Source organism: Scyliorhinus canicula, chromosome 17 (genome assembly GCF_902713615.1).
Source record: "Scyliorhinus canicula chromosome 17, sScyCan1.1, whole genome shotgun sequence".
In the NCBI taxonomy this organism is placed as follows: Eukaryota; Metazoa; Chordata; class Chondrichthyes; order Carcharhiniformes; family Scyliorhinidae; genus Scyliorhinus; species Scyliorhinus canicula.
Genome location: NC_052162.1, coordinates 6,123,261 through 6,267,439, shown reverse-complemented (window position 1 = coordinate 6,267,439; position 144,179 = coordinate 6,123,261). Strand labels below are relative to the sequence as shown.

The window sequence follows — 144,179 nt, the reverse complement described above, 5'->3', positions numbered from 1 at the left end:
GGATCGAACCAGGGACCTCAGCGCCGTGAGGCACCCATGCTAACTACCTGCGCCAGCGTGCTGCCCTTGGGTCCAAAGTTACCCTGTCCGTAAAAGCGGGTGTTTTTAATCCCAAATAAAGAATTTCTAACATAGGCAGTGGTTGCTCCAGTGTTGGGTTTGAATGCTGCACTGAAGAAGATGCCTGGCCAAATCTTGCCTGATGTGTCTGGTCTGGAGTTGTGAAAATGGGTTACTGAGAGGTTTGAAGATGGATGCCCAGTCGCCCCTCACCCCCATTAGATGCTTCAGGGCTGTGATAATCTTGGATGATATGTTGGATTGAGTGGCATTAATAATACCTTATGAAGTGCTGGTTTGAAGGATTTTTAGTGTTTGTCTTTAAAAATAATTGTGGCACACACATTTATAAAGACTATAATTTGAAATTACAGCTGTGACTCTTTGAGTTTATGAGAAGCCCTGAAATAACACAGTGACAAGTCCTTTATTTTACTGAAAGAAATTCTGTCCGCTTTCAGTGTTACCATGGAAACTACATGTATTTTTTTTCTCTCTCCCATCAGTGTTCTGCTGAGTTCCACTATAAGGCCAGACCCAATTATCAAGAGAAAATACTTTTAAAAATGCACCTGTAATAACCCAGTGCGATATAGGTATTGATTGTTTTTTTTTAGAAAAACGGTTTGCAATCAAGGATTTATTTGTACTATAAGTAAATTACTCACACGCAGTCATTCAAGGCTTTTTCTTCAGCTCGAATGTTATTTTCTGCTGAAGGTCAGTTTGATATCGGCAGAATCCTCATTTTCTTTTCAATTGAGGGGAGTGTGAATAATGTTTCACTTTGGCGAAGAATTTCCTCTCTTTCCCCTTCAATTTTCTCCCCCTTTTTTACTTGCGGATGAGGCACTCAGTCAGGTCCAGTTCTGACCACTCACGGCTGACGCGATATATTCCCCCTGCCACTATTTTGAAGTGGAGCAGAAGAGGTCATCTTTGGTGCCCTGGCCAATATTTATCCCTCAATCCACATCGCGCAATGAACCAAATTGGATGAATTTGATGAAGAGACATCCAGCCTCAAAACGTTAGCTCCCTTCTCTCTCCCCACGCACGCTGTCAGTCCTGCCGAGATTGTCCATCATTTTCTGTTTTTGTTTCAGGTTCCAGCGTTCACAGTAATTTGCTTTCAATATAGGAATCTGATTGTTTATCTCATTGTTGTTTTGTGGGCTCTTGCTCCAGGGTAGAGTGTGGCATGATGGTAATGTCACATGGCTTCATGTTGGTGGGATTTAAAATCAATTGCTTAAAAAATGAATCTGGAATATAAAGCCATCGTGTGATTCATGGATATAATTCTAAGTCCGCTGTTGGGCGGGTTTGGCGTTGATGTTTCAGGGCGGCTGCAGTGCCGAGATTCACCCCGCTGTTCATCACCACTTTGCCGTTATTTTGGGCCTCGGGAAGTTTCTCACACCAAGGCCACACTTCAGTCGATTTGTCGCCTGCCGGAACGGCTCCTCGTAGACCGGAGCACCATTTTGACCAGCAGCCCAATCTCTGCACCCTTTACCCTCCCTTTCAGCCCCCCCCCCCCCCCTCCTTCACCACCACCAACCTTCTTGAGGCTCCAGGAACCCTCCTCATCCCCCCTCTAATGGGTAAGGCCACCTCACAAGCCCAACCACTGGCAATGCCAACCTGGTCCCCAGGCACCAAGGCAGTGCCAGCCTCGCATTGCCAGGGGGCTAAGCTGGTGCTGCCTGGGTGCCCGAGTGGCAGGGGGAGTGCCAACACCAAGTTGGGGCGTGACGAGATCGCCGAATCGTGTCGCATATAAATGCAAGTCTTACATTTACTGAAAGGCATTTTGGTAGTGCCAAAAACAAATATCTAAGTTGCTCCACAGAAACGGTGAATGAATTGAAAGCAGAGATTTGTGAGAAAATTGAGAGAATGGCTGGACATTTGGCTCAAGATGGGGGTTTTGAAAATGCTTCTAAGGGTGGGGTGGAGGATGGCATGTTCTTTTAGAAAGGCTGGACAGAGAATCTAATTCAATGTCCCCTCACAACTGGTGGGTCAAAGGCCAAGGGAGAATGCACAGGAGGTCAAAGACAGAGGACATGAGACACAAACAGATTGTTGATGAGGGGAAGAGCAAAGTGAAGGGTACGTATGCACAAATGAAAGCGACCGGTAGGGAAAACTAACTGGTCCATCAAACCTCCCCACAACCAGGCTACCGTGTCAGAAGCTAAACACTTCCTACTCTCCCAATCCTTGTCTGTTTCCCTCCACGCACTACCCCCACTACCCGTCCTACCCCCGCTACTCTCTGGGGAAAGATAAATACCAAAGATCCAGTCTGTTCCTACTTCCACATTGTTTAAATGTTTGTCCCATGGGACTCCCCAATCTGTCCAATTGGAACAACACAGTCCTTTCCATCAATTTATAAACCTCTAATAATAATAATCTTTATTATTGTCACAAGTAGGCTTACATTGACACTGCAATGAAGTTACTGCGAAAATCCCCTCGGCGCCACATTCCGGCGCCTGTACAGGTACACAGAGAGAGAATTCAGAATGACCAATTCACCTAACAAACGCGTCTTTCGGGACTTGTGGGAGGAAACCGGAGCACCCTGTGGAAACCCACGCAGGCACGGGGAGAACGTGCAGACTCCGCACAGACAGTGACCCAAGCCGGGAATCGAACCTGGGTCCCTAGCGCTGTGAAGCAACTGTGCTGACCACTGTGCTACCATCCGCCCATCAGCTGCAGGTGAGGACAAAGATTTTGGGCTGAGTTCTCTGCCATCGGGATTCTCCGTTTTTCCGGGGGATTTCCTGACGCCCTGGCCCCGCCCCACAATGGGAAACCCCATTGACCAGCCGGTGAAACGAAGAATCCTGACAGCGTGCCGCACAAGAAATCTGGTGCGGCAAAACCGAGAAACCTGCCCAGGAACTTTGTTTCACTGGGGGCTGGCTGGAGGTCTCTGATCCAAGTCAGCCAAGGGAGTGCCCAGATATGAAGTGCTACTTTGGCTGAATTCCTCTCCCGCTCCAGGGACATGAGCATCATGGGGACAATTCAATGCAATGTCATGGAAATGCTACATTCCTGGGGCTGCTGTCTTCCAGAGGAAACATTAAACTGAAGCACCTACTACCTGTTCAGAGGTGTAGAACAAATCACAGTATTATGCAAAAGGAACAGGATGTTCTTCTCATCACTAGAAATCAAATACCTGGTTGTTCATTTCATTTTCTGCCTGCTGAGCTCAAATGATTTATTTTCATAACAGCATCGACTCGACTTCAAAGGTGATTCATTGGGTATAAAGTGCTATGTGACATCCAAAGTTTCCATATGAATCTTAGTGCTTCCCTTTACTGTTACGAATGTAACTCCATTTAATGTGTGGTTGTGCTAATCCTCTGCCGTCTGCATTAATACAGAGTTAAGACATTATTAATTCTTTCACTGATACAATGAGCACAGTAAGAAGTCTTACAGCACCAGGTTAAAGTCCAACAGGTTTTTTTTGAATCACTAGGTGAGTGACGAGGTGGGTTTCATAACCACATATATAGGGGCAGCACGGTGGCGCAGTGGGTTAGCCCTGTTGCCTCATGGTGCCGAGGTCCCAGGTTCGATCTCGGCTCTGGGTCACTGTCTGTGTGGAGTTTGCACATTCTCCCCGTGTTTGCGTGGGTTTCGCTCCCACAACCCAAAGATGTGCAGAGTAGGTGGATTGGCCGCACTAAATTGCCCCTTAATTGGAAAAATGAATTGGGTATTCTAAATTTTTTTTTTTTTTAAATAACCACATATATAGACAAAGTCAATGATGCTGGATGATACTTTGAATGCGAGTCTTTGCAGGTAATTAAGTCTATACAGGTCAAGATGGAGCAACTGGAGAGAGGGATAATCATGGGTTAAAGAGGGGTGAAATGTCTCAGGCCAGGACAGTTGGTAGGATTTTGCAAGCCCAGGCCAGATGGTGGGGTGTGAATGTAATGCGACATGAATCCACGGTCCCGGTTGAGGACGTACCCATGTGTGCGGAACTTGCCGATCAGTTTCTGCTCAGCGATTCTGCGTTGTCGCGCATCCTGAAGGCCGCCTTGGAGAACGCTTACCCGAAGGTCAGAGGCTGAATGCCCTCGAATGCTGAAGTGTTCCCTGACTGGAAGGGAACATTCCTGCCTGGTGATTGTCGTGCGATGTCTTTCCTGGTTAATATTTCAACCATCAAAGACAACAGAGACGTAACTGGAAATAACGTTTTATTAAATAAATTTAGAGTACTGGTGCACAATGCCCTACCAGTTATTGTATTTGATTTTTTATTGTATTTTTAAAAATTATTTATTATTTTCTTTTCTTTGGTATGTTTGGGTGTGCCCATCTCTTCTATATATGTATATATATGTTTCTTATCCTGTGTACATAACGGTAAATATACTTTGTTCAAAAGCCCAATAAAAAACATTCATAAAAAAAGAAATAAATTTAGAGCACCCAATTAAGGGCCAATTTAGCACGGCCAATCCACCTAACCGGCACATCTTTGGGTTGTGGGGGCGAAACCCATGCAAACACGTGGAGAATGTGCAAACTCCACACGGACCCAGGGCCGGGATTCGAACCCAGGTCCTCAGCGCCGTAGTCAGTAATGCTAACCAGCGTGCTGCTTATGTGGTTTAGCTGATCTGTGTTTGATTGTGTTACTCACTGCACTTGATTGCTTAAGCCTGTGAGATGAGCTAGCGAGATTAAGTAACTGACACCAGATGGAAGGTTACTGGTGATCTGAAACTACATATAGAAATCCTGTGATTACTGAGATATTTTCAAGTACTGTAAATAATCCTGTTGTAGTTTTAGTCCTGGTTTCACCTTCACACTGATTTGAGATAAATTAGATATATAATCCATACAGCAAACTGGTAAATGCATAACAGAGTTTTAGATAATCATGTAAAACTTGCACCAAAATACAGGAAGATTTAAATAGTTTTACAGAGGAGATAGATACATGGCAAATTAAATTCATTTGAACCAAGTATGAGTGTGCTTCATTTTTAATTGGAGCAATAAGGAGATTACTTATTTCTTGGCAGGTAAAATACTAAATGGAATAAAACTGCGAAGAGATCTAGGAATACAGGTGCATAAATCACAATTTGATTTAAATTTGGGACTATTATCATGTGTACCGAGGTACAGTGAAAAGTATTATTCTGCATACAGTCCAGACATGTTCCACGCTTGAAAAACATGGAACATATGATCGCTCAACAATGTAAATTAATAGAAAAAGACATTGGGTGAAGCATACTGAGTGCAGTACTACTCAGTGGAGAAGATGTGTGAACTTAAGAACTTAAGGAACCTGGGGCGGGATTCCCGCCCCCGCCGCCTCCCGGTGATTCTCCGGCCCACAATGGGCCGAAGTCCCGCCGCTATCAAGCTTCTCCCGCTGGCAGGAATCAAAACACCTACCTGATTGGCGGCGCGGGCGGGCGCCGGGGTCCTGGGGGGGGGGCGCAGGGCGATCTGACCCCAGGGGGTCCCACCGATCGGCGGGCGGGCCTGTGCCGTGGGGGCACTCTTTTTCTCCCGCTTTACCATGGTCTTCACCATGGAGGAGGCGGAAGAGACCCCCTCCCCTGCGCATGCCCCAGGATGACATCAGCAGTCGCTGACGCTCCGGCGAATGCGCGGACGTACGCCGCCTGGCGAAGTCCTTTCAGCCCCGGCTGGTGTGGCACCAAAGGCCGTTCACGCCAGCCGGCTGAGCACCAACCACTCCAGTGCGGGCCTAGCCCCTCAATGTGAGGGCTTGGCCCCTAAAGGTGCGGAGGCTTCCGCACCTTTGGGGCAGCCCGACACCGGAGTGGTTCACGCCACTCCATCACGCCGGGACCCCCCGCCCCGCCGGGTAAGGGAGAATCCCAGCCCTGGTCTCTCGTAGCTCCTCCTGCTTCTTCCTAAGCCCCTCCTGGTCCGTCATGCTCCCTCCCTGGCCCCACATCAAGAATCAAAATGTTTCTCTTTCTGGTGGCTTTGGGTGGCCAGGCTGCATGCAGGACAGAAAAGCCTAATTGGCCAGGCCCAACTCCACTCAAGACAGCCCAGCTGGCTCTAGGGGTCCTAAAGGAGGCATTGGGCTTCTCATTAATATATGAAAGGGGCCTCTTGCCTGTTTTAGGGGAATGCCAATGATGCCAAAAAAAAAATCACCCAACCAATCCTGGGATTAGCTAGGTGGCAAATGTAGGGCCCAGGACATGGCTCCAGGAAACCTGACACCCCACAAGACACGCACACATGTTGTTTGCTGCATGGAAAATTTGTGAAGCAAAAATCTACCTGAGATTTTCAAAGTAGGGTTTACATACCCTTGTGATCCCCGAGGACGGCTCAGGGTAAGTCAGTAAGTTCTGACTTTGTTGACTGACCTGTGTATTTTGACTCTTGCTGTGCAGTAATAAAATCCATTGCCTGGAGGATGGCACCATTTTATTTTGGATGGCTGGTCTTCAAAGCTGCAGCGAGGGGTTCACGCACGTTTGTCGGCATTTTCAGAGGGATGAGTCAGCATATGTCGGGGTTATCCAGGAGAGAGGCTACGATTCAAGGAGAACTCCCCTGCTGCGATGCTATAATCAAAAGAGACCTCCCAGGAATGTGGATATATTAAAGTAAAGTAAAGTCCCCATACTCCCAGATGACCATCGGCTGATTTTTTTCTCCTTTGAGGGGGAGAGCTGACTGGTGGTGGTTTAACCTGAAGATCACCACACCTCAGACGAGGGGCACGGTTGAGAAGGCGGGAGTTGCAGTATGGGAATTGATCCCATCCTGTTGGCTGCGGTCTGCGTTACAGGCCAGCTGTGTAGCCAACTGAGCTAAGCACCAGGCGACGCTCAGCTGTAGGTTAATATTTGTTGGTGGTCCTCAGAAACAAGGTAGCTCTTTACGTGCCAGCGTCCCCTATGGATAAGTTTGTGAACAATATCCCTCCAGAATCCTTCGATGTTTCAGGGCGAGGTTTTCGGAGAATAAAATCGGGCCAATTCTCCAAGTGTGCTATTTTAGCGAGTAAACAGATGTCAGATTCATTGGGGAGTGGAGTCAGGACAATTCTCGTTCAAGAGCATTGCTAACAAGCCTGTGTTAGTAAACAGTAGCTTGCAATCAGATAACCATTATCTGCACCAGTGTCAGCCTAGTGACATGGCTGAGGGATTGTACCCACACACTATCAGACGGCTGACTGTCTCTCATTTGCAAACCACCATCTTAAGCATTCAGCTCGCACATTCTACTTCCTCACTTTAAACACCCCCCCCTCCCCAATTCTCCCTTTACCCTTTCCCTTTTCATTTCACTCCCTTACCTCTCTATTACCTCGTTATGTAGTCTTATCTGAGCCTTTACAGCTTCTCATTAATATTCAGCCGGAGCCAGAGTGTTCTCTAGACCATTGTCTGGTTAATGGGGTGCACAATCAGTCACTTGGTATCATCTGGTCAGCAGAAACTCGGCATTCAGCCCTGACAGTAAAGAATCATGGGAGATCAGGGAAGGTTAAACGAGGCTGACAGATGCGATCTACTGATTATTATATAATTTACGGCATGAGTAATAATGCCAGATAGAAGATACAAAGAGGAGAGTGTAATGTGTGGAGGGGGGTGTGGAGGGGGGTGGTGGTGGGGAGGGGGGGGGGGGGGGGGGGCTGGTGCGGAGTATTCACAGTTTAACTTCTTATTCTCGAAGCCCAATGGTTCGCTTCAAGAAAACGAAAGAGGGACAGAATCGAATGATTGTCCGAGACACGATATTAAACACTGGCAAACATTGCTGACATGACTGGCTTCTTACCATGTGTGTGTTCTTTCGAATGTTGGCCCGAGTGGTCACGTTGCCTAATAACCGGCCCATCTCTCGGCCATTTGTGAAAAGTAGTTTTCTTTCCTGGTTTTGGGGGCTCCGGTTTCTCCCTGTCCTGACGGCAGAGCTTCCTTGAGCTTCGCTGCTGATTGGCGGTGTTCTGCCGTGGGGTATCTGTCGGGAGGCACGTGTACCCCACTTGACTGGTTAGTAGGGCGTTCGTGTTTGAAGCAGGCAGCAGCTTTCAGTAGAGGTCCAGCCATTCCTCACACCCAAAGGAGTTTGTAGTTCGCTGAGGATCTACGGGTGATATGTACAACCCTACACTCGGAAAAGGTACAATAGTGGAGCATGTTGGATAACATTGAGGATTATCGGCCGTTTGTACGGTCTGACTTTCTCGACTGACCTGTGAATTTTGACTCTTGCTTTGCAGTAATAAAACCCTTTGACTGCAGGATAGCACCATTTTACATTGGACAGCTGGTCTTCAAAGCTGCAGCGAAGGATTCACGCAAGTTTGTCAGCATTTCCAGAGATAATGCAGGAGTGAGTCAATATTTGTAGGGGTTATCCAGGAGAGAGGCTACAATCAGAGGCAACTCTGTGTTTTGTGCACAAGTGCTCCCCGCCTCCCCCCCCCCTCCCCCCAGTCCCTCTGTGTTGCAGCTTTCTGCAGTTTTTTCTCCATTTAAATAATACCCTGTTCCTTTGTTCCCCCTCCCAAAATGAACGACTTCACATTTTCCCACATATATTATGGTGGGACGGTAGCACAGTGGTTAGCACTGTTGCTTCAAAGCGCCAGGGACCCGGGTTCAATTCTTGCTTGGGTCGCTGTCTGTGCGGCATCTGCACATTCTCGCCACGTCTGCACAGGTTTCCTCTGGGTGCTCCGGTTTCCTCCCACAAGTCCCGAAAGACATGCTTGTTAGGTGAATTGGATATTCTGAATTCTCCCTCTGTACCCGAACAGGCGCCGGAGTGTGGCGACTCGCGGATTTTCACAGCAACTTCACTGCAGTGTCAATGTGAGCCTACTTGTGACAATAATAAAGATTATTATTATGCTCCATTTGCCAACGTTTTGCCCACTTACTTAACCTGTCAATGTCTCTTTGCAAATTGTTTGTATCCCTCTCACAACGTGTCTTTCTGTTTGCAGAGAATGCGTTCCTGCATAAGCATGCCACGCCTTGCAAGTGTAAATGAGCCATGTTGCGATGTTCAAGTCTTGCATCTTTTTTGAAATACCTGAGAGCTGGGGGAGACATTGGGGAGCTGTCTCCATTTGAATGCCTTGACCAACCTGAGTTTATTTGCGAACCATTCAGCACCCTTTCTTCCTGTAGTTGTTTGAAATTTGGCATTCTTGTGTTTGTCTTGATGAGTGCAAGAGGAAAAGCTTCAGCAACATTTCTTTTATTATCAGTAAGGGGCAATTTAGCGTGGCCAATCCACTGACCCAGCACATCTTTGGGTTCTGGGGGTGAGACCCACGCAAACATGGGGAGAATTTGCTAACTCCACAAGGGCCGGGAATTGAACCCTCAGTGTCGTGAGGCAACAGTGCTAACCACTCCGTCACTGCGCCGCCCTTGAAAAACTTCAGCAACAGCTCCCTTTTCAATAGCCTGAAAGCTTAGTTTTGTCTTCTGATGGGACAAGTGCTGTGTAAGTAAATAGGTGAAAGTAATGGGGTGGGATTCTCTGTTCCACCGCACCAATTTTCTTGTGTGGCACGCCCCCGCCAGCAGTGGAATCCTCCATCCCACCAGCCAGCCAATGGGGTTTCCATTTGTGGGCACTCCCAACGCAGTCGGGAAATCCATGGGCGTGAATGCGCTGCTGGTGAAGCAAGGGTCCCGCCGACGGAGAATCCAGCCCATGAAGTCAGCAGTATGTGAGTAAAATGCGTATTTAGGGGCTCGGGTAAAAAACATAGGGAGCAGAATGCAAAAACTGTAACATAGAAAGATAATGGTGAATAATATTGTACACTTGCCAGAGAGAAAGATCAGTTACTTCAGGCCGTCTATTTTGAGGGAAGTATCTTTGCATAAAACTGCAATTGACTTTTAAAAATGTAGTGTAGTCAATTATTGTTCTTTTTCAATTAAGGGGCAATTTAGCGTGGCCAATCCACCTAACCAGCACATCTTTGGGTTGTGGGGTGAAACCCATGCAGAAATGAGGAGAATGTGCCAACTCCACACGGACAGTGAAAAACTGCAATTGTTTATACGAATAGGCTATTTTAACAAATCTGGGAATCGCTGTGTCAATCGGCTAAAACTGTGACAAGTATCTCTGGTGCAGGAAATGCAACGAAACAAAGTTCAGCAGCCCCCTATAGATGGCTTGGAAAAAGAATAGCTTGCATCAACGTCATGCTTTTCATGGTCACTTGCTGTTTCAAAGAGTTTTACAGTCAGTGAAGTCCTTTTGAAGTACAAGTCACTGTTGTTATGCAGGAAAAGTGGCAGACAATTTGTGCACAGCAAGCTCCCACAAACAGCAATGTGATCATTTTATATTAGGTGATTTTGATTGAGGGATAAGCATTGGCCAGGACATGGGGGATAATTCCTCCTCTCTGCTTCGAGGTAATGCCATGGAATCTTTCTCATCCATTTTTAGCAGGCAGATATGGCCTCAGTTCAATCTTTTATCCCAGAGGTGGCACATCAAACAGTGTGACATTCCTTCAGTAACACACCAAAGTGTCGGTGAGAATTCTTGTGCTCAAGTCCTGGGACTTTACAATTTGAAATGAAAAGCGACCCTCTGGTCTGGGTTTGATTGTTCTCTCGGTTTAGGCATCAATAAAGTCTGTTCCGTGGATAGCACTATAAAATGCCTGAGGGGTCCTCAAACTAAGTTGTTGTGAACTGTGGGAAACCGGAGCTGCAATACCAAGTGAAGCCCGGCACAAACTGGTGGAGCAACAGCTCATCCTCCGGTTAGGGACCCTGCAGCCATTGGAGGGGTCAACGCTGAGTTCAACAGCTTTAGACTGTGACCTTCCGTCTTAAATCCATTTAACAAAAATACCCCAGACATGTATTGTCCCAATGCAAGAGTGGCACAGTGGCACAGTGGTTGGCACTGCGGCCTCACGCCGCCGAGGTCCCAGGTTCGATTCTGGGTCACTGCCTGTGTGGAGTTTGCACATCCTCCCCGTGTCTGTGTGGGTCACACCCCCCACAACTCAAAAGATGTGCAGGTTAGGTGGATTGGCCATGCTAAATTGTCACTATTGGCTATTGAGTTGGATGTTCACAATGAATGGCGGAGCAGGCTCGAAGGGCCAAATGGCCTCCTCCTGCTCCTATTTTCTCTGTTTTGTGCTTGCTGGTTTCCACACCTTATTTTTAAGGAATGACAGCTTCAATTTAACCTCCCCCATCCAAAAGTAATTTGGTAAATTCAGGTCAATTCCCCCTGTACCCAGAGATTAATTTCTTATTACATTCTGGTCCTATCACTGTCTCAAGAATTGAAACTCCCTGTGCGTGTGCTGACACTCTCATGGACCCAATCACCAACTGTCACTCTCTTACCAGCTCCCCATCGTCTTGCACATTCTTCCATTTTAGATAATAATCTCATTCCCTCCCGTTCTGTAGGGTGGCCACTTCTGGTGTTATCAAGTGACTTCACACTTTATGAGGAACAAGCAGGTATTTTATAATAAAGAGTAACGTGGTACAGGAGGTGTACAGCACTCCGCTGCCTTGGATCACAACTTCAAGTGCTAACATGCTTACAGCGTGGCTCTGAGATGTACTTTGATCAAGAGTGGACTCCACTCTCTGGGTTGATCACTCACTCTGAACTCCCCTTGGTCCATCAAGTCATATCGCCCTCTTATGCTGTTCTGTCTTAAAGAGACAGACATCACGAACACTCCATTCCTCCCCCTTTAACTTTTTTAATACAATCTTCAAAATCGAGTCTCACAAACCCACATTCTAAATAAACATTCTGCAGACAAGTTAGACATTTGTAAGCCAATGCGCTGATTGTTGAATAATTAGATCTTGAGGCTACTAGCTGACTTCAGCTATGCACAGTTCCAAATATAGTCTTGCATGGGATTCTGCCGCACAAGCTGGCTGCTTTCCGAGTCCTGTTCTAGACTCTGCGCTGACTGAGGACTACATACTTTACTCTGCGAACGGTGTCACTCTCCAATCCTTTCTCTATTACGCACCTTACTCTACAATGCATGCAGGTACCATCATCACAACACACTCTTAAGTCTTGACTGCTCATTCACAAACTCAATCTGTTCCTTGTGAAGGAATGGTGTGAGGGTATTGGACCAAACACCAATATTTGCTAGGATACCGGACAAGGAACCCAAAAAAATTTTCAATTTATAAAACCGTGAGGAAAGGATACTTCAGCCCACAAGTGTTCATTCTGACCAATAGATAACTTTTATGTTAAAACAAACTTTAATTTACACACAGAATTATCCTCATTAACATCAATGAAAAAGCTTTATAATTAACAATTCAACATTTTTAAATCAAATGAAAAACCTAAAGGTACTCTATAACCTTGCCACTAACTCCAATTAAGCAAACCAATATAGTTCAAATGCCATTTATAAATAAAGTTAACAATCAGGGTGATGTCATATTACAGAGATGTAATATATATATTACTCATTTGTCTTGCTGATTTGTATTTAACTTGATGATAAACAGTCAAAGTCTTACAGTTGATTACATTATTTATTGAGTAATAAAATAATATACTTGTGAGTTATTTTATTTTAATACTTTGACTAGTAATAGAATTAACTAAGATTAGATTAAATTAACAATTAATATAATACACTATAGTCTGAGCTGGTCACGTCTATCCTCTAGCTGTAATACACACACACTAACACTAATGTACGCCAATGTACCACGCTTCGGGACATCCAACATTGGCGAGACCATGCAGACACTGCGACAAGGATGAACGGACATTGTGCAACAATCGCCAGGCAGGAATGTTCCCCTCCAGTCGGGGAACACTTTAGCAGTCAAGGGCATTCAGCCTCTGATCTCCGGTAAGCGTTCTCCAAGGCGGCCTTCAGGACGCGCGACAACGCAAAACCGCCGAGCAGAAACTTATAGCCAAGTTCCGCACACATGAGTACGGCCTCAACCGAGACCTGGGGTTCATGTCGCAATACATTCATCCCCCACCATCTGGCCTGTGCTTGCAAAATCCTACCAACTGTCCTGACTTAAGACAATTCACACCTCTTTAACCTGGGGTTACCCCTATCTCTGGATCTGTAAAGACTTAATTACCTGCAAATGCTCACATTCTAAGCATTGTCTTGCATCTTTGACTTTGTCGATATATATGTTTCTGGAACATTCCTCTTCGTTCACCTGAGGAAGGAGCAGTGCTCCGAAAGCTCGCGTTTGAAACAAACCTGTTGGACTTTAACCTGGTGCTGTGAGACTTCTTACTGTGCTCACCCCAGTCCAACGCCGGCATCTCCACATCATGGCATTGTAGATCAGTTATGAATCAATCAGTGAAATGTTCAAACCACTCGGTTTTCTTCTTCGTCTAGTTGATCTTCTTAATTTTTTCAGACAAGTCGACACTTTAAAGTTTTTCTGTTCACTTTCAACAGGTTGTTTGATATTCACATGCTGACTTAAAGATTGATTTAAATTCGAAGTTGGAAAGACAGATTTAAGAATTTGCACTTTCAAAACGTCATGCCTATTTCTTCTAACCAATCCACCATCTGCAGTTTAGATTATGTAGGAGCGTGATGCTGTTTGTCTCATAACCATAGCGGTTTCAGATCATCCTCCATCAGGATGCCTGATTCTAACAATGACATCTGCTGTTAGAGGTTTCAGTGGTTTTGCGTGCATGTCATAATAACTTTGTTGTTTTTCACGTTGCTGTTGAATCCTTTTCAGCATACCCAGTTGATCTGGATCACCAACATGAATTTTCGGTAGAGTTGTTCTTACTTCACGATTGTACAACATTTGAGCTGGAAATAAACCTGAAATTTTTTTATTTTTTTTAAATATAAATTTAGATTACCCAATTATTTTTTCCAATTAAGGGGCAATTTAGTGTGGCCAATCCACCTACGCTGCACATTTTTGGGTTGTGGGGGCGAAATCCACGCAAACATGGGGAGAATGTGCAAACTCCACACGGACAGTGACCCAGAGCTGGTATCAAACCTGGGACCTCAGCGCCGTGAGGCAGCTGTGCTAACCACTAGACCAGCGTGCTGCCCTAATAAACCTGAATTTAACGGAGAGGCTCTGTATGCTAGTAAAGCTAAGTAAAGATCCGCTTGCGAATCTCTTGTTTTGCTTAACAATTGCTTCACAATGTGTACTCTTTCTCCACTTTGCCGTTTGATTGAGGAAAAAGGGGATTTAAGGTAATGTGGTTGAAGCTATATGTTCTTGAAAATTCCATCCGCTCACAGCTTGCAAAGCACAGACCATTATCTGACATAACAGTTTGTGGAATGCCATGTCTCACAAACATTTCCTTACACGCTTTGATCACTGCTGTAGAGGTGCGATCAGGTAGTCTCATCACTTCCGGAAAGTTGGAACAATAATCACTGATAAGAACGTAGTCTTTTCCACTTGCATGGAACAAGTCGATGCCCACTTTCACCCATGGTGATGTAGCAATGTCATGTTGTTGTAGTGTTTCATTGCATTGTGCTGGTTGATGCCGTTGACATGTCGAACACAACATTATCATCTCTGCGATGTCTTTGTTTATTCCCAGACAATACACAACCTGTCTCGCTCTTCTTATGCACTTCCCGATGCCGAGATGTCCTTCATGAATTTTGCTGAGCATTTCTGACCTGAGATTTGATGAAATGACAATCCTGTCATTTCTTCATAGTATGCCATCTACCACAGTAAGTTCTGCTTGAATACTTTGATACTGAGGATAATGTCCTTTTGGCCACCCATGCTGTAGATGATTGATAACTCTAAGCAAGTTGCATCTTGTTGTGTTTCATCACGTATCTGCTTCAATTTTTTAACTGATGCAGGAATATAACTGCAGTTGAGCTTCTATGTCATTGATGGATTCAAATGGTAGATTTGCAGTATTTATAGATCTTGAAAGTGTATCTGCAATTGCAAGATCTTTGCCAGGAGTATAAATTAATGTAAAATCATACCTCCTTAGCTTCATCATCATTCTCTGTAATCTTGGTGCCATATCATTGAGGCTTTTCTCTATGATTTTACTAGTGATCAATAATCAGTTTCTCACCCAAGAACTTAGATCGGCCACACACATAGTCATGAAACTTAGTGATGCCTGTTATTAGTCCCAGACATTCTTTTTCTATTTGCGCATACCTGCACTCTGCGGCGGTCATCGCTCTAGAAATGTATGCTACAGGAATCCAATTTGTCTGGTTGTCTTGCTGAAGTAAGACTGCACCAACTCCATATTGACTTGCATCTGTCGAGATTTTTGTGGGTTTGTTTGAATCAAAGAAATTTAAACTTTGAACTTTTATTAATTGCTGTTTGAGGTCCAGCCATTCTGCATGGTGGCGTGGAGTCCACACAAATTCAGTATTCTTTCTGATCAAGTTTCGTTGAACAAGCACGGTGGCGCAGTGGATTAGCCCTGCTGCCTCACGGCGCTGAGGTCCCAGGTTCAATCCCGGCTCTGGGTCACTGACTGTGTAGAGTTTGCACATTCTCCCCGTGTTAGCGTGGGTTTCGCCCCCACAACCCAAATAAAGATGTGCAGGGTAGGTGGATTGGCCACGCTAAATTGCTGCTTAATTGGAAAAAATGAATTGGGTACTCTAAATTTATTTTAAAAAAAGATTTGTTGAGCAACAGTTCTTGAAGATAAGTTGGAGATAAATTTCCCGAGGAAATTTACGAATCTACGTATAGCTTTCTTGTCTTTTGGTTGCTGCATTTTCTGTATGACTTATATCTTTTCTTCATCCGGCCTGACAGCTTTAGCTCAGATGGTATCACCTAAAAATTTCAACGACAAGGAAGCAAATGTGATTTTGATTTGTTCAATTTTAAACCATATTGATATATTCGGTGAAATACTTTCCTCAGCCTTGCATAATGCTCTTCTTCAGTGGTTGACCATATAATGATGTCGTCCACATCGTCTCTAACACTATCTATGTTTTACGTCATCTGCTCCATAATTTGGTGAAAAGTCTCTGAGGCGGAGGTGATCCCGAAGTACATTCTATTAAAACAGTACCTTCCAAAAAGCATGATTGTACATTTGTTGAATGTGCAGCGGGGTTTGCTGGTGTCATCAAGCTGCACCTGCCAAAAACCTTGTGATGCGTCTAACTTTGCAAAAATGCATGGGTTTGATATTTCAGAAGTAATTTCTTCTCATTTGGGAATAGGGTAATGTTCCCTACGTATGATTTTATTCAGTTCTTTGGGATCCATACAAGTTCCATACAAGTTACAAGATCTCCTGAAGATTTTTTGATACAAGTCAGTCGGTTGTGTGACTTTGGAAATTATGCCTTGAGATTGTAATCTCTGCAATTCAGTTTTTAAGCTCTCCCGTAGAGGTGCTGGAACTCGTTTTGGCAGATATATGATGGGTTTGGCATCCTTTTGACCAAACGTTTGTCCTGATATGGTAATGTGCCCATACCGCAAAATACTTCAGGATATTCACTTGGTAATTGTTGAGTGTCTTCTTCCAGTCGTGATGTCTCATTTGTGTGCATGAAGATTCTTTGAATTAACTGCAACTCCTTGCATGCTTGAGCACCTAATAAATAAAGCTTTGTGATCATCCACAATTTCAAAACAGAGTGTTTTCTGCAGATCTTTGTTGACAACTTTTAAATGGCATGATCCATGTGACACAATTTGGTTACCATTATAGTGTTTTAATTTGCATGCCGCAGGTACAATCTCGTAATCTCCTTGGATTGATGAGAGATCCTTGCAATTCATCAAATTGGTTCGTGTCAACCTTGAATAACATCAGGCTGTTATTCACAAGCACTGTCGTTGTCCATTCATTTTTGTTGTCAATTAAGTTAATTCAATGAGGTGCCTTTGTTGTTGATTGAAAATCCTCTGATGGATCAATGACGCCAACAAAAAAAGTATTTCCCGAGAAAAATATTCATCATCTTCTGAGAAATTCTTTTGTGAATTTTAGTTTTCTGTTTTATTAATGGATCTAACATTGAAATGCTTTTTATGTGTTGTATTGCGATAAATTGCGGTTGATTTACACTGACAAGCGAAATGGTTACGTTTTGAGCACTTTAAACACCGTTTTCCCTCAGCAGGACAATGCCCCTTTAAGTGTGCGTTACCACATCTGTAGCACGTCATGACGTTGTTTCTCTGACTCATGAGTAACGTTCGCGCATGCGCAGACTTCTTCTGTTGAGTCTCGCATTTCTGGACAAACTACGCATGTCTCAAGTTGGAATGTGCACGCGTAAGATAGCTGCTGTCTCGAACGTGCTTCTTGGCTGCCTGCGACACTATTTTAACACTCTCAGCCTCGTGGTGGACTTTCACTCCCTTTTCTCGGTGATAAAATTCCAAGTATTGATTTCTACTCTACTCATGTGAAAACATTTTTTTATTGCTCTTTTGACAGTTAAATCATTCGGTCTTAGAAATGCTTCTCTTAGGCTTTCGTCATTTAGTCCATAAATGATTTGATCTCTTATTAAAGAGTCGTGTAAGTCAGCAAAATCAGTCTGCGCTAGTAGTTTTAAGTCGGTGACAAAGCTTGTGATCGGTTCGCCGTTTTTCTGTAACCTCTTATGAAACCTGAAACGCTCCAGTATTTCATTTGTCTGCATCTTGCACTGGTCATCAAACTTTGCAACAATCACTCCAAATTTGCTTTCGTCTTCACCTTCGGTGTATATAAATAAATTATACATTTCTATAGCTTGCTGACCTGCCATTGAAAGAAGAAGTGCGATTCTTCCAGCTTGAAATGAAATGAAATGAAAATCGCTTATTGTCACAAGTAGGCTTCAAATGAAGTTACTGTGAGAAGCCCCTAGTCGCCATATTCCGGCGCCTGTTCAGGGAGGCTGGTACAGGAAGAGGCTCTATTTAAGTCTTGAGCTTCCAAATAAAGTTGGAACTGCTGTTTAAATAATTTCCATTTTACATTTAAATTACCGGTAGTTTTCAGCTGCCGTGGAGCTTGAACATGGTCCATCGAATCGATTTGTTGTTGAGGATCCGTTTGCTGCGAGGACTTTCACAGTCAAATAGTCTGGATCGGAACTTTTTCTTTTCTTTCCTAATCTTACTACTAGTTGGTCTTAAAGCTTTTTTTTACATGGTACCATGTTATATTACAGAAATGTAATATATATATTACTCATTTGTCTTGCCAAGTTGTATTCAACTTGATGATAAACAGTCAAAGCCTTGCAGTTGATCAAAAATTATTTGTTGAGTAACAAAATAATATACTTGTGAGTTCTTTTACTTTAATACGTTTGACAAGTAATAGCATTAACTAAAATTAGATTAAATTAATATAATACACTGCTGGTGTATTATACTACTGAGCTGGTCACTTATATCCTCTAGCTGCAATGCACACACACTAACACTAAGAAAGGGCGGGAAACTCCTTACATAGTTTGTGTTAGTGTTGCCATCTAGTGACCATCTAACGATACTTACTGCACATTAACTAATCATGTATTAGCATACACAAAGATCACTATAGGTTACTTGTTTATCTGTGCATGCCTTGGTAGAGAGAGACTGAATAACCTGAAAATGCTTCTGTATTGTCAGACTTAAAACCTGAGACAACCTGCCGTTGCCAAGAAACGCCCTCCAAAGGCATCCAAAAGCAGACTGTTTTTTTTCTATTGAGTCGAGTCCTCTGTTATTCAACACATCGCGGTTCTTCCTCAAAGTTCTCCCTGCAATTTCTTACTCTGTCAGAATATATTTCTCTTGTCGAGGAGAATTACAACCATTCTTTCGCCCATCACTCTGCTTTTGCAATCAGTTTATCCATTTGAGTTCATTCCAAGGTGAATCCATCATTCGTTTTGAACAACTTTGATAATGCCCTTCTCAGGCATTGCGTGTTTTCAGCGAACTGAACCTTTTTGCTGTAGTTGGCATGAACTCTACTTCTATCTTCTGCATTTCTTCCTTCCGGTTATATTTATTAGACAATTCTCCTGAATTGCTAACCTTGTCCACCAGTTGTGTTCTCTCTTTGGGTTTGCCCATTGCTAAGTCCTCAACACCCTCAAACACCAGGCACTTTCTGCCTCTCTACAGAACGCTAATTTCTCCAGTTCATTTGTGTTTCCGACACAACTGGTCGTTCGATCGTTCAATTGGCTCTCTAAAGAATTCCCAATGATGGCTCTGGTAAACGATGCCTCTGCTCTCATTTCTGCTTCAACAGAAGGGGACTCTTGCAGTAGATGATACAGGGTGTCCTACCTGGGTACCATGGATCAAACCATTGATGCATTTCACTTTCAGACTAGTGAAACTGATAGCTTTCATTACATGGGATTTCCTTGCTGTGACATAGAACATAGAGCATAGAACATTACAGAGCAGTACAGACCCTTCGGCCCTCAATCTTGCGCCGACCTGTGAAACCCCTCTAAAGCCCATCTACACGATTCCCTTATCGCCCATATGCCTATCCAATGACCATTTGAATGCCCTTAGTGTTGGCGAGTCCACTACTGTTGCAGGCAGGGCATTCCACGCCCTTACTACTCTCTGAATAAAGAACCTACCTCTGACATCTGTCCTATATCTATCTCCCCTCAATTTAAAGCTATGTCCCCTCGTGCTGGACATCACAATCCGAGGAAAAAGGCTCTCAATGTCCACCCTATCTAATCTTCTGATCATCTTATATGCCTCAATTAAGTCACCTCTTAACCTTCTTCTCTCTAACAAACAGCCCTCAACCTTTCCTCATAAGATCTTCCCTCCATACCAGGCAACATCCTGGTAAATCCCTAACAGGGTGACCTCTCCTTTCCTGTTTTTTAACTCAGCCCATACTACCTCAGCATTCGAGTCCTCATCAAATGTCCTCTCAGCCACCGTAATACTGTCTTTGACTAACAATGCCACCCCTCCCCCTCTCTTACCACCTTCCCTGAGCTTACTGAAATATCTAAACCCCGGCACCTGCAACAACCATTCATCGCCCTGCTCTATCCATGTCTCTGAAATGGCCACAACATTGAAGTCCCAGGTAACTAACCCATGCCGCAAGCTCACCCACCTTATTCCGGATACACCTGGCTTTGAAGTAGACGCACTTTAAACCACCTTCCTTCCTGCCGGTACACTCCTGCAAATTTGAAACCTTACTCATGATAGTGACCTCTGTTGCGAGTGAATGTTGTACTGTTACTGACTGACCTCAGTAGATTTTCCAGCTACTTCTACCTTTTTCATAGTGCTTATGAAGGGCATAGAAGGGCAGCACGGTGGCGCAGTGGTTAGCACTGCTGCCTCACTGCACCGAGGTTCCAGGGTCGATCCCGGCTCTGGGTCACTGTCCGTGTGCAGTTTGCACATTCTCCCCGTGTTTGCGTGGGTTTTGCCCCCACAACCCAAAGATGTGCAAGGTAGGTGGATTGGCCACACTAAATTGCCCCCTAATTGGAAAAATGAATTGGGTACTCTAAATTTATTTTTAAAAATGAACGGCATGGATAGAGTGAATGGGCAGGCACTCTTTCCCAGAGTGGAGGGGTCAGTCACCAGGGGGCATAGGTTTAAAGTCCGTGGGGCAAAGTTTAGAAGAGATGTGTCAGTCAGGTTTTGTACACAAAGGGTCACTGTCCGTGTGGGGTTTGCACATTCTCCCCGTGTTTGCATGGGTTTCTCCCCCACAACCCAAAGATGTGCAGGGTAGGTGGATTGGCCACGCTGAATTGCCGCTTGGTGCAATGCAAATTGGAAAAAGTGAATTGGGTACTCTAAATTTATATTACAAAAAACAATTGCTTAAACTGCCCAGCTGCTGTTTCTCTTACTCTCTGTGCTTTCCCCACACTTCTGGAGTATTGGTGGGAAACTACAGCTCCTCCTTTTTGGACCCTTTTTAAACTGTTTAACTTCCCTTTTTTGCAGTGAAAGATTGCTACGTCAATTTCTCCAGTTTACCCATTTTTCCTGCCTGGCTGGAAAGTCGGTTTCCTCCCCATGTTCTAATGTCGACCTTTTTGTCAACTTCACTAGTGGCTCCCCTAGTCGGAACCAATATCATCTTTTAAAAACTTCTTTTCTTTTTTTTAAACAGGTAAAGGACTTCTTTTGTCCCCCAAACTGCAAATCTTCACTGCCTGCAGTCGGTCCGTGCAGGGATCACTACCCGGGTACTCTTCAAGCTCTCTTCAGATCGTGGGTCCTGCAGTAGCTCCCTGAGCTTTTACTTCCCCTTTTACTCTTTTTAGAATCTGAACTTGTTAAACTGCAGCAACTTCTGCCTTTGGTTTCTTATTTTCTGCCTCATAAATCAGGACCACAGCTCTCTTCCAGCTAGGTGCACCTTCTTTTTACTTCAGACACTCCCGTCATTTTTGTTTTAGTCTCTCTTAGCACAGGTAGGCAATTGATCGTATCCTCGTCGCCAATATGCTATGTAGTGTGGCGTACTTCTGGCATTGTCAAGGGACTTCAGAATTTGGTAGGAACAAATGTCTGTTCATGAAGAGTAACTTGGTACAGGAGTCTTCCAGCACTAAACTGCCTTGGAGCACATGCATGCATACTGCATGGCTGCTAAATGTATTCACTCTAGAGAGGACTCCACTACCTGGATGGTCACTCACTCTCGGTTCCCACTGATCCCTCAAGTCAGGTGACCCTCTTCTGCTGAGCTGTCTTATTTCTCAATCGAATGCCTCGATTGAAACTGCCTCCAGCATACCCTCAGATTGCGCATTCCAGACCCCAATCACGCACTGCGGGAAAGCATTCTTCCTCATGTTGCTTCTTCTAACAGTTGAATATGTGCCCTCGGTTTTTTTTATTCAGTCATGGGATGTGGGCATTTCTGTACTGCCAGCATTTATTGCTGTTACATTTCTTTGTTGCTGCGAAGAGAAAAGGAATGGAGTTACCTACACTCTGGAATCTTGTAAAACACGATGAGAGATTTATTAAGGGTGTTTCTCAAGAAAATCAAAGATGGTGATCTTCCCAAATCCCACGCAAACACCCTGTTGACGTCACTACACATCATGTGACACAGAACCTGCAGGAACGCATTCCCAGAGGGCAGCACGGTGGCGCAGTGGGTTAGAACTGCTGCCTCACGGCACCGAGGTCCCAGGTTCAATCCTGGCTCTGGGTCACTGTGCTTGTGGAGTTTGCATATTTTGCCCATGTTTGCATGCATTCTACCCCACAACCCAAAGATGTGCAGGCTAGGTGGATTGGCCAAGCTAAATTGCCCCTGAATTGGAATAAATGAATTGAGTACTCTAAATTTATTTTAAAAAAGGAAGTTATTCCCAGATACATATCATCCCTCCCTCTTTACTTCATTCGTGCAACAACAACAATTCACATTTATTCAACAGATCCCATGATATGTTATTTTGATACATCTATACAATTCATTAAGACAGTGTCTGTAATGGACATCTATTCCTTTTTGGTTGAAATCAGCATTCTTGAAATCTGCTACTGAACTTTAGTAGTGTCCTCATTCTTTTCTGTAGATGGCACTTCTTGAGTAGTTATTCTTTTTTTCATAAATGTTGAGTACCCAATTCATTTTTTCCAATTATCGGGCAATTTAGCACAGCCAATCCACCTACCCTGCACATCTTTGGGTTGTGGGGCGAATCCCACACAGACAAGGGGAGAATATGCAAACTCCACACGGACATTGACCCAGAGCCGGAATCGAACCTGGGACCTTGGCGCCGTGAGCCTGCAGTGCTAACCACTTGCACCACCGTGCTGCCCTTTGAGTAGTTATTCTTGAGGCAGTATCTGTCACTATAGTCATTGAAAATCCTCAGAAACAGAATCTGGATGAGCCACTGGCTCTGCTCTCCATTCCAAAGCACGACTCTCTAGCTCTGATAGAGGGTGAATCTCTTGAGAGGTTTCTGCAAACTCACTTCGTACAGCATGTAACTGATCAGCATGACGTCGCCAAACTCTTTCATTGTCCGTCTGTACGGTGTATGATATTGGAACTGTCTTCACTAGGATCATAGCTGGTACCCATTTCTCATTGGTGGTGTAACTGCGGGCTAGCACTCCCTCTCTTTGGTTAAATATTTCCCTTTTGGAGGTTGTCTCTCTCCCAGCAATTTGCGTTTGTTGTCATTTGACAATCTCTGAACTATCAGGTGGAGTAAACAAATCAAACTGTGTTCTGAGTTTTCTCTAAAACACTAGCATTGCTGGTGAGCTCTGTGTGGCAGCATGTACAACGCTCCAGTAAGATATTCAGAATTTGTTTATTCTTTTTTAAATTTAAGGAACCCAATTTTTTCTTTCCCAATTAGGGGGCAATTTAGCATTGGCCAAATCTAAAAATCGTGCACATATTTGGGTTGTGGGTGTGAGACCCATGCAGACAAGGGGAGAATGTGCAAACTCCACATGGACAGTGACCCAGGGCCGGGACCGAACCCAGGTCATCAGCACCGTGAGGCAGCAGTGCTAACCACTGAGCCAACGTGCCACCCTTGATAATATTCCCTGGTCCTTCAATGCTTTGGTAGAATGCTCTACTGACAATACAAAATGTTCATCTAATACATAAGTTGCTGGATGATATGGAGCTGACTTGATATGGTGTATGCCCTTCCCTTTTTAGTAATCCTTAGACTCCTTCAATGTGAACTGTGTACCGTTATCATTGCCAATCTGCTCCAGTGTTCCAAATCTTGAGAATACTCCAAAAAGTGTCTCAATGGTTTGCTTAGTCATCGTTGACTTCACTATTGAGACTTCTGCCCATTTCAAGCAGGTGTCCACAATCACTAAGAACAAGTGTCCCTCCACTCGACCAGCGTTATCTATGTGTATTTTCTGCCATTCCCATGGATGTAATGGTTGTAATGATGGAGTGTTCCTTCGCTTTACCATCCACGATGGAGAAATACAAAATATTGGTGAAATGTTCCTCAGATCACGCTTGACCTGTGAAGGCAATTGCGATAAAGCATTAACATATGCATGCTGCCTGAACTTGCGATATGGATATCAGAAGTGTGTGCCGACACTATCAATGACCACCTTTGCAATCTACCAGCTCACAAAGAAGATTCAAAATAGCTTCTTCCCCACTGTTACCAGACTCCTAAATGACCCTCTTATGGACTGACCTGATCTCTTCACACATCTTCTCTACTGAGTAGACTGCACTCCTGTATGCTTCACCCGATACCAGTGTCTATGTATTTAGATTGTGTATTTATGTTCGTCCTATTATGCATTTTCTTTTCATGTACGGAATGATCTGTCCGAACTGCATGCAGAAAAATACTTTTCATTGTACCTTGGCACACATGACACTAAACAAATCCAATCCAATCCAAGGAATAACTTTATACGGCCCAAAGATTGTCGCCAAGAGTCGATGATCCATCAAAAAGGTAAAATGACGGCTGTAAGAGCGGTTTCAAGGCCTTTGTATTGAGTCAGCTTCCACATGGGCTTTTCGCCTATGGCTCAACTCAGTACAAAGAGCAGCAGACACATGAAGAAGGTTTAATATTCTACAAGCTTGCTTTCATCTACATGTGAGATAAGACCCGGAAAGCTGCTAAGGTCCTTCTACAGAGCAAAGACACGAACTCAGCACATATACAACATTCAAAAAGCAATAGCCCGCCCTAGTTGAATGTGATCCAATCCCTGAAGCTGCTATTTTTAAACTCACCCAATAGAATCGCAAGAAATGTTTAAACTTCACCCAATAGAATCGCAAGTAACCCATGATTGATGCCAGGATCCTCATCCTGACAGCTATGTACAATCGCAACATTCTGTGCTGTTTGTTTGTGAGAAACTGAACAACAGAACCAGCACCCTGGATTGTTTCACTATTGATTACTTGTTACTGCTATGTCCTAAAAATACATGTTTAATGGTTAATAATGATTACTCGGTACTCTTCCTACAATTCATCCCAATCCTTAATAAAGTAACTTATGTAAAACTAATCTAGTGGCATGCTAACTACTTAGTGTTAAGAGGTATCATCGCTGAACCCCCCCTTCAATGGCCATAAAATTCTTACACTGAAAATGATGCTCAAATCTTATTTTTCTGGCTGAGTGTAATTCATTTCTGCGGTAGTAATGAAAAATGAAAATCGCTTATTGTCACAAGTAGGCTTCAAATGAAGTCACTTTGATAAGCCCCTAGTCACCACATTCCGGCGCGCCTGTTCGGGGAGGCTGGTATGGCAATTGAACCGTGCTGCTGGCCTGCCAAGAGTGCTTGAAGGAAATGCTATCGGTCGTTTCTCTCCTGATAATGTGCGACATGGGCAGCACAATGGCACAGTGGTTAGCGCTGCTGCCTGATGGCGCCAAGGTCCCAGGTTCGATTCCGGCTCTGGGTCACTGTCCGTGTGGAGGTTGCACATTCTTCCTGTGTTTGCCTGGGTTTGGCTCCCACAACCCAAAGATGTGCAGGGTAGGTGAATTGGCCACATTAAATTGACCCCCAATTGGAAAAAATTAATTGGATACTCTTAATTTTAAAAAAAATAATAATGTGTGAGATTACCGCACCAATCCCATAGGATGAGGTAATGCAAGCTAATTGCAACTTAATTTTTGGATTATAATGAACCAACAGTTCTAACTTCAGTGAAGCTTCTTTCCCTTCATTGTGTCCATTCTCACATTCTTCTGACCTGTTTGACACAGAGCAACATGTGTAAAGGCCTCAATTGTGTTGCTAAATTTGGGCCAAATTTAGCGTAATAATCAATCAATCCTAAAAACGACCTTAATTGTGTCATATTTTTAGAAGATGTAGCTTCTAAGATTTTCTTTGGTTCTCTGTGTAACCCATCTTTGTTGATGATATTATGGGCCAGAATTTAGAGGACTCCAAAGTGTATCATGGAGTTCACCTGACCCACAACTTTTAATAGATTTTGGTTTAGGGAGCACAAGGGCCCACTTTACAGGTGTGGTGCAACAGAGATCTAAAAGTATTTTAAAACAAAAACAATGTTCATTCTATGAATACAGTTAAGGTTTTATAAACACATAGTAAACAGTTTAATAACTACCAACCCTGGCCACTCCCAAAAATATACAGTACTCTATAGATAACCCTTAATAAATTCCCAAACAACATCCAAAAGTTAAACCCTTTTTAAATAAAGACAGCATTAAATAAAGACAGTTTAAATTATCTACAGAAACTGGTATTACTTTGAAATCATCAAGTGATTTGGGGATATTCTTTAGATTGCAAAGAGAGATCATAACATCTTCTTGCTGTGAATGCAGCTCTCCAACTCTGAAAACGAAACTAGGTCACACTGTAGCTACCAGCTCAAAATGAAAGTAAAAAGCAGAGCAGAGCCCTGCTCCGCCCACACAATGACATCACTGCAACCATTTGATGAAACACACTTTTCTTAAAGGGACTCTCACATGACAATGATGTGATGGATGACTTGAAAAAGTCACACTTTTCCTTTTTAGCTCTCAGGTTGTGGCTCTGTAAGCACTTCAGGGTAGCTTCCGAATCCTCCAAGTGTTCCAGTTCACTCGGACCGGTGATGAGTTTGTCATCCAAACAACATTGAACTCCATTCAGCCCACTTATAAATTGATCCATGGATCTTTGAAAAAAGCAGACACAGATGTTCCTTTTGCAAAAGGAAATCTTCTGTAAGGAAACAGACCTTTCTGCGTCACTGTGGTTGAGTAGTGGCCGTGATTCTGCAGTCAGATTCATCTGCAGATATGCATTTGACAGATCAATTTTACTGAACTTCTGCCCTCCAGAAAGTTCAGTGCAAGTGGATCTGACATAGAACATAGAACATACAGTGCAGAAGGAGGCCATTCGGCCCATCAAGTCTGGACCGCCGCATTTAAACCCTCACTTCCACCCTACCCCATAACCCAATAACCCCTCCCAACAATTCTGGACACTAAGGGCAGCTTATCATGGCCAATCCACCGAACCTGCACGTCTTTGGACTGTGGGAGGAAACTGGAGCACCCGGAGGAAACACACGCAGACATGGGGAGAACGTGCAAACTCCACACAGTGACCCAGCGCAAAATCAAACCTGGGAGCCTGGAGCTGTGAAGCCACAGTGCTATCCACTTGTGCTACTGTGCTGCCCGTTCAGTGAACAAAACCGAGTTAATAGTAGTTTAAAATCTCCACAAATACATCACGTTCCAATATAAGGATTGGTGTCACCAAATCACTTGTAGTAACAGGTTCAATGACTCCTGTTCATACTAATCTTTCTACTTCTTCTTCAACTTTAGGCTTAATGGCACACGTAATAGTTCTAGCTCTGAGACATTTGAGTGTGCTGTCTGGCTTGATTTTTCTTCAAACACCTTTCTCGTATCTTCTTAGAAGTTGTTGCAAGTTGCTCTTTGAATCTAGGAATTGATTGACCGTTTCCTACTGAAGCCTAACTTTAGCCAAATAGAGCAGGAAGGTTTCCACGGACAACATGAAGATGCAATTTCACCGTCTGCCCATTTGCTTCTACTTCACCATAATGCATCATTTTTAAAAAATAAATTTAGAGTACCCAATTAATTTTTCCAATTAAGGGGCAATTTTAGCGTGGCCAATCCGCCTACCCTGCACATCTTTGGGTTGTTGGGGTGAGACTGACGTAGACACGGGGAGAATGTGCAAACTCCACACGGACAGTAACCTAGAACCGGGATCGAACCTGGGATCTCGGCACCGTGAGGCTGCAGTGCTAACCACTGCACCACCATGCTGCCCTGTAATGCGTCATTTTAATGGTACAACCTCCTCTGTGTACATCCTTTGGATCACATTTGACAGTTTTAATTGCAGACGCCTGAGCTTTTGATGATAAATTGTCTCGGGTATTAGCGATACTGCTGCGCCAGTTTCCACTTCCATTTTAATTTCATGACCTTCTAGTTTTTGATATGCTCAAAAATGTTGTTGCTCACCCTGCGTTGACAAAACAGGGTCATCGCCTGGTGATGATGGCATTGTTTTGGTCTCAGGATCGGACACTAATGAGGTCAATCATGTGCCAGTGCTTTGATCGTGGAAGTCTTGAACTTGCCTTTTTGGCGGAACAGTGTATTAATGATGATAACTGGTGATCCGTGCAGTTGGCGAGTAGGAGAACCTTGTTGGAGTTGGAATTCCCAACGCCTCCTATTCTGATGGTTCCCTTTTCAGATTTGGGAGACCTTTCCAACCTTGGCGGTGAAGTCTCCAAGAAGGATGAACTTGTCTTCCTTCGATATGTTGGAGAGTCGGGCGGCATGATAGAACAGTGGTTAGCACAGCTACCTATGGTGCCGAGGACCCGGGTTCGAATCCCGGCCCTGGGTCACTGTTGGTGTGAAGTTTATACATTCTCCCCGTGTCTGCATGGGTTTCACCCCCACATCCCAAAGATGTGCAGGTTAGGTGGATTGGCCACGTTAAATTGCCCCTTAATTGGAAAAAAATAATTGGGGACTCCAACTTTTTTTAAAAAAAGGAATGTTGGAGAGTATTGTGTCCATGGTGGAGGAGAAGTCTTCTTTGGACACATCATTGGCATCAAGGATTGGGACGTAGGCACTCACGCCCATTGCCCGCTAGTTCTTGGAAAGTTGTAGGCAGAAGGTCATGAGGTCCCCCTTGATGCTGGCAGGGAGCTCTGGGGGTTCATTCTTGATGGTGAAACTAATTCCATTCATTATGGGCTGTATTTCCTCTCCAGAAGAAGATGTAACCACTGCCATCCTCCCTCAGCTGCTCTTCACATGCTCCTCTTGCAGGGCAGCAACGTCAATATTGAAGTGCCTGAGTTCACGAGCAACAAGAGCAGTTCTCCGTTCCGATTGATTATTTTGCTCATTATCCGTGAGGGTTTGTACATTCCAGGTTCTGAAATGGAGTTTAACTTTGATTTTCTGACCACAGGTACATGAGCTGCTGAACGTGGTTTTGCCTCCAGGGTGGGGCTGGAACAGACTAGTTTTAGGGCACCTTTTCTCGCCCATTCCCCATGCGGGGTGGGCAGAGTGGATCCTAAAGAAAGCTGCCAAAATGCTCTCCTCTTCCTATTCCAAGAGCAAAACGACTGAATCAAACACAACCCCTTACATGCCAGTCTGAAGCTGGGGACTTCCAGATCTCACACTTCTGTCCGCATTACCTCTCGCCAATCACCACAGGGTTTGTCTGTGTGGGGGGTGTGCTGGTTTCCTCCAAGATAATGCCTGGTGCGGGACATCTTTTAACACGGGAATGCTGTTGCAGATCAGCATGGTCCTTGACAGAGCCTAGGTCCAGTTCCAGCAGAGGGCAGTAGAGCGGAGCTGCTGATTGGCTGTTGCGGGGGAAATTTGCATCAGTGCATTGCGGTCACCGTAACTTGAAGTTGGTTTGTGGAGGAGCTGTTGTGAAGTGACAGTTAAACCCCAAACACTTCTTCAGTGTTTCCCTCCATACCTCCTCCTCTCATCAAACAAAAACAATCACTGTAAGGATCCCAGCCGAGTAAAGATAAAGAGGGAGACTCGAGGGAAGGTAGAAGTAGAAAGAAGTTGAACCGTGATGTCACAGCCTGCAGATAAGTGATTGCCTGGTGACTGGTAAGTAGTTTTTCTTTTCCCAGAGGTGTTATCATGCGGGGCGCAGTGGTTGCTGAGTGAGTGCTTGCTGAGAAGGGGAGTACATTTAAAAAAAACTGACTGTTGGGAGTTTCCAGCTGAATCCGGTCGGAGAGAGGACAGAGTGACTGCTGGGTAAGTAGTAAATATTTAAATTGTTTGCGCAGGCCCATAACAGCTGATTGCTGTTCTTGTGTGGCGCGCAGTGGTTGCTGGTTAAGTGTTTTATTTTTACCTGCATTTAAGTTCGGCAGTTCCTAAACCCTAGACACTACACTTGTAGTGTCCCCCACCCTTCCACCTCCTTTAAACTAAGGGGTAGAGTGAATATCAGGTAAGGCTCTTTCTTTCTTTTTCTTTATTTTATCTAGAGGGGATGGCACGGAAGGCAGTGCAATGTTCCTCCTGCAGAATGTTTGAGGTGAGTAACGCAGTTAGTGTCCCTGCTGATTTTACCTGTGGGAAGTGCACCCATCTCCAGCTCCTCAGAAACCGCATTAGGGAACTGGAGCTGGAGCTGGATGAACTTCGGATCATTTGGGAGGCAGAGGTGGTCATAGATAGTAGCTTCAGGGATGTAGTTACTCCGAAGAATCAAGATAGATGGGTGACGGTGAGAGGGGCTGGGAGGAAGCAGTCAGTGCAGGAATTGCGGACTCGATAGTTAGAGGGACAGATAGACAGTTCTGTGGCAGCGAAAGAGACTCACGGATGGTATGTTGCCTCCCGGGTGCCAGGGTCCGTGACGTCTCGGACCGTGTTTTCTGAATCCTTAAGGGGGAGGGGGAACAGTCACAAGTCGTGATACACATCGGTACCAACGACATAGGTAAGAGAAGGGACGGGGATTAGAGGAATTAAGAAATTAAGGAATTAAGGAATTAGAGGAAAGAGGAATTAAGGGAGCTAGGGTGGAAGCTGAGAGCCAGGACAAACCATGTTTTCAACTCTGGTTTGTTGCCGGTTCCACGTGCTAGTGAGGTGAGGAACAGGGAGAGAGTGCAGATAAACACATGGCTGCAGGGATGGTGTAGGAGGGAGGGTTTCAGGTACGTGGATAATTGGAGCACATTCTGGGGAAGGTGGGACCTGTGGGACAGACAGGACGGTTTGCACCTGAACCAGAGGGGCACCAATATCCTGGGAGGGAAATTTGCTATGGCTCTTCCGGGGGTGGGGGGGGGGGGGGGGTTTAAACTAATTTGTCAGGGTGCTGGGAAAATGAGCTGTTGTTCAGAAGCCAGTGTTGAGAGTAGTGAGGTACTGAGGTGGGTATCAAGGTCGCAGGAGTGTACCGGCAGACAGAAAGGTGGGTTGAAGTGTGTCTACTTCAATGCAAGGAGCATCCGGAATAAGGTAGGTGAACTTGGAGCATGGATTGGTACTTGGGACTACGATGTTGTAGCCATTACGGAGACATGGTTAGAACAGGGACAAGAATGGTTGTTGGAAGTTCAGGGTGTAGATGTTTCAGTAAAAGTAGGGAACGTGGTAAAAGAGGTTGAGGAGTAGCATTGTTAATCAAGGATAGTTTAACGGCTGCAGAAAGGCAGTTCGAAGGGGATCTGCCTACTGAGGTAATATGGGCCAAAGTTAGAAATAGGAAAGGAGTGGTCACGTTGTTAGGAGTTTTCTATAGGCCCCCAAATAGTAATAGGGATGTGGAGGAAGAAATTGCAAAGCAGATTATGGATAGCTGTGGAGGTCTCAGGGTAGTTGTCATGGGTGACTTTAACTTTCCAAATATTGATTGGAACCTCTGCAGGTCGAACAGTTCAGATGGGGCAGTTTTTGTACAGTGTGTGCAGGAGGGTTTCCTGACACAATATGTGGATATGCCGACAAGAGAGGGAGGGGGCACATTTTATTTGGTACTGGGTAATGAACCGGGGCCAAGTGTTAGATTTGTTTGTGGGAGAGCACTTTGGAGATAGTGACCACAATTCGGTGTCCTTCACTATTGCAATGGAGAGGCATAGGGCCCTATGGCAGGATAAGGTGTATAATTGGGGGAGAGGTAATTACGATGCGATTCGGCAAGAATTAGGGAGCATAAGATGGGAACTGAAACTGTCAGGGAAAGGCACAAATGAAAAGTGGAGCTTGTTCAAGGAACAAATACTGCGTGTCCTTGATAGGTATGTCCCTGTCAGGCAGGGAGGAAATGGCCGTGTGAGGGAACCATGGTTTACAAAAGAGGTTGAATGTCTTGTCAGGAGGAAAAAGGAAGAGTATGTAAGGATGAGAAAACAAGGTTCAGTTGGGTCGCTTGAGGGTTACAAGGTAGCAAGGAATGAGCTATAAAAAAGGGCTTAGGAGAGCTAGGAGGGGGCATGAGAAGTCGTTGGCGGGTCGGATCAAGGAAAACCCCAAAGCTTTTTACTCTTATGTGAGAAATAAAAGAATGACCAGTGTGAGGACAGCAGTGGGAACTTGTGCATGGAGTCAGAAGAAATAGGAGAGGTGTGGAATTAATATTTTTCTTCTGTGTTCACCAAGGAGAGGGGCCATGTTTTTGAGGATGAGAGTGTGATACAGGCGGGTAGGCTGGAGGAGGTCGATGTTCTGAGGAAGGATGTATTAGCAATTTTGGAAAAACCTGAGGGTCGACAAGTCCCCTGGGCCAGATGGGATATATCCAAGGATTCTTTGCGAGGCAAGGGGAGATTCCAGAGCCTTTGGCTTTGATCTTTGGGTCTTCACTGTCCGCGGGGATAGTGCCAGAGGACTGGAGAGTGGCGAATGTTGTTCCTCTGTTTAAGAAAGGGAATAGGAATGACCTTGGTAATTATAGGCTAGTTAGTCTTACTTCGGTGGTCGGTAAGTTAATGGAAAAGGTCCTGAAGGATAGGATTTATGACCATTTGGAAAGAAGCAGCTTAATCCGTGATAGTCAACACAGATTCGTGAAGGGTAAGTCTTGCCTCACAAATTTGATTGAATTCTTTGAGGAGGTAACTAAGTGCGTAGATGAAGGTAGAGCAGTTTATGTCGTACACATGGATTTTAGTAAGGCGTTTGATAAGGTTCCGCATGGTCGGCTCACAAAGAAAGTAAGGAGGTGTGGCATAGAGGGAAATTTGGCCAATTTGATAAGTAACTGGCTATCACATAGAAGACAGAGGGTGGTGGTGGATGGGAAATTTTCAGATTGGAGACCAGTTGCCAGCGGTGTACCACAGGGATCAGTGCTGGGTCCTCTGCTATTTGTGATTTTTATCAATGACTTGGAGGAGGGGGCTGAAGGGTATGTCAGTAAATTTGCTGATGATACCAAATTTGATGGAGTAGTGGATGAGGTGCAGGGCTGTTGTAGGCTGCAAAGAGACATTGATACGATGCAGAGCTGGGCCGAAAATGGCAGATGTGTTTTAACCCTGTTAAATGCGAGGTGATTCAATTTGGTAGAAAAAATTTGAACGCGGATTACAGAGTCAACGGCAGGATTTTAAAAAAAAGTTTAGAGTACCCAATTATTTTTTCCAATTAAGGGGCAATTTAGCGTGGCCAATTCACCTAACCTGCACATCTTTGGGTTGTGGGGGCGAAACCCACGCAGACACGGGGAGAATGTCCAAACTCCACACGGACAGTGACCCAGGGCTGGGATTCGAACCCGGGTCCTCAGCGCCGTAGGCAGCAATGCTAACCACTGTGCCACCGTGCTGCCCTAATGGCAGGATTTTGAGGAATGTGGAGGAACAGAGAGATCTTGAGGCTCATGTCTACAGATCTCTGAAGGTTGCCACTCAAGTGGATAGAGTTGTGAAGAATGCTTATTGTGTGTTAGCGTTTATTAACGGGGGCTTGGGTTTAAGAGCCGCGGAGTTATGCTGTAACAGTACATGACCTTGGTGAGACCACATTTAGAGTATTGTGTGCAGTTCTGGTCACCTCACTATAGGAAGGATGTGGAAACATTGGAAAGGGTGCAAAGGAGATTTACCAGGATGCTGCCTGGTTTGCAGGATAGGTCTTATGAGGAAAGGTTGAGGGAGCTAGGGCTTTTCTCTTTCGAGCGGAGGAGGATGAGAGGCGACTTAATGGAGGTTTACAAGATGATGAGGGGGATTGATAGAGTCGACGTTCAGAGACTATTTCCTCGGGTGGATGTAGCTGTTACAAGGGAGCATAACTATAAGATTCAGGATGGGAGATATAGGAGGGATGTCCGAGGTAGGTTCTTTACTCAGAGAGTAGTTAGGGTGTGGAATGGACTGCCTGCTGTGATAGTGGAGTCGGACACTTTAGGAACTTTCAAGCGGTTATTGGATAGGCACATGGAGCACACCAGAATGACAGGAAGTTGGATAGCTTGATCTTGGTTTCGGACAATGCTTGGCACACCATCGAGGACCGAAGGGCCTGTTCTGTGCTGTACTGTTCTATGTTCTATGTTCCAGAGACAAGGGAACCTTTATGACTGGGGTTCTCCCTACTTGCCGCAGCCTTCATCCACCATCACGGCCGTTGATACTATACGAGCACCTTCCGCATGATCTACAACTGGGGACCTGTTGTGGATTTCGCTTTCTCTGGTCCTTCCCTTCCAACCTTACCATGCCAGGAGTGCAAGACTCCTGACGACATTGCTTTTGGGATCAATGGAATGTTTAAGCCTGTGCACTATGGCACGGTTGAATTCCAAGGAAACTAATTTTCTGCTGGCCCGACCACCGGCTTAACCACTCCTCAATGTCCATCAAACTCCATCAAAACCAACAGAAGATGAAGAAACAGTTCAGAAAAAAGATCAATTTTAAGCGGCTTCAAGAGCTAAGCATGCTCATTGACTTCAAACAATGTCTTCTCCAAAATGTCCATCATCTCAAGCTGTGAGGAAACCATTGGCTATAAGGCTGGGAAACACCAAGACTGGTTCGCCGAGAACAGCCACACCATTCAGGACCTCATCGACAAGAAGGGGAAAGCTCTCCGCACCTGGCAAAATAGAAAAACCAGCAAGGCAAAGAGGAGAGCTCATCAATTAGCCAAGGTGTGTGTATGAAGACGAACTAGGGAAATCAAGAACCAACGTTGGACTGAGAGAGCTAAGGAGTTGCAACCCCTTGCTGGTGAGCACAACACCCAGGACTTCTTCAGTATTTACCAAGGCAATATATGGACCCAATATCCTGGGCCTCAAACCAGTGCAGAGTAAGGATGGAACCCTCTTGAGAGACAAAGAAAATATGGGCCTTCCATGGAGAGTTCACTTCAAAGAACACCTAAACCATGATACAATCATAGATGAAGACATGTTTGAAGAAATCCCAACTCCCCATCAAAGATCTTGGACTTCCACCAAGCGAGGATGAAGTCAAAGCTGCTATTAAACACACAAAGAATGTAAAAGCCTCAGAAGTGGGCGGAATCCCAGCGGAGATCTTCAAACTTGGAGGAGAAGAGAGATCACGTGTCATCTCCATCAGCTGTTGCTGAAGATTGGGAGAATCTGGAGAAGAAATTCCTGCTGACCTCAGGAATGCTGTCCTCAGCACCATCTTCAAGAAAGAAGACAAAGTAAATAACTGAGGAAACCACCAAGGAATCTCCCTACTCTCCATCGCCGGGAAGATCATCCCACAAAACCCTCGTTAGTCACCTTCCCCTAGTCTCTGAAGAAGTCCTTCTGAAAGCTAGTGTGGCTTCCAATCAAACTGTGGAACAGCGAACATGATTTTCACTGCCTGGCAACTTCAAGAGAAATGCCAGGAACAACATCAACCAGTCTACATGGCCTTCATCGATCTGACCAAAGCTTTTGACACAGTCAATTGGGAAGTGCTATGAAAGATCCTGTCAAAGGCCGGCAATCTAGAGAACTTCATTAACATCTTTGTCTCCTCCACGACAAGACCTTGACGGCAGTCCTCATCGATGGAAATAAGACAGAAACCTTTGAGGTCAAGACTGAAGTCAGGCAGTGATGTCTCATCGCCCCCACCCTTTTCTCCATCTTCATCACCACAATCCTTCTTCTTGTCAAGAACTAGCTTCCCATAAGACATAGAAGCAGAATTAAGCCACTCGGCCCATCGAGTCTGCTCTGCCATTCAATAATGGCTGATATTTTTCTTATCCCCATTCTCCTGCCTTCTCCCCATAACCCCTGATCCCCTTATTAATCAAGAACCTATCTATCTCTGTCTTTAAGACACTCAGTGATTTGGCCTCCACAGCCTTCTGCGGCAAAGAGTTCCACAGGTTCACCACCCTCTGGCTGAAGAAATTCCTCCTCATCTCTGTTTTAAAGGATCATCCTTTTAGTCTGAGATTATGTCATCTGGTTCTAGTTTTTACTACAAGTGGAAACATCCTCTCCACATCCACTCTATCCAGGCCTCACAGTATCCTTACGTTTCAATAAGATCCCCCCCATATCCTTATAAACTCCAATGAGTACAGTCCCAGGGTCCTCAATTGTTCCTCATACGACAAGCTCTTCATTCCAGGGATCATTCTTGTGAATCTCCTCTGGACCCTTTCCAAGTGGAGTGGACATCATCGACAGGATGGAAGGGAAACTTTTCAACCTCAACCGGTTGAAATCCAAGAAGAAAGCGGCACTGACATAGGCCACAAATCCCGAAAAACGTGCTTGTTGGGTGAATTGGTCATTCTGAATCCTCCCTCTGTGTATCCGAACAGGAGGCAGTGTGGCGACTAGGGGCTTTCCACGGTAACTTCATTGCAGTGTTAATGTAAGCCTACTTGTGACAATAAATATTATTCTTTTAAAAGTCAGAATGGTGAGTAGCCCATTCCTTGTAATTGGTAACAGTCGTGGGTTTGGAAGGTGCTGTCTAAGGCAACTTGGTGAGTTCCTGCAGTGCATCTTATAGATGATAGACATGGTTGCCACTGTTTGTCACCAGTGGAGTGAGGGAATGTTTGGGGATGGGGTGCAAATTAAGCAAACATATAGGGCTGAATTCTCCGCACTCACGACGGGGCGGAGAATAGCGGGCGGCGTAAATTTTTACGGCCACGCTGGTCCGACGCCCTCCCGCTATTCTCCCCCCCCCCTCCCACGCCCGCCTCCCGACACGAATCGCTGCCCGCAGTTTTTTTACGGCGAGCAGCGATTCACCCCTGGCCGATGGGCCGATGTCCAAGGCCTTTACGACCGTTTTTATGAACGTAAATCACACCTGGTCTGACCGTTCGTAAAAACGGCCGTAAAGTCCCAATCTGGGGAACCATGGCACCGATTGGCACGGCAGTACCACGGCCGTGCCAAGGGTGCCATGGGCCCGCGATCAGTGGGCACTGATCGTGGGCAGCGGGTACTTACCCCGCGCACTCTTTCTCCTTCCGCCGCCCCGCTGTATCCATTCGCGGGGTGGCTGAGGGGCATACCGGGCCACGCATGCGCGGGTTTCACGCATATGCGTAATGACGTCATCCGCGCATACGCGGGTTGGAGTCGTCCAATCCGCGCATGCGTGGCTGACGTCATCTGACGCGTCAGCCGTCGCTAACTCTGGCTAGCGGGCTTAACAAAATTCGTTAAGCCCGCGATGCCGGAGTTCACGGCCGCGCGATGCTAGCCCCGACCGGGGAGCTGAATCGGTTCCCGGTCGGGGGGGCGGAGGCTGGCGTCAAACCCGCCCGTTTTTGACGCCAGCCTCACGATTTCTCGCGGGTGAGGAGAATCACGCCCATATTTCTTGGATAATAGCAAACTTCTTGAGTGTTGTTGGGAACTTCACTCATCCATGTAAGTGGAGAGCATTTCATCACATTCCAACTTGTGCCTTATAGATGGTGGACTGGCTTTGGGGAGTTACAAGGTGAGTTACTCTCCACAGAATTCCAAGCCTCTGACCTGCTCTTGTAGCCATAATTTTATATAGCTCGCCCAGTTCACTTTCAATGGTAACCCCTAGGATGTTGATGGTGGGAGATTCAGCGATGGAAACACAATTGAATGTTAGATTGTCTCTTGTTGGAGGTCATTGCCTGGCACTTGTGTGGCATGAATGTTACTTGCCATTTCTCAGCCAAAGCCTGTATATTGTCTTGATGAAGCAGCTGAAAATGGTTGGGCCTGGGACACTACCCTGAGGAACTCCTGCAGTGATGTCTTGGGACTGAGCTGATTGACTTCCAACAGCCAGAGCCAAACTTCTTTGTGTTAGTTACGACTCCGACCAGCTGTTTCCCCCGATTCCCATCGAGTCTAGTTTTGCTGGGGCTCCTTGAGGCTACACTTGGTCAAAAGCTGCCATGATCTCAAGGACAGTCACTCTCAGCTCACCTCCTGGGGTTCAACGCTGTTCTCTATATTTGAACTTAGGCTGAAATGAGGTCACTAGCTGAGTTTTCCTGGTGGAATCCAAATTGAGCATCAGTGAACAGGTTATTGCTGAGTAAGTTTCACTTGATAGCCCTGTTGTTGGCTCCTTCCATCACTTTACTGATGATTGAGAGTAAAGTGATGGGGCCGTAATTGGTTGGGTTGGATTTGTCCTGCTTTTTGCATACATCTGTGCTGAGGGAGGACACCTTGGAGGGATCAGGCAGCGAGGCAATCTGGGGAGAGCTCAGGAATAGGAAGGGTGCTGTCGCAATGTTAGGGGTTTACTACAGACCGCCTAACAGCCAGCGGGAGATAGAGGAGCAGATATGCAGACAGATCTTGGAAAGATGCATAAACAATAGGATTGTTGTGATGGGTGATTTTAACTTTTCCTATATTGACTTGGAAACACTTACTGCTCAAGGCATGGATAGAACAGAATTTGGAAGGAGCGTCCTGGGGGGTTTCTTGAAACAATATGTAAACAGCCCAACTCGGAAATATTATTTATTTTTAATAAATTTAGAGCACCCGATTATTATTATTTTTATCCAATTTAAGGAGCAATTCAGAATGGTCAATCCACCTAACCTGCACATCTTTGGGTTGTGGGGATGAAACCCAAGGAGCCATATTAGACCTGGTGCTGGGGAATGAGCCCAGCCAGATGATCAAAGTTTCAGGAGGAGATCATTTCGGGTACAGTGATTATAATTCTGTAAGTTTTAAGCTGCTTATGGAAAAGGACAAGAGTGGTCCTCGGGTGAAGGTGTTAGACTAGGGGAAGGCGAATTACAACAGCATAAGGCAGGATCTGGAGGGTGTTGACTGGACGAGGCTGTTTGAGGGAAAATCAACTTCCGGCATGTGGGAGGCTTTCCCACAGTTAATTAGAATTCAGGACCGACATGTACCTGTGAAGATGAAAGACAAGGGTGGCAAGTATAGGGAACCCTGGATAACGAGGGATATTATGAACCTTGTCAAAACGAAAAAGGAAGCATTCGTCAGGTCTAAGAGGCTTCGGGAAAAAGGAACCCTTGAAGAATATAAAGCAAATAGGAAGCAACTTAAGGTAGGAGTTAGGAAGGCTAAAAAAGGTCATGAAATGACATTGGCAAACAGGATTAAGGAAAACCCTAAGGGGTTTTATATATATATATAAAGAGCAAGAGGGTAGCCAGAGAAAGGGTTGGTCCATTCAAGGATATTGGAGGGAATCTATGTATGGAACCAGAGCAAATGGGAGAGATACTAAATGAATACTTTGCCTCAGTATTCACCAAAGAGAAGGGCTTGGTGGATAGGGTAGAGTGTGCAGATATTCAGAGTCATGTTGATATTAATAAAGACGAGGTGTTGGGCATCTTAAAAAGCATTAAAGTAGATAAGTCCCCAGGGCCTGATAGGATCTACCCCAGAATACAGAGGGAGGCAAGGGAGGAACTTGCTGGGGCCTTGACAGTAATCTTTGTCTCCTCATTGGCTACAGGTGAGTTCCAGAGGACTGGAGAGTAGCCAATGTTGTTCCATTGTTTAAGAAGGGCAGCAGGGATAATCCAGGAAATTATAGACCAGTGAGCCTTATGTCAGTGGTAGGGAAATTATTGGAAAAGATTCTTAGAGATTCTTACTCTCATTTGGAAACAAATAGACTTATTAGTGATGAACGGCATGGTTTTATTAAGGGGAGGTCGTGCTCACTAATTTGATCGAGTTTTTCGAGGAAGTAACAAAGATGATGGATGAAGCAAAGGAAGTAGATATTGTATACATGGACATCAGTAAAGCCTTTGGCAAGGTTCCTCATGGTAGACTGGTACAAAAGGTGAAGTCACATGGGATCAGAGGAGAGCTGGCAAGTTGGATACAGAACTGGCTTGGGCACAGAAAATAGAGGGTAGCAGTAGAAAGGTGATTTTCTGAATGGAAGGCTGTGACTAGTGGCATTCCACAGGGATCAGTTCTGTTGTTTGTGGTGTATATAAATAATTTGGAAGAAAATATAGCTGGCCTGATGAGTAAGTTCGCAGACGACACAAAAATTGGTGGAGTTGAGGATAGTGAAGAGGATTGTCAGGGGATACATCATGATACAAATTGATTGGGCTTGGGCGGAGAAATGGCAGATGGAGTTTAATCCAGAAAAATGTGATGTAATGCACTTCGGAAGGTCCATGCATGTAGGAATTGCAAAATAAATGTTAGAATTCTTGCCAGTACTGACAGGCAGAGGGATCTGGGCGTGCATGTCCACCGATCACTGAAAGTGACAACGCCTGTGGATAAGGTGGTCAAGAAGCCATACGGCATGCTGGCCTTCATCAGTCGGGGCACTGGATATAAAAATTGGCAAGTAATGTTGCAGCCGTACAGGATCTTAGTCAGGCCTCATTTGGTGTATTGTATACAATTCTGGTTGCCACACTACCAGAAGGATGCTTCGGAGAGGGTACAGAAGCTGTTTACTAGGATGTTGCCTGGTATGGAGGACATTAGCTATGAGGAGAGATTAGATAACCTTGGTTTGTTCTCACTGGAACGACGGCGGTAGAGAGGCTATGGGTCCTGACGATATTCCGGCAATTGAACCGAAGATTTGCGTTCCCGAACTTGCCGCACCCCTCCAAACTGTTCCAGTACAGCTACAGCACTGGCGAATACCCGGCAATATGGAACATTGCTCACGTTTGTCATAAGAACAAAGAACAAAGAATAATACAGCACAGAAACAGGCCCTTCAGCCTGCGCCAAAGTCTGAAGACCCGCACATCCAGACATAGGAGCAGCTTCTTCCCCACAGCTACAAGACTCCTCAACGACTCCCCCTTGGACTGATCTGTTCCCTGTAATAACAATATTCACGATGCCCTATGCTGCTCTTGCTCATGTATTTACTTTGTTTGGCCCCTTGTTCTGCACTGTAACCAATCACTGTTTGTCAAAGTACTATTTGTCAATGTACTTTGTTGATTATTCTTTTTTGTCTACTATGTATGTACTGTGTACGTTCCCTCGGCCGCAGTAAAATACTTTTCACTGTACTTCGTACATGTGACAATAAATCAAATCAAATCTTGAAGAGCCAGTGTCCAAAAACCAATCGCTGGGGAACTGCGCTACAAACCTTCCTCCTGTCTAAAATACAACCAGTGACTACAACTCTCTGTTTCCCTTCACTCACCCAATTTCCTATCCATGTAATTACTGCCCCTTTTATTCCATGAGCTCTCACTTTGCTAATGAGCCTCTTGTGTGCCACTTTATCAAATGTGTTTTGACCATGGCACTACATTCTCACGTACAAGGACAGTGCCCTCCCCTTGGCAGGTTTGGTGGTGGGAAGAGCATTTAATCTGGGGAGCTGATGGTCCAGTGGTAACATCACCGGACGAGAAAGCCAGAGGTCCAGGCTAATGTTCTGGGGCAAGGATTCAAATCCCAGTTTGACAGCTGGTGGAACGATAATTCAATTAATAACCTGAAATGGTGACCATTAAACTCTTCCTGATTGACATAAAAATCCATCTGGTTCATTAATGCCCTTCAGGGAAGGAAGTCTGCCGTCCTTACCCGGTCTGGCCTCTATGTGACTCCAGACCCACAACAATGCGGTTGACTCTTTTTAAAAATAAATTTAGAGTACCCAATTCATTTTTTCCAATTAAGGAGCAATTTTAGTGTGGCCAATCCACCTACCTTGTGCATCTTTGGGCTGTGGGGGCGAAACCCACACAGACACGGGGAGAATGTGCAAACTCCACATGGACAGTGACCCAGAGCCGGGATTGAACCTGGGAACGTGGCGCTGTGAGGCAGTAGTGCTAACCCACTGCGCCACCGTGCTGCCCTCAATGCGGTTGACTCTTGACTGCCCTCTGAAATGGCCGAGCAAACTACCCGGTTCAAGCACAGTTAGGGATGGGCAACAACTGCTGAACTTGTCAGCAGCACCCTCATTCCATGAAAGAATAAAGAAAAACACCTGCGGGGTCCCAGGTTCGATCCCGGCTCTGGGTCACTGTCCGTGTGGAGTTTGTACATTCTCCCCGTGTTTGTGTGGGTTTCGCCCCCATAACCCAAAGATGCACAAGGTAGGTGGATTGGCCACGCTAAATTGCCCCTTCATTGGAAAAAATGAATTGGGTATTCTAAATTTCAAAAAAAAGACAAACACCTGAAGCTGGCCCCCATCGCAGCAGGGGCTTGAGCGGAAAATGTAGCGAGCCATTCAAACTTTCATTGACTTGGGGACCGAAAGGACCTGCCAGTGGGAGGGGCTGTAAAACTCTGCCCTTGCATTTTCTATGATGCTTTTACCAACCTGAGGATAACCCTGTGACCTTCCTTGCCACTGGGCTGACCATTGTTATGCACTCCTGGCCAACCTCCCATATTCTAACCTCGTTGAACTTGAAGCCGTACAGGACCCTGCTGCCCATGTCCTTCCTCGCTCCTCAGCCCATTGACACACATTGGCTCCCAGTTAAGCATTTACTCGCTTTTAAAATTCTCATCTTTCTTTCCAAATCTCTCCATGGCATTGTCACTCCCAATCTCTGGAATCTCCTTTATTAATCCCACAACTCTCCAAGATGCCAGTGCTCCACTAATTCTGGCCTCTTGAACACTTTCAATTGAAATAATTGTCCGTGCATTCAGCTGCCCAGGCAAAACAGATTCTTCCCCGCTGTTACCAGACCCCTGGGTGACCCTGTTGTGGACGGATCTGATCTCTCCACACATCTTCTCCACTGAATAATACAACACTCCGTATGCTTCACCCAATGCCTGTATCTATGTATCAACATTGCGTATTTTATGTTTGCCCTATTATGTATTTTCTTTTCATGTATGGAATGGTAAAGCGAAAAGTGCAGAGGATACTGGAAGTCTGCAGAGGGATTTGGATAGGTTAAGTGAATGGGCTCGGGTCTGGCAGATGGAATACAATGTTGACAAATGTGAGGTTATCCATTTTGGTAGGAATAACAGCAAACGGGATTATTATTTAAACGATAAAATATTAAAGCATGCCGCTGTTCAGAGAGACTTGGGTGTGCTAGTGCATGAGTCACAGAAGGTTGGTTTACAAGTGCAACAGGTGATTAAGAAGGCAAATGGAATTTTGTCCTTCATTGCTAGAGGGATGGAGTTTAAGACTAGGGAGGTTATGTTGCAATTGTATAAGGTGTTAGTGCGGCCACACCTGGAGTATTGTGTTCAGTTTTGGTCTCCTTACTTGAGAAAGGACGTACTGGCGCTGGAGGGTGTGCAGAGGAGATTCACTAGGTTAATCCCAGAGCTGAAGGGGTTGGATTATGAGGAGAGGTTGAATAGACTGGGACTGTACTCGTTGGAATTTAGAAGGATGAGGGGGGATCTTATTGAAACATTTAAAATTATGAAGGGAATAGATAGGATAGATGCGGGCAGGTTGTTTCCACTGGCGGGTGACAGCAGAACTAGGGGGCATAGCCTCAAAATAAGGGGAAGTAGATTTAGGACTGAGTTTAGGAGGAACTTCTTCACCCAAAGGGTTGTGAATCTATGGAATTCCTTGCCCAGTGAAGCAGTTGAGGCTCCTTCATTACATGTTTTTAAGGTAAAGATAGATAGTTTTTTGAAGAATAAAGGGATTAAGGGTTATGGTGTTCGGGCCGGAAAGTGGAGCTGAGTCCACAAAAGATCAGCCATGATCTAATTGAATGGCGGAGCAGGCTCGAGGGGCCAGATGGCCTACTTCTGCTCCTAGTTCTTATGTTCTTATGTTCTTATGTTCTTATGATCTGTCTGAACTTGTTGCAGAACAAAACTTTCACTGTACCTCGGTACTCGTGACAATAAACAAATCCAAACCAATCCAATCTAATCCCGAAACTCAGTTTTCCCTCCCTGAACCCCTCCGCCTCTGCCTCACTTTCCTCCTTAAAGATGATCCTTAAAATCTATCAATTGTTCCTTATATCTCCTCCTGGTGTTCGGTGTCAAATTTAACCTTTGTTATGCTGCTGCAAGGCACTTTTCAGGAAACAAAACTACATAATTAAGACAAATTGTTGCTGTATACATCCCAAAGCACTTTACAGTCAAAGAATACTTTTCACAGAAAGTCAGTGGTGTTACGTAGGAACATTGGGCGGGATTCTCTGATCGGATTCTCTGGTCCTGAGGCTAAGTGTTGACGCTGTCGTAAATGCCGTTGTGTTTTACGACGGCGTCAACGGGCCCCCAGGATCAGCAATCCTGCGCCCGACAGGGGGACAGCAAGGCACTGGAGTGACTCACGCAGCTCCAGCTGCTGATGCCAGCATCAAACAGGCGCTGTGGGTCTGCGCGTGCGCGCTGCGACCGACGCAAATTCTCACATGTGCATTACGACCAGCACAAACTCACGCGTGCCGAAAGTTGCCTTCTCCACGCCGGCCCTGACGCAACATGGCGTAGAGCTCAGCGCGGAGTAAAAGAGTCCCCCACCAAGTGAAGCTGGCCCGCCAATCGATAGGCCCCGATCGCGGGCCAGGCCACGGTGGAGGCCCCACCCTGGGGTCGGACACCCCTCCCCCACCAGACTGCCCCCCGCAGGATGAACGCTGAGGTCCCGCCGGGTAGGACCACATGTGAACGGCGCCGGCGGGACTCGGCCTATGTTGGCACCCATTCGGCCCATCATGGGTGGAGAATCATCGGGGAGCCGCGTAGAGCGGCCTTCCGACAGGAGCCACGCCGACCGCACCGGCGACAATGGCACCGATTCTCCGGTGACCGGAGAATAGGCGGACCGGCATCACGTGATTCGTGCCCCCCCCCCCCCCCCCCCCCCCCCGGCAACTCTCCGACCCGGCCCGGGGTCAGAGAATCCCACCCATAGCTGTCAAGGGGCGGCACGGTGTTCAATCCCGGCCCCAGGTCACTGTCCGCGTGGAGTTGGCACATTCTCCCCGTGCCTGCGTGGGTCTCACCTCCACAACCCAAAGATGTGCAGGGTAGGTAGGTGGATTGGCCATGTTGAATTGCAACTTAATTGGAAAATAAATAATTGGATACAAGGAACATAGCAGTAAGTTTGCACACAAGATCCAATGTGGTCACGTCCAAATTAATCCGCCTGGCTCAGCTTTGTATCAGAGATGTAGGGTGCAGTAGGATCTTATACACCAATTTGAAAGAGAAGACAGATTCTCAGTTTCATCTCCAACCCTTTAAGATATCATCATTCCTCTAATTCTGGACCCTTCAAATAGAATCATTTGATGCAGTTATACTTGCATCGGTGCTGAATTCCTCACCAGTGTGTCAACCTAGACCACACACTCAAGATGGGACGCAAACCCATGATCCTTTGAGTCAAAAATGTGTGCTGCCCACTGAGCCAACGGTGCCAGTGATCCTAATTCCACCTTCTCAACAGGGAGCCACACTTGGGTAACATGAGTTGGGGACAGGGTCACAGCTCTGGAGTAACCTCACAACTGGAACACAGAAGCAGGAACAGCTCGGTCAGCCCTTCCAGATGGTTACCAGTTCTGTCCAGTGGTGTTCTGATTTGTACCCAAACTCAGTTAAACCTGATTTACCTCCATGCCCTTTGATCCTCTCACACAATGAAAGGGTCGGTGAATTTCTCCTTGTGGCTTTACAAACAGCGGAATGAAAGAAGAGGGAAACATTCGGAAGTCTTGCTGGATTTGCCTCCGCCACTGAGCTCTTTGATCCTGAAGGGGTTAATCCATGCAAATTATGTAAGGTGCTGTGAATGCAGAGAACGGGCGACTGAAGATTCAAGGTTGCAAATTGGAACAAAAGTGCTTTTCAATAAAGATTCATTCTCTGCAAGCCCAATGTGCAGTTTGATCCTGACACAGCTCCATTGTGGGAATAATGTCAACAGAATGGAAATGTGCGTTCGATATTTAATGATGTGAATTTAATGGTTATCATAATGTCATTTTATCCATGAAATGCGATTACTTCCACTAAAAGGAGCTTACATTTCTGATGGCAGCAATTGCGATTTAAAATCACATTAAGGCAGAAGAATTGTGTTCTGGGAATTGATATTTTTTTTAAAATCTGAATTCTTTGGAAACCCAGAACGGCGGGTGGGGGTGAGGGCGTTGGGGGTGGGGGGCATGAAGTGTGGGGATAAGCCATGTAGTGTGGTCATAAGACGTGAAGATAAGTGAGCCTCAAGGTTTGATCGCCAAGTTGAGTTCTCCACTCTCACAGCAAGCCAGCAGTGAGAACTGGTCCCCTGGTTCTGAGAGGACAGCATATAGACAGCTGTTTCCCACCTTTGATCCTAATCCAGTGAGTATGTATTTGATTTGTTTATTGAAATTTGAGTATTGGTGTGTATCTGTGCTTGCGTCTCAAGGGCTGAATTTTCCTAAACCTTGACCCAGTTCGGCCGAAAAGCCTCGGCCCAGTGTCTCCGATGCAATCAGTGACTCACCTATATACAATTGAGCGTTCCGACCACTTCAACACCATTCACCCTACAACTTCACCCCCTCACCCTCTCATTCCCCTTACTCACTCACCCTCTAGCCATCACCCCTTCACATCATTGTCCACACACCCCTAGTCCCCCCCATTTTGTAAACAAAATACGCAAGTCATATTATAATTGTAGAAGAGCGCATAAAACCCAATGAGAAACAGATTATTTAAACCATCTGTGTAAACAAGCGGACTCTTTAAACCATCGCTATCGACAAATAGTTGCAAATACAATTGGGCTGTAGGATTGCAGACAAGAGCCCATAAAATTCCTCAAGAAAGCAGACTTCAGAACTGTTACCTCAGCACACGTCCTGACTGAATACTTAAAAACAATAGAAAGATATTGAACATAAGAACTAGGAGCAGGAGCAGGCCATCTGGCTCCTTGATCCTGCTCCGCCATTCATTAAGATCATGGCTGATTTTTTTGTGGACTCAGCTCCACTTATCCGCCCACTCACCATAATCTTTTTATTCCATTACCGTTCAAAATTCGATCTATCTTTGCCTTAAAAACATTTAACGAGGCAGCCTCAACTGCTTCACTGGTCAGGGAATTCTACAGTATCACGACCCTTCGGGTGAAGAAATTCCTCCTCAACACAGTCCTAAATCTGCTCCCCATTATTTTGAGGCTATGCCCCCTTGTTCTAGTTTCACCCGCCTCCCTGCTTCTATCCTATCTATTCCCTTCAGAGTTTTATATGTTTCTATAAGACCCCCCTCATTTTTCTAAATTCCAAATCTCTCCTCATAAGCTAATCCTCTCAACTCTAGAATCAACCTAGTGAATCTCCTCTGCATACTCTCCAGTGCCAGTACATTCTTTCTCAAGTGAGGAGACCAAAACTGTACACAGTACTCCAGGTGTGGCCTCACCAGCACTCTACACAGCTGCAACATAACCTCCCTGCTTTTAAACTCCATCCCTCTAGCAATGAAAGACAAAATTCCATTTGCCTTCTAAATTACCTGCTGCACCTGCAAACCAACTTTTTGTGATTCATGCACAAGGACACCCAGGTCCCTCTGCACAGCAGCAAGCTGCAATTTTTTTACCATTTAAATAATAGTTAATTTTGCTGTTATTCCTACCAAAATGGATGGCCTCACATTTACCAACATTAAACTCCATCTGCCAGACCCTTGCCCACTCACTTAAACTATCTATATCCCTCTGCAGACTTTCAGTTTCCTCTGCACACTTGGCTCTATCACTCATCTTAGTGTCATCTGCAAACTTTGATTCATTACAATTGGTCCCCAACTCCAGATCATCTATTAAATTGTGATCAATTGTGGTCCCAACACTGATCCCTGAGGCCCACCGCTAGCCACTGATCACCAACCAGAAAAACACCCATTTATCCCCACTCTTTGCTGAAACCTTTATTCATTGTCATCATACGAGGCTACACTTTGAAGCCTGTGAAATGTGCTCTACCCTTTTATCCATCAGATGAACTTTTTCAAAACTCATCTGAAGCCTTTCCCACATCTACCATGTTGATCTTTTAATTGACAGTCCAGCAGTTGGAAAAGGCAACAATCTGGTAGGCTCCTTTCTAAAGGGGAGTCACACCTTCCAACCCCTTCAGCCTCATGGCTCCCTTTGATGAACATAGTCGCAACTCATGCCATAGCATTTCATGATGACGTATAAAGGAGGAAAAGCATTTTACCACCTTGCCAGCTGAACGCTTCCTGCTTCCAGCTCATGGTTCCATGGTTCCCTCCTCCTTGTGACTGGTGTAAATCCCAACAGCTGCTAAGGTCCAGCCACCTCCATGAACATTTAAAACCTTTCCTGGGGCAGACTCATGATGAATCCCCAAAACTCTCACCTGCCCCCTTCACTGGAGGGGGCGTGTTCCAGGACCGACTTCCTCCCCCCACCCTCAAGAAAATGGCCAAGTGCAGAAACGGGGCGGGTCACCAGCCTGCCCTGATCAGTGGCCATGTGCTGTATCGCCCTGTCCCGTCTCAGTTTGGCCCTGATCGGAAAGTTGACAATTCAGTCCTGGGTAAGGAGAACATCAGGTGCAACTTTGATTGTATTTTTAGGGGCGACACGGTGGCGCATTGGTTAGCACTGCTGCCTCATGGCACCAAAGACCTGGTCTCGATCCCGATCCGGGGTTATTCTCTGTGTGGAGTTTGCACATTCTCCCCATGTCTGCGTGGGTCTCACCCCCACAACCCAATAAGATGTGCAGGGTAGGTGGATTGGCCACGCCAAATTGCCGCTTAATTGGTAAAAAGAATGGGGTCCTGTTAATTTAAAGAAAAGTTTGATTGTATTTTTATAAATGAACATACGGCAGCAAAAGCGCAGACTTGAGTCACGTGCTGCCTGCAGCTTGCTGTGTGAACCCAACTTGGGTGCCAACATGCTCCGATGTTGCCATTATTGCTGTGGATCTCAGCAGGATTTGTAGATTCCCTCAGCAATCCAGCAGATTACTAGAATTACTGAGAAACCATCCCAGGGCCGGGGTTCCTGGAGCGTAAATCTGCTGTCCTTTCCCGGATTTCCATACAATGGCCATTCTGCCAGCATGCTTGCTGTTACAGAGGGCAAGTTTGTGGGCAAATGTTGAGCATTGGAGAGTTGGGGATTTATTCAAGGGAACTGGGGATCCGTAAAGGGCAGCCCGTCTGGAACACGGATGTGCTGAGTGGCTACTCTCTTGTTCCTTCCTCTCCTCCCTAGGACCACTCTTATCCTTGTCCACCAGCACTTTAAAACTTACTGACTTGTGGTCACTGTTCCCAAAATGCTCCCCTACTGAAACTTCTACCACCTGGCGGGGCTCATTCCCAATACCAGGTCCAGTACAGCCCCATCCCTAGTTGGACTATCTACATGTTGTTTTAAGAAGCCCTCCTGGATGCTCCTTACAAACTCTGCCCCGTCCAAGTCCCGAGCACTAAGTGAGTCCCAGTCAATATTGGGGAAGTTAAAGTCTTCCATCACAACAACCCTGTTGCTTTTACTCCTTTCCAAAATCTGTCCACCTATCTGATCCTCTATCTTAGCCATCACCTCTCAGTTTGATGTGGTGCCTTGAAGATGGCAACATGGGCATCGTGCGACACGGTGGCACAGTGGTTAGCACGGATGCCTCAAAGGACCTGGGTTCGATTCCAGAGTTGGTCCTGTGTGGGTTTTACACGTTCTCCCTGTCTGCATGGGTTTCCTCCGGGTGCTCCAGTTTCCTCCCACAGTCCAAAGATTCTGTTTTATAAATTTAGAGTACCCAATTCATTTTTTCCAATTAAGGGGCAATTTAGTGTGGCCAATCCACCTACCCTGAACATCTTTGGGTTGTGGGGGCGAAACCCACGCAAACACGGGGAGAATGTGCAAACTCCACACAGACAGTGACCCAGAGCCGGGATCGAACAGGGCTAACCCACTGCGCCACTGTACTGCCCCCACAGTCCAAAGATGTGCAGGTTAGGTTGATTGGCAATGCTAAAAGAAATTGCCCCCCAAGTGCCCCAAGATGTGTAAGTTAGGTGGGGTTATGGGGTTATGGGGATAGGGCCCAGGTAGGGTACTATTTCAGAGGTTCGGTGCAGACTCAATAGGCCAAATGGCCTCCCTCTACATTCTAGGTTTCCTATCATTTGAAGAATAGCCAAGGGACACAGGATGAAATCATCAGGACATTGTCCAGGAGATCAGAAATTCACCAGCATGATATTCTGGGTGTGATCACACACTAACTGCACGTTAGGTTGGCGCTACCTCTTATAGTTAAGATATATCTCCCCAACATAGTACAGTGACCATACAGCATGGATGGGATTCTCAGTCCCGCCAGCCCCATTTTCTGGCACGGTGCGCCCCTGCAAGCAGCGGGATTCTCCGTTCCCGCAGCCAGCCAATGGGATTTTCCATTGTGACCACCCCCAGGCTGCTGGGAAACTCACGGGTGTGAATGCGCTTCCGGCGAAGCAGAGAATCCCACCGACGGAGAATCCCGCAGCATATGTGTGCATCCTGTGCCATGTGGATGTCACTATATTGGAAAAGATACACATTGGCTCCTCAAGTTCTCACCATTTTGACTACAGGCAGCAAAGCCCCGTCTCCTGGCATCAGGGTGAAGCGAAGGTCATTGATTTGTTTTTTCTAAAATTCAGTGGCGACTAGGGGCTTTTCACAGTAACTTCATTGCATTGTTTTTTTTAAATAAATTTAGAGTACCCAATTCATTTTTTCCAATTAAGGGGCAATTTAGTGTGGCCAATTCACCTGGCCTGCACATCTTTGGGTTGTGGGGGCGAAACCCACGCAAACACGGGGAGAATGTGCAAACTCGACACGGATAGTGACCCAGAGACGGGATCGAACCTGGGACCTCGGCGCCATGAGACAGCAGTGCTAACCCACTACGCCACCGTGCTGCCCGGGAAAGTCAATGATAAATTCTGATGGAATCAGGTCAACGTGAGTAAGGAACCCTTCTGCTGATTGCAACATTCCGCCCCACACCACCCAACGCAACTGATGGATCAGTGCTCTTCAATGTTGAACAGCGCTTGGAGAAAGCACTGACGGTGGCAACGGCACAGACTGTACTGTGTGTGAGGGTTTTAACGTCCATCATCTATTGTGGCTCGGTAGTACCACCACAGGCCGACCTGGCCAGATTCTGAAGGGCATAGCTTCCACGCTGGGAGTGTAGCCGGTGATGAGAGAAACAGCAGAAAGGGGGAAGCATGCTAGATCTCCCTGTCTCACTGACCTACCTGTCGCAAATGCATGGCAGCATTAGTAGGAGTGACCACCGCACAGTGGAGATAAAATCCCATTGTGTTGTATGTCACTACCATTGTGCTCAATAGGATAGATTTTCAAACAGATCTGGCAACTTAAGGCTGGACATCCAGGAAGTGCTGTGGGCCATAGCATCAAGTGAATTGTATATAACCACAGTCTGTAACCTCATGACCTCATATCCCCCAGTCTACAATTAGTACCAATCCAGGGGATCAACTCTTCAATGATTCCTGACTCAATATGTAGATAGGCCGACGAGGGGGGAGGCCATATTGGACTTGGTGCTTGGCAACGAACCAGGCCAGGTGTCAGATGTCTCGGTAGGAGATCATTTCAATGACAGTGACCACAACTCCTTGACCTTTACCATAGTCATGGAGAGGGATGGGAACAGACAGTATGGGAAGGTATTTAATTTGAGGAGGGGAAATTATACTGCTATTAGACAGGAGCTGAGGAGCATAAGGTGGGAACAATTGTTCTTGAGGAAAAGCACAACAGTAATGTGGGGATTGTTTAAGGAGCACTTGCTGCGAGTGCTGGATAGTTTTGTCCCCTGAGACAAGGAAGGAATAGTAAGGTGAAGGAGTCTTGGATGACAAAAGAAATGGAGCTCCTAGTCAATAGGAAGAAGGAAGCTTATGTAAGGTTGAGGAAGCAAGGATCTGACTCGGCTCTAGAGGGTTACAAGCTAGCCAGGAAGGAACTCAAAAATGAACTGAGGAGAGCTAGAAGGAGGCATGAAAAAGCCCCGGCGGGAAGGATTAGGGAAAACCCCAAGGCATTCTACACTTATGTGAGAAATAAGAGTACGATCAGAGTGAGAGTAGAGCTGATCAGTGATAGTGGAGGGAACTTGTGCCTGGAGTCTGAGGAGATGGGGTAGGCCCTAAATGAATTTTTTGCTTCAGTATTCACTGGAGTGAGGGACCTTGTTGCTCATGAGAACAGCGTGAATCAGGTTAATAGACTCGAACAAGTTGATATTAAGAAGGAGGATTTGCTGGAAATTTTGAAAAGAATCAGGATAGATAAGTCCCCTGGGCCTGACGGGATATACCCAAGGTTACTACGGGAAGTGAGGGAGGAGATTGCTGCGCCGTTGGCGATGCTCTTTGCGTCCACACTCTCCACTGGAGTAGTACCGGATGATTGGAGGGAGGTGAATGTTGTTCCCCTGTTCAAGAAAGGGAATAGGGAAATTCCTGGGAATTACAGACCCATCAGTCTTACTTTTGTGGTGAGCAAAATATTGGAAAGGATTCTGAGAGATAGGATTTATGATTATTTAGAAAAACATAGTTTGATTAAAGATAGTCAGCATGGCTTTGTGAGGGGCAGATCATGCCTCACAAGCCTCATTGAATTCTTCGAGTATGTGACGAGACACATTGATGAAGGTCGAGCAGTGGATGTGGTGTATATGGATTTCAGTAAGGCATTTGATAAGGTTCCCCATGGTAGGTTCATTCAGAAAGTTAGGGGGCATGGGATAGAGGGAAATTTGGCAGTCTGGATACAGAATTGGCTGGCCGAAAGAAGACAGCGAGTGTTAGTGGATGGAAAATATGCCCCCTGGAGGTCGGTGACCAGTGGTGTCCCGGAAGGATCTGTTCTGGGACCTCTGCTCTTTGTGTCTTTTATAAATGACTTGGATGAGGAAGTGGAAGGGTGGGTTAGCAAGTTTGCCAATGACACGAAGGTTGGTGGAATTGTAGATAGTGTCGAGGGTTGTTGGAGGTTAAAACAGGACATTGACAGGATGCAGAGCTGGGCTGAGAAATGGCAGATGGGGTTTAACCTTGATAAATGTGAAATTATACATTTTGGAACGTCGAATTTGAATGCTGAATACAGGGTTAAAGGCAGAATTCTTGGAAGTGTGGAGGAACAGAGGGATATTGGGGTCCACGTACATAGAGCCCTCAAAGTTGCCACCCAGGTTGATAGGGTTGTTACGAAGGCGTATGGTGTGTTTGCTTTCATTAACAGGTGGATTGAGTTTAAGAGCCGCGAGGTTTTGCTGCAGCTTTATAAAATTCTAGTTAGACCACACTTGGAATATTGTGCCCAGTTCTGGTCGCCTCATTATAGGAAGGATGTGGATGCTTTGGAGAGGGTCCAGAGGAGATTTACCAGGTTGCTGCCAGGACTGGAGGGCATGTCTTATGGAGAAAGGTTGAGGGAGCGAGGGCTTTTCTCACTGGAGCGAAGAAGGCAGAGAGGTGACTTGATAGAGGTGTACAAGGTGATGAGAGGCATGGATAGAGTGGATAGCCAGAGGCTTTTCCCCAGGGTGGAAATGGCTGTCATGAGGGGACATAATTTTAAGGTGATTGGAGGAAGGTATAGAGGAGATGTCAGAGGTCGGTTCTTTAGACAGAGAGTGGTGGGTGTATGGAATGCACTGCTAGCGGAGTTGGTGGAGTCAGAGTCATTACGGACATTTAAGTGACTCTTGGACAGGCACATGGACAGCAGTAAATTGAACGGGTATAGGTTAAGTTGATCTTAGGTTCGGATAAATGGTCGGCACAACATCGTGGGCTGAAGGGCCTGTACTGTGCTGCACTGTTCTGTGTTCAACTCACTCCCTACACCATAACGCAGAATAGCAGCCATGTGTACCATGTCCAAGAGGCACTGCAGGAACTCACCAAGGCTCCTGAAGTAGCACCTTCCAAACCCACGACCACTACCATCTAGAAGGCCAAGGGCAGCAGACACATGGGAACCCCTCCAGCAGCCTCTCATCATCCTGGCCATTCCTTCACTGTCGCTGGGTCAAAAACCTGGAACACGCTCCCAACAGCACTGCAGTTGTACCTACACCACATGGGCTGCACCACCACCTTCTCAATTAGGGATGGATAATAAATGCTGGCCTAACCAGCAACACCAACACTCCATGATTAAATAAAAATAAAACGAATTTGCAAATAAATGACAGAGGAGTGTAATTCTAATGGGGGACTTGAATTATCCAACCGTATGCTGGGATAGGAGTGCAAAGGGACAAGAGTGGTCAGAGTTGCTGGAAGGCATTCCAGATGGTTTTCTGAAGCAGTACGTTTCCAATCCAACGAGAGGGCAAACAGTTTCGGACCTGGTTCTGGGGAGTTGGTTGGGCCACGTGGATCAAATAACTGGGAGAGCATTCAGGAGATAGTGAACACTGGCCAAGGAAAAGGACAAGGAACAATTCAGAGCAGGGATAAGTGATTGGAGGAAAGTCAACTTTGATGGAATGAGAATGCGTCCCTGATGAGTTCTCCCACATGCAGCTGGTGAGTACCGGGTGGAAGGTGAATCCGGAGTCCAATATTTTAATGAAACATTAGGCTTATTTAAAGATTCAGATCTGGATCTTGCCCAGAGAGGCCGAAATCCAGATCGCGCCGGGCGGAAGGAGGCGGTTAACTCCCACGAGCCTTCGCTCCGGACATGGAACCCCATATGGGTCTCACGTGCAATTCACCCAGTTCTGTGCCAGTCACAACGGGTGCGCTGAATGGCACCCAGAGAATAAGAGAGGGGCGAACCAGGCGGGAGGCCAAGGCCATAGCCAGTCATGTAATGGAGATGGGATGACAATTAAGCTGAGAGTGGGCGGTAGCCACTGAGTAAGATGTGGGACTGGTTGCTTCCAGGTCTGGGAGGGTAATAGGTCAGCAGAGGAACTGATGTTACCCAGCGGCGACACCAATCTGATTTTCCCTCTGTCTCTCTCTCACCCCTCGCAGGTCACCGAGCAATGTGATATGGAGCCAGTGGAGCTGGCTATTCTTCCTAACACAGCACCGACTCCAGCAGCAATGAGCGGAGGCACCCAGGGAAGACTCAGCAGAGTGACCAGGGGACCACACGGGCAGGCTTCAGGGCCGAAAGCATACAGAGGGCACAATGGCGCAGAAGGAAACCGGTGGGGGGGGGGGGGGGGGGGGGGGGGGGGGTGGAGGACCCGAGAGTCCTTCCTGGAACTGTCGGACAACATGTGCAACAGGAGAGTCCGCCTCATCAGGGAGACTGTGCGGTACCTGTATTACATCTTGGCAGACTTGACGCCACTTGGCGGAAGTGGACACCCATTCCCTGTGGCCTTGAAGGTCACAGCATCCTTCATTCTTTACACGATGGGGTCATTCCAGGCCTCCATGAGTCACCTTTTTCAAAAATTAATTTACAGGATGTGCAAGTCGCTGGTTAGGATGCCATTTATTGCCCATCCCTAGTTGCCCCTCAGAAGCTAGTGGTGAGCTGTCTTCTTGAACTGCTGCAGTCCTTGAGGTGTAGGTACACCCAGAGTGCTGTTAGGGAAGGTGTTCCAGTATTTTGACCCAACGACAGTGAAGGAACGGCGATATATTTCCAAATTAGGGTGATGAATGACTTCGAGGGGAAATGAAATTAAATGAAATGAAAATCGCTTATTGTCACGAGTAGGCTTCAATAAAGTTATTGTGAAAAGCCCCTAGTCGCCACATTCCGGCGCCTGTTCGGGGAGGCTGGTACGGGAATCGAACCGTGCTGTTGGCCTGCTTTAAAAGCCAGCGATTTAGCCCAGTGAGCTAAACCAGTCCCTTTGAGCTAAACCAGCCCCTTTGAGCCCCCTCGCCAGGTGGTGGGGTTCCCAGGTATCTGCTGCTCTTGTCCTTCTAGATGGTAGTGGTCGTGGGTTTGGAAGGAGCTGTCTGAGGAACCTTGGTGAGTTCCTGCAGTGCATATTGTAGATGGTACAAACGGCTGCCAGTGTTTATCGTGGTGGAAGGGTTGATTGTTTGTGGAGGGAGGAGCTTTTGTCCTGGATGGTATTGAGCTGCCTGAGTGTTGTTGGAGCTGCACTCATCCAGGCAAGTGGAGAGTATTCCATCACACTCCTGACTTGTGCCTTGCAGGTGGTAGACAGGCTTTTGGGGGGGGGTTCAGGAGCTGAGTGGCTCGCCATTGGATTCTTAGCGTTAGACCTGCCCTGGTAGTCACCGTATTAATATGGCTAGTCTAAGGCAGCATGGTGGCATAGTGGTTAGCACTGTTGCCTCACGACACCATGGTCTCAGGTTCACTCCCGGCTCTGAGTCACTGTCTGTGTGGAGTTTGCACATTCTCCCCGTGTTTGCGTGGGTTTCGCCCCCACAACCCAAAGGTGTACAGGCTAGGTGGATTGGCCACAATAAATTGCCCCTTAATTGGAAAAAAATTAAGTGGGCACTCTAAATTAAAAACAAAATATGGCTAGTCCAGTTCAGTTTCTGATCAATGGTAACCCCCAGGATGTTGGTTATGGAGGATTCTGTGATGGTAATGCCATTGAATATCAAGGGGTGACAGTTAGATCTCCTAGGAGATGGCCATTGTCTGGCGCTTGTGTAACTTGCCACTTGTCAGCCCAAGCCTGGATATTGTCTGGGTCTTGTTGCATTTGGACACGGACTGCTTCATTATCTGAGGAGTGGCGAAAGGTGCTGACCATACAGTCATCTGCAAACATCCTCACTTCTGACCTCATAATGGAAGTGAGGTCATTGATGAAGCAGCTGAAGATGGTTGGGCCAAGGACACTATCCTGAGGAACTCCTGCAGTGATGTCCTGAAGCTGAGATGATTGACCTCCAACCAACACAACCAATTTCCTTTGTGCCGGGTATGATTCCAACTAATGGAGAGTTTAATCCACTGATTCCCATTGACTCCAGTTTAGTTCAGGCTCCTTGATGCCATACTCATACCAATGCTGCCTTGATGCCAAGGGCAGTCACTCTCACCTCAACTGCGGCATTCAGCTCTTTTGTCGATGTTTCAACCAAGGCTGGAATGAGTAAGTGCCGCTTGATAGCACTGTTGATGATTTCTTCCATCACTTTGCTGATGATGGAGAGTAAACTGATAGGGCGATAATTGGCTGGTTGGATTTGTCCTGTTTCTTGTGTACAGGACGCACCTGGGCAATTTTCCACATTGCCAGGTAGATGCCAGTGTTGTAGCTGCACTAGACAGCCTGGCTAGGGGTACAGCAAGTTCTGGAACACAAGTCTTCAGTACGATTGCCAGAATATTGCCAGGGCCCATAGCCTTTGTGGTATTCAGTGCCTTCAACCCTTTTTTGATATCATATGGAGTGAATCATATTAGCTGAAGGCTGGCATCTGTGATGCTGGGGACCTCCGGAGGAGACCGAGATGGATCATCCACTCGGCACTTCTGGCTGAAGATTGTTGGGTATGTCTCAGCCCTGTCTTTTGCACTGATGTGCTGGGCTCCTCCATCATTGAGGATGGGGATATTTGTGGAGCTTCCACCTCCAGTGAGTCGTTTAATTTTAAAAAACATTTTGAGTACCCAATTCAGTTTTTCCAATTAAGGGGCAATTTAGCGTGGCCAATTCACGTACCCTGCACATCGTTTGGGTTGTGGGGGTGAAACCCACACAAACACGGGGGGGGGGAATGTGCAAACTCCACACGGACAGTGACCCAGAGCTGGGATCAAACCTGGGAACACGGCATTATGAGGCAGCAGCACTAACCACTGCGCCACCGTGCTGTGAGTCATTTAATTGTCCACCACCATTCACGGCTGGATGTGGCAGGACTAAGATCAGATCTGTTCATTGTGGAATCGCTTAGCTGTCCATCACTTGCTGCTTCTGCTGTTTGGCACACAAGTAGTCCTGTGTTGCAGCTTCGCCAAGTTGACACCTCATTTTTCGGGATGCCTGGGTGTTGCTCCTGGCATGCTCTCCTGCACTCTTCATTGAACCAGGGTTGATCCCCTGGCTTGGTGGTAATGGTAGAGTGGGGGATATGCCAGGCCACAAGGTTTCAGTTTGTGGTTGAATACAAACTTGCCGCTGACGGCCCACAACACCTCATGGATGCCCAGACTTGAGATGCTAGATCTGTTTGAACTTTATCCCATTGAGCACGGCGGTTGTGTCACACAATATGATGGAGGGTATCCTCAATGTGAAGATGGGACTTTGCCTCCAAAAGGACTGTGCGGTGGTCACTTCTTCCAATATTGTCATGGACAGATACATCTGCGGCAGGCAGATTGGTGAGGATGAGGTCAAGTATGTTCTTCCCTCTTGTTGGTTCCCTCACCACCTGCTGCAGTCCCAGTCTAGCAGCTATGTCCTTTCGGACCCAGCCAGCTCAATCTGTGGCGGTACTACCGAGCCACTCTTGCTGATGGACATTGAAGTCCCCCCACCCAGCGTATATTCTGTACCCTTGCCACCCTCAGTGCTTTCTCCATGTCTGAGTGAAGTTCCGTGCTCCATTCCTGTGTCCCTTATCTCTCGAGGGTGGTCTCGGATTCATTGAATCATGCCTGAGTCCTCTCACTGTGTGGACCAGGCTGTCTGCCTGACGTTGAGGGCCAGTGAGAAGAACTTTGTCCTGATGGGCAGAAGCGCTCTGCCACCGGGAGGAGGGTTCAAAAATATAAGCTGTGAAGCTGGTGAGCAACAATAACATTTCATTAAGTGACAAGTGCAGATGTAACAAGGGATAATGACTCCCAACTACCTAACTTCGTCCATGACCATGTCGTTCACTGTAACTATTTGGACTTGTGATCCCTCCAAATATGGATCACAATGAATCCACCAAATTGCAAAGTCTGTCAAATGTTGAAAATGAAAAATCACTTATTGTCACGAGTAGGCTTCAATGAAGTTACTGTGAAAAGCCCCTAGTCGCCACATTCCGGCGCCTGTCCGGGGAGGCTGGTACGGGAATCCTACCGTGCTGCTGGCCTGCTTGGTCGGCTTTAAAAGCCAGCGATTTAGCCTGGTGAGCTAAACCAGCCCCTGAAGATGGCAGCACGGTGGCACAAAGGGTTAGCCCTGCTGCCTCACGGCGCCAAGGTCCCAGGTTTGATCCCGGCTCTGGGTCACTGTCCGTGTGGAGTTTGCACATTCTCCCCGTCTTCGCGTGGGTTTCACCTGCACAAACCAAAAGGTGTACAGGTTAGGTAGATTGGCCACACTAAATTGCCCCTTAATTGGAAAAAATGAATTGGGTCCTCTAAATTTATTTAAAAAAAACAATGCAATGAAGTTACTGTGAAAAGCCCCTACTCGCCTACACCTGTTTGGGTACACTGAGGGAGAATTCAGAATGTCCAAATTAACTAACAGCACGTCTTTCAGGACCTGTGGGGTGAAACCGGAGGAAACCCACGCAGAAACGGGGAGAACGTGCAGACTCCGCACAGTGATCCAAGCGGGAATCGAACCTGGAACCCTGGTGCTGTGTAGCAACAGTGCTAACCACTGTGCTACCGTGCTGCCCATGGGCTCTTTCTTGCTCTGACCTCCCACTGCTTTTTTGGCTTTCCCTCCCTCTCTCTCTCTTTGATCTCGCATTGCTTTTTTGGGCTTTACCTCCCTCTCTCTGAGCTTCCGCTGCTTTATCAGCTCTCTCTCTGTCCTCGAACTCCCACTGCTCATCGTTCCATTGGTTCTTTCGCCAATTACCCGAGGTGAATTGGACATGCTAAAATTTCACATTAGTGTCCAAAGATGTGTAGGTTAGTTGGAGTTATGGGGCTACGGTGATAGAGCAGGGAAGTGGGACTAAGTAGGGAGTTCTTTCAGAACTTTGGTGCAGTCCTGATGGGCTGAATGGCCTCCTTCTGCACTGCAGGAATTCTATGGATTCATATAGAACATAGAACATAGAGAAATACAGCACAGAACAGGCCTCTTGGCCCACGATGTTGTGCCGACCTTTTGTCCTAGGTTAATCATAGATCATAGAATTTTGGACACTAAGGGCAATTTTTCATGGCCAATCCAGCCAACCTGCACATCTTTGGACTGTGGGAGGAAACCGGACCCCCGGAGGGAACCCACACACACACAGGGAGAACGTGGAGACTCCACACAGACAGTGACCCAAGCCGAAATCGAACCTGGGACCCTGGAGCTGTGAAGCAATTGTGCTAACCACTGTGCTACCCTGCTGCCCTTAAGAACAAATTAATCTACACTCCATTATTCTACCATAATCCATGTGCCTATCCAATAGCCGCTTGAAGGTCCCTAATGTTTCTGACTCAACTACTTCCACAGGCAGTGCATTCCATGCCCCCACTATTCTTTGGGTAAAGAACCTACCGCTGACATCCCCTCTATATCTTCCACCATTTACCTTAAATTTATGTCCCCTTGTAATGGTTTGTTCCACCCGGGGAAAAGTCTCTGACTGTCTACTCTATCTATTCCCCTGATCATCTTATAAACCTCTATCAAGCCACCCCTCATCCTTCTCCGTTCTAATGAGAAAAGGCCCAGCACCCTCAACCTTTCCTCATAAGACCTACTCTCCATTTCTGGCAACATCCTGGTAAATCTTCTTTGCACCTTTTCCAAAGCTTCCACATCCTTCCTAAAATGAGGTGACCAGAACTGCACACAGTACTCCAAATGTGGCCTTACCACGGTTTTGTACAGCTGCATCATCACCTCATGGCTCTTATATACATATATATATATATATATAAAATCTGTGCCTTTTGGTAAAAGATGCTCCAACTAATGGAGCCAGTTTTTCCCTCTGTACTGTATTAAAATGCCTCAACATGTTTAACATCTATCTTAAATCTCCCTTTAACATATTCTGCTCAGGGCAGCACGGTGGCGCAGTGCATTAGCCCTGCTGCCTCATAGCACCAAGGTCCCAGGTTCGATCCTGGCTCTGGGTCACTGTCCCTGTGGAGTTTGCACATTCTCCCCGTGTCTGCGTGGGTTTCGCCCCCACAACCCAAAGATGTGCAGGGTAGATGAATTGGCCGCGCTAAATTGCCCCTTAATTGGAAAAAATGAATTGGGTACTCTGAAAAGAAAATTTTTTTAAAAGCATACTCTGTTCAATGGAGTACGATCACAACTTAAATTTTTTACATCAGATGACATAGGATGGAAGGCACAGAAACAGGTAGAGGTAAAGTTATCATAGTCCCCACTGACCATAGGCTGCTTTCCCCTTTGAGGGGGAGAGCTGACTGGTGGTGGTTTAACCCGAGGGTCACCTCAGGCGAGGGGCAAGTTCGAGAAGGCGGAGCCTTCATGGATAACCTCAGCCAGGGTGGCACGGTCATTTACGTGGACCATTCGTAATGACACCTGGGGGATCTGCCAGGCCATTAGAGACCCCCCCCCCCGTTATGAGTGGCATGGTAGTGCAATGGTTAGCACTGCTGCCTCACGGCGCCGAGGACCCGGGTTCGATCCTGGCCCCAGTTCACTGTCCATATGGAGTTTGTCTATTCTCCCCGTGTCTGCGTGGGTTTCACCCCCACAACCCAACGATGTGCAGGATAGGTGGATTGGCCACACTAAATTGCCCCTTAATTGGAAAGCAAAAATAACCTCAGCCTGTACAGGAATTAAACCCATGTTGCTGGCCTTGCTCGGCATCAGCTGTCTAGCCAACTGAGCTCACACCTCCACATCACCAGCATCCCTCATCCCATCTCGACGCAACATTCAAATGAAATGTCCTCTGAACCCTCTCCAAGGCCTTCAACAGAACATATAATAATAATAATCTTTATTGTCACAAGTAGGCTGACATTAACACTGTAATGAATTTAAAGCCCCTAGTCGCCACACTCCGGTGCCTATTCGGGAACACAGAGGGAGAATTCAGAATGTCCATTTCACCTAACAGCACGTCTTTCAGGACTTGTGGGAGGAAACCGGAGCACCCGGAGGAAACTCACGCAGGCACAGGGAGAACACGCAGAATCCGCACAGACAGTGACCCAAGCTGGGAATCGAACGTGGAACCTGAGTGATAGGACCATAAGACATAGGAGCAGAATTAGGCCACTCGGCCCATCAAGTCTTCACCGCCATTCAAGCATGGTATGGACAACAAATGATTACCTTGCCAGCGACGCTCACAAGCCATTAATAAATAAAGCACATCTTTTTGAAAGCTCAGTTAAATAATTTAGATCTGTGATCACTGACATTTCCCGAGCCAGGTGTAGAAAGCAATCTGGTGCAAGGGTAGTGAGTGGGGTTAAGATACAGATTAGTCATGGCCTCATCGAGTAGCAGAGCAGGCTGAGGGGGCAGAAAGGCTCCCCACCCACCCTTCCGTCCTCCAAACAGCTGGTGGGTTTGACTTTAAGAAAGGTCAGAGTTCGAGAAACTTAATTAAACCCCAGTTATATTCAGATTGGCAAAAATACAGAAGCAGCGCAGTGTCTCATTCAGCGCGCAAATTACCATTGTAATAATGTGAGATTTGGCGACTTATTATCAGCCTCAATTCTCACACAGGCGCTTGTACATTGAAGGAGCGTGTGGCACAGAGAGAGAGAGAGAGTGAGAAAATCGGAAATGTACATTTGGACCTCAAGTAACGTGGCAAAGGGTATTTGCAAATAACAGTGCTAGACTCAGCACTTTCATTGTCTGCAGAGTTCTGTTTCCCTCTGATATGAAAATTCAATTATTTTACAGGCAGACCTCACCATTCTCCCATCATCTCGCTGACAAGCAGTCTAAGTGTGGTGGCTGGTGCAGCTGGGCAGGTTTGCTGACTAGATAGCACTCTGCTGCATTCTGGAATATGACATTATTTTTTTTTGGGAGACTTGGGCACACATACACACACACACACACACACAGGCGAGATTACCGGAAGATCTTTGCATTCAGTGAGCAAAAATTAATCAACTCAACACTCGCATTATCCAGTGTCTGTAATTTTGTCTTTTAATCTACATATTGATTTTCTCGTTTTTAAAAAAAAAATGTTTAATTTCCTGCAGAAGCTGATATTAATCGTATATTTAAAATGTTAAATGCTGCCAGGGTGTATTATTCAGACCAGCACAGGCACATGAATATGTAATGTCGTTTCGTAGGATACAGTGGGTTAACAATAGTTGTTTTTGCATCCTTAAAAAGATGTCTGAACTCCTTAAAGAGATAGGATCTGTTTCTGAGTAACCTATTCTTGCCTCTGCGCTATTTCCTGCACAGCCTTGGCCAATTTTCACCTCTCTCCTCCTGTTCCCCAAACAGGTTATTTTTGCAGGAGTGCAGATGCATATTAAAGAGGCCTCCTCCCAGTGTACATTAACTATGCGGAGCATTGACAGCAAGTGTCGTCAAGCTGAATGCAGCTGTTTGCATATTGTGCCCTTGTCAATTTGAGGAGGCCCACCATTGCTTCGGGGTGAGGGGGGGGTGGGGAGGGGGGCAGGATGCTGGTTGGTGAGGGGTGGTGGAGAATGGTCTGGGGGAGGGGCGGGGGGGGGGGGGGGGGGGGGGGTTGTGTTATGACACTGGGCACAGGTGAATTTAATTTAACCCTTTAGTCCCAAACGGCAACATGACAGAAAAATGTCAGAAATATGATTGGATATTGAGAAAGAGTGAAACAATGATTTATCAGATTCATTCTGGGTACGTGAGTGAAAGCATGTTCATCTGGAATGAGAAGGTTACAATAATGACTTGCATTTATATAGTGTCTTTAATGTAGTAAAATGGGGGTGGGGGCGGCACAGTTGGCACTGCTGCTTCATGGCGCTGAGTTCAATCCCGACTCCGGATCACTGTCCGTGTGGAGTTTACATATTCATAGATCATAGATCATAGAATTTACAGTGCAGAAGGAGGCCACTGGGCCCATCGGGTCTGTACTGGCCCCCGGAAAGAGCACCCCACCCAAGCCCATCTATCTCCTCTTTTCTGCGTGGGTCTCACCCCCACAAAGATGTGTAGGTTAGGTGGGGTAATGGTGATGGGGAGGGGGGGGGGGGGGGATGTGGGCCTGGATAGGGTGCTCTTTCAGAGAGTCGGAGCAGACTCGATGGGCCAAATGGCCTCCTTCTGCACTGTAGGGATTGTAAGATTATCCTAAGCAATTTGGAGTGTTGACCCAAAGCTTGGCCACCGAGATTGGTTGCAAAGAGTGTCTCAAAAGAGGAGTGAGGAATTTTTAATTATTTTATGGGATGTCACTGGGTCAGCATTTACTACCCATCCGCATTTGCCCTTGAGGGGGCATTGAGAGTCAACCTGGTCACAGTGGGTCTGGAGTCACATGTAGGCCAGACCAGGTAAAGGACAACAGATTTCCTTCCCTGAAGGATATTAATGAACCAGGCGGGTTCAGTCAGAAAACCAGCGCATTTCTCCCCAGAGAAACAGACAGGTTTCCCAATGAGATCTATTCTTTATTTGTTCATGGGGTGTGGGCACTGCTAGCTGGGTCAGGATTTATTGCCCATTTCCGAGGGTATTTAAGAGTCAACTGCAATTCCCATTTTATTTTGAACGGGGGGGGGTGTTTTGCCTCAGGATTGTGAGGGGCGGGGGCAGCACGGTGGTGCGTGGTTAGCACTGCTGCCTCATGGCGCCGAGGTCCCAGGCTCCGGGTCACTGTCCGTGTGGAGTTTACACTTTCTCCCCGTGTCTGCGTGGGTTTCACCCCCACAACCCAAAGATGTGCAGGGTAGGTGGGTTGCCAACGCTAAATTGCCCCTTAATTGGAAAAAATGAATTGGGTGATCTAAATTTAGAAAAGAAAAAGGATTGGGGGCGGGGCCTAAACACACGGGCAAGCCCGGCTTCACATGGTGTCGGTTTTGAACGATGCCCCAACCTCGGACTGAAGTTAAGGCCTCCCTCCCCCTCCACGGACATTGGAGCCCCCCCCCCCCCCACCCACAATCACTGATCACCGGCATCAACCCCCTCCACCGCCACCACCCCAAGAATCATTGCCATCACCCACTCCCCCTTTCCCTGGCCAAAGATCGCAGGCATTGGGGCCCGACCGATGGATCTCGCTATAGGCCCAGCCCCTTGGGCCCGGCCCCTTGGGCCCGGCCCCTTGGGCCCTACTATGGCCTCTGAGCCCGCTTTCATGCCTGGTCTCCCTTTGCACAGACCAGCAGTGCTTCCCATTGGCCCCACGTCACACCGGCAGGTGGGAACATTGCATGTTCCCTGAAGATTAGGCGTGAAGCTGATTTCTAATTTATAAAACCCATTTAAATGTATGGAGCGCCCAGGAACAATGTGAACTACGCCTGGCGAATATTCTGTTTCAGGCCCATCCCGGAATTTTCCAGACATAGCGGGATTTGCACCGGGTGCAACGCGGCCGGGAAAATTGTCCCCAAAGAGCTTCAGGGAGGGAATTCTGGAGTTCAGAGCCTCGGCAGCTGAGTGGTGGAGAGTTCAAAACCAGGAATGCTCAAGAGGCCAGAATGAGAGGAGCTAAGGGGATTGGGAGAGACTGGAAAAGGTTACAGGGAAACCCGAATAATTTACAAAACCATGTATGAAGGAGGACATTAGAAGAATTATTTTCACAGAGAGGATTATGGGAACGTGGAAGGCCTTGGCGTTGTGGTTATTAATAATAATAATTGCTTATTGTCACAAGTAGGCTTCAATGAAGTTACTGTGAAAAGCCCCTAGTCGCCACATTCTTGCGCCTGTTTGGGAGGCTGGTACGGGAATTGAACCTGCACTGCTGGCCTTGTTTTCCATTACAAGCCAGCTGTTTAACTCACTGTTCTACTGTATTGGCACAGGGGCAATCACTCAGAAGAGAATCAGATTAATAATTGAAGGAAAAGAATATGAGAAGGACTCTTTGAAATTGGATCACAATCAGAGATCCCTTTCAGTGTGTAGTAGGAGGCCATTCAGCCCATCATGTCCACACAGACTTTCTAAAGAGTACTCTGTCCCCGTACCCCACCCAACCCTTTGGACTCGTCTTCAAAAATAAATTTAAAATACCCAATTCAATTTTTTTCCAATTCAGGAGCAATTTAGCCTGGCCAATCCACCTAACCTGCACATCTTTGGGCTGTAGGGGCGAGACCCGTGCAGACACGGCAAGAATGTGAAAACTCCACACGGACAGTGTGCCAAGGCCGGGATATTAGATATGGCTTAATTCCCGTCGCAGAGACGAGAGCACCGAATCTAGCTTATGTTTCAAATGTCTTAGTGTTGCAGATAATATCCATGTTCCTCGAACATTTATACGGGTAGCACCAGCTAGACCAGGCATGGGCCGCTGAGATGATAGTCCTGATATTGAAAACTTACAGAAGGAAACAATCTAAAGATGCATCTTGAGGATTTCCAGTGATGGTACTGTGAGTATTTCCTTTGGTAGCTTGTTACATGGTGCGATTGATTTTGGGAAGAAAGGCTTTTGGTACTGTGTCCTGGAAACAATGGGCCTGATTCTCTGCTCCCCGAACCCGAAATCGCGATCAGCGATGGGGTGAAGAATCCATTTTGACGTCCATATCGGGAGCGGCGCCGGATTTACTGATTCTCCACACCCTGAAACCCGCCCCGATTATCCACGGCCTCAGGCCATTAGCTGAGACCCGCCCCACAATGCTCCGTCCCGATCGGCCGAGTTCCCGTCGGCGTGGGTTACATGTGCTCAAACAAACTGGAAACCTTACGTGGCAGCTGCGGACTCAGTCTGGGGCCGCCACAATCGGAGAAGGGCCGAACTGCGGGCGGAGAAGGGCCAAACTGCGGGCGGGGGGGGGCTTCATTTGGGGCCTGGGGCACTGTGCGCGGGTGGTCCGGGGCACGCGAGAAGTTGAAGGCGGGCACTAATTTTGCGGTCCAGGTGCGGGGCTGAGTGCATGGAGTATGGCGCGGCCACTGCAGGCCGCAGCTGTGCACATGCGCGGCCACGGAACCGGAAGTGATGAGGGCCATATCAGCAGCTAGAACTGCGAGCTCAACACTGCCTCCCTGCTAGCCCCCAGCAAAACGGGGAATCGGTGGCCTATTTTCGCCAGTTTCCCTGGCGTAAAAGCCCACCGTTTTTCTTCATAGAATTTACAGTGCAGAAGGAGGCCATTCGGCCCATCGAGTCTGCACCGGCTCTTGGAAAGAGCACCCTACCCAAGGTCAACACCCCCACCCTATCCCCATAACCCAGTAACCCCACCCAACACTAAGGGCAATTTTGGACACTAAGGGCAATTCATCATGGCCAATCCACCTAACCTGCACATCTTTGGACTGTGGGAGGAAACCGGAGCACCCGGAGGAAACCCACGCACACACGGGGAGGATGTGCAGACTCCGCACAGACAATGACCCAAGCTGGAATCGAACCTGGGACCCTGGAGCTGTGAAGCATTTGTGCTAACCACAATGCTGCCGTGCTGCCCCAGCGTGGGAACTTAGTCTCCAAAATTGAGAATACGTCCCCATATTTCTAGTTTATGTGGATGGTTGCCTCGTGTATTTTCTGAAATGAAGTATCCCTATCAATTCACCAGTCAGGGCAGTTATCTATTTGGAGCTCTGTGCCTCATGTGGAACTAATCTAAATAATACATGTTTTCCTTTTTCTAAAAAAAAAACTTAATGGGCTGTATTCTCTTTTGGCGGGATCCTCCGCTATGCTGGCGGCACACTCACACCCGTGCAAATTCCTGACAGCGTGGAGATGCTCACAATGGGAAACCCCATTGGCCAGCAGCCGGGAAGGAGGCTCCTGCTGCCAGTGGAGGAGCACAAAACGGGTGCGGCGGGGCAGAGAATCCCACCCAATATCTTTCCTTAGACAAGGTGTCCAACTATACACCATTCTTCAAGGGCCTCTTCCGGCTGAACTGTTTCGGAATCAACAGTGGTCATGTTACAGTTCTTTGCATTAAATATATCTTTCTCCAAGGACAAGGAGTAAATGTACAATTATAGTAACAGCTTACAATGAACTGTTACCGTAACAGCAGAATGTAACAAGATGGCAGCGTGGTGTAATGGAAGGTGACAGCTTGGTGTGCTTTGACATGACAGCGTTATATAATCATACATGACAGTACAAATGGAAACCTACTGTGATCTGCACAGAAATAATTTCGGGGAGGTTTTGCAAGTGAAGTCTTCAATCTTTAAAAATCTCACAAAACATATAAGCCTGTAAATTAAGTTTGGCAATATTTATAGATGAACACTTAATGGAATCAGATGACATTGTCTGTTAGTTTCATGTAGGTGTGAACCGACTCATTTTGAGGAGTTTATTTAATTACTAAATTATCAGGAAACAAAATGTTGCAGGATCACATTGAGCAATCATCCTGTTAATATTGCCAGCAGTCTTTTATAGGTCCTTTTTTCAATTGCCCCACCACCCACTTCACACACTTGCTGCCTTTCTGATGTTTTTAAAAAAAAAATTTAGAGTACCCAATTATTTTTTCCAATTAAGGGACAATTTAGCGTGGCTAATCCACCTATCCTGCACATCTTTGGGCTGTGGGGGTGAAACCCACGCAGACACGGGGAGAATGTGCAAACACCTCACGGACAGTGACCCAGAGCCGGGATTCGAACCCGTGTCCTCAGCGCCGTCCTTTCTGATGTTCAATATACTTAAATCAATTTTGGATGAGATTGAATTGTTGTTACCTGTTCCATGCAGAGTATATCTGTCTTCGTGCAAAAAGAAAATTGTACAGTCTTGGGGAAGTTTTTAGTGTCTTTAAAATTTCTAATCGGCAGGATAAGGCTCATGGAGATGGGGCTCTTAGAGATGGGGATGATGGAGATAGGGCTCATGGAGATGGGGATGATGGAGATGGGACTCATGGAGATGGGACTCATGGAGATAGGTCTGATGGAGATGGGACTGATGGAGATGGGACTCATGGAGATGGGGATGATGGAGATGGGGATGATGGAGATGGGACTCATGGAGATGGGGCTGTTGGAGATGGGGATGATGGAGATAGGGATAATGGAGATGGGACTCATGGAGATGGGGCTGATGGAGATGGGGCTGATGGAGATGGGACTGATGGAGATGGGGATGATGGAGATGGGACTCATGGAGATGGGGCTGATGGAGATGGGGCTGATGCTGATGGGATGCATGGAGATGAGGTCTATGGAGATGGGGTCCATGGAGATGGGGCTCATGGAGATGGGGCTGATGGAGATGGGACTGATGGAGATGGGGCTCAAGGAGATGGGGCTCATGGAGATGGGACTCATGGAGATGGGGCTGTTGGAGATGGAGCTGTTGGAGATTGGACTGATGGAGATGGGGCTCATGGTGATAGGGCTCATGGAGATGGGGATGATGGAGATGGGACTCGTGGAGATAGGGCTCATGGAGATGGGGCTCATGGAGATAGGGCTGATGGAGATGGGGATGATGGAGATGGGACTGATGGGGATGGGGCTGATGGAGATGGGGCTAATGGAGATGGGGATGATGGAGATGGGACTCATGGAGATGGGGCTAATGGAGATGGGGCTGATGGAGATGGGACTGATGGAGATGGGGCTCATGGAGATAGGGCTGATGGAGATGGGACTGATGGAGATGGGACTGATGGAGATGGGGCTCATGGAGATGGGGCTCATGGAGATGGGGCTCATGGAGATAGGGCTCATGGAGATGGGGATGATGGAGATGGGGCTCATGGAGATAGGGCTGATGGAGATGGGGATGATGGAGATGGGGCTGTTGGAGATGGGGTCCATGTAGATGGGGCTGATGGAGATGGGGCTGATGGAGATGGGGCTAATGGAGATGGGGATGATGGAGATAGGACTCATGGAGATGGGGCTAATGGAGATGGGGCTGATGGAGATGGGACTGATGGAGATGGGGCTCATGGAGATGGGGCTCATGGAGATGGGGCTCATGGAGATGGGGCTCATGGAGATGGAGATCATGGTGATAGGGCTCATGGAGATGGGGCTGATGGAGATGGGGCTGATGGAGATGGGACTGATGGAGATGGGACTCATGGAGATGGGGCTTTTGGAGATGGGCTCATGGTGATAGGGCTCATGGAGATGGGGCTCATGGAGATAGGGCTCATGGACATGGGGATGATGGAGATAGGGTCATGGAGATAGGGCTCATGGAGATGGGGATGATGGAGATGGGTCTGATGGAGATGGGACTGATGGAGATGGGACTCATGGAGATGGGGCTCATGGAGATGGGGCTGAGGAAATGGGACTCATGGAGATGGGGCTGATGGAAATGGGACTCATGGAGATGGGGCTGATGGAGATGGGGCTGATGGAGGTGGGACTCATGGAGGTGGGGCTCATGGAGATGGGGTCCATGGAGTTGGGGATCCTGCGTTTGGGGCTCATGGATTCGTGTAGTGTGGATGAAGAAACCTCAGCGACTTACAATATACATTCATGACTTAGACAAAAATAGTAATGTGTTCATGTTTGGTGGTGATATCTAAGCAGTGAAGAGGACACAAAGCGACTGCAGAGATACTGCGGGGAGGTTAAATGAATGGACAACAGGGTGTCATATGGAGGATCATTTGGAGAAATATGTTCCTTTGGTAGTAATAATAAAAATGCTGAATATTTGTTGTTAAATGGCATCAAACTTTTAAATGTTGATGCTCAAGTAGACTTGTGTGAATTTGCAGAAGGAATACTGAAAGATAGCCTGCAGATACAGCAAGTAATTAGGAAGGACTTTATTGCAAAGGATTAAAAATATGAAAATTGGGAAGTTTGTTACAGTCGGAAAAGGCTTTGATGACACCACACGTGATACACAGTTTTGGTCCTCATATCTAATGGAGAACATTAATTGGTGGCAGCATTGTGACGTTTTACTAGACCGGTTGCTGGGGAGACAATGTTGTCCTATGATGGCTGGGCCTGTATCGATTGGAGTTTAAGATTGAGATGTGATCAAATTTAAACATATAAGATCCTGCAGGGGTTTGACAGGGAGGATGTTGAAAGGATGTTTCCACTTGTGGGAGAGATTGGAACTCCGGAACACAGTTTAAAAATAAGGGGCTGGATTCTCTGATTTTGACGCGATGTCTCCACAACGGCCTGGGAAAGGTGGCGTTTTATGACTGAAAAAATGGTGTAAAATGGCCACCGATCCTCTATTTGGCTGGGGGCTACCAGGAAGGCAGCGTAAAGCACCCAGCTCCAACTGAATACGCCCGGAGGATTGCAGAGTCCATGGCCGCGCATGCGCATGGCAGCGGCCAGCAAAATAGTGCCCACCCTTTGTCCAGCTCACCCCCGAACAGTGTCCCCAGCCCCTGGCAAAGTCCCCCCTCCCGTGGATCGTCCCTCCCCCCAACTGTGGCGGCGCCGGATGAGACCATGAGAGACTCACGCCGTCGGGAACTCGGGCCAGTCGGGGGCGGAGCATCAGGGGGGCGGGCCTCTGGGAACGTCCTGAGACCATTGATACGTCACGCAGCATACTCTCCGAGTGCGCCGCGGAGCATCGCGAGAGCGGTGCCACCCCCAATCTGATTGAAAACTTTGATTCTCCGGTCGATCGCCGAACACGATTTTGCCATCGGCGAACGGAGAATCCGGCCCAAAAGGGTCTCCTATTTCAAGCCGAGTTGGATTTCTCTCAGAGGGTTGTGAATCTTTGAAACTCTCTTCCTCAGAGTGGTGGAGATGGGGGTCATTCAATATTTTTAAGTCAGAGGTGGATAGATTCTTAACTCACAAGGGAGTTACTGAGGAATGTGGCGTTAAGGTTATAATCAGATCTGCCATGACCATATCGAGTGGTGGAGCAGGCTCGATGGGCCGAGTGGCCTACCCCTGCTCCTTGTTCATATGTTGGTGGTTTCTGCACATGAAATGAAAAAAACGAAGTGAAAATCGCTTATTGTCACAAGTAGGCTTCAAATTAAGTTACTGTGAAAAGCGCCTAGTCGCCACATTCCGCGCCTGTTTGGGGAGGCTGGTACGGGAATTGAACCGTGCTGCTGACCTGTCTTGGTCTGCTTTCAATGCCAGCAATTTAGCCCTATGCTAAACCAGCCCCTAATTACATGTTTGTATAAGAGGCTGAGTAAATTGGGCCTATATTGTCTGGAGTTTTCAAAGGTTCAAAACGGTTCGATCCCGGCCCCGGGTCACTGTCCATGTGGAGTTTGCACATTCTCCCCGTGTCTGCATGGGTCTGACCCACACAACCCAAAGATGTGCAGGGTAGGAGGATTGGGGCCACACTAAATTGCCCTTTAATTGGAAAAAATTAATTGGGTACCCTAAGTTTTTAAATAATAGTAAATAAAGTTTCTGAAGGAGTTTGACATGGTAGACAATAACAAGTTATTTGCCCTGAATGGGAATGGAATCATAAAATTTACAGTGCAGAAGGAGGCCATTTGGCCCATCGAGTGCGCACCAGCCCTTACAAAGAGTACCCTACTCAAGCCCACGCCTCTACCCTATCCCTGTAACCCCCACCTAACCTGTTTTTTTTGGACACTAAGGGCAATTTATCATGGCCAATCCACCTAACCCACACAGCCTCATGGTAGCATGGTGGTTAGCATCAATGCTTCACAGCTCCAGGGTCCCAGGTTCGATTCCCGGCTGGGTCACTGTCTGTGTGGAGTCTGCATGTCCTCCCCGTGTGTGCGTGGGTTTCCTCCGGGTGCTCCGGTTTCCTCCCACAGTCCAAAGATGTGCTGGTTAGGTGGATTGGCCATGCTAAATTGCCCGTAGTGTAAGGTTAATGGGGGGATTGTTGGGTTACGGGTTACGTGGGTTTAAAGTAGGGTGATCATTGCTCGGCACAACATCGAGGGCCGAAGGGCCTGTTCTGTGCTGTACTGTTCTATGTTCTATCTTTGGACTGTGGGAGGAAACCGGAGCACCCGGAGGAAACCCACGCAGACATGGGGGGAACATGCAGACTCCGCAGAGACAGTGACCCAAGCTGGGAATCGAACCTGGAAACCTGGAGTTATGCAACAACTGTGCTAACCACTATGCTACCATGCTGCCCCTAGGAAATATAGGAAAAGGAGGCATGGTCTCAGCAGAAAGGTTCAATCATTTCAGATGGAGATCAGGAGGAATTTTATCACTTTGACTGGAGTGAACCTTTAGAATTCTCTATCCCATTGATTCATGGATGCTCCATTGTTGAGGATATTTAAGACTTAGCTGGACAGGTTTTTGACCCATCAGGTAATCAAGCAAATTGGGGAACATACAGGGAAGCGGAGTTAAGGTGGTAGATTAGATAGGATCACATCGAATGGTGAAGCAGGCCTGAGGGGCCGAACAATCCTCCCATGCTCCTACTTCCTATTTTCTTAAAGTTTTGAAACTGAGATTGGTAGATTTTTGTTCGCAAAGGGAATTAAGGGTTGCAGAAACAATGGATGCATGAAGCTATCACTTCAAAAAGTATTGCATCCGCTGGAAAGTGCTTTGACATGTCCGGCTGCCATGAGAAGCACCATGTAAATGCAACTCTTTCTTCATTTTATGATGCAGAGCATCTGTAGCGTAATTGAATGGTGGAGCTGGTGGATGACCTGACTTGTCCCTTTCACTTTGCCTGTCACCATTATTTGAAGAAACACCCAACTCGATTCACTGATAACCAAATTCAGGGAAGGCTGTTATTATAGAACAGTACAGCACAGAACAGGCCCTTCGGCCCTTGATGTTGTGCCGATCAATGATCACCCTACAAGCCAACGTATCCATCCTATTCCAGTAACCCAACAACACCCCCATTAACCTTATTTTTTAGGACACTAAGGGCAATTTATCATGGCCAATCCACCTAACCCGCACATCTTTGGACCGTGGGAGGAAACCGGAGCACCCGGAGAAAACCCACGCACACACGGGGAGGACGTGCAGACTCCGCACAGACAGTGACCCAAGCCGGGAATCGAACCTGGGACCCTGGAGCTGTGAAGCATTTATGCTAACCACCATGCTACCGTGCTGTTAAATGCCCTCAAGGTGACCTGGTTAAGCAGTTGGTTTTGAGGGTAAAACAGCAATGGCTCCGAACATGCCTTGCATCCCGAGAACAACTGAATAAAGAAGACGACACAGTCATTTCTCAAGATACAGTTAAGGAGCAAAATATAGCCATGCCTTCCTTTTAGAGATTAATCGTATGTAGTCACTATGAAAGGATAAACACGAGGGAGTTATGTGTTTTCTGAAAGAGGACAATGAAAATATTCACACCATTGGCACATTGGAGTAGACAATGGCCTGGAATCCTGTGCGTATATGCATTGTTTCTGCTCAGATGAATTAACCATGAACCACAACAGAAATAATCTGGATTTTATCAGCAGATCTTGAAGACCATTTCCCTTGAAATAAAATGTGGCTTTACAAAGATTTAACGTGGCCTTCACAGCCTTTTGAACATTGGCCTTTTTAAAAGTGGATTCCATGAGCATTATCCATCTCCCTGTGTCTTTAAATCCACCATCTGTGCCCCAGCCCCTGGTAGAAGCAGGATTATGACTCTATTATGACGTGATCAAGACTTGGCATCCTAAATATCATCCACTGGAATCGAAACCAAAAAAACAAATGAAATTTGAAGGGAACATTCATAGAATTTACTGTGCAGAAGGAGGCCATTCAGCCCATCGAGTCTGCACCAGCTCTTGGAAAGAGCACCCTACCCAAGCCCACACCCCCACCCTATCCGCATAACACAGTAACCCCACCCAACACTAAGGGCAATTTTGGACACTGAGGGCAATTTATCGTGGCCAATCCACCTAACCCGCACATCTTTGGACTGTGGGAGGAAACCGGAGCACCCGGAGGAAACCCACGCACACACGGGGAGAACGTGCAGACTCCGCACAGACAGTGACCCATGCCGGGAATCAAACCTGGGACCCTGGAGCTATGAAGCAATTGCGCTAACCATTGTGCTACCGTGCGGGTATGCTAAAGCACTGGGGTGAAGTTTATATGCCCCCGGTGGGCATGTTTCCCACTGAGGGGGTGGGTGTGTAAAATAGTGTGGGGGCCCATGCCACCACATTCCTGCACAAGATGGGAGCTGGGCATGAAGTCAGCAACACGTCCACCATATTAAAATATATAATTAAGGTTCAATTAGGCTTGTTGTCAAACCAATTGACCCTGATAATATGCTGCCCACTTCATCAATTGTTTAGCATGGGCAGCGAGGTGAGAACAGGAAGGCCGAGGTGGGGCAGCAAGTGGGGTGTTGCACGTCGAGGTCTGCCCTTTGGCAATCATGGCCCCTTTAGGTTGACCCCCACCCACCTTCGGTCCTACCCGCTCCCTCCCTTGAACCCACCCTCTTCCACCTCCCACCCCTGTCTACAACCCACTCAAACCCTGCGAGGCCCAAGACCCCGGGCCTACCTACTCTGGGAGTCCGTGGGCCTTGACATTCTTTTCCTTCTTGGCAGCAGCCACCTTCCTGGAACTGTAGGGAAAGATGGAGCTGTCAGTCAACCTGATTGGCTGACAGCTCCAGAGGTCAGGAATTCTGCCCCAATGAAGTGCAGAAGTCCCTTTCAGCCATCATTAATCCACTTGATCACACTTCATGGCTGTGGAAGGGTTCAGCTCCACATAGACCTTGTTTCCTTTTTAAAAATAAATATAGAGTACCCAATTCATTTTTTCCAATTAAGGGGCAATTTAGTGTGGCCAATCCATCTACCCTGCACATGTTAGAGTTGGGGGGGTGAGACCCACGCAGACACGGGGAGAATGTGCAAACTCCACACGGACAGGACCCAGAGGCAGGATTGAACCTGGGTTCTCAGCGGCATGAGGCAGCAGTGCTAACCACTGCGCCTTATAGACCTTGTTTCCTGGGGAGGGGGGGGGGGTGAGGTGCTCTCCATACCGCCCTTTCTGAGTACAATTTAGCACATTGATTTAAGGTCATTGACACAAAGAGCCAGAGAGCGATGAGGGGATGATTCATGCTCTTGGATTAAATGTTCGCATATTACCCTGGTAACTATTATCTGAATATTTTTTGCGCTATCTTGCCGTGAGGCATCATTAAAGCTGCACCATATTCAATCCCGGCCCCAGGTCACTGTCCATGTGGAGTTTGCACATTCTCCCCGTGCCTGTGTGGGTCTCACCCCCACAACCCAAAGATGCACAAGGTAGATGGATTGGCGACACTAAATTGCCCGTTAATTGGAATAAATACTGACCCAATCAGAAACCACAACACACTGAATGGGAATTGCCTGGGAAGTTTGAACTTCCGATGGAAAATTACACGACTCCCTCCCAGGCCCTCCAGAAAATTCTCCAAATTTGAGGTTAGAGTCAGAGACTTTGGACAGTCCAACTTACTTATCTGGATAGGTAGCCAAGAAACGTTAGGCAAATTAAAACCTAGCCTGGGTAGGTCAACTGACCCCTCCATCACTCACATTGACCCCCACAGACTAACCCCTCAAACCCCCTGGCTAATCCCCTTACACCCCAATAACAGACCACAACCCAACTACCCACTCTGATGCCCCGACTAACCCCCAACCTGACATGACTACCCCCAGATCCACCTGCCCATTCATCCACCTACCAACCCACTCACCCACCTACCACCCTATGCACCTGCCAACCCACTCTTTCCTGAATGGCTTGTTCCTGTGCTGTACTTTGCTTTGTTCTTTGTACTCACCCTAACACTTTACCCAGCCTACCCCCTTACATACTTACCTTACCCACCCTAACCCCTCACCTGCTTACCTTATGCAATTACCCCTCCCCCACAAGTTTTCAAGGCAGTTTGGGGATATTTAAACACTGTACTCCCCAGAATGTAGCAGCTAGTGCCGTAAAGAGAGAGTATAGTGTGGCTTCTGGGTGGTTCCCTGCATTGCTCCCTATGAGGTTTGCTGCACTGGGTCAGATATGAAGGGCCGTTCACCTGAAGATCACTCAGAAATATCGGAGGAAGGTAAGCGTTTAATTTTTTTGTTTGATCTGGGTTGGAAATAGAGTTAGCGATGCTGTTTGGACGATCTGGAGATTGATGGCATCCATTTTGCCAAATAAACCAGCGGATCAATTCAAGGACAATTAGCGGCATGGTGGTTAGCACTGCTGCTTCACAGCATCAGTGACCCGGGTTCAATTCTGGCCTCAAGTGACTGTCTGGAGTTTGCGTGTTCTCCCAGTGTCTGCGTGGGTTTCATCCGGGTGCTCTGGTTTCCTCCCACAGTCCAAAGATGAGCAGGTTAGGTGGATTGGCCATGATAAATTGCCCCTGAGTGTCCAAAGATGAGCAGGTTAGGTGGATTGGCCATGATAAATGACCCCTTAGTGTCCAAAGATGTGCAGGTTACGTGGATTGGAAGGACGGGATGTGGCGCAGTGGTTAGCACTGGGACTGCGGCGCTGAGGACCCAGGTTCGAATCCCGGCCCTGGGTCACTGTCCGTGTGGAATTTGCACATTCTCCCCATGTTTGCGTGGGTTTTGCCCCCACAACCCAAAGATGTGCAGGTTAGATGGATTGGCCAGGCTAAATTGCCCCTTAATTGGAAATAAAAATAATTGGGCACTCTAAATTTTAAAAAAGGTTAGGTAGGTTGGCCATGATAAATTGCTCCTTAGTGTCTGAAGATGTGTGGTTTAGGTGAGGTTGCAGTGTTATGGGGATAAGGCAGAGGAGTGGGCCTGGGTAGGGTCTGTGCAGACTCAATAGGCCAAAAGGCCTCCTTCTGCAGTGTTGGGAGTCTACTTGTATGAAAAATTGGATATATAGGAACAACTTTTGGGGGAAAGGGTTCCTGATTAACTTTGTATGACGTCACCCCCTGAACAGCCTAGCTTCAATGTTAAGATGATGCCCTTTTGATCTGGAGTTTATTACCATAGTTTCTCTCCAATTACTCTATCAAATCCTTTAATCAGTTGGAAACACCTCAGTCAGGTCACCCCCTCAACTTCTATACTTTCTAAAAATTCCAATTAAGGGGCAATTTAGCCTGACCAATCCACCTACCCTGCACATCTCTTTGGGTTGTGGGGGTGAGACCCACGCAAACACGGGGAGAATGTGCAAACTCTACACAGACAGTGACCCAGGGCCGGGATCGAACCTGGGTCCTCGGTGCCGTGAGGCAGCAGTGCTCGCCACCGTGCCGCCCTTTAATTTTCTATACCCAAGAGAATGCAAGACAAGTCTTTGGAGCCTATTCTCGTAATTTAACCCTTCAAGCCCCAGTATCATTCTTGTAAATCAAGCCGGGTCATGATTGCCCCATCAGTCGTGCCCTGACTTCAGTTTTTGAGAGTAGCAAATTTGGACACCAATCAATTTATAGCTCATTGACCCTTTGAACCTCAGGGCCTGTGGTACGAATAACCGGCCTGAAAAGAAAATCAAATCAAATATGCTAAAGTAGGTATTTTAGGAGTGCAATCTTGCTGACTTTTCCACAAACTGCTCTCGGAGTATTTTAATTACAATTTTGTCGTGTTCATATGAGATCCCAACCTGCAGTTCATTCATCATTAATTTCAATTTTGATAAAGTCTGAAGCTTTATCAGAGAAGCTGCACCAAATTCTGGCAGAGAATATAATTGGATTAGCTTTCACATCTGACAGTGTCTTTCTACAATTCTGTGACAGAATCGGTCTGAAGCGAAAACCGACTGCAGATTAATATGCAAAAAGGTGCCCAACTCCAACTCTTTCTGATTTCCTTAGACTGAGATAATAAAGTACAGCTACAGGATAATTTACTCTCCACACTATTTGTGCTCCATGGATCTCATTCAAAAATAGACATTTGCCAGAAGATGGTGGACTCTGTTTCACAGCGAGCGTTAGGGGATGGCACGGTGGCGCACTGGTTAGCACTGCTGCCTCACAGCGCCGGGGACCCGGGTTCGATCCTGGCCCCGGGTCACTGTCCGTGTGGAGTTTGCAAATTCTCCCCGTGTCTGCGTGGGTTTCACCCCCAGAACCCAAAGATGTGCAGGCTAGGTGGATCGGACATGCTAAGTTGCCGCTTAATTGGAAAAAAACAATTGGGTACTTTAAATTTTGAAAACATTTTCTCGTTTCCCAAATAATTATTACTTGCATTATTTGCATATTGGTTGAGTTGGAGATGAATGCTGTTGGATATTTCATGCAAACTATTGTGAGATAATGGCTAAATCACCCAAACCTCCTCAAAAATCATTCTCTTCTGCCTCACCTCACCCCAGCCCTCTATTTCACTTTGTGATCCACAAAGCAATGCATTTTCTTACATCTTCCAGCGTCTATGAAACGTTGCAGAAATTCACAATTTATCACATTGTGCTTGGTAATTGTTTAATGCCACCCATTGCTAATCTCTTGATGTGTACCCAGTTCTAAGCACACGTAATGCATCATTTTAAAGATAATCCTCGAACGATACTGTGAAATAAAACACAGTGAGGATTCATATTAATTTGATGAACTTTCCAAAAGATAACATATTTAAACTGGTGTTAACAGGTAAGCATGGAGCTGGAAGGTGATGTCCTGAATAATACATTTTTCAAGTAGTCTCTAAATTCTGTTTCAACGAGTTTACTCCACCCTTTAGAAGCCATTTCCTTTTAATATTTATAACAAGTCATTTCCATTGTCACTGCTCGGTTTGTGCCAAGTGAAAGAAGCTCACGCATAATTACAATGAAATACAAGACAACACGACAGTAAACAGGTGAGAATACACTTCAATCTCTTGTTAATGTCTTTTCACCATAGATATTTAGATGAATTGGTGTTTTTCTACAATTAATGCTTCTGCCAACCAAAAGCTTGGCTCCCGTGCTGGGCTCCAAAGTCTAAATTCTGAAATTCCCCTCCCATGTAAAACTCTCCTCTCGTTACCTCTTTCCTTAAATTTTAGAGTACCCAATAATTTTTTCCAATTAAGGGGCAATTTAGCGTGGCCAATCCACCTATCCTGCACATCTATTGGGTTGTGGGGGCGAAACCCACGCAGACACGGGGAGAATGTGCAAACTCCACACGGGCAGTAACCCAGGGCCGGGATTCGAACCCGGGTCCTCAGCGTCGTCGGCAGCAATGCTAACCACTGTGCTGCCCTTCTCTTTCCTCTTTAAGATGCTTTTTGAATCCGGCTCTGGGTCACTGTCTGTGTGGAGTTTGCACATTCTCTCCGTGTTTACGTGGGTTTCGTCCCCACAACCCAAAGATGCGCAGGGTAGGTGGATTGGCCACGCTAAATTGCCCCTTGATTGGACAAAATGAATTGGGTACTCTAAAAAAAAATTTTAAAAGATGCTTTTTGAAAAAAATACCCCTTTGAACAAAATAAAAGAAAATTACTGCAGATGCTGGAATCTGAAACACGAGACAGAAAATGCTGGACAATCTTAGCAGGTCTGGCAGCATCGGTGGAGCGAGAACGGAGCTGACGTTTGAGTCTGGGTGACTCTTTGCCTGCTCTAATGTCCAGTGTCAGGGGCGGCACAGTGGTGCAGTGGTTAGCACTGCTGCCTGCTCTGCTGAGGACCAGTTGGATCCCAGCCCTGGATCACTTAGTGGAGTTTGCACATTCTCCCATGCGTGGATTTCACCATAACAACTCAAAAGATGTGCAGAGTAAGGGCAGCATGGTGGCGTAGTGGTTAGCACTGCAGTCTCACGGTGCCGAGGTCCCAGGTTCGATCCCGGCTCTGGGTCACTGTCCGTGTGGAGTTTGCACATTCTCCCTGTGTATGCGTGGGTTTCGCCCCCACAACCCAAAAGATGTGCAAGGTAGGTGGATTGGCCATGCTAATTTGCCCCTTAATTGGAAAAACAATAATTGGGTACTCTCAATTTATTTTAAAAAGGTTCAGTGCCTCTTTCCAGAATCACAGTTTTAAAAAAAATTTGGAGTATCCAATTTTTTTAAAATTAAGAGGCAATTTAGCATGGCCCATCCACCTTGAGTGGATGCAGCTGCTCTCTGTCTCTGAGTGCTGGCTGTTGCTGACGTGCCTGCAGGAAGGAGAGAGAGATAGAGATGAGAGAGGAGAGAGAGAGAGAGGGAGGGAAGGAACAACAACAACAACAGGAAGGTGGCTGCAAAAACAAGGTGGGAGTGAGGCCCCTTTGCACTGTTTGTTTGCTGGGCCCCTCCCGGGCTGAGGGTCCGACCCTGCCCAGCTGGGCCCCTCCCAGGCTGAGGGCCCGGCCTTGCCCAGCTGGGCCTCTGTCGGGCTGAGGGCCCGGCCCTGCCCAGCTGGGCCCCTCCCAGGCTGAGGGCCCGGCCTTGCCCAGCTGGGCCTCTGTTGGGCTGAGGGCCCGGCCCTGCCCAGCTGGGCCCCTCCTTGGCTAAGGGCCCGGCCCTGCCCAGCTGGGCCTCTGTCGGGCTGAGGGTCCGGCCCTGCCCAGCTGGGTCCCTCCCGGGCTGAGGGCCCGGCCCTGCCCAGCTGGGACCCTCCTTGGCTGAGGGCCCGGCCCTGCCCAGCTGGGCCTCTGTCGGGCTGAGGGCCCGGCCCTGCCCAGCTGGGCCTCTGTCGGGCTGAGGGCCCGGCCCTAACCAGCTGGGCCCCTCCCGGGCTGAGGGTCCGGCCCTGCCCAGCTGGGACCCTCCTTGGCTGAGGGTCCGTCCCTGCCCAGCTGGGCCTCTGTCGGGCTGAGGGCCCGGCCCTGCCCAGCTGGGCCCCTCCCAGGCTGAGGGCCCGGCCCTGCCCAGCTGGACCCTCCCGGGCTGAGGGCCCGGCCCTGCCCAGCTGGGCCCCTCCCAGGCTGAGGGCCTGGCCCTGCCCAGCTGGGCCCCTCCCGGAGGGCCCGGCCCTGCCCAGCTGGGACCCTCCTTGGCTGAGGGCCCGGCCCTGCCCAGCTGGGACCCTCCTTGGCTGAGGGCCTGGCCCTGACCAGCTGGGCTTCTGTCGGGCTGAGGGCCCGGCCCTGCCCAGCTGGGCCTCTGTCGGGCTGAGGGCCCGGCCCTGCCCAGCTGGGCCCCTCCCAGGCTGAGGGCCCGGCCCTGCCCAGCTGGGTCCCTCCCGGGCTGAGGGCCCGGCCCTGCCCAGCTGGGACCCTCCTTGGCTGAGGGCCCGGCCCTGCCCAGCTGGGCCTCTGTCGGGCTAAGGGCCCGGCCCTGACCAGCTGGGCCCCTCCCGGGCTGAGGGCCCGGCCCTGCCCAGCTGGGCCCCTCCCAGGCTGAGGGCCTGGCCCTGCCCAGCTGGGCCCCTCCCGGAGGGCCCGGCCCTGCCCAGCTGGGACCCTCCTTGGCTGAGGGCCCGGCCCTGCCCAGCTGGGACCCTCCTTGGCTGAGGGCCTGGCCCTGACCAGCTGGGCCTCTGTCGGGCTGAGGGTCCGTCCCTGCCCAGCTGGGCCTCTGTCGGGCTGAGGGCCCGGCCCTGCCCAGCTGGGCCACTGTCGGGCTGAGGGCCTGGCCCTGCCCAGCTGGGCCCCTCCTGGACTGAGTGCCCGGCCCTGCCCAGCTGGGACCCTCCTTGGCTGAGGGCCCAGCCCTGCCCAGCTGGGCCCCTCCCGGAGGGTCCGGCCCTGCCCAGCTGGGACCCTCCTTGGCTGAGGGCCTGGCCCTGCCCAGCTGGGACCCTCCTTGGCTGAGGGCCTGGCCCTGCCCAGTTCTCCCAACTGTCAGGCCTTCCTCATTCCATCTGGTGAGCTTGTTCCGGGACGGAGACATCGAGTGGTTGCTGGGCCCCTCCCGGGCTGAAGATCCCTTACATCAGCAGGGAGGAGATCGGTTCCATTGGGTGTTCGTTCTAGGGTGGAGCACAGACTGTATTTTTCTGAGCCCTACTCGTGCTGAAGACTTCTTTAAACCAGCGTCACTTACCTCAGTGTGGTGACTTAGGGTGGGAGCACGGACTGTGTTTTTTGCCCCTCCTCGGCTGATGATCCCCAATCCTCCCACCCTCCAGCTTCATAAACCAGCTGATAACCTCAATGTTGTGGTACCGGCTGGTTCCTCCACACCATCTGGAATGGGATGGGATTCCCACAGGCAGCTTATGGAATTACCCCCTCTGGGATGACCATCCGGCCATGGTCACTTCTTAATAAGTTCATAAGACGTAGGAGCAGAATTAGGCCATTCGGCCCATCGAGCCTACTCTGTCATTGTATCATAGCTGATATGTCCCTCATCCGCTACCTACAATGAGACCAAGAGCTTGATTGCGAAATCATCCGGAGTATCTCCTCCCTCGAACACATGACCCAGGCGCAGGAGTCGGCAATTTAGCCTCCCGAGCCTAACACCTTCAATATGATCATGGCTGATCCCATCCTGACCTCAACTGATCTGCCCGTTCTCCATAACCCTTCACCCCATTACCGATTAAAAATTGTTTAACACCTCCGGAAATTTACTCACTGTCCCAGCATCCACCGCACTCTGGGCCAATGAGTTCCACAGATTCCCACCCTTTGGGAGAAGTAGTTTCTCCTCATCACTGTTTTAAATTTGCTACCTCTTATTCTGAGATTATGACCTCTCATTTTAGAATGCCCCAGAAGAGGAAGCATCAGCTCCATGTCTACTTTATTCATTCCTTTTTAAAAATATGATGTGGAGATGCCGGCATTGGACTGGGGTGAGCACAGTAAGAAGTCTTACAACACCAGGTTAAAGTCCAACAGGTTTGTTTCAAACACGAGCTTTCGGAGCGCAGCTCCTTCCTCAGGTGAAGAAGGAGCTGAGCTCCGAATGTTCTTGTTTGAAACAAACCTGTTGGACTTTAACCTGGTGTTGTAAGACTTCTTACTTTTAAAAAATAATTAAGGGCAATTTAGTGTGGCCAATTCACCGACGTTGCACATCTTTGCTTTGCACGCAAACACGGGGAGAATGTGCAAACTCCACACGGACAGTGACCCGGGGCTGGGATCAAACCTGGGACCTCGGCGCCATGAGACTGCAGCACTAACCACTACGCCACCGTGCTGCCTCTATCCATACCTTTTAGCATCTTGTATACCCCAATTAGGTCTCCCCTCGTTCTTCTAAACTCGAGAGAGTATAGGCCTAAACTTTTAATCTCTCCTCAAATGACGAGCCTCACATCAAACCCCTCACCTCTGGGCTCCTGACCCTGAGCTGAGCCCAATGCCAGTGTGCAAATAATCTCAGCACGAGTCAGTCCTCGAGCCTGGGTCTGATGTAGATGGATTGTCCGAGAATCATTGCCATGATTAGTCAACAACACTTGTTGTTTTATCACGCAAAGACTATGATGGCAGAATGTGAACTAGACGGACCTTTGATCGAGCAATTCCGATGAACAGAATGAAAAGAATGACTTGTGTTACTGTCAGGGCCTTGACAACCTCTTCACATCTCAAAGTGCTTTTCAGCCAATGAAGTGCTTCCATAATGTGGCCCCTGTTGTATGAATCGCAACAGTCAACTTTCACACAGCTGTGCGTGTGGAGTTTGCACATTCTCCCTGTGTTTGCGTGGGTTTCGCCCCCACAACCCCAAGATGTGAAGTGTAGGTGGTCTGGCCACGCTAAATTGCCTCTTGATTGGAAAAAATTAATTGGGTACACTAAATTTGTTTAAAAAAGGAGTACCTGTGACAACACATAGGTGGCGACTTTTAGCCCATGTTAGCTGTCAGTGAGAATGGTGAAACAGCGCAAAATATGGCGAGAGTCGGGAAACGCGATTCTCGGCATTGGGATCGCATATTCCGATTTTCCGGTGTCATAACGAGAAGGTCAGGAACCTCACAGCATTAGTGAGCCCTCCCGCCGGGATATCCCCCAACTACCGCCCCCCCCACCGCTCCCCACTGAATATTCAGCAGTCGGTGGTGTGATATCACGTCGTTGTGATTTACAACAGCTAGGACCTAACGACTGAGCCTCTGAGGTGCGCTCAGCTCACCATCACCCTCCACGGTGCCAATTTCAGAAGGGGCACCGAGAGGATACAGGGGACCCGGGTAAATATGACTCAGGGCCTGGGGGGGGGGGGGGGGGGGGGGGGGGCTCGCTCCTAGGCCTTCGCAGCCATTCATGTCTGTGAGCCTCTAGGTTTAAGGGGACTGGCGGCTGCTTTACGGGCAGCGCTTCCCGTGGCCTTCCTGGGCTTGTGCTGAAGGATTGCCCTTCCAGAGAGGCAGCTGGAAAGTGGGTGAGAGCAGGTAATCCATCGGGTCAGCACAGGGGTGACTGTGAGGTCCCAGGGTGGGGTCCCATGAGATGCAAGCCTGCATGGGCTGAGAGGGAGACCCTGGTTTCCAGCCTTCCGAGGACTCAAGACCCTCACAAAGTGGGGAGGACGAGTGCAGTCGGAATTAGCCCCCACACTCCGGCTGTACTTTGAAACCAGAGAGCATGAGATGTTTGGAAGTTCAAGGCCACTGATGCTGGAGGTCAGACTGTCAGGAATGCGTGTCTGGCTGGCTGTTCAGGTTGGTAGGCTCATTTAATCTTCAGCCCACGAATAGAAGATTAGTTATTAAGATTATCAAAATAAAGGAGACAGTACAAAAAGGACACCAAACACATGGCACCCCAGAACACACTCATCAGCTCCCCCCCGCCGATCTACACCAGCAGAAAGCACACTAGCACAACCCGCCGGAATAGGCCACTCCAACACGGAGCATGGCAGAGGAGAGAGAGAAAATCATTCCAGCCCTCTGAAGAGGGGCAGAGTTCAGACGGGAATAACTCCCGGCACATTATAAACCAAACCAAGTACAGAGCATTTTAAAAGACAAGGAACAATGCCACCAGCTGCCGGGGCAGTGCCCACCCACCCCGGCCACAGAGACCCACATCGGGGGCAAGGCTGCTCAGTACGTGTACGGGAAAGTATGCGATGAAAGTATGAACACGATCGTGGTGGTCAAGCTGTCAAGGCTGTCATTTCATTGCATACTTTCGTCATTTCACAGTGTAACAGTGTGCATGCATAAAGAGTAAATACGTGGGCAGCACGGTGGCGCAGTGGGTTAGCCCTGTTGCCTCACGGCGCCGAGGTCCCAGGTTCGATCCCGGCTCTGGGTCACTATCCGTGTGGAGTTTGCACATTCTCCCCGTGTTTGTGTGGGTTTCGCCCCCACAACCCAAAAGATGTGCAAGGTAGGTGGATTGAACACGCTAAATTGTCCCTTAATTGGAAAAAAATGAATTGGGTACACTAAATTTATTTAAATAAATAAAGAGTAAATACGTGAAAGACTGCGCGTGCATGCCTGTCAGAGTACGTGTGCGTGAGAACGAGCAGCACAACTCACCGGAAAAGGTCTCGCTGACGCGGGGTAGAACAAAAGGAGAGGGAATACCGCCACCCCCACCAGCATCAGTAGTGTGGACCGAAAGAAAACACAAAAACGGGCAGAAACATAGCGAAGACACCAGCTGCCCGCTAAAGACAAGTTGAGACTAGCTGCCGAGTCAACCATCTGCCCCCTCCCCCGCAGCCCCAGTGGCGGACCCACATCGGTGGAAGGCGCTCGCCGCGAGTACAGAGAAGTATGAGTCAAGCGCGTGTATATCAGCGCAAATATGTGTGTGACTGCACATGCGTGTCTGTCAGGCTAGACGTGCGTGAAAACAAGCAGCACGGATCACCGGAAAAGATCACGCCGACGTGGGGCGCATCAGAGGAAGGAGAGAGGGACCCCACCCAATCTCCCACCCTCCTCCGCCTCCCTCCTGACTCCCCCTCCCTTCCCCCCTCCCTCCCCCCCTTCCTCCACTCAACTTGCCCCAGATAGTAAAAAGGATGAGATGACTGTACATTGAAGTCATTAATAATCTGTTGATTATTTTTGTGTCTGCTATGTACGTACTGTCTATGTTCCTCGAAAAATACTTTTCACTGTACTTTGGTACGTGACAATAACTCCAATCAATCAATCAATCAATCAAGTCATTATATGCATCAGGTGTGTCTCGTTTGCCACAAGGGGAAGCCGGGTGGCTAATCGCCTTCCCGACCCTTCCTTGATAGGTCACTTGTGCCCATTTAGTCAGCGTTGCAATGCGTGGATATGCCACTGATTGGCTCACAACTGTTCATGGTAAACCACAAACCAGAGGCAAGCTGCCATGAGGGTGGCATGAACCATGTGGGGGAAAAAACATTGTTAAAGAGGCCGTGTTTTCCCATTGGCGCCAACGGAATTTTCCTCGGCTTTCTCCCAGGACACACACTGAAAGAAATGTGGGAAAAGTCCGCCCAGGGGCTTAAATTCCAGCTCAGCTGCTGGGCAATTTAAATTGAATGAATGAGTTAAATCTGGAATATAAAGCTCATCTCGGTAATGGTGATCATGAAATTAATGGATTGTTGTCAAAACAAAAACAATCTGGTCCATCAATGTCCTTTCAGGAAGGAAATCTGCTGCCCTTACCTGGTCTGGCCTCCCTATGACTCCGGACGCACAGCAATGTGACTTGTTCTTTAACTGCCCTCTGCATTGCCATTGAAGCCACTCAGTTTCATTCATAAGCAGCTCAGGGGCAGCACAGTGGCGCACTGGTTAGCACTGCTGCCTCACGCGCCGAGGACCCGGGTTCGATCCCGGCCCTGGGTCACTGCCCGTGTGGAGTTTGCACATTCTCTCCGTGCCTGCGTGGGTCTCACCCCCACAACCCAAAGATGTGCAGGGTAGGTGGATTGGCCACACTAAATTGCCCCTCAATTGGAAAAAAAAATAATTGGGTACTCCAAATTTATATTTAAATATAAACACCTCCTCACCACCGTCGCAAGCACCGTTTGGATTGCGCACTGAGAGCTGGACTTTAGTGATACCAAATCCCACATTATGGAAACAGTACTATCTGTTTTAGTTATGTTGATTGATGAATAAATATTGATAAGTCCACCAGGCAAGTACTTGCTGCAAGAATGCCTATAATATGAGCTTCAGAATAATGGATTAAAGTGAATGGCTTCGAACTATAGGAACTATTTAAACAAAGACTGGCATTTATATAATACCTTTCCTTGCTTATAGTCACTTATACGAAATGCTCCAGTGAAGCATGTTTTAGAACATACAAGTTACTTTTGCGCCACACAAGTGCCAGGCAACGACATCTTTAACAAGAGAGGATCTAACCACCACCGCTTGACATTCAATGGCATTACCATCGCTGAATCCCCCCACAATTAATATCCTGGGGGCTACCATTGATCAGAAACTGAAGTGGACTAGCCATATTAATGCTGTGACTACCAGGGCTGGTCAAAGGCTAGGAATCCTACAGCGAGTAACTCACCTCCTGACTCCCCAAAGCCTGTCCACCATCTACAAGGTACGAGTCAGGAGTGTAATGGAATACTCTCCACTTGCCTGGATAAATGACGCTCCAACAACACTCAAGAAGCTCAACACCATCCAGGATAAAGCAGCCCGCTTGATTGCTCCCCCTTCCACAAACATTCAATCATTCCGCCACCGATAAACAGTGGCAGTCCTGTGTACCATCTACAAGATGCACTGCAGTAAATCACCAAGGTTCCTTAAACAGCACCTTCCAAACCCACGAAGAACAAAAGCAGCAGATACCAGGGAACCCCAACACTTGGCGATTCCCCTCCTAGTCACTCACCACCCCGACTTGGAAACATATCGGCGTTCCTTCACTGTTGCTGGGGCAACATAATGGAAATCTCTCCCAACAGCACAGTGGATGTACCTACACTTCAAGAGGACTGCAGTGGTTCAAGAAGGCAGCTCACCAACACCTTCTGAAGGGCAACTAGGAATGGGCAATGGAAAGTGGGCGAACCAGCGACGCCCACATCATGTGAATGAATTTTTTAAAATAAAATAAAGGGCGCTGTATAAATTCGAGTTGTTGTTGAAACCTGACAGCCAATACGTTTATATCGAGCAGTGTAAGAACGATTACCCTGGCTGATGTAAGCAGACAAACCTTCTTGTGTTTGTGTAACATTTCCTGCGAGCTGTTTCACAGGGCCAACAAGCCATTTCGAGTAAATTTTGGCGTACAAAATAGCAGACAGAGCAATGTGCTCTGACTCTTGTTAAGCATTTTAATGGAAAGCCATTTGAAATCCTACCTTTACCAAAGGGGGCAAATGGAAATGCAAGTTAATTGGGCAACAATATCATCTGCGGTAATTTCTGTCTCGCAGGTCGGTTTCTCCCACAAGAAAAATCACATTTCCTAATAAAGTGATAGCCGCAGAGGGACAGGGTTGAGGCAGAAATAACACCAAGCAGCCTTTTCCCACTGTGGTCCAACAATTAGATTAATCAATTACTTGTAATCTCACTAATCCTTTTTTAATCTGTTATTTTCATATCTCGTTCGAGCCTTACTGTTGTCACACCTTCTTGTTGTCCTGCAAAAACTGGCACTATTAAAGCCTACCTGTTAAATGCGTGGGGGGCTGGAGAGGAAAGTGCAGAGACACCCTGCTTGCCTGCAAAAGGAGATGTAAAGTATTGTGGAGCCGGAACTCTGTCGTGCATTAGGAGAATGCACCAACTCATTTTCTGTAATGGTCAATTAAAGTAGATCCATATTCCCCACACCCACCCGATTCAATTTCAGAAGGTTCTCACCTTCAGGAATCATGACTAACAATGGAAAAGTAATGGAAAAGCAGAATACTGAAATTCCAAAATAAAAATATCCAAAACGCTGGGAATCGCCTGCAGTGGAGAGAGACACAGAGGGCGCGATGCAGCGAACACATTGTGCCCGGCACGGGTCTGGGTACGCTGGGTAGATAGCAGGAGAGGGAAACATCGAGATTTGTGCCGGGTGCAAATCATTTTGCGATTCACGTGGCCCGGTCCCATTGGCAAGTTCTGGATCGCACCCAAAAATGGCGAGAATATCATTAACCCCCATGTGCCTGTCCGTCCCACCAAACACTCCCAGGACAGAGCCCGGCTGCGGCTTCTATCCCGAAATTCCATTTCACCCCCTTTGACTGTGAGCAGCCTCCAGCTTCACAGCTGGGCTATTTCAATTGAGGAATTAACGTTGTTAGTTGTGAGAACATTGCATGCTCCTCAACTCTCAAGTGCCTCCTCGAGGACACAGGTGCCATGCGTCAGAGGATCATTAGTGCAGTAAACTTTGAGACCTAAACAATGTGCCTGTACTCCAAGATCAACAGCACCACAGAGGGTGCTGCCAGCAATCAAACACTAATGGGCAGACCTTCAGCACTGAGGATCCTTTCGCAGTCGAAGGGTAAGTATGTAGGTGAGCAGAGGGCAAGTGAGCACGAGACCTGGCAGAGGTCTGGGGTCTAGAGGCTCCTGATGTGGCCAGGGCTGAGTCCGCAGAGCAAGGTTTGCCAACACAAGTGGCAGACTGAATGGCACACTGAGAGAAGACAGGACAGCCACAGTAAGTGTGGGGGAGGCTTGGGGGATTTGAGGGTCCTGGGTAGGAAGCTCCTATTGATTGTCAGTCTCCCTCTTCTCCAATTCCTGACAGTAATAACAATGTTTACTGGACTGGATCCCACGGAGGCTGCTCTCAGGTTGCTTGTGGCCACCGAGTCGGCCAAACACCGTAGAAAGCTGCAGCGACAACGCAGGCAGTGCAAGGAGGCCACAGCACACCCTGAAGATCCGACCACCCATCAGGCTGAGGAGGAACCCAGAAGGGGAGACCAGCGACAGCTCAAGGTGTACAGGCGCTGGGGAACTCCATGGGATGGAGGGGAAGCTGAAGTGAGCTCCACAGGCCTTTAAGTGATCTGGCGCTGCCAGAGCTGGAGGTCCTCCTTTGTCTGCACCATGGAAGGTTAAATGGACATTTCACAGTAACTTCATTGCCGTGGTAATGTAAGCCTACTGTGACAATAATGAATGATTATTATGATTAGATTATCATGGTGTCGATGCCCTTAGCAATTCTCGTTAGTGAGGGGGTCATGGTCTGCAGTGTCTCAGCAATATCCATCTACGTCTGGGTCACATTCTTCAGTGACGGACATGGTGTCAAGGTCCTCAGCTATGTTCATCACAGACTAAGCCATATTTTGGACGCCACCACACAAGACATGGACATGGTGCTCCAGGTTTTCCACTGTTGTTGCCCTGCTAGCAGTATTGACCTCGGTTTCATGCATTGTTGGCACCATCTCCTGCGCCTACACCTTTGGGACTCTGTCAATTTGCCTTGCAATCACTGGGATGTCACAGACGCGCCCTCCCAGATCTCACGGCTATGTACTATCTGCAACAGCTCTGGGAGGACCTTACCAGAGGCTCGACACCTGGCTGGGACCCAACTGGGTTCTGGGATGCAGCAGACCTCCGACTGCCATCTCCCATGGATGTTCTCCCATGGTGGCAGGGGTTCGGGAGGGGAGGTACAACTCCAAATGGCCCGGCCTCATCAGATGGAGATCCTGAGAGACAATGAACATGTGGTCAATGAGAGGGAAGGATAATTTTGTCTGACATTAACAATTCACTTGAGCCACATTATCTGGGTAGAGGGGCAGTGGATCCTCACTCTGGTGACTGCTCTCTCCTCGGGCAACCCCGTGATTTCCAGGACCTGTTCCTCATAGGGGAATAGGCCTCGAAACTAGAACATAGAACATAGAACGATACAGCGCAGTACAGGCCCTTCGGTCCTCGATGTTGCACCGACATGGAAAAAACTAAAGGCCATCTAACCTACACTATGCCATTATCATCCATATGCTTATCCAATAAACTTTTAAATGCCCTCAATGTTGGCGAGTTCACTACTGTTGCAGGTAGGGCATTCCACGGCCTCACCACTCTTTGCGTAAAAAACCCACCTCTGACCTCTGTCCTATATCTATTACCCCTCAATTTAAGGCTATGTCCCCTCGTGCTAGCCACCCCCATCCGCGGGAGAAGGCTCTCGCTGTCCACCCTATCTAACCCTCTGATCATTTTGTATGCCTCTATTAAGTCACCTCTTAACCTTCTTCTCTCTAACGAAAACAACCTCAAGTCCATCAGCCTTTCCTCATAAGATTTTCCCTCCATACCAGGCAACATCCTGGTAAATCTCCTCTGCACCCGTTCCAAAGCTTCCACGTCCTTCCTATAATGAGGCGACCAGAACTGTACGCAATACTCCAAATGCGGCCGTACTAGAGTTTTGTACAACTGCAACATGACCTCATGGCTCCGGAACTCAATCCCTCTACCAATAAAGGCCAACACACCATAGGCCTTCTTCACAACCCTATCAACCTGGGTGGCAACTTTCAGGGATCTATGTACATGGACACCGAGATCCCTCTGCTCATCCACACTACCAAGAATTTTACCATTAGCCAAATATTCCGCATTCCTGTTATTCTTTCCAAAGTGAATCACCTCACACTTCTCCACATTAAACTCCATTTGCCACCTCTCAGCCCAGCTCTGCAGCTTATCTATGTCCCTCTGTAACCTGCAACATCCTTCCGCACTGTCTACAACTCCACCGACTTTAGTGTCGTCTGCAAATTTACTCACCCTTCTGCGCCCTCCTCTAGGTCATTTATAAAAAAATGACAAACAGCAACGGCCCCAGAACAGATCCTTGTGGTACGCCACTCGTAACTGAACTCCATTCTGAACATTTCCCATCAACTACCACTCTCTGTCTTCTTTCAACTAACCAATTTCTGATCCACCTCTCTAAATCACCCTCAATCCCCAGCCTCCGTATTTTCTGCAATAGCCGACCGTGGGGAACCTTATCAAATGCTTTACTGAAATCCATATACACCACATCAACTGCTCTACCCTCGTCTACCTGTTCAGTCACCTTCTCAAAGAACTCGATAAGGTTTGTGAGGCATGACCTACCCTTCACAAAACCATGCTGACTATCCCTAATCATATTATTCCTATCTAGATGATTATAAATCGTATCTTTTATAATCCTCTCCAAGACCTTACCCACCACAGACGTTAGGCTCACCGGCCTATAGTTACCGGGGTTATCTCTGCTCCCCTTCTTGAACAAAGGGACCACATTTGCTATCCTCCAGTCGTCTGGCACTATTCCTGTAGCCAATGATGACCTAAAAATCAAAGCCAAAGGCTCAGCAATCTCTTCCCTGGCTTCCCAGAGAATCCTAGGATAAATCCCATCCGGCCCCGGGGACTTATCTATTTTCACCTTGTCCAGAATTGCCAACACTTCTTCCCTATGCACCTCAATGCCATCTATTCTAATAGCCTGGGTCTCAGCATTCTCCTCCACAATATTATCTTTTTCTTGAGTGAATACTGATGAAAAGTATTCATTTAGTATCTCGCTTATCTCCTCAGCCTCCACACACAACTTCCCACCACTGTCCTTGACTGGCCCTACTCTTACCCTAGTCATTCTTTTATTCCTGACACACCTATAGAAAGCTTTTGGGTTTTCCTTGATCCTACCTGCCAAAGACTTCTCATGTCCCCTCCTTGCTCGTCTCAGCTCTCTCTTTAGATCCTTCCTCGCTTCCTTGTAACTATCAAGCGCCCCAACTGAAACTTCACGCCTCATCTTCACATAGGCCTCCTTCTTCCTCTTAACAAGAGATTCCACTTCTTTGGTAAACCACGGTTCCCTCGCTCGACCCCTTCCTCCCTGCCTGACTGGTACGTACTTATCAAGAACATGCAATAGCTGTTCCTTGAACAAGCTCCACATATCCAGTGTGCCCAACCCTTGCAGCCTACTTCTCCAACCAACACCCCCTAAGTCATGTCTAATGGCATCATAATTGCCCTTCCCCCAGCTATAACTCTTGCCCTGCGGGGTATACTTATCCCTTTCCATCACTAACGTAAAGGTCACCGAATTGTGGTCACTGTTTCCAAAGTGCTCACCTACCTCCAGATCTAACACCTGGCCTGGTTCATTACCCAAAACCAAATCCAATGTGGCCTCGCCTCTTGTTGGCCTGTCAACATATTGTGTCAGGAAACCCTCCTGCACACATTGTACAAAGAACGACCCATCTAATGTACTCGAACTATATCTTTTCCAGTCAATATTTGGAAAGTTAAAGTCTCCCATAACAACTACCCTGTTACTTTCGCTCTTTTCCAGAATCATCTTCGCCATCCTTTCTTCTACATCCCTAGAACTATTAGGTGGCCTATAGAAAACTCCCAACAGGGTGATCTGTCCTTTCCTGTTTCTAACCTCAGCCCATACTATCTCGGAAGAAGAGTCCCCATCTAGCATCCTTTCCGCCACCGTAATACTGTCCTTGACTAGCAGCGCCACACCTCCCCCTCTTTTGCCCCCTTCTCTGAGCTTACTAAAACACCTAAACCACGGAACCTGCAACAACCATTCCTGTCCCTGCTCTATCCATGTCTCTGAAATGGCCACAACGTCGAAGTCCCAGGTACCAATCCATGCTGCCAGTTCCCCTACCTTATTTCGTATACTCCTGGCATTGAAGTAGACACATTTCAAACCACCTACCTGAACACTGGCTCCCTCCTGCGAAGTCAAATCTGTGCTCCTGACCTCTATACTCTCAATCTCCCGTACCCCAAAACTACAATCCAGGTTCCCATGCCCCTGCTGAATTAGTTTAAACCCCCCCAAAGAGCACTAACAAATCTCCCCCCCAGGATATTGGGAATCCTCCGCCCGTCTTGGCCCTTTTCCTTTTATAATGGGCTATCTTCTCTTGTGGGGACATAGAGAGGGCATTGTGTCAAGGGGCATTGTGGGCGTCGCACCTGGGCATGAAGTGGTGGTGCTGGAGTGTGCAAGGAGGTTCTGAGGAACAAGCATGAAGATCGGATGTGGGGAGGGTGTGAGGTGTCAGTCAGTGGATAGGGTTGGGGGGGGGGTGGTTTGGAATTTGAGGTGCGCCAGGCGGAACAGATGCCCGGAGTGAGGTGACGCACCACGGGATTGGGGTGGTGTCCAGGCACAGACCGCCATTGCCACAGCGTGCAAGCCAACCATCTTACTGTCCACTCCACTGACCACCCACATTACCCCTGGTTCTGCAGAATGCCACCAGCCCTCTGAGCCCCTGCACATGACAAGCTGATCTTCACAAACCGAAAGGGGTTCCACTCGATGAAAGTACGGCTGGTACGTAATCGTCAGCTGCACATCATGTACATCTGCAGCCGATACCCGGGCAGTGTGCACAACCCCTTCATCCTGCCACATTCGACAGTTCCTGGCCAATTTGAGGTTGGTTGGCTCCTGGTGACAGGGGTTATCCGCTGCGATCATGGCTGATGACACCTAGTTGCATGCCACAGACTGACGCGGAGACTCGCTACAGCAAAGCCCATGAAGTGACCAGGAGCATAATCGAGCGGTCCTCCGACCTCCTGAAGAAGCAGTTCAGGTGCCTGGACCGCCCTGGAGGGGCCCTTCAGTATAGTATGAGGAGGGTCATCCACATCGTGGAGGCCTGCTGCGTCCTCCATAACATCAGAGGGGCGATGTGCTGGAGGTGGAGGATAAAGGCCACCCCTCGTCCGACGAGGAGGATGTAAGGGGAGGGCAAGGTCGGTCAGGACATGGAGCCTGTGTAGGCATGGGAGTTTGCCCAATGTGTGCACCAGGGCCAATGTGCACAGGAGTCTCCAATCACCTCCAGGTTCATGGGCTAGGGTGGGTGGGGGAGGGAACTGGTCAGCGGCATGGACAATTCATCCCGTCACCAACCCCTCCTCCACTCCCCTCCCATCCCGCCTGCAACCCCCTCTGTGATACAAAGCTGCCGCACTACAGGGTGTGAGCCCTGGGTTGACTTTAACAGAAGATCTGGTCCATGGGACGGAGGATGATGACATCCCGCTCTGCAACGAGCTCTGGTGCTCCGCATCGTTTGACAATGTCTGACTCCTGCCCATAGGAGCACATTCCACAGTCCGCCTGGGTGATTCCTCCAATGGAGTTGGCCGTTCCATCACTCGGTGCCATCGAATCTCCAGGGTGGCAGAGGTGGGGATGGGGGGGAGCAGGGGCTGGGTGGATGGGGGTGGGACACCGGAGCGGTGAGCACTGGCTGAACTGCGACCCCTGAGCCAAGCCCATTGCTGCCCATTCCCCCTCCCCCCCGACCTGCGACCCCTCTGCAGCCAGACCAGACCAGCCCACCCCTCACTACCTCTGACAGAGAACCCAGGCAGCTTGTAACATTGTGCACAGGTGCTGATTGTGAAAACATATATACAGGTTTGTGCCCTAGCCTCTATCGCTAAACTGTGCCCCGAACACGTATCTACCTTTCTGGTCATACCAGCCTTAGCATCTAGGTGGATCCTCAGATGGTAAATCAGAAGTGGAGGTGGCTGCAATTCCTGCCCTGCGACCTGGCGGGCGACTTCTCGGGCGACCAGACCTGGATGAACCCAGCTGCTGCTCTGGTGTCCCAGGTGGCATGGTGCCGCCCGGTTCTGCCCGCTGCCCATATTATGTGCCAGGAAGAAGAGGCGGGAGAGTCCGAGGTGCTGCGGGGTTCCGGCCCCCCCTCTGCGGGAGTCGCCAGCACGGGCCCCATCACCTCCTTCTCCCTTGGAATGCTCGATGGGACAGGGGTCCAAGCGGAGATAGTTCTTGAGGCTCTCCCGCTACCTGGCGCTGCCAGTCCTGGATGCCCGATGCCATCTCGACCAGGGTCTGCATGCTCGCGGCCACGGAGCACAGTAATCACCATCAGGGACTGCGCCACATCACGCTGGGACTGTGCCACCACCTTCTGAGCTTGTGCCATATCAGACAGTGACTGTGCCACCTCCCTCTGTGTCTGCGCCATGTTGGCCAGCACCTGGGCAATGCTGCCGGCGCTCTCAGCCATGTCCCTCTGGGACTGGGCCATGCTCAGGAACGCCGCTGCAATGTCCAGGTAGCCCTGGCACATGGCTGTCTGTGAGAGGGCAGCCCTGTCCTGGGCTATGGCCACCGCCTGTACAGTGTGACCCAGACCTTGGACACGCTGATCAATGGCCGAGGGACCCGCCCCCAAGTCCTCCACCGCAGTCACCACCCGTGCGATGTTGGCCTGGGTGGCACACATGGCATCACCAGCTCCTGCTCCCGCACACGGTTAGGCTCCTCCAACTGCACCTGCAGGCACTGGACGCTCGTCGAAAACCTCTCATGTAGTCCCTGGCTCTGTGACTGCATCTCCACAATCGATGGGACTGTCCATTCCAGAAGCCCAAAACCCATCTGGACGGCAGCTTGTCCCTGGTGTCTTCTGACCGTCCGCCCCATCGGCAGTTCCTACCTCCACCTGCTGTACCAGAGCCTGTGTGTGGCCTGCACCAGAGAGTGTCCCAGGAGCCTCTTCACTAAAGTGCACAACCGAAGTGAGTGTCTCTGGGAAGGGTTGGAGACAGCTGTGACAGGAAATCTGTGTCGTCCTTGGACTCGAGCTCCGGGGTGTCCTGGGTCTTGGGTTGATGGCTCTCATCCGCGTTGGTGCTGTCCTGCTGGTCAGCCGGTCGGGGACGGAACATTGTGGAGCGGGCCTCAGGAAAGCCCTGAGGCGGTGGATACTCGGCACAGCGGACTCCACCAGGACGCCGATTTTTGGAGGTGGAGAATTTTAAAACCGGCGCTGCTCCCGATTTGCAGCACTAAAACGTATTCTCCACACCATTGCCAAACGCGATTTTAGTATCAGGGAGCGGAGAATCCTGCCCAAGGTCTCTCAGGCATGTGAGCAACAGGTGAAGCCAGCTGCTACTCTGCAGCTACATTGTTTTCTGCTGCAGACCAGGACTTGAGTTAACTCTTATCCTTTCTCAATCAGGTACAAATTGGAGTGATTGACATTCAAATGGTGGCAGCCAATTTATGAACCAAAAACTCTCATAAGCAGCAATGTGATAGTTCCGCACAGAGTCTGTTTGAATGGTGGTGACCAGGGGGGGGTGGGGGCGGCACGGTAGCACAGTGGTTAGCACTGTTGCTTCACAGCACCAGGGTCCCAGGTTCGATTCCCGGCTTAGCTTACTGTCTGTGCGGAGTCTGCACGTTCACCCAGTGTCTGCGCGAGTTTCCTCCAGGTGCTCCGGTTTCCTCCCACAAGTCCCGAAAGACGTGCTGTTAGGTGAATTGGACATTCTGAATTCTCCCTCTCTGCACCCGAACATGCGCCGGAATGTGGCGATGAGGGGCTGGTTTAACACACTGGGCTAATTCGCTGGCTTTGAAAGCAGACCAAGGCAGGCCAGCAGCACGGTTCAATTCCCGTACCAGCCTCCCTGAACAGGTGCCGGAATGTGGCGACTAGGGGCTTTTCACAGTAACTTCATTTGAAGCCTACTTGTGACAATAAGTGATTTTCATTCATTCATTCATGGGGCAGCACGGTGGCACAGTGGTTAGCATTGCTGCCTACGGCGCTGAGGACCCGGGTTCGAATCCCGGCTCTGGGTCACTGTCCGTGAGGAGTTTGCACATTCTCCCCGTGTCTGCGTGGGTTTCACCCCCACAACCTAAAGATGTGCAAGATAGGTGGATTGGCCACACTAAATTGCCCCTTAATTGGAAAAAAATAATTGGGTACTCTAAATTTATAAAACAAAAAAATTTTTTAAATTCATTCATACATGAGGGGATTTTCGCAGTAACCTCATTGCAGTGTTAATGTAAGCCTACTTGTGATACTAATAAAATCATTATTCTATTGGTTCAAGGTGACCCATATTAAAGTCACAGCAGTGAGATTAGCTCCATGTGTGATGATGTCACCACCATCATGACATCATCACCAAACATCACCGCTGCCGTCGCCATTTTGCAGAAACAGAAGTTAGGAAACAAAAAAAAAATGCAGCTAAAACTCAATGATCCCAATCGGCTGTAATGGTGCTGGAGTCAGCGATTAAAGAAAAACACAGCAGCAGCTGTGCAGTTACACTTTTTTTTTTGCGTGATTGATTAGACAGCGGCCATTGCCAAGGTTTGCAGGTTTGTTTGGATTTTAATCAGAAGATTATGGTCCAAGTATAGCCTGGATTCGGAACAAAACAAATCTTTGGCAACTGAGCAATGCATTTTGTTGTGTGAGTTAGCGGTATTTAGATGGAATGATTAAATTAGTTGGAATTGTTATCTTTGGAAAATAGCAGTTTAAGAGTAGAATTGATAGAATCGTTCAAAATCACAAGATTGTTGATTGAGTAGATAGTAGATAGATAGGTCAATTGGACATTCTGAATTCTCCCTCCGTGTACCCGAACAGGTGCCGGAGTGTGGCGACTAAGGGCTTTTCACAATAACTTCTTTGCAGTGTTAATGTAAGCCTAATAATAATCTTCCAATAATATTTTTATTGTTACAAGTAGGCTTACATTAGCAATGCAATGAAGTTACTGTGAAAAGCCCCTAGTCGCCACATTCCGGCGCCTGTTCGGGTACACGGAGGGAGAATTCAAAATATCCATATCACCTAATAGCACATCTTTCAGGACTTATGGGAGGAAACTGGAGCGCCCGGAGAAAACCCACGCAGACACGGGGAGAACGTGCAGACTCCGCACAGACAGTGGCCCAAGCCGGATTCGAACCTGGGACCCTGAGCTGTGAAACAACAGTGCTAACCTCTGTGCTACCGTGCCTACTTGCGACACTAATAAAGATTATTATTTGTTTTTTCCACTGACAGCAGGGTCGGTAACAAAAGGAAATAAATTTAAGAAAATTGACAGAAGAGCCATGTAGTAATATGTCTTTTTTTTTAATACATTTAGAGTACACAATTCATTTTTTCTAATTAAGGGGCAATTTAGCGTGGTCAGTCCACCTACCCTGCACATCTTTGGGTTGTGGGGGCGAAACCCACGCAAACACGGGGAGAATGTGCAAACTCCACACGGACAGTGACCCAGAGCCGGGATCGAGCCTGGGACCTCAGCGCCGTGAGGCAGCAATGCTAACCACTGCGCCACCGTGCTGCCTTGAAATATGTCTTTCAGGAATAACAACATAGCATCACTGGAATGGAAGTGTGTCATGTGATTCAGTCTCAGTTTCACTTTGGCCTCAAGCAGAGCACAGCACACCCTGCTGCTGATCTCTTTAAATTGTTGATCCATGTATACCTGTTTCCATGGACCTCATTTAAATACATGTACCCACAATATGTTTAGCCAGTTCCTGATGAATGATTGTTGCCTTTATGTCATATAAAATCACAACATGGTGTTCAATGATGGTCAAACAGTCAGGCAACAAGCTTAAGCACAGAAACAATATGATGAACAGCCTTAGATCGTGCTACCTAGCATGGACTAACCCTTGACATTCTGGTCAGAATGCAGTGAGTTTGCATTGTCAGAGATTGTTGAAAACACAGGTCATTGACTGCATAGAAAAGCTTTGAAGACACAGAGCAGGTAAGTGCTCAAGTAAGTAACAGCTAATAATCTCCTGGTGAGATTGCAGCACACGGGTGTGTCAGTTCTGTGAGCGGGGCAGTGGGTCAGGAGGACAAGCTCCAGGTTAGCTCAGTCGCATAAGGAGTGTGACCAGGGTCTGGACTGGATCGATTTCAGTAAGGGGATCGATTCAAGCAAGGGAGAAGCAGACAAAAATAAAACTAATAAAACTGCCATAAATTAGTGCCAGAGAAGTTTGTGATTATAACAAGGTGGCTTCGGAGTTGAAGTTGAATAAAACAAGGAGGAAGGTCAAAAGGGTATTGTCCGACTATCCACAAAATTCCCCTGTTTGAATTGGGATGTATAGGCCTATGGCATGGTGGCACATTGGTTAGCACTGGTGCCTCAGAGCCCCAGGCACTGGGTTCAAATCCAATCTTGGGTGATTGTCTGTGTGGAGTCTGCATGTTCTCCCCATGTCTGTGTGGGTTTCCATTGGGTGCTCTGGTTTCCTCCCTCAGCCCAAAGATGCTTAATTACCCCATGGGGTAGGGCAGCAGGAATAGGGCAAGGGATTGGGCCTCAGTATGGTGGTTGTTTAAAAGGGTCGGTGCAGACTCGATGGGCCGAATGGCCTCCTTCTGCACTGTAGGGATTCTACGATTCTGTGACCCTGTGATTCTATGAAGGTATGTACTATGGTTTTTCAAACACAGAGCTGGCAGACAGAATTGTTGAGTTGGAAGAATTCCAGAAAGATCTGTAGACTATCCGGAAATTTATAGCATCGAAGAGCTTCTCTGGGATAGGTGCATGTATGGAGTGATCCTCGCAGATTGATGTAGATTACAGGTCCGAAGCACAACCCCAATTATTGATGCACTCGCCAGCACATCAAAACACAGCAATCCGTGTGGATGCTGTGGCCTCCTGCAGGCACCAAGGAAATGCCAAACTACCAGAAACTCAGCAAGGTGTGTAGCAGAAAGGGCCATTGGCAGCGACAGTGCAAATACTGATGCAGCTACAACAAACTACACTGATTCACTCAAACTATCCACAATGAGCACCTTCAAGCAGTAATAATGACATAGTGACACATCACAAACATATACATGAAGTGGCTGATCAACTAGATATTTGCCGATGATGTGCACGGCAAGACGGAGAGGGGTGAACACAGGTTTCACACCGTCAATCTCTGAGAGAACACAGATACCATCTAACCGTCCAAAGCGTTTGTCATGATTTGAATTATTTGTTCCAAGTTGGTAGCTATTCGTTATTGTTGAAGATTGACACAGAGGAAAGTGACAACTTGTTACTTCTGCGCATGCTGAAAGACATGTATCCACTGACATGGAAGGCCATGGCAAAACCTACTACTGCACAACGTTCAGCGTACGGCAGTGTCTGGGTGTGTAAGCACTATCAATTCTCCTGGGTGCCATAGATGTCCTACATCGTGGAGACCAAAGATCCAGCATTTGTAGGTTGAGAGATATACAGCGACCTCATGACAATCCGTGGAATCAGTCAGATGTCATTTGGAAGATCAACTCCCATCACCTCAGTTCATGACCTTACATTGAAATATTCGGAACGTTTTGACAAAATTGGCAGTTTGAGGGGAAATGGGGTGGGATTCTCGGCCCCGCCGTGCCACATTTCAGCCCCGACCCACCGGCGGGATTCTCCATTACGCCGGCCGGTCAATGAGGTTTCCCATTGTGGGACAGCCCCACGCCGTCAGGAAACCCCCCCGGGCGCCGGCATAACGGAGAATACCGGCCATGATTTGGTTCAACCCATTACACTTTCAGGAGAATGCAAGAGCATCAACTGATCCACCACATAAGTGAAGCATTCTCTTACAACATGATGTGACCATCAATCCACAAGACAGGTGGTTGGAAGTGAACAGTGGTTTTAATAGTCTTACAACTGAGCCTGCCTGCGACGAGATGAACTGGCAGCAGGCTCACAACTGCAGATCTTTATACTTCTGGTTAGTGGGAGGAGCCATAGGCGGAACCATGGGCGGAGCCAAGGGTGGAGCCCCGTACAAACTCCTCATCGCCCCCTATGGGCAGAGCCGCGCAACTGCTCGTATACCGAGCTTACATGGACACAACACATACAATATAACACAGTGTGAATTACTAGGATTGTGATTCATCACATTCACCCCCTGTAAAAAAATCAAGTCCGGCGGAGGTGATGGGTCTACAAATTGAGTCGGTCCAGCGGTCGAGTCGTCCTCTGAGATCGACGAAGCGCCGGGGTTGCAGCCTCTTCTGGTGGCTGGGTGGTGGCGGTCGGTGATGGTACGATAGCGGACTCCGGGGGTGATTCGGTCTGAGCTTTGTACCCGGCTGGTTCGACTGGTGACGGGCAGTGCCGGAAACCCATAGGCGCGGGGGTGCGGAGCACAGGCAGTGAACCTCCAGGCGTGGGGGCGCCGGGCATGGGGGGTTGGGTGGGGTGTAGTGTGAGGGGTAACTCGGCGGTAGTAGTGTTGGAGTTGGATCCTGCAGGCGCCAGGTCCCGGAGGGAAACAGTGTCCTGACGGCCATCAGGGTATTCGGTGAACACGTATTGGGAGTTCGAGTGGAGTAGGAGCACTCTCTCAATGAGTGGGTCAGTTTTGTATGCCCGGACGTGCTTCCGGAGGAGACCCGGACCCGGTGTCTTCAACCATGCTGGGAGCGAAACCCCCGTGGTAGTGCCCCTGGAAAAAACAAAAGGCCGCTCGTGAGGGGTCTGGTTGGTGGCTGTACATAGGAGGGACCTAATAGCATGGAGCGCGTCGGGGAGGATCGCCTGCCAATGGGAGGTCGGGATCTTCCTGGACCGGAGGGTCAGTAGGACGGTCTTCCAGACCGACGCGTTCTCCCTCTCCACCTGCCCATTCCCCCTGGGGTTGTAGCTGGTAGTCCTGCCCAAGGCGATGCCCTTGTCGAGCAGGTACTGACGCAGCTCGTCGCTCATAAAGGACGAACCTCTGTCGTTGTGTACGTAGCTGGGGAAACCAAACAGGGTGAAGATGCTGTGTAGGGCCCTAATGACTGTGTGGGAGGTCCGATCGGGGCACGGGATAGCAAAGGGGAAGCGGGAGAATTCATCCATGACGTTTCGGAAGTACACATTCCGATTGGTCGAGGGGAGTGGCCCTTTGAAATCGATGCTCCGGCGTTCAAAGGGCCGGGAGGCCTTTACCAGGTGGGCCCTGTCTGGTCTATAGAAGTGCAGTTTGCACTCTGCACAGATCGGGCAATCCCTGGTGATGGCTTTTACCTCCTCGGTGGAGAAAGGCAGATTTCGGGCTTTGACGTAGTGGGCAAGCCGGGTGACCCCCGGGTGGCAGAGGTCATTGTGGATAGCTTTCAGGCGGTCGTCTTGCGCACTGGCGCACGTGCCGCGGGACAGGGCATCTGGGGGCTCGTTGAGCTTCCCCGGTCGGTACATGATATCGTACTTGTAGGTGGAGAGTTCGATCCTCCACCGTAGGATCTTATCGTTTTTAATTTAGCCCCTTTGTGAGTTGTCAAACATAAAGGCAACCGATCTTTGGTCTGTGATGAGGGTGAACCTCCTATCTGAGAGGTAGTGCCTCCAGTAACGGACAGCCTCCACGATGGCTTGTGCTTCCTTTTCGACCGAGGAGTGTCGAAGTTCCGAAGCGGAGAGGGTTCGGGAGAAAAAGGCGACTGGTCTCCCTGCCTGATTTAGTGTGGCTGCAAGAGCGACCTCTGAGGCGTCGCTCTCTACCTGAAAAGGGACGATTCATCCACCGCCCGCATGGCCGCTTTGGCGATGTCCTCCTTGTTGCAGGTGAAGGCCAGGCGAGCCTCATCTGATAGAGGAAAGAGAGTGGCCTTAAATAGTGGGCGGGCTTTGTCCGCATACTGAGGGACCCACTGGGCATAATATGAGAAAAATCCCAGGCAGCTTTTGAGGGCCCTGGGACAATGAGGAGTTGTAAGAGGGGCCGCATAAGGTCCGTGTCGGGGCCCAGGACTCCGTTTTCCACGCCATAGCCGAGGATGGCTGGCCTGGTTGTGCGGAAAACGCATTTCTCCTTGTTGTACGTGAAGTTGAGTTTCTGGGCAGTTTGGAGAAATTGATGGAGGTTAGCGTCGTGGTCCTGCTGGTCATGGCCGCAGATGGTGACATTGTCCAAGTACGGAAACGTGGCCCGCAGCCCGTACTGGTCCACCATTCGGTCCATTGCTCGTTGGAACACCGAGACCCCATTCATGACGCCAAAGGGAACCCGGAGGAAGTGGAAGAGGCGGCCGTCGGCCTCGAACACCGTGTAGTGGCGGTCCTCCGGGCGGATTGGGAGCTGGTGGTATGCAGACTTCAGATCCACCATGGAGAAAATGCGATAATGGGCGATCTGATTCACCATGTCTGCAATCCTGGGGAGGGTGTACGCATCGAGGAGCGTGAACCGATTAATGGTCTACCATTTGGAATTTTTCCTCGGTCTTGACAACCACCACCTGAGCTCTCCAGGGGCTATTACTGGCCTCTATGATCCCCTCACGTAGAAGCCTATGGACCTCGGTTCTGATAAACACCCTGTCCTTCAGGCTGTACCGCCTGCTGCGAGTGGCTACGGGTTTGCAGTCCGGAGTGAGATTGGCAGAGAGTGGATTTTTAGTCGATCTTTAGCGTCGCTAGACTGCAGATAGTGAGTGGGGGCAGGGGCCCGCCGAAGCTGAATGTGAGGCTTTTGAGGTTGCACTGGAAGTCGAGTCCCAGTAAGAGTTCGGGGAGTACATACAGCTGGAAGTTCGAGTAGCTAGTGCCCTGAATCGTTAGGGTCGCGACGGTGCGCCCTCGGAGGTGAACAGAGTGTGAGCCTGAAGTGAGGGAGATCGTTTGCCGTGCAGGGAAGATAGGGAGCGAAAATCGTCTTACCAGATCTGGGTCTACGAAGCTTTTGGTGCTCCCGGAGTCAAAGAGGCATGGTGTCTTGTACCCGTTGATTTTAATGGTCATCATTGAGTTGCGGAGGTGTTTCGGACGCGACTGGTCCAACGTGACCGTGCTGAGTTGCGGGTAGTCGGCGGCTCGATCACTGGAGTGGCCCCATGATGACTGTCCGCTGGGGTCGTAGTCTTCGAGGTGAGTTTCAGAGTTTGAAGAGGATGGATCCCATGATGGCCGCCCCCGTGGATCGCACGTGGCGGGCGGCGAGGAAGATGGTGCCCAAGATGGCGACCCCCATGAGTCGCACGTGGCCGGCCGCGTGGAGGGGGGTTGCCAAGATGGTGACCCCCATGAGTCGCAGGTGTCGGGTAGGGGCGGAGTCGGAGTACAGGCCGCAGCATTTTGGGGCCTGCGGGCCTGTGAGTTTTGGAAACGAGTGCTCTGGGCTGCGGGAGGGTTTGGAGAGGGGGATTTCTTCGCCAGGCAGACCCGGGCATAGTGTCCTTTGCGACCACAGCTGCTGCAGGTCGTGTTGCGGGCCGGGCAGTGCTGCCGTGGGTGCTGGGGCTGCCCACAGAAATGGCACACTGGGGCTGAGTAGTGGGTAGGTGGCCGCGCAGCGCAGGCCTGGGGCAGTCGCTGGTCGGGGGCCCAGGATGGGGTTGCTTGGTCCGCGGGGAACAAGGTGAGGCTGCGGAACGTGACCTCCATGGTGGTAGCCAATTACCGTGTCCTCTAAGTTCTGGGCCCCTTTTTCGAGTAACCGCTGGCGCACATAGTTCGACCTGAGCCCTGCCATGTACACATCTCTGACAGCGAGCTCCACCTGCTGTTCGGCTGATACAGCTTGGTAATTACAGTCCCGAGCTAAAGCTTTTAAATCCCGCAGGAATTCATCCGACTCTGCGGGGCGCTGGCGGCGGGTCGTAAAAATGTGGCGCGCGTAGACCTCATTGATGGGCCTCACGTACATTTGATCTAGCATGGCTAGGGCCTCCGTATACGAGGTAGTACTGTTAAGTTGAGTAGAGATACGGTGGCTCACCCTTGTGTGCAGTAGGCTGAGTTTCTGCTCCTCCGTAGTTTCTAATGTGCTTGATTCAGCCAGGCAGGCCTTGAAACATCTGAGCCAGTGTAGAAAGATTTATTTCGCATCTGCGGGTCGAGTTCTAGTCGATCAGGTTTGAGGGCTGATTCCATAGTCGTTTTCTTCAAGTTTCCTAAGACTATTAAATTGATGTGACAATCAATTCACAAGACACGTGGTTGGAAGTGAACAGTGATTTTAATAGTCTTACAACTGAGCCTGCCTGCGACGAGATGAACTGGCAGCAGGCTCACAACTGCAGATCTTTATACTTCCGGTTAGTGGGAGGAGCCATGGGCGGAACCATGGGCGGAGCCAAGGGTGGAGCCCCGTACAAACTCCTCATCTCCCCCTATGGGCAGAGCCGCGCAACGGCTCGTATACCGAGCTTACAAGGACACAACACATACAATATAACACAGTGTAAATTACTAGGATTGTGATTCACCACACAACACAAATTAAAGTTAGAAGTAGACAAAATGGAAAAAGGCTAATGATTAGAAGTGCACAAGAGCAAACAGACTGGTGCATCTCAATTACGTGTGTCATAAAGAAGGGCCGATCATTTAGAGTATACCTCAATCCACAATGTTTAAACACAGCTTTGAACTGTTGTCCGTACAAAATACCCACATTAGAAGAATTTAAACTAATATTTGCAAGTGCAAAATTATTCTCGAATCTTGAAGCCAAGCATGGCTACTGGTCAGTACATCTCATGGAGAAGTCCTAAGAGCTGACTACATTTCATACCCCGTTCGGGCAAGACTATTTGAATTACTTCCTTTCGGGCTCTCTGTTAATCAGGACTAATTTCAAGCTCACTTGGAGCCCATTATATGGATTGTGCCCGGATTCATCCATAATGCCAATGTGAGAAGTTCAAAGCAAGAACATGACCATAACCTGTTCTTATTTATACAAGACGCACATAATACGCAATTTGTGTCCAACTGTCTGAAATATATCAACATGCGACAGATTGAGTTTTTCAGTTGTTACACTCCAATGCAGGCGTACGTCCTGATCCAAGTAAAAATGAGAATATTAAAGTCATGCTGACTCCTCCAGAAAAGGACGAGCTTTGAAAATGTCAAGATCAATTCAATTTCTTGTCTACATTCATTCCAAATTTCACTCAAAAATTGTCATCGCTAAGGGAACCGTTGAGAAAGGATATGCCTTTCCTGTAGCACACCGCACAGAAATAGTCATTGTCAGAAGCATTGACATTGCAATTTTATGACTACTACCCTGGAGATAGATTTCTCACTGCAAGATAAGAGAATGCATACCACAAAAAGGCCAACCAATTGAATTTGCTTCAAAATCTATGTCTGAAATGCAACCCAACTATTCCAACATTGATCAGGAAACATTAGTTTTATTGTTTGGAAACATACGTTTCCATAACTATTTGTTTGGCAAAAGACTGATGATGGAGACTGATCACGAGCCACTGGAAATGATTTGATGAAAACCATTAACCAGTGTACTGCTAAGATTGATAAAGATTCATGGTTATGACTGAGAATTTAGGTACAAGCCAGGCAACCTAGTGCTCACGTTGGATACTCTTAACAGATACCAAACCCAGCAAAAACAGTAGATATATCCTCTGACCTACAAGTTGACTAAATTAACATTGAACTTGAAGATGTTCTCCAAATTGATCTGGTTTATTTTGTGCAGTATAAATGCCAGCAGTTACAAGAAGAAATGGCAAAAGATTCCACTTTACAGGAACTGTGGAAAAACATCATTAAAAGATTGCCTAATTTAATTCAGTTTGTCCACAAACATGTGAGGCCATTTTATGTTACTGGGATGAACTGGACATTTCACAGGGAGCATAGAGGTCATCGTGCTGGAATCTTTGCGATCTGATATGCTTTAAACTTCATCAATCACACATGGACATAGATTGGGCGAGAAGACTCGCCAGGTATGAACAATGATACTGAAGCTGTCCTCAGGAACAAAGAATAAAGAAAAGTACAGCACAGGAACAGGCCCTTCAGCTTTCCAAGCCTGCGCCAACCATGCTGCCCGTCTAACCTAAAGCCTTCTGCACGTCCGGGGTCTGTATCCCTCTATTCATTCATGCATTTGTCAAGGTGCTCCTGCCTCCACCATGTCCTCTGGCAGCGAGTTCCAGGCACCCACTATCCTCTGTGTAAAAAAAACTTCCCTCGCACAGCTCCTCTTTGCCCCTCCCACCCCAAACCTACGTCCCCCAGTAATTGACTCTTCCACCCTGGGAAAAAGCTTCTGACTATCCACTCTGTCCATGCCCCTCATAATTTTGTCGACTTCAGTGGTTAGCACTGCTGCTTCACAGCGCCAGATTCAATCCCGGCTCTGGATCACTGTCCGTGTGGAGTTTGCACATTCTTCCCGTGTTTGCGTGGGTTTTGCCCCCACAACCCAAAGATGCGCAGGGTAGGTGTTCTGGCCATCCTAAATTGCCCCTTAATTGGAAATAATGAATTGGGTACCCTAACTTTATTAAAAAACAATAATAATTTTGTAGACTTCTATCAGGTTGCCCCTCAACGTCTGTTGTTCCAGTGAGAGCAAACCAAGTTTATGCAACTTCCCCTCATAGGTAATACCCTCCATACCAGGCAACAGTGTTGTGACCAGAATTGTGTACAATATTCCTAGTGTGGCCTGACTAAAGTTCTATAAAGCTGCAACATGACTTGTCAATTTTTATACACAATGCCTGGCCAATGAAGGGCAGCATGCCATATGCCTTCCTGACAACCATCTCTACCTGCATTGCCACTTTCAGTGACCTGTGGATCTGTACATCCAGATCCCTCTGCCTGTCAATACTCTAAGGGTTCCTCCATTTACTATATACTTCCCATCTGTATTAGAGCTTCCAAAATGCATTATTACCCCATATTTGTCCGGATTAAACTCCATCTGCCATCTCTCCGCCCAAGCTCATGGAACAAGAGGAGCAGACCACGCCTTGGAGCTGTTCTGCCATGAATTATTCCTTTAAATTCAACCTTTGAAATTATACTTTGGAAAGATGTTTTTGTGTCAGGTTAAATCCAATCCCCGTTTAATTAGATTTTTTTTAAAAAGTTATTTAATTGAAATTAAAAAAGTTATTTAAATAAACTTAAAAATAGTAATTTAAATCAACCCAAAATAGTTATTTAAATCAGATATTCAAATGTAGCCCAGTCTGCCATTTAGCCAATCAGGTCATAGGTCATGTGGAGTTTGCACATTCTCCCCATGTTTGCGTGGGTTTCGCCCCCACAACCCAAAGATGAACGTTTTTTTTTCAATTTTGAAACAGACAAACAGCTATCTTACCTGACAGCGGTGTCCCTAACCCGAACCCTGTCTCTCCGCGCTCTTTACTGAAGTCTCGCCCTCCCTCTCTCCCCGCTCTTTATTGACGTCTCGCCCTCTCTCTCTCTCCGCTCTCTTTACTGAAGTCTCGCCCTCCCTCTCTCCCCGCTCTTTATTGAAGTCTCGCCCTCTCTCTCTCCGCGCTCTTTATTGAAGTCTCGCCTTCTCTCTCTCTGCGCTCTTTATTGAAGCCTTGCCCTCTCTCTCTGCTCTCTTTATTGAAGTCTTGCCCTCTCTCTCTCCGCGCTCTTTACTGAAGTCTCGCCCACTCTCTCGCCGCGCTCTTTATTGAAGTCTCGCCTTCTCTCTCTCAGCGCTCTTTATTGAAGCCTTGCCCTCTCTCTCTGCTCTCTTTATTGAAGTCTCGCCCTCTCTCTCTCCGCGCTCTTTACTGAAGTCTCGCCCTCTCTATCTCCGCGCTCTTTACTGAAGTCTCGCCCTCTCTCTCTCCGCGCTCTTTATTGATTCTCAGTTTGCGTCTCTGTCTATGCGGAGTCTGCACGTTCTCTTTTTTATTTTAGAGTGCCCAATTCATTTTTTCCAATTAAGGGGCAATTTAGCGTGGCCAATCCACGTAGCCTGCACATCTTTGGGTTGTGGGGGCGAAACCCACGCAAACACGGGGAGAATGTGCAAACTCCACATGGACAGTGACCCAGAACATAGAACATAGAACAGTACAGCACAGAACAGGCCCTTCAGCCCTCGATGTTGTGCCGAGCAATGATCACCCCACTTAAACCCACGTAACCCGTATACCCGTAACCCAACAATCCCCCCCATTAACCTTACACTACGGGCAATTTAGCATGGCCAATCCACCTAACCCGCACATCTTTGGACTGTGGGAGGAAACCGGAGCACCCGGAGGAAACCCACGCACACACGGGGAGGACGTGCAGACTCCACACAGACAGTGACCCAGCCGGGATCGAACCTGGGACCTCGGCGCCGTGAGGCAGCAGGGCTAACCCACTGCGACGCCGTGCTGAGTCTGCACGTTCTCCCCGTGTCTGGGTGCGTTTCCTCCGGGCGCTCCGGTTTCCTCTCACAAGTCCCGAAAGACATGCTGTTAGGTGAATTGGGCATTCTGAATTTTCCCTCTGTGTACCCGAAGTGTGGCGACTAGGGTATTTTCACAGTAACTTCATTGCAATTTAACTTCAGGCTTAATTTAAGCCTACTTGCGACAATAATAAATATTATTATTGTGTTAGCATCAAGAAAACTGTGTCGATGCAACAGGATGTCTCATCACTGTCTTTCATCATTTACAGAAGACTCTGCTGGAAGAGTTTCCACAACGATTTGTCTTTTGATACAGAACACAATACACGTGTGGGGGAAACCAGCTCCCACCATTGTTGTCAACGAGTCAGCCAATGCCTACCTCAAACGCTGCAGGAAAGGATGTCCCGAGATGTGGTACATTGGCGAGACCAAGCAGACGCTGCGACAATGGATGAACGGACATCGGCCGCAAAATCGCCAGGCAAGAATGTTCCCTTCTAGTCGGGGAACACTTCAGCAATCGAGGGCATTCAGCCTCTGATCTTCGGGTAAGCGTTCTCCAAGGCGGCCTTCAGGACGCACGACAACGCAGAATCGCCGAGCAGAAACTGATAGCTAAGTTCCGCACGCATGAGTACGGCCTCAACCGGGACCTGGGATTCCTGTCTCACTATATTTAACTACATCACCTGGCCTGGGCTGGTGAAATCCTACCAACTGTCCTGGCTTGTGATTAATTCACACCTCTTTAACCTGTGATTATTCCTCTCTCCAGTCGACCATCTGGACCTGTAAAGACTTAATTATCTGCAAAGACCCGGATTCAAAATATCACCTTGCAGCATTGGATTTATCTTTATATGCTGTGTTTGTGTAATCTACCTCTTTACTCAGCTGATGAAGGAGCTACGATCCAAAAGCTTGTGATTCCAAATAAACCTGTTGGACTTTGACCTGGTGATGTAAGACTTCTTATTGTGTCCACCCCATTCCAACGCCGGCATCTCCATATCATAACTACCAGGAAAGGAATCTCAACAGCTTTTATCTTTGTTGTTTGCGGCGCATTCTGGGAATCTCAGGGAAGAACAAAATCACGAATGCGACAGTCCTCTCAAAGGCAAATGTCCCAATTACATCGCCATTCATTAAGCAGAAAGACGTGGCGTGTCTGCGTGGGTTCCACCCCCACAACCCAAGGATGTGCAGGGTAGGTGGATTGGCCACGCTAAATTGCCCCTTCATTGGAAAAAAATAAATAATTGGGTTTCTAAATATTAAAAAAAAAGAAATGACTTGGCTAGACTCGGGCACATTCACAGGATCGAAAGTGCACGCACACCCAAGATTCCTTTTTACCTGGCAAGGTAGCCAGCTGAGCAGTAGAACACCCAAAGTGCTGTTTCAAGGATGCTTGTCCTACAGCGCTGAGGACCCGGGTTCGATCACAGCTTCCTTAATAATGGATTTGAACAATTTGCCTCTGACGGATTTTGGGCTCAGTGACCTCCGGTTTCGTGCTTTCTGTCTCCCTCCTTAGTAACCTGTGGAAGCAGGCGAAAATTGAACATTAATCTATTTTAACCAAATACAAAGTTCTGCATAAAGCATCATCTCACTCCCAGTACGACCCTTGCTGGGAGGTCTCATCGATTCAGGCCCTGCTTTGGGCCAGCTTTCACATCAGTCCTTAACGAGCCCCATGTGGGTGGACTGCGCCCCCTCTCTGGGGAACTCGTACCCCACGAGTCCCACGCAGAGAATAATAATGATTTCTGTGTGGTCCTCGTGCGGGGTGATGACACCCGCCTTTCATGAATCAAGGTGTTACATTTGCTACTTTCCAAATTCAGTCGTGAGAAGGTTAATGAAATGTGAAGACTGACAAATCTCTGTGAATGGTAGCTGTGCACTTTAGAGTTTGAAATCTGCGATATTTCTTTCATCTTAGTAATCTAAGTGTGCGGTATTGCTTGAATAATTCAACGTGAATGTTAAGTAGCATTATTGTGTTTCACATAATTCTGAAGAGTACATTAATTAGCTGGAGAGAGCCTCGCCTCATAAAAAAAAAAGTTTTGTGCCGGAAATAATTTATCATTGATAATTAGAAAAAAACTGCTTTATAATAGCTTCAATTAGCGTACAAATGTTCTCCACAATAAAAGCACAATGGGGCACTTTCTATTCTGTATTGTCCAAATCACGATGTCTTAATAGAATTAATTTTGAATTATGTGCTTTTCATCATCAATCCCACTTCTCCTGATAATTGGAGTGACAGGTGATTTTCAAGAAACGTTGATAAAAATATTCCCGAACAATAAACGCGCTGACACCTTTCCCCGGCAAAGGATAATAACCCAACTTTACAGAGGTAACCCGTAACTCCACTCACCACATGAAGTTGCAACCTATTTGGTCGTGTGCAGGACTGGAGATAATATTGATCTTCCGGGAGGAAGTTCATCACCTCCTGTGAACGGGTTGGAAAAATGTACTTCAGGAAATTTCAGAATATCCCGTCGAATCACATAGGTGTGTGTCATCTCACTGGAGAGCCGGTTAGATCATGGGAGCCCGTTAGACAGGGGGGTCCTTCCCGTTAATGCAATGGGGGCTGGCTATAATTGGCGATTATTGGTTTCTCACCATGTCTGGGTGAGATCCACATCACGCCAACGGGAGTTGGCTGGTTAGATCGGAAACAGATTGGCGCCCGGGACAAACCCCGATATTGGCCTCTCCCACTATCCAGCTGGGACGACACAATCCCGCGCCGAGCGTAACGCGGACGTTAAATCAGGCCCATCACGTCAGCAACAAGTTTGCATGTTTATAGTTATAAAATATCCAAACATGTTTCACAGGAGAGTTTTCGAATTAGGTTTGTCATTGAGCCCCATGAGGAAATAATTGGAAAGGTGAGGATAGGTTTTCAGGATCACCTTAAAACGGGAGAGAGGTTTGGCCAGACAAGGAGTTTGAAGGTACTTCAGAGCTGAAGGCTCTTATTGTGATATCGCTCCAGGACCCTCATGGTCTCCCTTCATCTCATAATTCAAGCTATCGTCACTAGTTTTATTTTTGACCAACAGACTACGGGATTCACAAAGGTGTCACCATAGAACATAGAACAGTACAGCACAGAACAGGCCCTTCGGCCCTCGATGTTGTGCCGAGCCATGATCACCCTACTCAAACCCACGTATCCACCCTATACCCATAACCCAACAACCCCCCCCCCCCCTTAACCTTACTTTTATTAGGACACTACGGGCAATTTAGCATGGCCAAACCACCTAACCCGCACATCTTTGGATTGTGGGAGGAAACCGGAGCACCCGGAGGAAACCCACGCACACAAGGGGAGGACGTGCAGACTCACACAGACAGTGACCCAGCCGGGAATCAAACCTGGGACCCTGGAGCTGTGAAGCATTTATGCTAACCACCATGCTACCCTGCTACCATGGCCAGCATTCATCGCACATTCCTAATTGCCCTTCAGAAAGTGGTGGTGAGTCACAATTTCAAACTCCATGTAGTGTAGGTACTTGTCTGTGTGGGTCTCACCCCCAGAGGGTAACATGGATTGGCCACGCTAAATTGCCCCTTAATTGGAATTTTTAAAATAAAACTACTAAACAAAAAAAAATTATGAGCGCTGGTGCCTGCACGTAACGCTGTTCCAAACGTGTTTCCCCCTCATGGATCAGGCCTTTGTCTGCATCCTGTTAATAGGGTGCAAATGGCGATCACCCGGCTTCTGGAGGGTTTTCCGACCTGACATTGCGGGCACTAGCGGAAAATCCATCTCTGAATTCTCGCCCGGGTGAAATCAATTTCTGGGCCTCCTGCCATTTTCTCACCCCCCCCCCCCCCGCCCCCGAGAACCCACCATTGAACCTACCCGCAGCGGCTTGGGAGAATTCCAGTCTTGGTATAATTCTTTCCTACCAACAAGCCATTGGAGTTTTACAGTCTATGTCATGAAATCGCTTGCACAACCATGGGCGGGATTCCCCATTTCTGAGACTAAGTGTTGACGGCAATACAAGATTTGTGGACTTACGCAACAGAAAAACTGGCGTCACGCCTGGACTGATTCCGCTATTATTGAGGGGCTAGCACCGGTGCCGCGTGGAACACAATCGATTCCAATGAAAAACGGTGTGGGATTCGCTGGGTCCGTGATCGACACTCGGGAGGCTGATAAGCTGCAGCCGCAAATACACATTACACGCCCCACACACACTCATCCCAGCCAACAAGATGGCACTGGTTGTGCTGGAGCGCGCCCATCCAGCTAATGGGTTGGCTGAGGCCAGAGGGCACCTGGGGAGAGGGGAGGGGGGCTCACACCTATACAACCCATGGCCCTAAGTTCACAGTGGGCAGTCAGTGGTGTGTGCAGCTGCATGGCTGCCTTGCCGGCTGCGGCAATAGTGTTCGGTGCCTGTCCTCCCCGACACCATAGCCTACCACCTGTCCACCCCCAACTTCCTCCGGCCAGTGGCACAACTGTCAGCACACTCTGGCGATGTTGGACCCCCTCTCTCTCCCTCAGCAGCTAACGCACCGGTTTCACAATTTTTAAAAGCACAAGTGAACCACGCCGTTGGGAACTTGGCCCATCAGAGGGGGAGAATCGCAGAGGCCCCGGAGAATACTGGGTCGGGCTCGCTCATGACATGCAAACGGTGTTTACTATTCATGTGTTCCGGAACGCATAGACGCCACATCTCAATGTGATGGAGAATTACGATTTGGCGTTGAGAACCTATTCTCCGCCTAATCGCCTGTCCCAATTTCCTGCATCGGCCAACAGAAAATCCCACCCACAATACTTCAGTGAAAGTATCAGTATGGCTCCTTTTGTGATTAAGGCAGAAGTTTCAAGGTCCAAGCCTCGCTGCAGAACGTCAGCACATGGGAATTAATTTCAGTGTTGGTTTTCCAGCACTTCTGCCGAAGTTGCAGTAGCAAGTCGGGACAACACCGATTGAGATTCATCCCGCAATGCAGGCAGGCACTGTAGTGAGAGAATGCTGCTTTTCCAGAAGTCCCACCTAGCTGATGGGATGATCAGGTGATCTACCTACCTGTACAGGTGCCACAAAATGTTCCAGCGTGCCCGTTAAGGAGGTTTTTCTGATCAACGTTCATCTTTCAACAAAACCAGTTATTTATTTATTCCCTGTTTGTGTGATCATTCTGTGTGTAAATTGGCCCGTGTGTTTGGCTACATGGTAACAATGGGTATACTTCACAAGTAATTAGCTGACTGTAAAGTATTCTGGGATGCAAAGGCAAGTATATAAATGCAAATTCTTTCAGAGATGAAGCGGGAAGTAAGAGCTATTGGATGGGAAATTCACAATTTGATTTGAACTTATTTCATTATTATAATCGCAAGGTTTATTCGCCTCTTATAAGGTTTCCCCGTTTCAAAAAATTGAAGTGGATTGGCTCAAGCAATCAAATTATTTTAAATGGACTCGCTGGTCGCTTTTTGTCCTTGTTCTGGAGAGGTCCCTCCAGGTCAGGCATCAGATATCGAGCTGAGATCACAACTTGCAGTCGTCAACTGCAGATTGCTGAGCACTGGAAGCGGTATGATTTCATAAATATGATTTTTAAAAAACCTCAAAAAGGAAACCACAGCAACATTAAACCTTGTTAGCGAGTCCCGCATGAGGTTACACTCAGTGCCTGTGAATGAAGTAACAGAACAAGGCCCAGAGTGTACGGGCTGATGTTCACTACTAATCGCACGACCCTCCGATTCACAGCCTCACCAACACATTCCTTTCCATTTTACCGTGCTGCCTTCGGAAGGCATTTTCTCAGCTTTCAGTTTGTCCTCATGCCCTTGTCCATTCTTTTGAAGAATGCCTGATGCCTTGCCTTTGGTGGGAACCACAGTTTGTTTCTTTTTAATTCAGGGCTTTTCAATGCAATGGTACTAAAGCTACATTCACTGCGTGGCTAAATGGGTTACAGATTGACGGAGCCAAGCTCGGAAGGCCTGGGTCTGATTGGATACTCCTGCGGCTTTCAACAGTGTCATTCAAAGCTGCTGCAATGTAATTGTAAGGTCAGGAATCAGCATTGAGGAAGGGCCAATTAAATTTCTTAGGATGGTACGGAACATGCGTTTTTATTGTAAACGTTCAGCTTCCTCACCAATTTCATTTTTAAAAAATAATATCATCATGTGTTAACCATAGTGTTCAATACTGCTTAAGAAATTGAAATTGGGGGCTAATTCTGCTGAGCCCCTCTTTGCGAACATTAGATTGGACACGTTTATGGCTGTACTGTTATTTTTAATCGGTGTTCACAGGGTACACTGCACATTTAGACTGAATGTCGTACGCTTTTGTCTCAATTGGAGGTTTAGTTACATGTTTGTGCAAGAACTCTCTTAAAATGCAATGGAAGAAAAGGTTTCAGATGGAATGAAAATGCAATGAATATTGTCCAGTGAGCTACATGTATATCATACAAATACCCCTCTGGCACCTTCCTTAGCTGTGTAGCACGCGACCATGTTGGACTATCTGATAACATTGCCTGCACTTCAAAAGTACTTCTGCAGCTATTGAACACTTTGAAATGTTCTGTAAACATGAAAAACACTATCGACATCAGTCCACATCTGTTTCTTTGTAGCTGAAAGTGTGGTAGAAGATGTAGGTTTTGAGAAATCTGTTTTTTTTATTAATTCAAAGGATGGAGATGTCGCTGTCAAGGCCAGCATTCATTTCTTGCCCATCCCTATGTCAAAGGAAGTGGTTATTAACCTTCCTCTTGAGCTCTTTTGGGAGGTTTTGTTTTAAATTTAGAGTACCCAATTCATTTTTTCCAATTAAAGGGCAATTTAGCGTAGCCAATTCACCTCGCCTGCACATCTTTGTGTTGTGGGGGCGAAACCCACGCAAACACGGGGAGAATGTTCAAACTCCACGCAGGCAGTGACCCAGAGCTGGGATCGAACCTGGGACCTCGGCGCCGTAGGGCTGCAGGGCTAACCCACTGCGCCACCGTGCTGCCCTCGTTTGGGAGCTTTAACACAATTTCAGAGAGCAACTAAACATCTACTACAGTGACTCAAGACTGGAGTCACATATGGATCAGATCCAGGTGAAGGAAACCGGCTTCCTTCTCTTGGAATTAACCTGTTGGTTTTTTTTTATTCTCGCAGAAAAATAATTGTGAACAGGATTCATCAGTTAGAATGAGGCTGAGTTGGATAGGTTCATGGAAGGCAGAGGTTTGGACAGTTTTTTTAAATCTTTCTTTGTTTATGGGTTGTTGGCAAAGCTAGCTTTTATTACCCATCCCTAACTGCCCTGGTACTGAGTGGCTTGAAGGCCATTTCAAAGGCACTTGAAAGTCAACCACCTTACTGAGGGGCTGGAGTCACAAGTAGGCCACACTGGGTAAGGACGGCAGGTTTCCTTCCCTCAACGGCATCCGTGAACCAGTTTTTATGACACCAACAATAGCTCCACAGACACCATCACTGAGACTCGCTTTTTATTCCAGATTTATTAGTTGAATTCAAATTTCACCAGCTGCTGTGGTGGGATTTGAACCTTTGTCCCTTTGACGGATTCTATATTATTAATCCAGGAACATTATCCCGACACCACCAACTCTCCTAATATAGAGAGACAGAACAGGAGGGAAAGACGGTACTTTTTATTTATTTATTTAAAATAAATTTAGAGTACCCAATTTATTTTTTCCAATTAAGGGGCAGTTTAGCGTGGCCAATCCACCTAGTTCGCACATGTTTGGGTTGTGGGGGCGAAACCCATGCAAACACGGGGAGAATGTGCAAACTCCACACGGACAGTGACCCAGAGCCAGGTTAGAACCCTGAAAGACAGCACTGAAAGACAGCACTGCCTTGGGTATGCAAACCTATATACTTTAATTTACGGAGTGGGAGTTGAACCCACTTCTTTCTAATTCAGAGCCAAAGTGGCACCTCTGTAAACATTCCTCATCATTGTTGCAGGTCTAACCTGGCTAAGAGCCCAGCCATTCATTAGTCTGATGAATCAGCTATACTCCAGGGCTGGCTGACAACCTAGGCATCCATTAGATTGTTGAAACAGCTGAGCCCCAGGGAAAACATTGATTGATTAATTTAGAGCTCTGGCTCTCTAATCTCTTCTGTCAGTTGCACCATATTTATCTGCACAAGATCAAGAGATTGCAGTTTCTGCTATTGAAACTTTAAATTGTCTGGATGATTGACACTTTTCTTGGCCACTAGTTAAAAGGAATTTTTTTTTTGAGTGAAAAATTGTCAATGAAAAACTGTTTTAAAATGTATTTTTTTGCTCATTGTAAAGTCAGTTGAGGACTCAGAGCTTCTTTGCAGTGTCTAGTGGGTGAATGGATATAGATGTGCTATAGTTTGGCATTGGGGCATGAGGGGCCATTGAGAAACAGTGGAGGGGCACACCAAGACATGGGGTGGCCTGGGATGTGTTGTGAGGGGGGAGGGGGGGGGCGTGGAGGGGTGAGGGCTTTAAGATATTTCTTCACCATAACTGGGACAGGGTCCCATGGTACCAAGGCCTCCAAAGCAGGCAGCTTCCTGTGACTTCCCTGGAAACATTTCCTGGATTGGCTTGCCTCACTGCAGACCGTACCCACATCCCCAGATGAAAAATCCGATCTTTCCTGACACTTTCTCCCAGGGTGGGCTGCTCAAACTGGGAAATATTCCAACTTGCGATCCCCACCTCAAAGATGAAAGCACAGCCTATTATTACTGAAATAAACTTATCATTTTCATCACAACATTATAATTGGTATGGATATAACTATCAGATCTTGGGCAGCACAGTGGCGCAGTGGGTTAGCACTGCTGCTTCACGGCACTGAGGTCCCAGGTTCGATCCCGGCTCTGGGTCACTGTCCGTGTGGAGTTTGCACATTCTCCCCGTGTTTACGTGGGTTTCGCCCCCACAACACAAAGATGTGCAGGGTAGGTGGATTGGCCGCGCTAAATTGCCCCTTAATTGGAAAAAATGAATTGGGTACTCTAAATTTATATAAAAAAAAGAAAGATAACGATCAGATCTTAATTACAAAGTTCTGGGGGAGAAAAAGGTCATTGGTTCGGCCAATATGGAAGAGAGCCAGTGCGGACGATTCCGTGCTTGATCCACCCTCTACCATGAGCTTGCTGAACTCGGCCAGGTGGGTCTCTGATGATTGATCTCAGAGCCCCCAGGGTGAGGATTGTCAATATAATTTCTCTCAAAATCAAATCAAATGACCTGGGTTTCCTGACCCTGGTGTTGTTTTGCGACCGATCCTGGAATGGACACGTGTGGATGGAATCAAAATCAGAAAACACTGACTGCCTTGGGGCAGTTGTGAACCAACATCCCAGAGGTCGTGTGTCGGAAACATACCAGAGTGGCGGGAATCTGATACTCTCGCCCCCAAATAGCTGTCAATGCTAGGGTTCAACTGGAGCTTTAAAGACAGAGATTTCTGTTGGTCAGGTGGAAAAAAGGGGTTGAGGTGCTGATTAGCCATGATCCAATTGAATGCTAGCTTAGGCATGAGGGGCTGAATGGCCTCCTACTTCTCCTGCTGCTCTTGGGTCAAGTGATGAAACTGAACTCAATAAATCTGGTCCTTTGTGCTCTGGCGACTTTAGTCACGCACTCGTGGCTAATGCTCTTTGGAAGTAATCAGATAGATACCCAGTACTCAAGAGGAACTTTCTCTGGGCCATTCCAGATGGGCAATGAACGTGGCCTTAAAATGTTGCACAGATCCTAGAGGTTTTAATTTTTGAATGACCGCTTTGGCAGAGACTGAATGCACAAAGTGAGACTGAGCTGCCTGGCAGCATGAGAAATCACCATCGGGAGAGAAGGGTAAACTATAGATTTTCAACTGTAGATTTTTCTAATAGACGAGTGAGTGGCCTCATTTTTTTTGTCCCCAGCCATCCATTTCGAGTCGCTCCTCAATTAGGAGTGGACACATGTCAGTTGTGTCCCGTAACCAGCGGAGTTCCTGCCAATCGTAGGAGAGTTCAAAGGTCAGCAACAAAATGGAGAGCACCATTTAGGCTTTTGTGAGGGGAGGGGGTTGGGCTTTGTTACTTTCTGCTTATAGGTGGAGAGAATCTAATTAGGTGACAGTGGGTTAAAGGGACATATGGTCATGAATTTGTGCCTTGGAAAATGGCCAAATCCTGTTGACAAAGGTGCTGAGAGAAATTCAATTCCACTGTGATCCATACGCTGATGACCACATCAAAGCCAGCACACATATCATGTAGAAAATTCAGCTGATAGCGTTAAAATCTTCCCAAGACCACCTTCGCTGTGGAGTTCGCAATGGGCTTGCGGTTCTGCTCCCGTCTTCCAGTTTACAGATCTGACCCTATCGCTATAGTAACATCTTGCGTTCTTTTCTGCTATTCTTAACAATCTCGTTGCCTTGCACACACACACACACCCACAGAATGACACATATCCTTTTGATGTGACGCGGAATTAAATGTCAGAATCCCAATTTTTTTCCCTGAGAAAGGTTTTAATTAAAAGCTGACAAAATTATGTGAAAGAAAAAAAAATCCTGCGTTTACGCCTCTGATGACTTTTTATAGATGTTCATTATGCTTTTAAAAGGACATTTAGGAGCTTTGGATTGGTTGATGGAAGTTGCTATGAAAAAGTTATCAGGTTCACCTAACATGTGGGCTCCAAATAGTCAGTTTAATTGTTGTTTCTTTTTTTTTAAAAGAATTAGTGTGGAGAGGTGGATTAACAAAAGAATATTAATGATTGTTTTTTTAATGGTATACCTTCGCCGAGTGCAAAAATCTTTGATCCCTAGACTGCAGGAAAATCTTAATCAATGGCTGTTTAAAAACTGAAAAAGGCACTTCAAATAAATGTGTTCTTCTTTTAAAAAATGAAACCATCTTTCAAACTGCACTAACAATGGCGAGGCTTAAATGTTCCGCAGCCTGTGCGTAATGTCATAGAGGAACTACGACACCTGCCCTCTGTGATGTTTCCCATGCATGCACTGATATTACAGATCACTTTCCCACAATATTACAGAGGATAGGAGGCTGGCACTGAATTGATGTAATGTAATAGTTAAATTAAGGCTTTGATGATGTTTAATAGTTCAGGTGTAGCTGGGATGGTGAGGCAGACAGCTTGTATTTTTGCCAGGAGTCATGCAGCATAGATTTCAATAGCTGAATGCTGGAATAAATGATCAGGTAATGCACTGATAGGACTGTGTGTGATAGCTGCAATTTCCAGATGAATATAGCATATTCAAGGGCCTCCACCAGCTACTAAAAGGGATTTTTTTTTCTCTCTCCCTGAAGCTTCAGGATGATGGTAATGAAAACCTCATCTGTCATATTTAAAAGTGACACCGGTCAGACAGATGATCTTATTCTCTGTAAAGGTGACGCCTGGAAGTAACTAGAAGCTTGACTATCTCTCCATTAGGCTTGACAAGAGTACAGTTAACTGCTGTTAGAAGCTGCCTCTATTTCTCATCATTCATGCTTACGTGCCACCTGTGGGTTCGGGGTTTAACAATGTCCTGAGTAATGGACTCCCCTCTGCAAAGCACCGACTCACACACACAGACACACACACACTGACTCACACACACTGACACACACACACTGACACACAGAGACATGGACACAGACACACCCACACAGAGACACACACACACACACACTGACACACACCCACACACACACAATGACACACACACACAATGACACACAGAGACATGGACACAGACACACCCACACAGAGACATACACACACACACTGATACAGACACACACACACACACACTGTCACACACACACACTGTCACACTCACACACAGACACACACACACACACAATGACACACAAAGACATGGACACGGACACACCCACACAGAGACATACACACATACACACTGACATACACACACACACTCACACACAGACACACACACAGACACACACACAGACAAACACACAGACACACACAGACACACACACACACAGGCACACAGACACACACACAGAGATACACACGCACACAGACACACACACAGAGATACACACACACACAGACACACAGACACACACAGACACACACACACACAGGCACACAGACACACACACACACACACACACTCACACATGCACAGACACACAGACAGACAGACTCACACACACATAGACACACACACACAGACACAGAGACATGCACACACACACACTGACACACACACACACTCACACAGACACACATGCAGACACACAACAACACAGAGAGACATGGACACAGACACACCCACACAGAGACATACATGCACGCACTGAGACACACACACAGACACACACACAGACAGACTCACACACACACACACACTGGCACACACACACAATGACACACAGAGACACGGACACAGATACACCCACACTGAGACACAGAGACACACCCACACACTGACATACACACACACACACACGCTGACACACACACACAATGACACACAGATACACGGACACAGACACACCCACAGAGACACAAAGACACACCCACATACACACACACTGACACACACACACACACTAACACAGACACAAGAGTCACACACACAGAGACACAGAGACATGCACATAGACACACGCACACAGACACATGCACAGACACACCCACACAGACGAGCACACAGACGCACCCACACAGACACTGAGTCACGCACACAGAGACACAAAGACACGCAAAGACACACTCACACAGACACAGAGTCACACACACAGAAACACGCACACAGATACACACACAGACATGAACACAGAGACACGCACACAGAGACATGCACACAGACACACAGGGAAATGCACACAGACGCACAGAAACATGCACACAGACACAGAGACACGCACATAGAGATATGCACACAGAGACATGCACACAGACACACAGGGAAATGCACACAGACGCACAGAAACATGCACACAGACACAGAGACACGCATATAGAGATATGCACACAGAGACATGCACACAGGCACATAGACACGCGCGCAGAGACACACACAAATGTGGTATTATCATAATCAGCATTACAATGGTTAATGTAGTATGAACAGCCACTACATGGTACCAGGAGTCTATTCCTTGAAGGAAACAGTAATTTGATTAGTTTAGAATAGCATGGGCAGCACGGTGGCCTAGTGGTTAGCACAACCGCCTCACGGCGCCGAGGTCCCAGGTTCGATCACGGCTCTGGGTCACTGTCCGTGTGGAGTTTGCACATTCTCCCCGTGTCTGCGTGGGTTTCGCCCCCACAACCCAAAAATGTGCAGAGTAGGTGGATTGGCCACGCTAAATTGCCCCTTAATTGGAAAAAATAATTGGGTAATCTAAATTTTAAAAAAAAATTTAAAAAAAAAAAAAAAAAAGTTTAGAATAGCATTGGAGAGTGAAAAAAGCAATCCAGAAGTTCTAACTCAGAAAAAATCTACAGTAAAGACTTATCAGAAGATGGAAGGTCTCAAGAAGCCTGACTACTTCAAGACACACAGTAAACCATGCCAGAGCTGGGCTTTCTTTAAGCAACAGTTTGAAGTCTTTATTTCTGCCTCCGTGCCAGAAAATGCATCAGACCAACGTAAGATAGGTCTCCTACTAAATTTGGCTGGTCTGCAAGAATTAGAGCTATTCCAATCGTTTGAATTCAGTGCAAATGAGGACAAAAATAAATACAGCATGGTGCTCCGAAAGTTTGACACACACTGTAAGAAACAGGCAAATGAGACCTATGAGCTCTACATGTTTCGCAAAAGGCTGCAGCTTAGGGGAGAGTCAGTGGGTTCCTTTGTCACAACTCTCAAGCTCCGAGCGCAGACCTGTAATTTTACCTCAGCCTCCGAGTCTTTGCTGCGGGACCAAGTTGTGTTCGGAATAAACGCTGAACGGTTGGGCGCGAAAATGTTAAGAAAACCAGTGTTGTCGATCTAAGACGCTATAAATATGTGTAAAGCCAGCGAACAGGCATCAAGCGAATATGCCGAATTAGTGACTCAGAAAAAGAGCGCAAAAGCAATGAATGTGGCTGACACCATTGATGTTGTGTCGCAGCAAAGAAAAGTGCGTACAACGGCCAGCGGCCATTGTGAATGTGAGATCACGAGCGTGATGACATGCACACGCTGCGGACACGTCCATAGTAAAACAAATTGTCCGGCAAGAGGGAAATATTGTTCCCATTGTGTTAGACTGAACCATTTTGCAGCACAGTGTCGTTTATCAGCAACTGTTCCAGTAACCAAATTGAAACAGCATTATAGTGATGGCAGACAGATCCAAAGTGTGCAAAATGTTGAGAAAAAAAATCCTAAATCATAGAGGATAGAGAGGATTGCTCACCATATTCACTTTCAGATACCTTCATGCTAGAAGCTATCACTAGGATTGGTTTACTGGATCGAGAAGTGAGACTGGTAAAAGCACTCTCAAAGATAATAAAGGAGTGGAATAAATGGAGAATTCATCCCATTCAAGATTGACACAGGAGCCCACGCAAATATTATCACGTTCCAATCTTTAAAGCAAGCAATCATAAAGTCTCTGATCAAGCAGTCCACCTGTAAACTCACAGATTATAATGGTAACATGATAGCCACAAAGGGATGACACTGTATCGTCGTGAAGAATGGGAAAATTTAGATACCCATCGACATTGAGGTGAGAAATCTTGATTGATTGGAGTTGATGCTTGTGAAAGATTGCAGCTAGTTCAAAGGATTCACTCAACCAGTACTTCAAATGAAGAGCCCAGGGAAGACTTAGATGACGTGAACGACCTCTCCAAAGCTACCACTGATGCTGAAACATCAGAACCCAGGTTAGTCCAAATAGTGGAACCTCAAGCTCGTTGAATTTCTGAGGTACGACCAATACTCTAATCAATCTTATCGCAAACTACAGACCATAAAAGCCGAAACTGAAAAGGACTTGACGCTCCAGAAGGTGAAACAATACCTCAGAGAAGGATGGCCTGCTGGATGCAAACCGCCCTTTCAAGACATAAGAGATGATCTGACTACGATTGATGGTTTCCTGCTAAAGTATTGTGGACTATTCTGGAGTATTGTGAGCAGTTCTGGGCCCCGTATCTAAGGAAGGATGTGCTGGCCTTAGAAAAGGTCCAGAGGAGGTTGACAAGAATGATCCCTGGAATGAAGAGCTTGTCGTATGAGGAACGGTTGATGACTCTGGGTCTGTACTCGTTGGAGTTTAGAAGAATGAGGGGGGATCTTATTGAAACTTACAGGATACTGCGAGGCCTGGATAGAGTGGATGTGGAGAGGATGTTACCACTTGTAGGAAAAACTAAAAGCAGAGGACACAATCTCAGACTAAAGGGACAATCCGTTAGAACAGAGATGAGTCTCCCCGTGTCTGCGTGGGTTTCACCCCCACAACCCAAAAGATGTGCAGGATAGTTGGATTGGCCATTCTAAATTGCCCCTTAATTGGAAAAAATAATTGGGTACTCTAAATTTATTTTAAAAAAAGAACAGAGATGAGGAGGAATTTCTTCAGCCAGAGGGTGGTGAATCTGTGGAACTTTTTTGCCGCAGAGGGCTATGGAGGCCAAATCACTGAGCGTCTTTAAGACAGAGATAGAAAGGTTCTTGATTAATAAGGGGATCAGGGGTTATGGGGAGAAGGCAAGAAAATGGGGTTGAGAAAAATATCAGCCATGATTGAATGGCGGAGCAGACTCGATGGGCCGAGTGGCCTAATTCCGCTTCTATGTTTTATGGTCTAAAAGGGAGACAGGATAGTGATATCTGCCAGTTTGCAATTAGGGATTCTGCAGCAGATTCACAAGGGTCATCAATGCATTGAGAAGTGTCGTCGGTGAGCCAGGTAATGGGTGTATTGGCCAGGAATAAACAGAGAGATCGATCAGTATGTTCAATTTGTCAGATGCATCAGCCTGCACAGAGCACAGAGCAAAGAAGCCATGCAACAGATGGAGATTGTGACCAGTCCATGGATCTATTTAATTTCCAGGATCATGACTACTGAATAGTCATAAACTATTACTCCAACTTTCTGGAGCTGATGTTGTTGAAAGATTTGACTGCCAGATCAGTGATAAAGGCAACAGAATCGATTTTTGCACGCTATGGTATTCCGCTTAACGTCGTCTCTGACAATGTTTCATGAGTTGCGAATAGACACAGTTTGCAGAGCAATATAGTTTCAACCATGTGACGTCTCGACCCTGTTACCTCAGTCTAACGGGAAAGCAGAGAAAGGAATAGGGCTAATTAAGAAGTTATTCCTCAAGGCATGTGAAGATGGTCAAGATGTGCCGTTAGCGTGGCTGGCATACCGAGAAACACCGTTATCAATGGGTCTCTCACCTGCTCAATATATTTTTAAAATAACTTTAGAGTACCCAATTCATTTTTTTCCAATTAAGGTGAAATTTAGTGTGTTCAATCCACCTACCCTGCACATTTTTGGGTTGTAGGGGCGAAACCCACCCAAATACGGGGAGAATGTGCAAACTCCACACGGACATTGACCCAGAGCCGGGATCGAACCTGGAACCTTGGCGCGTGAGGCAGCAGTGCTAACCACTGCGCCACCATGCTTCACCTGCTCAGTGTTGATGGGGGGACGACTACGAACCACTTTACCACAAATCAGCCCAGAAACTGATACCAAGAAGATACGTGAAAGAATCGTGACCACAAAAAAAGAAGCAACAAGAGGTCTATAATAGTCATACCAACCTTTCAGCTGAGCTTCACAAAAGTGACTTTGTGAGAATTCAGGATCCAGAAGGTGGCTGGCAAAATTTTGCCCAGGTTCTGAAACAGGTAACACCCAGGTCCTTCTTAGTACGAACAGAACAGGGATCGCTGTTCAGAAGAAACAGATGAGCATTACTACATGTCAAGCATAAGGTTGGTCCACGTGATGACATATTCAAGGACATTACCTTTCCAGATCCATGTTTAGCACAGACACAGCTAGATGATGTGGCAGAGCAATGCAACACCTTGAACATTCCACTGCCACGAACTCCAGAGAGACTGAATTTGTGATTGTAAATTTAACGTATGCTCATCTAAGTGATGTAAATGTCATACAACAATACTGTTTTGTATGATAATAACAGAGTGATAGTTACTAGCTATTTAGACAGCAATTTCCCTGTAAGGTCAGGGTTAAGGAAAATATCTCAACCACTGTAACAGTATTTTTTTTTCAAAGAAGGGGGGATGTGGTATTATCAGAACTATCAGCATTACAAGGGTTAATGTAGTATCAAGAATAGCCACTAGAGGGAGTTTCAGGTGCAACTATATAAAGCAGTGATGCTAGACAATAGGGGAGGAGTGGATGCAGGAGACAGCCAGTGATTTTGATCCCATTCTCCCCAAGTGCTATATCTAGTCGCCTCTTGAATATAGTCAAAGTTTTAGAATCAACTACTTCATGTGGTAATGAATCCCACAGGCTCACCACTCTTTGTGAAGAAATGTCTCCTTATCTCTGTCCGAAATGGTTTACCCTGAATCCTCAGGCTGAGACTCCTGGTTCTGGACACACCCATCATTGGTAACATCTTCCCTGCATCTACCCTGTCTGGTCCTGTTAGAATTTTAGAAGTCTCTACGAGATCCCCCTTCATTCTTCTGAACCCCAGCGAGAACAATCCCAATTGTTTCAGTAAAAGCTATAATGTGGTCTTTGTGGAACACTACACCTACCATTCTACATAAGCAACACAAAGAACACCACAACACACAGACACACAGAGACATGCACACAGACACACAGAATCACACAGACACACAGAATCACACAGACACACATAGAGACACGCTCACAGAGACGTGCACACTAGAGACACAGACACACTCACTCATCCACACAGACAGACATGCACACAAGCACACAGAGACACACACACACAGATACACACATACAAAGACACGCACACAGAGACACACACACAGAGCCACATACATAACGACATGCACACAGAGAAACGCATACAGGCACACAGAGACATGCACATGGGCACATAGAGACACGCACACAGATCCACGCACACAGAGATACGGACACAAAGACATGCACACAGAGACATGCACAGTGACACGCACACAGACACACTCAATCACTCACACAGACGCACAGAGACACGCACACAGACACACTCAATCACTCACACAGACGCACAGAGACACGCACACAGACACACAGAATCACACACACAGACACGCTCACAGAGACATGCACACAGAGACACTCACTCACCCACACAGACATGCACACAGACACACAAAGACACGCACACAGAGACACGCACACAGAGACATGCACACAGACACAAATAGACACGCACACAGACACAGAATCACACAGATACAGAATCACACAGACACACACATAGGAACACACTCACACAGGGACACAGTGACACATACGCACGGACACATCCACTCACCCACACAGTGGCAAACAAGCACATGCACACACACTACACATACACTCACAAACACATACCTTCAGTCTTCCTTCTCCAATAGCTGTTAAAAGGTATTAGAAAAATCAAATTGAATATTGCATACGCAGAACATTCACATCATTGCTGATTTCTAACTGTCGATACAAACTGCACTCCCCCGGATAAAACAATGCCAAATGTCCCCCCCTGGAACACTCACTTGTACAACTTCATTATGGAGAGTCCGGTGTTAATCAATATACAAGGTAGATTAGAGGCAAATGTGAATGCATAAACATGACAAAACTGCCTGTTTAACATTCTGAAAAACAACTTGGGCAGGATTTGGGTCGGCGTGATTTCGGAATACGATCATCCTGGGCCCTCCGACGTGTTGAGGATCATGCCCAGGGAATGTGAATTCATTGGAATATATTTAACATGGTCAATGTTGCATCTTCAGCCCTCTTTCAACCTTCCCGCCCACCAGGTGTGATGTGGCACTGGCACCGATTACTCCTGCCTTTTAAAACGGGAAACAGGTGCCATGACGTGCGGGAGAGCGAGGGAGGAGGTGAGCTCCCCTTCACCACCTCGCATCAGGGAGCCTACTGGCCTGCTCAGGGGGGGAAGTGGGTACTTGGGGGTGTTGTGTGGGAGGGTGATGCGGGTATCCAGACTGGGGGCCGCAGCTGGTGTGGATGCTCCTGAAGTCTGAGGTATTTTTAAAAAGTTCTGAGAGGGCTATGTTAGTCTGATGTCTGTGGCATGGGCTGTGGGGTGGCTGCGGGCCACATTGTGTGTGTGTGGTGGGGGGAGGAGGGGGGGGGGTGTAATGAGAGTCGAGGAGGCAGACCTCATGGGCTGGGTGGATGAGACCCTGAAAGAGAAGAAAACAGTGTCCAGCTGGTGTGGGGGTGGGGCACAGTGGGGGGGGGGGGAGGGGGGGGGGGGGTTTGGGGGTGGGGATCTTTCCTGGAGTCTTTAGTGAGCGCTCTGAGAGCAATGAGATCTTAGACTAATGCAGCCTGAGTAAGAAGTGCGCTTGTTAGCTTTGCCTTTCCCTGAAGCAGAAAGCAGCTGTGTCCCTCCAACTTGCCTGAGACCCATGCTCGTCAAACTAATTGGCCGTCAAGAGTTAACCCTTAACAATGTCAGCTGGCCATAGTCCCAAACCACTCATGGCTCAGGGCTAAACGCTTGAGTCCACAGGATTGAGAGGCACTGCGCTTGTAGGGCCACAACACCTGCCAGTGAGGATCCATCAGCCCCCAAGGCGGACATCACGGCCCAGTTAATGCTGCCCATTAATGATGTGTGAACATATGACCCTCCTGTTGTAGGCTCAGTGATAGAGAGGGAAATGGAGGGGGGAATCAGATGGGAGGCCAAAGGCGACTCTGATTGGATGAGGGCATAGACCGGGGCCAGTCATGTTATGGAGATGGAAGGACTCCGGAGCTGGCAGTGAGTGGTAGCTGCTGGATAAGGTGTGGGATTGGCTGCTTCCAGGTCCGGTCGGCCAATGGGTCAGCAGAGGTTCTGACGTTACGTGGCTGCGACGCAAACCTGACTGTCTCCCTCTCTCTCATCCCTCGTGACCACTCTGTGACCAAGGGTTGAAGGTTGCAGATGTCGAATGCATGAGGGTGCTAGGGATGGGACTACCTGCTTGAGTGCTTGTTGGCCAGTCACAGAATCATAGATTCATAGAATTTACAGTGCAGAAGGAGGCCATTCAGCCCATTGAGTCTGCACCGGCCCTTGGAAAGAGCACCACACTTAAGCACGTGCCTCCACCCTATCCCCGTAACCCAGTAACCCCACCCCACCAGTCACTGCAGGAGAGTGGTGACGACTCACAGTGAGGAACGATCTGTGATGCTCCTCAGCTACTGCTTATGCCTGACTCCTGTCTGTCTGCTGCCAGCACTCCCCTGCTCATGTCTGAGTCAGGTTCAATGCTACATTCCTTTGTCCCTTGGCTCTTAAGGGAGAGAGTCCAGGGTTTACTGGATCATGCCTGAGTCCTGTTGCTGCGATTGAAACATTTGCAATGAGTGGACCAGACTGTCTGCCTGACATTGAGGGCCAGTAAGAGGAACTTTGTCCTGATGGGGGGGAAGTACTTTGCCACTGGGAGGAGAGTTCATGAATGTGTAACGATCGGAGTACCCAATTCATTTTTTCCAATTAAGGGACAATTTAGCATGTTCAATCCACCTACTTTGCACATCTTTGGGTTGTGGGGGTGAAACTCACACGCAGACACGGGGAGAATGTGCAAACTCCACACGGACAGTGACCCATAGCCGGGATCGAACCTGGGACCTCGGCGCCGTGAGACTGCAGTGCTACCACTGTGCCACCGTGCTGCCCACGATCGGAGGATTTTAGGAAAATTAGGTTATAAATGTTTTGGGCATCTCAACGGTTAAAAGTCTGGTGCTAGTGCATGATGGACTGCAGTGGTCCTGTCTTCTTTGAGGAAAAGGCAGCTGTCTTGCAGGTCCTGCTAACTTTCAGCAAGCAGAAGGTGAAATTGAAACAGGAAAGAGATTTTCAGCCTGGGCTAATGCACTGAGGTTTGCCAGGGGAAGTCCCCGGGGAGTTTTTTTTTAATAAATTTAGAGTACCCAATTATTTTTTCCAATTAAGGGGCAATTTAGCATGGCCAATCCACCTACTCTGCACATTTTTGGGTTGTGGGGGCGAAACCCACGCAGACACGGGGAGAATGTGCAAACTCCACATGGACAGTGACCCAGAGCCGGGATCGAACCTGGGACCTCAGCGCCGTGAGGCGGTTGTGCTAACCACTAGGCCACCGTGCTGCCCTATCCCCGGGGAGTTAATGTGCTTTCAGTGCTTTGTTTTTCAGCTTGGGGAGATGATGTCAGTGCTGGGTGGAGCTAAGAGAGGGTGAGGTTTTTGAGAAAGCTTTTGAAGAGGTCTGACCTGGTTTCATCGGAGACCACAAGGAGAGACAGTTTTCTTTAGAAAATTTAAAAAAGAGTGATAATATTTTAAAAGGAGAGCAGACTTGGCTGAAGACAAGGAAGAGGCTGAAACAGCCCGGAGAAAGCGACTAATTGAAGATATTCAGCCAGAGTCTGAAGTGGTTCGAACCAGAGCCATATCTGTTCTGTGACGTATTACTGTATTCCATGCTATAAGCTGGATTGAGAGCTGTATGTTTCTTCTCCTGTTAATGGGGAATTGAGTAGTAGTGCTTTTTTTTAATTTAGAGTACCCAATTCATTTTTTCCAATTAAGGGGCAGTTTAGAGTGGCCAATCCACCTACCCTGCACATCTTTGGGTTGTGGGGGTGAAACCCACGCAGACACGGGGAGAATGTGCAAACTCCACACGGACAGTGACCCAGAGCCGGGATCGAACCTGGGATCTCGGCGCCGTGAGGCAACAGTGCTAACCACTGTGCCACCATGCTACCCTTGAGTAGTAGTGTTTAAGGCGTAATTGTAAGCTGTTGTTTGCAGGTGTGAAGTTAAATTTTAATGTTTTATTCATAACTAAGCTTTGTTTCACAACACCAAAGCCCTATTTCTTCATGTAATCCCTCCCGGAGTCAATCAGTCATTTCCGCACAGTCTTACAGGATAAACTAAAGTATTGGGGCTTTGATTCCAGTATCCTAACCACTGTTGGGATCGGGTCTGGGATCAAAATAAAAATGAGGCATTAAGGTGATGAGCAACAGTAACATTTAATCCAGTGACGGGTGCAGATTTTATAAGTGACCAACACCCCCAACTACTTGTGCCTAACTTCACCCATGCTGACTCTGTGCCCCTACAACCTCTTGGACTTGTGGAGCCTCCCACTACGCCAAGGTGCATTCCCAGGATGCACATCGGAGATGGAGGTGGCATGTTACCTTCCACACTCTGTTGCCTGAGATGCCCTTGGTGAGTGTCCCGGACTACTCCCAGGAGGCACTGTATTGCCCATCACCCTGTGCGCTTGAGTTCCGTCAATTTCAGAACTGGAAGATTCAGATTGGCTGGTCAGTCCCAGGCACTCCTGGGCCCTGGGGTTACTCCATGGGACGAAGGGGCAACTAGAGTGAACTCCAGAAGCCTCGACATTGTCTGGCCCTGCCAGTACTGGAAGATTGTCATGGTCTTCACATGCAGTTGAAGCCCTCAGCCATGGTCTTCAGGGACTGGGCCATGTTTTGGTGTTCTCCCTCTATAGATCTGATTCGAACCCCAGGCTTTCCGCTGTGGACGCCACGCTTGCAACGTTGGCCTGGATGCCACACATCAGCGGGAACATTTCCTGCAACAGAAGGCTTTGGGACTCCTCCATTTGGCCTTGTAGTCACAGGAACATCATTGACAAACTCTCCGGGTATTCCCGGCTCTGCCTTTGCATCTGCAGGGAGGGATGAATGTTTCCAGTGGCACCTGGCTGGAGCACAGCTGGGATCCAGCAGACCTTCGGCTGTCTGATCCCTGGGAGATTCCTGACTCCACCTGATGTGTATCAGAAGCTGTGTGGTGCTCTCTAGAAAGTGACTCAAAAGCTTGCCTGCTAAGTTCTCCCACTGAGGTGTGTATCTCTGCGATGACGGAAGGTGCGGCTAACAGCTGTGAGGCCTCAGGCACGTCCTCCTCCGAGTTCGCCTCCGAGATGTTGTCGTTGGTGGGATGCTGCTCGTCGATGGTCCAGGCTCTTCGGTTCTGATCCTGCAAGGCAACGGACATGGTTTTAGCATATGGCCTGGTCAATGATTTGGACTTGAGTTTGGTCATCTGGATCAAGGTGCAGTGGATCCTCACGTTTCTCCCACAGACCCACTTAGTTCTCAGGACTGGCCCGTTCCTGCTCCTCGCCCCCAAGCTGCATGGCCCTCGCCTCATAAGGAGTCAGGATCCTCAGCTCAAGTATCACACCACCCGTTTTCTCTCGCTCGTGCCAGTTGAGGGTGATCTTCTCCGTTAGCAACACAATTGGGGATAATGTGAGCTGGGCATCTGGCGGATCAGAGCCTGGTGACAACTGGCATGTGTGGGCAGGGAGGTATTCTGATGAGAAGTGCCGTGGGGGGGGGGGGGGGGGTTAGAGGAAGTTGCTGGGACTTCAGGACCTGGGGCCCTGCAAGATGGCAGTATGTGTGACCGAGGTGACATTCTGGAGAGTGACAGAGGGGTGGAGCACAAAGAGGAGGCAGGGATTACTTACCCTAGTTGCTTGGAGTAGATCATTCATCTTTTTTCTGCACTGCCCACCCTTCCTCTTGGTCAGGCTGCTGGTACTGACCTGTGCTGCCAGCAACTCCCAGAGGGATTCGCCACCTTGCTGGAGAACTCCCTGCCAGCTCACGGGTACATTATCGCCCCCCCCCCCCCCCCCCACCCTTTGTCCCCACGGTGTCCAGCATAAAGATAAGGGCCCCCTCCGTAAACTTAGGAGCTGGTTTCCCAGTTGCCATTCTCTTGGCTTGAATGAGTAGTTGGTGTGGAGTCATTTAAATGCGCTTCATTGAAGTGATCAGGTGACCCCCAGGGTGAGCGAATTAGACATTTTATGACTCAGGTGCGCCATTTTTAATGTGGGGAGAGAAAATATTTTCAATATCGCTCCAAAATTGCAGTCCAGATCGCGTCGCTGGGAAACTTTGGGCGTGATTCACCACTTTGGGGTACGTTTAGCGAGGTGTTTACCGGTGGCTGCAGAACCGAGGAACACCCCACTGGCATTTGGAAAGAGAGCTGATCTCGCCAGCAGCAATGGCTGTTCGCAGACCGGGGAGCCATTTTGACCAACAGTCCTGATCTCGCCTCCCCCCCCCCCCTCCCCCTTTTCAGGCTTACCCGCCTTATCGTCCTTCCCCCCCCCCCTCCCCCACCTCTCCCTCTACAATCTTACCGAAGCCCCTGGGAACCCCCTCCCCTCACACCTCACCCACGCCCCAGGCCCGATCCATGGCAGTGACAACCTGGCACCTGCCCATGCTGGCAGTACCAAGGTGCCCAGATGCCAGGGATAATGCCAGGGTAGCACCCTGCCCTGTCCCCTACCACCCGGGGGTCTCCAATGGCATGCGCGACTCCCCGAGGTCCACGTTTATGTGGACTAGTGCTGAACAGCGCACTGGCGAGGACTCCCTGGCCCAGCCGTGTGAATCCGGAGTCCGGGTAATTAAATAAGCCATTCGATTTATTTAGATGTACAGCTCTGGATCTTACCCAGTGAGGGTGAGATCCAGATCGCGCAGGGCGGAGCAAGTCGGGTAGCTCGCAATGGACTCAATGCGGAACCCGATTTGGCACTCTGCCCGATTCACCCATTGTGCCCGGATCACCTCTCTTTGTAATTTTTTAGGCGAGCTCAATCCCTTGTGATCTTGTTCAAGATTTGTTCGATTTGTACATTTCAGTGTTTATTCCTTTGTGATTTATATATTTTTTTATATAAATTTAGAGTATGCAATTAATTTTTTCCAATTAAGCGGCAATTTAGCGCGGCCAATCCACCTACTCTGCACATATTGGGTTGTGGGGGCGAAACCCACGCAGACACGGGGAGAATGTGCAAACTCCACACAGACAGTGACCCAGAGCCGGGATCGAACCTGGGACCTCGGCGCCGTGAGGAAACAGGGCTAACCCACTGCGCCACCGTGCTGCCCGTGATTTATATATATATATATTTTTTTAAATTTAGATTACCCAATTATTTTTTCTAATTAAGAGGGCAGCACGGTGGCCTAGTGGTTAGCACAACCGCCTCACGGCGCTGAGGTCCCAGGTTCGATCCCGCCTCTGGGTCACTGTCCGTGTGGAGTTTGCACATTCTCCCCGTGTCTGCGTGGGTTTCGCCCCCACAACCCAAAAATGTGCAGAGTAGGTGGATTGGCCACGCTAAATTGCCCCTTAATTGGAAAAAATAATTGGCTAATCTAAATTTTTAAAAAAAAATTTAGCGTGGCCAATCCACCTACTCTGCACATCTTTGGGTTGTGGGGGCAAAACCCACGCAGACACGGGGAGAATGTGTAAACTCCACACGGACAGTGACCCGGAGCCGGGATCGAACCTGGGACCTCGGCGGATTGACTTCAAGTACACGTCTGTTTTGCCTGTTTCAGGACTGTGCAAGTCTGGGAGTAGCGACAGCTATTTTACTTCGAACTGTACGTCAGTTAAATAATGCAGGCACTTCTGATCTATCTCTGTGCGAAATGGTGTTTTGTTTGTTACTGATATGTATCCAAACTTAATGACTGCATGTTTTCATCGCATACTAATTCCAGGTCAGTTTCTGACCAAGTTTTCCTCACCCCCTCCATATTGTCCAATCTGTTCAACTATTTAAAAAATGTAGAATATCCACAATAGTTTTCAATGGTGTATTGTCAACATTTGTATGAGCCCGTCTGGCTGAATGAAAATGCCTCAGCGTGCTGGTGCTCTTTCACTGTCTAGTGCTGGGACTTCTCACTCAGTGTGAGGGGAGTGAGTTTGATAAATGGGCAATTTCTTTGCTCCCTCATCACTGTCTTAATCTGGGCCCAGCTCTTCACACCTGAAATAATGTCACAGCTTTGGAGAGGCACGATTTGTGGGCAGATTATTGCAGAAAATAAATGCATTCAAATGGTAAGTGCTTTCTGTTTGTCAGTATTTTCATATTCCAAAACCTATCGATGCACTTGAAAGGAAGCGAGATGAATTACATAGGGCAGAAAGGGATAGGAGGATGTGGTGGTAGTTTGTGACGGTAATTAGAGAGGGAAGAGGGCCGAATAGCCTACTCTTGATCCTCAAATTTGACGTAAAACCATGTAAGTTGCGTTTGTGCGCTCGGCTGTGATTTACGGGGTCTGTTTCTTCAAGTAAAAGAAATGAAAAACGGGATTAGAAAAACCTTCAGAGCAGGACATTCGTAAAGTGCCATCACTGAATCATGCCGTTGTGCTCAGTTGTGCTAGATACACCAACCTGTAAAAGTGCGAATTAGGGAAGAGAAGAGTTGGTGTCAGAGTACAAATTATTGCAGCTTAACCTGAATGAAAATCGCTTATTGTCACAAGTAGGCTTCAAATGAAGTTACTGTGAAAAGCCCCTAGTCGCCACATTCCGGCGCCTGTTCAGGGAGGCTGGTATGGGAATTGAACCGTGCCGCTGGCCCGCATTAAAAGCCAGCCATTTAGTCCAGTGTGCTAAACCAGCCCCAGAACACTGGTGTTTGGAGAGTAAACTCCTGTTTTATAACATTGACAGGAAGGCTCTGGAATAAACTCTTTACAAAATAAAGTTGAGGTTATACCACATAACATCATCTCAGTCGGGTTCCGTTCCGTGCACGCTTTCCCCGGTTTTAGTTCCCACTCACGCAGAGTCGTGGCTCTTCCAAATGATTTGAAAAGTCTTTTCAATTATGGAGATTGGGGGGGGGGGGGTGGGGGGCGGGGGGGGGTGGGGGGGGGGGGGGGGGGGGATTCCTCGTGTTGCACAAAGAGCAGAAAGCTCGTCCAGGTTGTTTTAAAAGATGCATCTCATTCTCCCCGTGTCTGCGTGGGTTTCGCCCCCACAACCCAAAGATGTGCAGGTTAGGTGGATTGGCCACGTTAAATTGCCCCTTAATTGAAAAAAATAATTGGGTACTCTAAATTTATATTTGAAAAAAAGATGCATCTGGTTCTTCACTTAAACAGTTCATGTGAAGCTGGAATTTCCAACTTCAAACTTTTGACGCCTTTTCTCATGGAGTGATTCTTGAATGTTTTAAGTTCGACAAAAAAGGTGATTGGATTTTATGAATTGAGTGCAGAGGGAAGCTGTGGGGTTGACAAAGAAAGGAGCTGGGTTTGTTTGTCCAGTCAGTGATGAACATCAGCTCCTGTGAGCTTCTCATTTTGAGGAAGGACATTGCAACATTTTACCATTCTGTGCGCGGCATTGATTTGCCTCATTCCCATTCACTCTCCTTGTTTGGACTGCCCATCAGGTTTAAGCCGTGCTCAATTTTCTTTTCCTTCCTTTATATCTGTGTGTCTGACTGAATGGGCTGTGCGGGAGTAGGCAGGACCTTATAGACAAGTGGTTGTAATGAGTTTTTGTCACCAGGAAAGCTATTATTCAGGGTGGCAATCTGTGACTGCCGAATTTCCAGACACAGAATGCGAAAGGGTCAGACTTGAGCCAAACATGTAAATGTTCGACCATTTTAAAAACACCGGATTTATTTTCACCACTCACCTCTGGACTGTGTCACCGCCTTGGTCCAAAATAGCTGATTTGCAGGGGTGTGACTGATTGTCCCTGCCATCTGAGTAGCATTTGACTGAACGTGACCCAAGCAGAATTGAAGACAATGGGGTTCAGGGAGAATATCTCCACTGGTTGGAGATGTACCCTGCACAAAGGATGATGTTATTGAAGGTCCTTCATCTCACACCCAAGTCATCACTGCAAGACTTTCTCCGGGTAGTGTCCAAGGCCTGATTACCTCTAGCTGCTTCATCAATTAACCTTCCCTCTATCGTACATTCAGAGGTGAGGATGTGGCGGCCTGAAAATAAAACATAATTAATTCTGGTTCTGCCTTCTTGAAGTATTAAAGGCTGCTTAAGGAGCGGAAAAAGACAACTCTTCCTTGAGAGGTTTCCCCCTTCTGGTTGATGCTCTGTGAGCTTCAGGGTAATCAGCATGCAATAACCTGCTCCAAAAACTCTGCTCACATTTTGATAGCTATGACAAATTCCATCCTAGCCGCCTGGGCAATCAGCAACATTCTAAATTAAACAACCCCCAACATTCAGGGTTTACTTTTTGGGCTTCCCGTGTGGCCCGATGTCTCCGGTTAAATATAAATGACACCCCCCCTCAGGAGTAGTGGGGCATGAGCACCAACTTAATCGGAGCAGAGACGAGAATGTGGTGAGGTCCCCACCCAAAGCCCTCACAGCCGCTCCAAACTCACCTCGGGAGAGGACATTCCACCCAATATGCCAGGGATAAAAGCAAATTCAAAACAAACGCAGAAAATGCTGGACAATCTCAGCAGGTCTGACAGCTTCTGTGGAGAGAGAAGCGAGTGAAGGTTTAGAGTCTGGATGACTCTTTGTCAAAGCTGGAGAGGGGTAAAAATAGGGTCAGATTTATACCGTGGTGGGGGGCTTGGAGCAATGGGGCTGGATAGAGGGGCAGCAATAGGTGGAGACTGAGAAAAGTGTTACGGGCAGAAAGGCAAAGGGAATGTAAATGGTGGTGATAATGACTCAGGAGGGTGCTGATGGTGCCACATTAAGAGATCAGAATGTGTTGATGGCATAAACAAAGGCAAAGTGTAAAACTGTAAAAGGACTCTGAAGTTGTTGAACTCGATGCTAAGTCCGGAAGGCTGTAACATGCCGAATCGGAAGATGTCTCTCCAGGAGTCCCCATGGTTACACCAGAATAACCTGATCCCACAAGCAGTTATTAAGTAAGAGAAGTTACACTGAGATGTTGTGTAACTTAGGGAGTGAGTAATGCAAAAGTGAGTTATAATGTGAGGCAAGAATAGAAATACTTGACGCATTGATCTATAGGTTCCCAGTTGGATTCTCTAGGTTAAACCTGATGTGACATTCCAGACCAAAACCAGGGGCGGGGTTCTCCTCCGGCAGGATTCTCCGTTACGCCGTTATGCCGGCAGCGTACCCAGGCCTGTGGGTTTCCCCGTGTCATGGGGTGGCCACAATGGGAAATCCCATTGGCAGGTGACGGGAATGGAGAATCCGACAGCGAGGGTGTGCCACCGAGGAACACGCAGCTGGTGGTCCCGGGAATCCTGCCCCGGGTCTCCGGAATGTCCTGACACCTCTCTGCTCCGACCGCTGACTCTTCTGGAAGGCCCGGCGTGCCTCCACCCTCCCCACCAAATTTGGCAATACAAGATCCAATCGGGTTCTGAACAGACGGCCCATAAGCAACTCAGCTGGTGTGACCCCTGTGGCTGAATGAGGGGTTGAGTTGTACAGCAACAAAAAAATCAGCCGACCTCTGGCCAAGTGCTTTATCTGACTGCATTTTTAAAAATAAATTGAGAGTACCGAATTGTTTTATAGCCAATTAAAGGGCAATTTAGCGTGACCAATCCACCTACCCTGCACATCTTTTTGGATTGTGGGGGTGAGACCCACGCAGACTACGGGAAGAATTTGCAAATTCCACTGGGATCAAACCCGGGTCTTCAGCGCCGTGAGGTAGCAGTGCTAATCACTGTGTCACCGTGCTGCCCTGCGCGCCGACACCTCCACCTTTATCTGCCCAGGGTGGGCGCTGTAATTCTTGAAGGAGGGACCCCCTGGTCTGAGGTGGGACGACCTCCCATGATCCCCTCAGAATCACACCGCCTTCACAGGTTAACTCGGCTTGGCGAGTGAAGTAGGTCCTCTTATAACACCAGCCAGGGTGGCGTGGTAGCACAGTGGTTGGCACCATTGCTTCACAGCGCCAGGGTCCCAGGTTCGATTCCCGGCTTGGGTCACTGTCTGTGCGGAGTCTGCACGTTCGCCCCGTGTCTGCGTGGGTTTCCTCCGGGTGCTCCGGTTTCCTCCCGCAAGTCCCGACAGACATGCTGTTAGGTGAATTGGACATTCTGAATTCTCCCTCTGTGTACCCGAACAGGCGCCGGAGTGTGGCGACTCGGGGCTTTTCACAGTAACTTCATTGCAGTGTAAATGCAAGCCTACTTGTGACAATAAAGAATATTAATATTATTATGTGCCCCATGGACACTGGCGGGGTGTTTAGGAATATTAGGGCATGATCTCCTGGGATACTGGTGGTGGTGGGTTGGCCTTAGATTGGGGCAGGCGAATTGACGCATCGACATTAGCAATTTGTGTTCCAGGTTGGTGCTGAAAATGGTAGCTGTAAGCTGCCAACAGGAGCAGTCAGCACTGGACCCTCGCTGAGGCCATGGGTGGTATGGGCTTATCTTCACTGAACAAACCCAGCAATGCCTTGTGGTCAGTGACTCTGTCGAACCGTTGACCGTACACATTCTGGTGGAATTTCTTCACTATTTAACAAATCTTTACACTCCAACTCCACACTGCCCGCTGCCATGAGCCCAAGGCCCCACTCAAACTCCCCATGAGCTGGGGATCGCACGTTCTCTCGCAATTAGTCACGTGGTCACTGGATCTCGCCCCTTAAAGGGGCAATGTACCACAGCAAAAAAATTATATCCTCAGGTTTTCACCTATGAATATTTCTTGCAGTAAATTCCAGGCCTAACTGTTCAACTATTCAGTGAATCACGGGAGAAATGGACATTGGTGCAAAGATCAGCAAGTTAGCTTTTTTTAAAATATAAATTTAGAATAGCCAAATCATTTTTTCCCAATTAAGGGGCAATTTAGCGCGGCCAATCCACCTAGCCTGCACATCTTTGGGTTGTGGGGGTGAGACCCACGCAAACACGGGGAGAATGTGTAAACTCCACACGGACAGTGACCCAGAGCCGGGATTGAACATGGGACCTCGGCGCCGTGAGGCTGCAGGGCTAACCCACTGTGCCACTGTGCTGCCTGCAAGTTAGCTTTTTAAGGTCCACCCTAAATACATCATGGAGACAAAGCAGTCAACACAGTGTTGTACAGTACAATGTTCTCCTTAGAGCAAAGAAGGTTAAGTGGTCAAAGTTATGAAATTGTGATGAGGAGAAATTGTTTCCATTGGCAGGACATTCAATAACCAGAGGACACAGATGTGTATTAGTTTGTGGAGGGGAGATGAGGAATAGTATTTTTACGCAATGAGTTGTAATCCGGAAGTAGATTCACCAGTGATTTCCAAAAGAAAGGTCAGTCGATACTTCGAAAAGGGAAACATTACAGTGTTTAAGGTGGTTGAACTTTGAAGCAGGACTAATTGGAAAGGTCTTTCAAAGATACGGTTCAGACGCAGTGAGATGAATGGCCTGGTATTCATTGAATGTTAAACTACACAATGAAATAGTCTGATACCAGAAATTTCAGCATCACCCATTCTCCTCGAAAGAGAAAATGCTGGAAAATGTCAGCAGGTCTGGCAGCATCTGTAGGGAGAGTAAAGAGCTAACGTTTTGAGTCCGATGACTCTTTGTCAAAGCTTTGACAAACGCTGCCAGACCTGCTGAGAATTTCCAGCATTTTCTCTTTCGTTTCAGATTCTAGCATCCGCAGTAATTTGCTTTCACCCGTTCTCCTATTGGCTGAGTTTGCAATGTCCCCAAACTGGGCCCTCGCAGCTCACCATGCTCCAGTCAGTAAATTATAATGGTTGTGATATTGCAATGCAGGTTTGCAGCAGGAGGGAGCAGATCAGAAAGTTTACAGAGACACCTAGAAACAGGAAAGGTTTTTGAGGTCATTTAGCTCATTGTACGCCCGTCAGGGTCGAGAAAGAACGGTTCAGTCAAATAATAATAATAATTCTGGCCTTTCAGTTATTTCTATTCAGTGAGAGTCATTGGGATGCGGCCCAATGGTAGCGTCTCTATCACTGGACCGCAAGTTCCAGGTTTACGTCCAAAACCCGGTTTGTTGGCCACAAAAGGAACATTCATAATGTGGCTCATGTGGTTATAATCAACTCAAGATTCCTTCCTTCATTTCCCCACTATTTCTCAAAGAGAAGAAGTGTATGAGTGTGTGGACAAAGAACAAACAAAGAACAAAGAAAATTACAGCACAGGAACAGGCCCTTCGGCCCTCCCAGCCTGCGCCGATCCAGATCCTTTATCTAAACCTGTTGCCTATTTTCCAAGGATCTACTTCACTCTGTTCCCCGCCTGTTCATATATCTGTCTAGATGCATCTTAAATGATGCTATCGTGCCCGCCTCTACCACCTCCGCTGGCAAAGCGTTCCAGGCACCCACCACCATCTGCATAAAAAACTTTCCACGCACATCTCCCTTAAACTTTTACCCTTTCACCTTGAAATCGTGACCCCCCCACTCTTGGAAAAAACTTGTTGCTATCCACTCTGTCCATACCTCTCATAATTTTGTAGACCTCAATCAGGTCCCCCCTCAACCTCCGTCTTTCCAACAAAAACAATCCTAATCTACTCAACCTTTCTTCATAGCTAGCACCCTCCATACCAGGCAACATCCTGGTGAACCTCCTCTGCACCCTCTCTAAAGCATCCGCATCCTTCTGGTAATGTGGCGACCAGAACTGCACGCAGTATTCCAAATGAAGATATGCTTTTAAAAAATTATAAATGTTCTGTAGTGGGACAGCACAATGGCGCAGTGGTAGCATTGCAGTCTCATGGTACCGAGGTCCCAGGTTTGATCCCCGCTCTGGGTCACTGTCCGTGTGGAGTTTGCACATTCTCCCCGTGTTTGTTTGGGTGGGTTTCACCCCCAAAACCCAAAGATGTGTAAGGTAGGTGGATTGAACACGCTAAATTGCCCCTTAATTGGAAAAAATGAATTGGGTACTCTAAATTTATTTTAAAAAATGTTCTGTAGTGTCGTGATTGCATTATTGGATTAGCACTCTGGAGGGATGAACTATTAATCCAGAGGATGGAAGTTCAAATCCCACCAAAGCAGTTTCAGAATTTAAATTCAGTTGAAAAAGAGATATAAGGGCAGCACGGTGGCCTAGTGGTTAGCACAACCGCCTCACGGCGCTGAGGTCCCAGGTTCGATCCCGGCTCTGGGTCAC

General features: G+C 47.7%; 1 protein-coding gene across 1 annotated transcript; it reads left to right on the top strand.

Moving 5' to 3' along the window:
• The first annotated feature begins 28,951 nt into the window (after window positions 1–28,951).
• LOC119952385 (protein qua-1-like) lies at window positions 28,952–70,312 on the top strand. Its single transcript, XM_038776092.1, has 2 exons — window positions 28,952–29,111; window positions 68,865–70,312. The coding sequence occupies exons 1-2, from the start codon at window positions 28,952–28,954 to the stop codon at window positions 70,310–70,312; spliced, it is 1,608 nt and encodes a 535-aa protein (XP_038632020.1).
• Window positions 70,313–144,179: the final 73,867 nt, after the last annotated feature.

Excerpts from the sequence above, each read along its gene's own strand:
- LOC119952385 (XM_038776092.1), top strand. The coding sequence starts at position 28,952 with ATGCTCCTCTTGCAGGGCAGCAACGTCAATATTGAAGTGCCTGAGTTC. Across the intron at positions 29,112-68,864 it reads CTTTGATTTTCTGACCACAG|AGTATATCTGTCTTCGTGCA; the intron begins GTACATGAGCTG and ends TGTTCCATGCAG.